We start from the raw sequence: 144,179 nt of genomic DNA, 5'->3' as shown, positions 1-144,179 counted from the left end.
CATGGTATTTACATATTTGCAGAAATCCATTCAGGTGGCTTTTGGCGAATGCGTTTCTAATGATCTGAAGTTGCGCTGTTGCTACTGCCTGTAAACACACAGTCCACTTCAAAGTGAATGATAGCAGGCCGTGTGGCAAATGGCTTATTTGCATATAGGTTTACTGTAGCTCTGATTGGCTATGGCTCACCGGTCTGCATAGACACTGGTCCTGGACAAGACATACAGTGGGGGGAAAAAGTATTTAGTCAGCCACCAATTGTGCAAGTTCTCCCACTTAAAAAGATGAGAGAGGCCTGTAATTTTCATCATAGGTACACGTCAACTATGACAGACAAATTGAGATTTTTTTTCTCCAGAAAATCACATTGTAGGATTTTTTATGAATTTATTTGCAAATTATGGTGGAAAATAAGTATTTGGTGACCTACAAACAAGCAAGATTTCTGGCTCTCACAGACCTGTAACTTCTTCTTTAAGAGGCTCCTCTGTCCTCCACTCGTTACCTGTATTAATGGCACCTGTTTGAACTTGTTATCAGTATAAAAGACACCTGTCCACAACCTCAAACAGTCACACTCCAAACTCCACTATGGCCAAGACCAAAGAGCTGTCAAAGGACACCAGAAACAAAATTGTAGACCTGCACCAGGCTGGGAAGACTGAATCTGCAATAGGTAAGCAGCTTGGTTTGAAGAAATCAACTGTGGGAGCAATTATTAGGAAATGGAAGACATACAAGACCACTGATAATCTCCCTCGATCTGGGGCTCCACGCAAGATCCCACCCCGTGGGGTCAAAATGATCACAAGAACGGTGAGCAAAAATCCCAGAACCACACGGGGGGACCTAGTGAATGACCTGCAGAGAGCTGGGACCAAAGTAACAAAGCCTACCATCAGTAACACACTATGCCGCCAGGGACTCAAATCCTGCAGTGCCAGACGTGTCCCCCTGCTTAAGCCAGTACATGTCCAGGCCCGTCTGAAGTTTGCTAGAGTGCATTTGGATGATCCAGAAGAGGATTGGGAGAATGTCGTATGGTCAGATGAAACCAAAATAGAACTTTTTGGTAAAAACTCAACTCGTCGTGTTTGGAGGACAAAGAATGCTGAGTTGCATTCAAAGAACACCATACCTACTGTGAAGCATGGGGGTGGAAACATCATGCTTTGGGGCTGTTTTTCTGCAAAGGGACCAGGACGACTGATCCGTGTAAAGGAAAGAATGAATGGGGCCATGTATCGTGAGATTTTGAGTGAAAACCTCCTTCCATCAGCAAGGGCATTGAAGATGAAACGTGGCTGGGTCTTTCAGCATGACAATGATCCCAAAACACACCGCCCGGGCAACGAAGGAGTGGCTTCGTAAGAAGCATTTCAAGGTCCTGGAGTGGCCTAGCCAGTCTCCAGATCTCAACCCCATAGAAAATCTTTGGAGGGAGTTGAAAGTCCGTGTTGCCCAGTGACAGCCCCAAAACATCACTGCTTTAGAGGAGATCTGCATGGAGGAATGGGCCAAAATAGCAGCAACAGTGTGTGAAAACCTTGTGAAGACTTACAGAAAACGTTTGACCTGTGTCATTGCCAACAAAGGGTATATAACAAAGTATTGAGAAACTGTTGTCATTGACCAAATACTTATTTTCCACCATAATTTGCAAATAAATTCATAAAAAATCCTACAATTTGATTTTCTGGAATTTTTTTCCTCATTTTGTCTGTCATAGTTGACGTGTACCTATGATGAAAATTACAGGCCTCTCTCATATTTTTAAGTGGGAGAACTTGCACAATTGGTGGCTGACTAAATACTTATTTCCCCCACTGTATTATTATTAGGTTTAATTTACTGCAGTGTCTATTAATTGTCCAAGCCCACGGCCGCTTTCCCACTCTATATTGCTATAGAATTTTAACAAATGCCTGAGTATACATCATCCCCAAAAGTTCTATGAATTTACTTGAAAATGAACATATCTAACTGCTCACTTGTCAGAAAATGTTTTTAAAAAGTGTCTTACTGTTCCTGGGGGTGTATATGAACAGATTTGATTAAGATTTCATGTTGCTAAAATGCTGTCAGTTCCACTTTAAGCTCTGAACACTTAATGTTATTTGCGCCGTTAAATTTACATGGATCCCTGTCTGCCTCCCGACCCCCTCAATCCTACGCTTCCTCATTAACACCCCTCGCTATGGCTAAACGGCTTCCGTCAGACGGAGAGCGACGGGAATTGGTAAACGACCGCGTTAGAGGAGAGAAGAACATAAATCCTGTAGTGTTACAGTAAAGGTGATACTGTAGAAATAGAAAGGAGAGAGTGAGAAGAGAGCAAGAGAGAGAGAGAAGAGAGAGAAAGAGACAGATGTGCACAATCAATGTGCTTTGACCTTGGAGTTGGATATAACACCTACTCTGACAATTAATGGTGTTACTTTTCTTATGTAAAAATGTCTTCAATATAATTGGTTCACAAGCAATTTCCTTTGAGTTGCCATGGTAAAATAAAGCTTTGGAGGAAGCGTCCTAAATTGCAGTAGGAAATGCTCTACAAGAAAACTGAAAACTCTTTATGTATTTATGGCCTACAGTGCATTCTTTTGTGAATTTCTTTTCGGCATGACATTTCATTTCAAGGACTTCAAACATGTGAGACACTGATTGTTAAATAGAAACATATGGCTCCGAGAGAGAGCAAGATACAGAGAGAGATAGAAAGAAAGACAGAAAGAGACAGAAAGAGAGACAGAAAGAGAGAGAAAGAGAGACAGAAAGAGAGAGATAGAGAGACAGAAAGAGAAAGAAAGAGAGACAGAAAAAGAGTTAGAGACAGAAAGAGAGAGATAGAGAGAGAAATAGAGAGACAGAAAGAGAGAGATAGAGAGACAGAAAGAGAGAGAAAGAGAGAGATAGAGAGACAGAAAGAGAGAGAAAGAGAGACAGAAAAGAGTTAGAGAGGCAGAAAGAGAGAGATAGAGAGACAGAAAGAGAGAGAGATAGAGAGACAAAAAGAGAGAGAGAGACCGATAGGGAGACAGAAAGAGAGAGAAAGAGAGACAAAAAGAGAGCAAGAGACAGAGAGAGATAGAAAGAAAGACAGAAAGAGAGAGAAAGAGAGACAGAAAGAGAGAGAAAGAGAGACAGAAAGAGAGAGATAGAGAGACAGAAAGAGAAAGAAAGAGAGACAGAAAAAGAGTTAGAGAGACAGAAAGAGAGAGATAGAGAGAGAGAAATAGAGAGACAGAAAGAGAGAGATAGAGAGACAGAAAGAGAGAGAAAGAGAGAGATAGAGAGACAGAAAGAGAGAGAAAGAGAGACAGAAAAGAGTTAGAGGCAGAAAGAGAGAGATAGAGATACAGAAAGAGAGAGAGATAGAGAGACAAAAAGAGAGAGAGAGACAGAGAGAGACAGAAAGAGAGAGAAAGAGAGACAAAAAGAGAGAAAGAGAGACAGAAAGAGAGAGGAAGAGAGACAGAAAGAGAGAGAAAGAGACAGAAAGAGAGAGAGAGACAGAAAGAGAGAGGAAGAGAGAAAGAAAAAGAGAGAAATAGAGACAGAAAGAGAGAGATAGAGAGACAGAAAGAGAGAGAAAGAGAATCAACAATGAAGACATGGGTTGGGTGCTGACGCATGTAAGAGCCCTCATTGAAAACAGCTACACAGGAATAGCGGTGTCCTTCCGTCAGAACATTACTCATTAACCATGACTCACTAAATGAAGGGCCCTCTGTCTGGATCATTAGCGCAATAAAGACGTTTGAAGCCGACATCATAATTTGACTCCCATGCGTAAGCTTGGTGGGCTCAGCTAGGTGTTACGTGCAATTAGGTGGTCTAGGAGTACACTTAGACTGGCTGAGGTGAAAGGGAGGACTGGTCTTCCTGGTTATGGAGGACATCTGATAGAATTACTTTACATTTTAGTCATTTAGCAGACGCTCTTATCCAGAGTGACTTACAGTTAGTGAGTGCATACATTTTATATATAATTCATTTTATGAATGAACCCAGCTGCTATGACTCTGAAAGCAACAGATGTTAACATGCAGTAACAATGGATATCAAGAGCTGGCTGGTGTGTGTAACAACGGATATCAAGACACAGCTGGTGTGTGTGTTCAGCTCATGAGGTCCATTTCCACGTCACACCTTAAATCTGACTAGTGTACACTTGTTCTGAGATTGCACACCTCTCTACTCCAGGTCGAACGTATGTAGCCCCAAGGCACAGATCTGTGATCCGTGTGATCTGTTCACTGTGCCAAAGTTTAACATTAAACATTACACTACAGCAAAACTGATCACGGATCAGTTTAAGCAGCATGTCTCTCTGAGGTCACATTAGCTCAGTAAGCTCCTAATGGGCCTGACCCTTGTAGAGAGGCCATGACAGTGAAGGGATGACCTATGTACACAGTTTGACGTCTCCCTTTGCAGTTCAAGGCATAACAAATGTCTACCAGCTACTGCATGTATCAATCCACAAACTGGGCCTTAAATACAGTTGGCATCTTATATTCACACAATTCACAATCAACACAACATAGGCTATTCTTGATGGTTTTGTTATTGCACTGAGGTTACCAAAGGAAGGTCAAACTAAACAAAAAGTATGTAAATTGTTTCAGATTATTTAAAAAAGAAATGAGGGAAATGCTATTTATTTGACCCTTTATGTCAGGGCTATTCAACTATATTCTTACAGGGGCCAGATGTAAAAAAGGTTAATTGCAGGGGGGCTGGACATTTCCCACATGCAATTATTATTTGGAAGAACTGTATAAAAAAGCAACACACACACCAATAAAGCACTTTTCTACAAATTAAATGTTGCTAAAAGTAATTAGGAAAGAAGTGGAGAGTGCTCAACCAACGAGAGTCGAGGTGCAACCAAAATATTTGATAATCATTGAAAAGGAAAAGGCACAATGCTCGCTCACGATTTTTAAAAGCTTCTTAATTAAAAGTAATTAGGTCATTTAAAAATAATCTGAAAGCAAATGATCTCAAATCAGGTAATGCCAAATTTCAGTCTGAAGGAAGTATGCTTTGAATTAATTTCCCTCAGTCATTTCTCTCACACTCCCTTTTAACAAGTCCTTCTGAGCATCAGAGAGGAAAACAGAAAGCATGTACATGTTCCTGAGAACATGCTTGTCATTATGGAACAGAACTTCAGATTTTGGCTATTTTTTTTTTTTGCAGATCTTTTATTAATGTTCAAAATTGATCAAAGGGCCCGTCTAAATTAAAAAAGGAGCCGAATCTGGCCAGCGGGCCGCCAGTTGAATAGCCTTGCTTTATGTCTACCATGTTCCATTTAGCTTTTGAGGATACAATATATATGAACAAAAATATAAATGCAACATCCCAGACATTTTCCATACGCAAAAAAAAGCTAATTTCGCTCATATTTTGTGCACAAATGTGTTTACATCCCTGTTAGTGAGCATTTCTCCTTTGCCAAGATAATCCATCCACCTGACTGACAGTTGTAGCATATCAAGAAGCTGTTTAAACCGCATGATCATTACACAGATGCACCTTGTGCTGGGAACAATAAAAGGCCACTTTAAAATGTGCAGTTTGTCACACAACACAATGCCATAGATGTCTCAAGTTTTGAGGGAGCGTGCAATTGGCATGCTGACTGCAGGAATGTCCACCAGAGATTTTGCCAGAGAATTGAATGTTCATTTCTCTACCATAAGCTGTCTCCAACGTCATTTTAGAGAATTTGGCAATACGTCCAACCGGCCTCACAACCGCAGACCACCTGTAACCACGCCAGCCCAGGACCTCCACATCCGGCTTCTTCACCTGCGGGATCGTTTTGTGCCATTGAGCCATTTTGTGGGAAAAAACTCATTCTGATTGGCTGGGCCTGGCTCCCCAATGGATGGGCCTGGCTGCCAAGTGGATGGGCCTATGTCCTCCAAGGCCCACCCATGGCTGCACCCCTGCCCAGTCATGTGAAATCCATAGATTAGGGCCTAATTAATTTATTTCAATTGACTGATTTCCTTATATGAACTGTAACTCAGTAAAATCTTTGAAACTGTTGCATGTTGCCTTTATATTTTTGTTCAGTATAAGTTATTGTCCATTTACATGGAAATTAATTTTGTAAAGTCAGCATACAAATAAATACACAAATGCAACACACTATAATACATGCAGTATGGAAAACTGGAAAGTTAGCACAAAAAGTTGAAAATTGAACCTTTAAGAGCACTGAACTAACACAGTTAACACAACATCGAGCAACGCATTTGTGTAGCACTATCTGTGCATTATAAGACAGTGTAATAGCCTATCATCATCTGCTATAGGCAGCCTAATTAATCGCAAAAAGATTATTGGCAGACTTAATCAATTTTTACATATTGAAGTATTTACTTTTACATACATTTTCTAAAGGCAAAAAGCTAAATTAGACATTAGAATGCTTTAATACACAGCAGTCATGATTTTAAGATGCCTAAAATGATTTTTTGTCAAGGAATTCTAATAATCTTCGCCCAATGCTATAAGTACAGTTAATTAAAAATAAAAGTGTCAAAAAGTAGGTTAATATGACGAAATGTAAGTCTAATTGATGTGATATCATCGATTTGACTCAGTCACTGCAACAACCTATTTCGACACTTAAAAGCCTAATTGCAAGCGCTCTCATCATCAGCACCTTGGACAGCGGTTTTACGCTACATGGAAATACTTGTTTGCTGTCCTTGCCTGACTTGCCCTAAATTTGACAGCAGCGTGTCCCTGTAAAACGTGGAGGCTGGCTACTCTACTAATATGTTTAATTATACACTGGGTTATATTAAATTGAGTTGATCATGTAGTAAATAAAACCCACAACAACTTGCGCTTAGCCTACAACTTCACCCAAATACAACACACTGACGCTTGCCAAGTTGTCCTCGAGGACAAAACAACATAACTCAAGTCAGAAACGACAAGTGTTTTTCCTCCGCAGGGTATGAACCTCGGGGTATAATTGGGATTAGCGAAGTACGTGTCATCCCTCTCAGACAACACACCGTGCGCCGAAGCATATTTTTAGACAGGATTTAGAGAAAGAGGAGCCGGTCAAGTGTTTTCTCCGAGGAAGCACCTTTGTGTCTTAGCAAGCAGAGAGCGCGCAGCTCCTTGTATGTCTCGGTAGCTGGAACCTTCGGACAACAAAATGTCAGTCAATAATTCTTTTCAAATGGCTAACATTCCATGGAGGAATAACAATTTTACCGTGTCAAATAAAGACCCACCTTTCTCGGATCAAGGGGAGACCATTATAGGAGTATACCTGTTGGTGCTAGGTGGGTATACATTTAGAGAACTTGCTTATAGAGTTTTTGGAATGTAATTTCGTTTTTAAAATGCATCTTTGCTTTTATGATGCAAAGACATGATTTAGTTTTGCTTTCATGGCAAAACATCTGGAAATATGTCATTAATGGCTTGTTTACCACTACATAATTTCTCTATTATTTCCGAAACGTTAAGGTAAGATGAATGACAGTACTTTTTTTATGAATTTACAAAATATGTGATTCAGAGTAGCCTACATTTATCTTGTTATTTTTTTACTCTACCATGTGTTGATATCGCAGTACACAACAATTGGGTGAAGAGTTCGATTGCACTGCAGAATACAAATTACCAATGCCAGAAACCTTTGTTATTGCAGTTGTTATACTACTGTCAGTGTAGTGTATGGGCAACAGTTAGTGGATTTGGTGCTATAAGTAGCTTAGGACAAATCTTCTCCAGGGAGAGAGGTGAATCCTGCAGCCATTCAGATCCTGTCTAAGACATGGAAATCGTCAATCAAGAAAGGATGGCAGTCAGCCAGACTTTCTTTAAGAGAGGGCAGAAAGACATGTAATTCCCTGTTATTTGGTGCAAATATATTTAAATTGATCCTGACTTTTGAAATCAATAGGGTTACTGTAATTTTAGTTAGAGGATAGGTAGGGTACTCAGTGCACCTACTATTAGCTCTAAAGGAAGTTTCATGAAGGAAGATTTATGCTCATTTCAGCATTTGAATATTTAGTGTTTGAAGAGAAGGTCAGTAGGTTAAAATCACAGATGAGGCACTTTGTCACCTCAATGCTTCATGCTGCTTTATGAGCTGCATTTTGTATGGTGTGACTACAATTCCATTACTTTTCACAAAACTGAAGAGGCCTTTGATCATAGGTAGTGTGGGACACACTGGTAATAGATGGGGTGAGTTTCCCTCTATGTAGTGCTTTTAGTGTCTGGAAAAGAGCTATATAAAGCCAATCAGTTAGTATGTCAATGGGTTTTTTCCTCGTCAGGTTGGCTGTCGTGGTTCGGCAACAGTATCGTGATCTTTGTCCTGTACAAGCAGCGTGCGTCACTGCAGCCCACGGACTATCTGACCTTTAACCTGGCCATCTCCGACGCCAGTATTTCCGTCTTTGGCTACTCCCGAGGGATCCTGGAGATCTTCAATGTGTTCCGGGACAACGGATACCTGGTTACCTCCATCTGGACATGCCAGGTAGGCAATGAGGGGATCTGGTTGGAGGGGGAAAAGTTGTTTTGTGAAATGCTTCAAATTTATATTGTATGTGAATGGTACTGTGTTGCATGTGTAGCATGTGCCATCCTACTGCAGGATCCGATACTATACTCACTTACAGCAATACTCACAAGACACAGACATTACCGCTATCCCATAAAACATGGCATTATTGGACAGGACTTTAGTAGTTCAGGTCTCCTGGAAGGTGACGTCACTGTGAGATGCTAACTTCGCCATCCTCTACACAAATGTCAAACACACAACCAGGACAACTTACCTTTATGATTGCAGATTTGCAAAAACATTGCTCTATGGCTTTGTTCCTATTGGAGTTCTTTATCATTTCCAGCTAATTGCCTAGTTAAGAATATCAATGGTCCACTCAGAATGGAAGACTAAGTAAATATAACACAATGGGCAAAGCATAGAAATGTGTTGCAACAGATCATTATATTCACTACACTACAATGCTTCTTTGGGGGGATGATCCTTTCTATTATTAGCTTGGTGACGAATAGAATATTAACAATGGGTGCTCCGGACAGTTGATCATTAATTCAATAAAAAGTAGCGTGTTGGCACATTCATCACATTGAGTGATGACGATGAGTCACCTGGAAGAAGCGAGATGGTGGTTTTACAAGGTGTCACAAAGGCATTAGATTACTAACTACAGCACAGGAGAAAAGGTCTATAGGCTTCACCTGAAGTAATATAATGTTAATAATATAATATAATATAATATAATATGCCATTTAGCAGACGCTTTTATCCAAAGCGACTTACAGTCATGCGTGCATACATTTTTTTTTTTGTGTATGTTAACACTATCTTAGGGGGGAATAAGAATGCTTTAGCCACATCAACAGCCAAACATAGATGGATGGTTAAGGTCTGGTACATGCTTATTGCATTTGATAAAGAGGAAGCGTGATTTGCACAAGGGTCAATATCATTAAGGTGTCCTGTAATGTCTGGTTCCTTGTGTACGCGTGATTAACGGGCAATATCCATTACCTTGTTTTATTGGGGTCTATTCTTGAAAATATAAATTTTAGTTCAAGCCTATCAATCAATTTACCAGATGGGTTTTTGTTTTGGTGCACAGTGTGAGAAAATGGCACCTTAAAAAAAAACTGAATGCAATGTCTGTGAAATTACAATGTTATCCCTGTTTTATTTGTATCAAACTTGTTAACACAACAACAGTATGTGTGTTTTAATGTTAATTACAGTTATTTCCCCAAGCAGGTGTTGCTGCTTGATTGGTAAAAATCGTAGTTAAATAATGTCCAACTAACGCTGAACAAAAATATTTTCATTAACTATTGGCCAATGCTAAAAACAACAGGAAAACAACTAAATTAAAAGTACTGTATGAAAACAAACTAAAAGTAGAGACAGAAATTATTTTTAAAAGACTGAGATAAAAAAAATACATTAAGTAACAGGGCAGATGAGGAAAACATAAATATGAGGAAGAGAGAAAGGAGAGTTTCTTCTGAGAAAGAAAAGTGGTTCACAGGTCAACATTATCCCTGAGGTTAGCAGACATTGAAAGCTGGATTCTAGAATGTCTGGGTCAGAGTGAGGTGAGAGAGTGGTCATTTACATTTACATCATTTAGCAGACGCTCTTATTCAGAGCGACTTACAAATTGGTGCCAGTGGGACAACCACTTTTTTTATTTTATTATTATTATTTTTTATGGGGGGAGGGGATGAGATTGCGGACCATAGGATAAACGTTTTTAGACATTTCTAACATATACTGCCCTAATTTTTGTAAGAAAAGTGAAGATAATATGAAAGATTAATCTCTCGTGAAATTGTATGACTTGACTTAAACCATATTTTTTTGTAAGACAAAAATATTTGATAAAATATGTGAAAAGTCCGGACTGGGTTTAATGGGTACTGAATGTACCCTTTAAGCCCATGGGTATTCCAAATAAGCCCACCTCTTAAATAATCCATTTGAATTATTTCCTAATGCTGAAAACGTACAAACTGACATATCTTATGTTAACTTAAATTATAATAATCTCCCCTAAAGTTATTAAAATCAACTGATCATTACTATTCATCATGGAAGTATCACTCATAAAAGGGGGTGTCCAATCGTATCTGCAGAGAACAATGTGGGCCCAGGCTTTTGTTCATGCCAACCAGTACACACCTGATTCGACTAATCAACTAATCATAGACTTCAACCAAGACTTGATAAATTGAATCAGTGTTACTGTTTGGTTAGAACAAAAACATGCACCCTCACCGGCCCTCTGTGGATAAGACGCCATGCACAAAGACCATAACACAAACAACTTTTAATGAATTATCTAAAAGCTGGTTCACATTTGCTGTACTCTTATTCTTGTTCATTAGTTCAACTTGTCTTCCTAAAGCCTGTCTGAAGACAGTTTAAAATCTCCCTCTCTACTGTTAAGGTACATGTGCTGAACGAAACAACAAAAACACCTGGATGAACGAGGGACAACAATATGACAATGCCCCTGGCTCTAACTGCATAAGTAGTCATCCAATAATCATCGTCTTGTCCCTCATTTGTTTCCATTTTTGTCCACTACTTTTAGGTCCTCCATCCCTGATATCCTTCAACCCTGATCTTATTCTACTCTCTCTGCATCAATGACTACCTGTTCACTCCAAACGTCTTGGAGAGAGTAGAGAGGCTTTTAATTGTTCTTAATAGTTTTAAATCTTGGTAAACGCATCATTGATAGATGCATAATATGCATAAATGTAGTTTGAGCATTTTAATTAAAATAAATCTAAAGAAAAATAATTTATGCTCAGGTTCATTGAATATTAGGGATATCAACACACAATCTCCATGTGTTTCAATGCAAACCGGGCTACTGGGCTTAATTGGAACAACAGTGATTTATGGTAAAAAAGACAGAATAGCAAAGTTCAGTCATAAACTATTTGGAAACCAATGGTTTTCGGGTATAAATTAACACTATAGACTACAATATTATGTGACGTTAGTTTTGATCATATTGAACAATATTATTTAATTTTCATTTACATTATGTATAGAGCGAGTGCTTTTTGTGCTACTGTACCCTTTAAACCCACCTGAGATAAATGTCAAATTTACAAAAAAGCCAACCATGTATAAAAATGCAAGGTTCATTTAACAGTAAAATAAGACAAAATTAATTTAAAAAATGTGAGCTGTGAGTGCTTAAGATCTGTTATATTGTTGTGGTTCACCAAGTTATGTTGCTACTGTATTGACTGACATTTGGTACGACTGCTAGCATGAAAAACCCATCTTTTCAAATGGCAAGAAATAGTAATTAATACCTACAGTGGGGAGAACAAGTATTTGATACACTGACGATTTTGCAGGTTTTCCTACTTACAAAGCATGTAGAGGTCTGTAATTTTTATCATAGGTACACTTCAACTGTGAGAGACGGAATCTAAAACAAAAATCAAGAAAATCACATTGTATGATTTTTATGTAATTAATTTGCATTTTATTGCATGACGTAAGTATTTGATCACCTACCAACCAGTAAGAATTCCGGCTCTCACAGACCTGTTAGTTTTTCTTTAAGAAGCCCTCATGTTCTCCACTCATTACCTGTATTAACTGCACCTGTTTGAACTCGTTACCTGTATAAAAGACACCTGTCCACACACTCAATCAAACAGACTCCAACCTCTCCACAATGGCCAAGACCAGAGAGCTGTGTAAGGACATCAGGGATAAAATTGTAGATCTGCACAAGGCTGGGATGGGCTACAGGACAATAGGCAAGCAGCTTGGTGAGAAGGCAACAACTGTTGGCGCAATTATTAGAAAATGGAAGACGTTCAAGATGACGGTCAGTCACCCTCGGTCTGGGGCTCCATGCAAGATCTCACCTCGTGGGGCATCAATGATCATGAGGAAGGTGAGGGATCAGCCCAGAACTACACGGCAGGACCTGGTCAATGACCTGAAGAGAGCTGGGACCACAGTCTCAAAGAAAACCATTAGTAACACACTACGCCGTCATGGATTAAAATCCTGCAGCGCACGCAAGGTCCCCCTGCTCAAGCCAGCACATGTCCAGGCCCGTCTGAAGTTTGCCAATGACCATCTGGATGATCCAGAGGAGGAATGGGAGAAGGTCATGTGGTCTGATGAGACAAAAATAGAGCTTTTTGGTCTAAACTACTCGCCGTGTTTGGAGGAAGAAGAAGCATGAGTACAACCCCAAGAACACCATCCCAACCGTGAAGCATGGAGGTGGAAACATCATTCTTTGGGGATGCTTTTCTGCAAAGGGGACAGGACGACTGCACCGTATTGAGGGGAGGATGGATGGGGCCATGTATCACGAGTTCTTGGCCAACAAACTCCTTCCCTCAGTAAGAGCATTGAAGATAGGTCGTGGCTGGGTCTTCCAGCATGACAACGACCCGAAACACACAGCCAGGGCAACTAAGGAGTGGCTCCGTAAGAAGCATCTCAAGGTCCTGGAGTGGCCTAGCCAGTCTCCAGACCTGAACCCAATGGAAACTATTTGGAGGGAGCTGAAAGTCCGTATTGCCCAGCGACAGCCCCGAAACCTGAAGGATCTGGAGAAGGTCTGTATGGAGGAGTGGGCCAAAATCCCTGCTGCAGTGTGTGCAAACCTGGTCAAGACCTACAGGAAACGTATGATCTCTGTAATTGCAAACAAAGGTTTCTGTACCAAATATTAAGTTCTGCTTTTCCGATGTATCAAATACTTGTCATGCAATAAAATGCAAATTAATTACTTAAAAATCATACAATGTGATTTTCTGGATTTTTGTTTTAGATTCCGTCTCTCACAATTGAAGTGTACCTATGATAAAAATTACAGACCTCTACATGCTTTGTAAGTAGGAAAACCTGCAAAATCGGCAGTGTATCAAATACTTGTTCTCCCCACTGTATGTAGTATGCTATCATGTGCATATATCAACACATTCATCTCTTAATTTTACATTAAGTGTGATCACTTATCTGAGAAGGTACAGAAAATATCTAAAAAATGTGTTTATCTGAGAGTCACCTCCACACCAAAGTTTTTTTGCAGCTTTGAAATGGACCGCTAGTAGGAACTTACACATAACTGTCAATAACTTAATAATACAACATCTGATTGTTATTTCCATAACCGTTTTTATTCTAAGACAATCAGATGAATTGGTTGAAACATTAAACAGCAGGAAATGTTTTTTTATATTTTTTTTTATCCAAAGATGGAAGTGGGCTTCATGGGAACGTGGGCTTAATAGGTACGCTTACCCTAACAAGCAGCAAGTAAAATGCATGATGGGACATGAACTCTGACATGTAACTACTTTCCAACCAGACCTGGGTTCAAATACATGTGTATTTGTGTATCTGGTATTTAAAATACTTTTTTCTTCTGTGTACTTGAGTTTAAAAAAAATACACAGCCCAAAACAAGTACTTTTATTAACCAAATTGTATTTGAGAGTATTTTCAAATACTTTCCAAGTGTATTTCCAAATACATAAAAATATTAAACTACTTAAACTACCTTTCAAATAAAATATATCTGAATACTTACTTCGAATATATGTAAAGGAATTGAGATATTTGAAAAAGCATTTGAACCCAGGTCTGTTTCCGATTACGGAGAAACCCCATTTGCAGAAAATGATATGTTGCTCGAAGCATCCCACCAGGTGTTTTTCAAATTATGGTCCAAGGTTTTTCCTCCAATAGACTTTTGCATTGTCCTTCAAATTGCAGTGGTGGAAAAAGTACTCAATTGTCATAGTTGAGTAAAAGTAAAGATACCTTAACAGAAAATGACTCAAGTAAAAGTGAAAGTTACCCAGTAAAATACTACTTGAGTAAAAGTACAAAGTAAATGCTATACATCAAATTCCTTATATTAAGCAAACCAGATGGCACAAATGTTGTATTATTTTAAATTACGGACAGACAGGGGCACACTCCAACACTCGACATAATTTACAAACACAGTACTTGTGTTTCGTGTGTCCGCCAGATCAGAGGCAGTAGGGATGACAAAGCGTTATATTGATAGGTGCCATTATTCTGTCGTGCTTGAGCATTCTAAATGTAACAAGTACTTTTAGGTGTCAGGGAAAATGTATGGAGTAAAAAGTACATTATTTTCTTTAGGAATGTAGTGGAGTAAAAGTAAAAGTTGTCAAAAATATTAATAGTAAAGTAAAGTACAGATACCCCAAAAAACGACCTAAGTAGTTACTTAAAAGTATGTTTACTTAAGTACTTTACACCACTGCCAAAGTGTATCTGACCGTGAGGCAAAAGTGAATGGGGCTTGGATGTAAATATATTAGATTAGATTAAGTAATCCAATCAGTCAAAGTACATTGGGTCCTGTCTCCACTAGGAAGAGAAGTTAATTCGGTAGAAGCTGTCAATCTTGATCAGACATACTCACCACTGCTGACCATAGCTGTAATGGACTGATCTTTAACTCCATTCAATGTACAGTTGAAGTCGGAAGTTTACATACACCTTAGCCAAATACATTTAAACTCAGTTTTTCACAATTCCTGACATTTTATCCTAGTAAAAATTCCCTGTCTTAGGACAGTTAGGATCAACGCTTTAATTTAAGAATGTGAAATGTCAGAATAATAGTAGAGAGAATTATTTATTTCAGCTTTTATTTCTTTCATCACATTCCCAGTGGGTCAGAAGTTTACATACACTCAATTAGTATTTGGTAGCATTGCCTTTAAATTGTTTAACTTGGGTCAAACGTTTCGGGTAGCCTTCCACAAGCTTCCCACAATAAATTGAGTGAATTTTGGCCCATTCCTCCTGACAGAGCTGGTGTAACTGAGTCAGGTTTGTAAGTCTCCTTGCTCGCACACGCTTTTTCAGTTCTGCCCACAAATGTTATATAGGATTGAGGTCAGGGCTTTGTGATGGCCACTCCAATACCTTGACTTTGTTGTCCTTAAGCCATTTTGCCACAACTTTGGAAGTATGCTTGGGGTCATTGTCCATTTCGAAGACCCATTTGCGACCAAGCTTTAACTTCCTGACTGATGTCTTGAGATGTTGCTTCAATATATCCACATAATTTTCCTTCCTCATGATGCCATCTATTTTGTGAAGTGCACCAGTCCCTCCTGCAGCAAAGCACCCCCACAACATGATGCTGCCACCCCCTTGCTTCACGGTTGGGATGGTGTTCTTCGGCTTGCAAGCAACCCCATTTTTCCTCCAAACATAACGATGGTCATTATGGCCAAACAGTTCTATTTTTGTTTCATCAGACCAGAGGACATTTCTCCAAAAAATACGATCTCTGTCCCCATGTGCAGTTGCAAACCATAGTCTGGCTTTTTTATGGCGGTTTTGGAGCAGTGGCTTCTTCCTTGCTGAGCGGCCTTTCAGGTTATGTCGCTATAGGACTTGTTTTACTGTGGATATAGATACTTTTGTACCTGTTTCCTCCAGCATCTTCACATGGTCCTTTGCTGTTGTTCTGGGATTGATTTGCGCTTTTCGCACCAAAGTACGTTCATCTCTAGGAGACAGAACGCGTCTCCTTCCTGAGCGGTATGACAGCTACGTGGTCCCATGGTGTTTATACTTGCGTACTATTGTTTGTACAGATGAATGTGGTACCTTCATGCGTTTGGACATTTCTCCCAAGGATGAACCAGACTTGTGGAGGTCTACAATTTTTTTTCTGAGGTCTTGGCTGATTTCTTTTGATTTTCCCATGATGTAAAGCAAAGAGGCACTGAGTTTGAAGGTATGCCTTGAAATACATCCACAGGTACACCTCCAATTGACTTAAATTATGTCAATTAGCCTATCAGAAGCTTCTAAAGCCATGACATTGTTTTCTGGAATTTTCCAATCTGTTTAAAGACACAGTCAACTTAGTGTATGTAAACTTCTGACCCACTGGAATTGTGATACAGTGAATTATAAGTGAAATAATCTGTCTGTAAACAATTGTTGGAAAAATTACTTGTGTCATGCACAAAGTAGATGTCCTAACCGACTTGCCAAAACTATAGTTTGTTAACAAGAAATTTGTGGAGTGGTTGAAAAACGAGTTTTAATGACTCCAACCTAAGTGTATGTAAACTTCCGACTTCAACTGTAGCTAGATCAGCTCTTCTGTGTTCTGGCTACATAAGTGTCCATCCTGGTGAACTGAAAACTGAATAACCAGTAGAAGGAGTTGGCAAAAGTAGAGAGGAGCCCTATTCACACAAAATCAGTAATTGGTTAATGACGGATTTGTTAAGTACATGAGAATCCAAACAAGTATTCAACAGCAGGATAATTGTTTTCAACTTGATCTTCTGAGTGATTGGGGTCCTTCAACTTCTGCAAGAACAGTGGATGTCTGTTTTTTCTACTGTATTTGTTTTGAGATTCTCTTCCCTGCACCTTCCCCCTATAAGCATCACTAACGGTATTGTTGGTCTTTCCCAGGTGGACGGCTTCTTCACCTTGGTCTTTGGCCTCAGCAGCATCAATACTTTGACTGTCATCAGTGTCACAAGATACATCAAGGGATGCCATCCGAGTAAAGGTAAGGCACTGTGACGCAACCTTTATCCTTTCATCTTCATCTCAATGATTCCAATAAAGTTGGAAGAAAAATGCCCCTGTAGGCTAGATGTTCTGGTCAGAGACACAATGTTCTTGTGCGAGCCTTTCTTTTAACTTTCAACTCTTTTCCTTTACCTAGCTCACTGCATAACCAACACAACCGTAGGAATGTGCCTAATATTCATCTGGTTGGGGGCTGTGTTCTGGTCGGGTGCGCCCCTTCTGGGCTGGGGGAGTTACACAGGTGAGATAAACATGGCTAGTAATCATGTGACATACTATTTTATACAGGGGCACTTACTTCTGTTAGGATCTTGTAACATTCTGGTTGGGCAACATTTTCAAGATTTGTAGGTGCACAATGACGACAAAAAAAATAATAGAGCTAAAGCAAGTTGTTATCTAAAACATTTGCAGAAGACAATCTTTAAACGAGAACTGACCATATTTTGACATATGTGGACCTTTTTTTCACACTTACCCTGACCTTTTTAAGGGCCAAAATAGAGGAAATTCTTCTTAAATTTTAAACAATCTTCACCTGAACAAATACAAAAACAAAATCAAACATACGCAAAAAAAATGTTTTATCTTCATGTGTTTGTATCTCAATCTCCGCCTCCTTTTAGATCGTGGATACGGAACGTGTGAAATCGACTGGGCCAAAGCCAACTACTCCACCGTCTACAAGTCCTACATCATCTCCATCCTCATCTTCTGCTTCTTCGTCCCCGTGCTGGTCATGCTGTTCACCTACGTGTCCATCATCAACACAGTGAAGCGAGGCAACGCCATGGCCGCTGAGGGAGACCTGACCGACAGGCAGAGGAAGATTGAAAGGGACGTCACCATTGTGAGTAGGATTCAAATCAAATCAACGTTTATTGGTCACGTACACAGATTTGCAGGGGTTACTAGCTCCAAGAGTGCAGTAGAATGTCTCGCAAATACAATACAAAAATCTAAACAAGAACTCAAGACATGACAGAGTGAGTTCAATAAACAATCCAGAGTAGATATATTAGAGTGAGCATGTGTCAGAATCCAGAAAATAACAGCTGTACAAACAATACTACATATAGACCAAGCGTTAAAAAATGGGTTATGATTTAACGGTCATCCTAACTTTCGTTTTCTCCCAGGTATCCATTGTCATCTGCACAGCCTTCATCCTGGCGTGGTCGCCGTACGCCGTGGTCTCCATGTGGTCGGCCTGTGGCTTCCACGTACCCAGCCTCACCAGCATCTTCACCCGCCTCTTTGCCAAGTCGGCCAGCTTCTACAACCCACTCATCTACTTCGGCCTCAGCTCCAAGTTCCGCAAGGACGTTGCCATCTTGCTGCCCTGCACCGGCGATGGCAAGGACACGGTCAAGCTGAAGCGTTTTAAACCGAAAGGTGAGGCACACCAGGGCTCCGGAAGAGGCAATGGACTCAAAGCACCTCCTCATAACCAGAAGATGAAGGAGATGAAGTATGCCCCTGGAAATCCTTATCCGCTCACGGCGCTTAAGGCGGCCCCAAGCCCAGATTCGGGAGTGGGGAGCCCCCCCTGTACTCCTCCTCCTCCCGCCAACAAGGAGGTGTTCTTTATCGACGTGCCCCATCTGTCTGATGGGCCAGAGTGGGAATGCGACAGACTCTAAGAACAATACATTTGTTTTTTGTGTTACTTTTTTATTTGAAAACACATGGGAATTTACTTGAAAGGGGGCTACTTGAATTTTAGGGGATCATGTTAAGGATACATATTTTTGTTTTTGATTCGTGTAAGTATGTATACCTGTTGATACAGTTTGAATTGTGTTTATACTTGTGAATAAAACTGTTTATATTTAAAGGGAACGAGTTGAAAGATGTTTACAATATCAATACTCATTCTGTCACTCTTTTAAAATATATATTTCTGTCCAACATAATAATTCAACCACCATGAGAAAATATAGGAGAAGACATTACAGAAATGTAAGTGTATCTCTTATGAAAATGCTCAATATATCCTACTGGCTCTGAGATGCTCAGCTCACGCATAGCCGACATACCAGTTCTAATGATAACTTTACTTGAGTGAGGCAGGCACGTCTTCATGGGCTGACTTGTTTTCGTCCAGTGAAAAAATAATCCATCTGTTCCCCCTTCTTCCAAGGAACTCCACACAAACCAACTTTACCTCAGGTAGGACATGTACCATAAGAAACAGTTGAAGTGAATTAAAGTGTGTTAAACTTTATGATAGGCTACAAGAATAAGCTACAATACCCAAGAGAGCTGTACTAATACAAAACAAAAAGCGGATACGCCTGCAATATGCTCGCGCGTGGGACACGTTTATTAAGTCGGACATTGGAAAGAGGGAGAAAGTAAAAAATAATTATCAGGTTCTTCGAAGCCCCACAGGACAACAGGTTAGCAGATGTTATTTTTGTTTTCTTTATCTTCATGCTTTCTTCAACTTATTTCATGGTGTCTATTCAATAGTTTGAGTGCACATTGTGCAAATAGCCTATAGCTTTTAACATTAAAGTAAGCAATTTAACATTTTGCAAAGTGTTGCAAGAATTCTCACTCACGGCAGGTAGCTTAATGGTTATGAGCGTTGTGCCGGTAACCAAAAGGTCGCTGGTTCTAATCCCCGAGCCGACTAGGTGAAAAATCTGTTGATGTGCCCTTGAGCAAGGCACTTAACCCTAATTGCTCCTGTAAGTCGCTCTGGATAAGAGCGTCTGCTAAATGACTCAAATGTACTTCTAATGTTTGTCTTGACATAGGCTATTGGTCTGCAGTGGACAAGTAAGACAATAGCCCAAGACACACTCTTAAAGGAAAACTCCACCCAAAAACTATATTTTGTTATTTGTTTCATTAGTCCATTGTTGACATAGTCCCAAAATGTTTGCTTGTCAGCAATCAAGTTTTCAAGACATGTAACTTTCAAAATACAGAAATCATCCCCATATGATGCTTTTTGCATCATATGAAGCAAATTGCATCATACAAGGCGATTTCTGTATTTTCCTTTAATGAGCCTACCGTTACTCCTTAAGGTCCAAGGACCTTGTATACTGAACAAAAATATAAACGCAACATGCAATAATTTCAAATATTTTACTGAGTTACAGTTCATATAAGGAAATCAGTCAATTGAAATAAATAAATTAGGCCTTAATCTATGGATTTCACATGACTGGGAATACAGATATGCATCTGTTGGTCACAGCTACCTTTAAAAAAAGGTAGGGGCATGGATCAGAAAACCAGTCAGTATCGGGTGTGACCACCATTTTCCTCATGCGACACATCTCCTTCGCATAGAGTTGATCAGGCTGTTGATTGTGACTTGTGGAATGTTGTCCCACCTCTCTTCAATGGCTGTGCGAAGTTGCTGGATATTGGCCGGAAGTGGAACACGCTGTCATACACGTCAATCCAGAGCTTCCCAAACATGCTCAATGGGTGACATATCTGGTGAGTATGCAGGCCATGGAGGAACTGGGGCATTTTCAGGTCTAAAAAAAAAGAAGTTGGAGGCGGCTTATGGTAGAGAAATGAACATTCACTTATCTGGCAACAGCTCTGGTGGACATTCCTGCAGTCAGCATGCCAATTGCACGCTCCCTCAAAACGTGAGACATCTGTGGCATTGTGTTGTGTGACAAAACTGCACATTTTAGTGGCCTTTTATTGCCCCAGCACAAGGTGCACCTGTGTAATGATCATGCTGTTTAATCAGCTTCTTTATATGCCACACCTGTCAGGTGGATGGCTTATCTTGACAAAGGAGAAATGCTCACTAACAGGGATGTAAACAAATTTGAGAGAAATAAGCTTTTTGTGCATATGGAACATTTCTGGGATCTTTTATTTCAGCTCATGGAACATGGGACCAACACTTCACATGTTGCATTTATATTTTTGTTCAGTGTATGATATCTTCAGAGGTAGACTCTGGCAGCCAAATACTCCATCTAAACGTGAATCGATTTTAAATTGCGATACGGTTCTAGAAACATAAAGCCCTTTACTTTCATATCACATCTAAATGCAAAATATACAGTTGCTGTATACTGTTTTAACCGGCTTTATCACAGTTGCAGCCGATAGTATTTTTCAGTGACAACACGTTTCTGGCGGTCTCCTTCCGTTACACATAGGTGTTCGGCGCATGCTAGATAGCTAATTAGCACAAGTGGTACCTCTGTCTTCCGTCTGTGTTCCGTAAACACGCAATGTAACATGGATATACAGTATCGGCGTCTGGGAACACTAACCCTAACAAGGTGTGTATCAATGTATCCTTTTGTTTTTTGAAAAAAAAATATTGAAGAAATGAAAGATAAGGTCCTTATTCTTCCAAAACCTTATCGCAAGCGATGCGTGTTAACAAAACTCCCCCATACAGAAGACGCCTTCGTCCAATGGAAATGAGAGTCATGATCAAGGGCTAGTAAAACAAGTGCGGACTTGAGCAGCCCTATGAAAGCATAGCCTACTATTAGACCAAAGTGCTTTTCCTGTTTCCCCTTTTTAAAGGCACACCCACATATTATAAGGTTGCCGTCAGGCCTGTTTTAACTCATTGGATAAAGTAAACATGCCAGTGTGCTTTGGAATCTGGTGAATTCAACATGCTGATTTCCAGCATTATCTGCTTTAATAGCTCTTCTTATAAAATGATATAGGCCTACATGACTTGATAGACAGAAAAACATTAACTCATACATCACTGTATCAAAACACGTGGCGTTGAGTCTTTACTTTGACAAAGGAATAATATGTTATACAATTTTTTTCATTTATTATTATTTATTTATTCGTAGGAGACCATGGTCTCATTCTCAACGGTGCCTTGATCACAACAATACAACAACCAATACAATGTAAAACAAAACAACAATCAAAACAAAACATTTATGAAAAACTATTACAGTCCTAGGTCCTTAATTAACACCCTAAACTGCCCGATCGGCACCAGAACATCTAATTGTAATGAGTTATGCAAATTGTTCCAGCAGTGAGGCGCATTAAAACTAAAAGTGGATTTACCTAATTCGGTGGAGACGCGAGGAACCTCAAGAGTTAACCAACCCTGTGAACGGGTTTGGTAACTGGTGTTTTTATAATTCAACAATGAAGTTATGTAAATCAGAAGCTTGTGAAGTAGAGCTATATACTGTAGGGTAATCTAGGATCCTATTGGTCTGTAGGACACTTGCAAAGACCGACTGGCTTTTTGACAGGTACCAGGGCAGCAGATACAGTACATGGCTGTGTGGCTGTGCCTGATGTCACATGGACTTTTCACCTTGCCTCTGCATGAATATACTGTCTCCCTGGCATTCTACAGCAGTAGAACCGTACATAAACATACATCTTTAGCATCATGTCTCCCTGCTTCCAAGTCACGTAAGTCACAGCAGTGACAAATAGTACCTGCCACCTAGAATAACAGTCAGTGTTATCAACAATCTGTCCTTATCCTCCATTGGACATGAATATACTTCCATAGGATGGATGCTAAAGTGGATAGTCTGGCTGGCTGTGCTTACATTTTAAATCTCCCAAACCAGGGTTTAAAAATACTGTTTTTTGAGTGCTTAAAAAACAGTGGGCTGGAGGTCCTTCACCAATATTACATTTTTCTAACAATCATGGGGTGCCCATATTCATATCAATGCTTATGGGTGTGGCCACACACCTGGCCACCCCTGTAATTTGAACCCTCAAAACTGTCCACCCTGTAGACCCACTAGACTGTTCATGCTTTCTGTGATTCCTCAAATGGGTAAAGAAGAGTGGTCATTACTACAATTCTTCAAAACTTTCCAATTGTGTACACACACAATGTACGTAAACCTGCATAAGCTTTACGCCATAATTCAATAGAATGAAAACAGACTTCAGTCCTCTTCAGGGATACTTTAGCCTGATATTGGAGCTTGCTGTTGTGTCTTACTAGTCTAGACCATGGTTAAATGAAGATTGTTTCTGTGGGGATATTACATCACTGGCATCGTGAGTCGTCGTGACATGTTCTTTCTCCAACTGTGCCCACCTGTAGGTTTAACTGAAGAGGTTCCAAACCGCCTTGGACCTGTTTCAACTCTGCAGTGGTGATGTACAGGAAGAGTACTCAGCTCTGTTTGTGTCTGTAGGTGTCCTTTCGGAAATCACATTACCCTTTTAATCTCCACCATCACCATTCATTACAGATTACAGGACCACACACAGAAAGCTTTGAACCGAATGCGGCTGGTTGTATTGAATTTAGCCTAATCTGTTGGGGGTTCAGTGGGAGTTGAGGCAAGGGATCAACCTGTTTAACTTCTATTAGAGAGAAGGAAAATAGGGCTTATATTGAAGGGTTGTACAGTAACCAGCTGTTACTTAGCATTTTAGGTGAAGCACCGCTGCCACCTTGGACATAAATCAACATTATTCACACACAGCATATGATTATAGTGGAATTCGCCTTAAAACTCAGTGACAACAGCAGTAATGCACACATTTGATTTATTTCCAACACATGTAAATACTCATTGTACATACTCATTATGGCCCTAAAACCTCCACGTGCTTAACACAAGTTTCCTCACAAATATTCCATTGACATTGGTGGATTAAACTGAAATTGCAACCAACTTTCTATGGCTTGTTTTAAAAATTGTAATATTTTGGAGATTATTTCATTTTCAAATAACCGAAAGTGTCAGGTTGTAATCTGAATAAAGGGAAAAAGGCCATTCTTAAACATAGGGTGAGACATTCTTACTAATCTGCTAGACAACCAGTTCGGATTTAAGTATAACTTTTGTATGACTGACGCCTTTAGTGAGAGGTATAATTCTTTAATATTTAATAATTTCGGCCCTCCGAATTCATATTCATTATATAAATCAAATCAATCAAATGTTATTTGTCACATGCGCCGAATACAACAGGTGTATACCTTACAGTGAAATGCTTACTTACAAGTCCTTAACCAACAATGCAGATTTAAGAAAGACTACCAAGAATAAAAATCACTAAAAAATACAATATAAAATAATACGAAATAAAAGTAACAAATAATTAAAGAGCAGCAGTAAAAATAACAATAGCGAGGCTACAGTGGGGAAAAAAAGTATTTAGTCAGCCACCAATTGTGCAAGTTATCCCACTTAAAAAGATGAGAGGCCTGTAATTTTCATCATAGGTACACATCAACTATGACAGACAAATTGAGAGAAAAGATTCCAGAAAATCACATTGTAGGATTTTTAATGAATTTATTTGCAAATTATGGTGGAAAATAAGTATTTGGTCACCTACAAACAAGCAAGATTTCTGGCTCTCACAGACCTGTAACTTCTTCTTTAAGAGCCTCCTCTGTCCTCCACTCGTTACCTGTATTAATGGCACCTGTTTGAACTTGCTATCAGTATAAAAGACACCTGTCCACAACCTCAAACAGTCACACTCCAAACTCCACTATGGCCAAGACCAAATAGCTGTCAAAGGACACCAGAACAAAATTGTAGACCTGCACCAGGCTGGGAAGACTGAATCTGCAATAGGTAAGCAGCTTGGTTTGAAGAAATCAACTGTGGGAGCAATTATTAGGAAATGGAAGACATACAAGACCACTGATAATCTCCCTCGATCTGGGGCTCCACGCAGGATCTCACCCCGTGGGGTCAAAATGATCACAAGAACGGTGAGCAAAAATCCCAGAACCACACGGGGGGACCTAGTGAATGACCTGCAGAGAGCAGGGACCAAAGTAACAAAGCCTACCATCAGTAACACACTACGCCGCCAGGGACTCAAATCCTGCAGTGCAAGACGTGTCCCCCTGCTTAAGCCAGTACATGTCCAGGCCCGTCTGAAGTTTGCTAGAGTGCATTTGGATGATCCAGAAGAGGATTGGGAGAATGTCATATGGTCAGATGAAACCATAATATAACTTTTTGGTAAAAACTCAACTCGTCGTGTTTGGAGGACAAAGAATGCTGAGTTGCATCCAAAGAACACCATACCTACTGTGAAGCATGGGGGTGGAAACATCATGCTTTGGGGCTGTTTTTCTGCAAAGGGACCAGGACGACTGATCCGTGTAAAGGAAAGAATGAATGGGGCCATGTATCGTGAGATTTTGAGTGAAAACCTCCTTCCATCAGCAAGGGCATTGAAGATGAAACGTGGCTGGGTCTTTCAGCATGACAATAATCCCAAACACACCGCCCGTGCAACGAAGGAGTGGCTTCATAAGAAGCATTTCAAGGTCCTGGAGGGGCAATGCAAATAGTCTGGGTAGCCATTTGATTAGATGTTCAGGAGTCTTATGGCTTGGGGTAGAAGCTGTTTAGAAGCCTCTTGGACCTAGACTTGGCGCTCTGGTACCGCTTGCCGTACGGTAGCAGAGAGAACAGTCTATGACTAGGGTGAAATTGGCTCATTTAATTTTGTCTGGCTTGCTGTTCCAAATAAAATGAAATATTTTTTGCTCATATAATTTAAAAAACAGGTCACTAGGTGTAAGCAAGACCATAAGCAAATAGGTAAACTGGGATATGACTAAAGAGTTAATCAGGGTGATTTTTCCACAAATAGACAGGTATTTTCCTTTCCATGGTAGCAATATCTGTCTATCTATTTTTACTAACTTTCTATTAGAATGTATTGTAGTGAGAATTTCTTTCTTTCGGGATATTGAAGTCGGAAGTTTACATACACTTAGGTTGGAGTCATTAAAACTCGTTTTTCAACCACTCCACAAATTTTTGTTAACAAACTATAGTTTTGGCAAGTCGGTTAGGACATCTACTTTGTGCATGACACAAGTAATTTTTCCAACAATTGTTTACAGACAGATAATTTCACTTATTTTTCACTGTATCACAATTCCAGTGGGTCAGAAGTTAACATACACTAAGTTGACTGTGCCTTTAAACAGCTTGAAAAATTCCAGAAAATGATGTCATGGCTTTAGAAGCTTCTGATAGGCTAATTGACATCATTTGGGTCAATTGGAAGTGTACCTGTGGGTGTATTTCAAGGCCTACCTTCAAACTCAGTGCTTCTTTGCTTGACATCATGGGAAAATCTAAAGAAATCAGCCAAGACCTCAGAAAATAAATGGTAGACCTCCACAAGTCTGGTTCATCCTTGAGAGCAATTTCCAAACGCCTGAAGGTACCACGTTCATCTGTACAATCAATAGTACGCAAGTATAAACACCATGGGACCACACAGCCGTCATACCGCTCAGGAAGGAGACGCGTTCTGTCTCCTAGAGATGAACGTACTTTGGGGCGAAAAGTGTAAATCAATCCCAGAACAACAGCAAAGGACCTTGTGAAGATGCTGGAGGAAACAGGTACAAAATTATCTATATCCACAGTAAAACGAGTCCTATATCAACATAACCTGAAAGGTCGCTCAGCAAGGAAGCCACTGCTCCAAAACCGCCATAAAAAAGCCAGACCACTGTTTGCAACTGCACATGGGGACAAAGATCATACTTTTTGGAGAAATGTCCTCTGGTCTGATGAAACAAAAATAGAACTGTTTGGCCATAATGACCATCGTTATGTTTGGAGGAAAAAGGGGGTTGCTTGCAAGCCGAAGAACACCATCCCAACCGTGAAGCACAGGGGTGGCAGCATCATGCTGTGGGGGTGCTTTGCTGCAGGAGGGACTGGTGCACTTCACAAAATAGATGGCATCATGAGGAAGGAAAATTATGTGGATATATTGAAGCAACATCTCAAGACATCAGTCAGGAAGTTAAAGCTTGGTCGCAAATTGTTCTTCCAAATGGACAATGACCCCAAGCATACTTCCAAAGTTTGGGCAAAATGGCTTAAGGACAACAAAGTCAAGGTATTGGAGTGGCCATCACAAAGCCCTGACATCAATCCTATAGAACATTTGTGGGCAGAACTGAAAAGCTTATGCGAGCAAGGAGGCCTACAAACCTGACTCAGTTACACCAGCTCTGTCAGGAGGAATGGGCCAAAATTCACCCAACTTTTTGTGGGAAGCTTGTGGAAGGCTATCTGAAATGTTTGACCCAAGTTAAACAATTTAAAGGCAATGCTACCAAATACTAATTGAGTGTATGTAAACTTCTGACCCACTGGGAATGTGATTAAAGAAATAAAAGCTTAAATAAATCATTCTCTCTACAATTATTCTGAGTTGAAATGTATTTGTCTTAGGTGTATGTAAACTTCCGACTTCAACTGTAGTAACCAAAAAAGTGTTAAACAAATCAAAATATATTTTATATTTGAGATTCTTCAACTAGCCACACTTTGCCTTGATGACAGCTTTGCACACTCTTGGCATTCTCTCAACCAGCTTCACCTGGAATGCTTTTCCAACAGTCTTGAAGGAGTTCCCACACATGCTGAGCACTTGTTTGCTGCTTTCCTTTCACTCTGCTGTCTGACTCATCCCAAACCATCTCAATTTGGTTGAGGTTGGGGGATTGTGGAGGCCAGGTCATCTGATGCAGCACTCCATCACTCTCCTTCTTGGTAAAATAGCCCTTACATCGCCTGGAGGTGTGTTGGGTCATTGTCCTGTTGAAAAACAAAAGATAGTCCCACTAAGCCCAAACCAGATGGGATGGCGTATCGCTGCAGAATGCTGTGGTAGCCATGCTGGTTAAGTATGCCTTGAATTCTAAATAAATCACAGACAGTGTTACCAGCAAAGCACCCCCCCCCCCCCCCCCCCACCATAACACCTCCTCCTCCATGCTTCACAGTGGGAACTACACATGCAGAGATCATCTGTTCACCCACACCGCGTCTCACAAAGACACGCCGGTTGGAACCAAAAATCTCCAATTTGGACTCCAGACCAAAGGACAAATTTCCACCGGTCTAATGTCCATTGCTCGTGTTTCTTGGCCCAAGCAGGTCTCTTCTTATTATTGGTGTCCTTTAGTAGTGGTTTCTTTGCAGCAATTTGACCATGAAAGCCTGACTCACACAGTCCCCTCTGAACAGTTGATGTTGAGATGTGTCTGTGACTTGAACTCTGAAGTATTTATTTGGGCTGCAATTTCTGAGGCTGGTAACTCTAATGAACTTTTCATCTGCAACAGAGGTAACTCTGGGTCTTCCATTCCTGTGGTGGTCCTCATGAGAGCCAGTTTCATCGTCGCGCTTGATGGTTTTTGCGACTGCACTTGAAGAAACTTTCAAAGTTCTTGAAATGTTCTGTATTGACTGACCTTCATGTCTTAAAGTAATGATGGACTGTCATTTCTCTTTGCTTATTTGAGCTGTTCTTGCCATAATATGGACTTGGTCTTTTACCAAATAGGGCTATCTTCTGTATACCCCCTCTACCTTGTCACAACAGAACTGATGTCTCAAACGCATTCAGAAGGAAATAATTTCCACAAATTAACTTTTAAGAAGGCACACCTGCTAATTGAAATGCATTCCAGGTAACTACAGTGGGGAAAAAAAGTATTTAGTCAGCCACCAATTGTGCAAGTTCTCCCACTTAAAAAGATGAGAGAGGCCTTTAATTTTTATCATAGGTACACGTCAACTATGACAGACAAAATGAGAAAAAAAAATCCAGAAAATCACATTGTAGGATTTTTTATGAATTTATTTGCAAATTATGGTGGAAAATAAGTATTTGGTCAATAACAAAAGTTTCTCAATACTTTGTTATATACCCTTTGTTGGCAATGACACAGGTCAAACGTTTTCTGTAAGTCTTCACAAGGTTTTCACACACTATTTTGGCCCATTCCTCCATGCAGATCTCCTCTAGAGCAGTGATGTTTTGGGGCTGTCGCTGGGCAACACGGACTTTCAACTCCCTCAAAGATTTTCTATGGGGTTGAGATCTGGAGACTGGCTAGGCCACTCCAGGACCTTGAAATGCTTCTTACGAAGCCACTCCTTCGTTGCCCGGGCAGTGTGTTTGGGATCATTGTCATGCTGAAAGACCCAGCCACGTTTCATCTTCAATGCCCTTGCTGATGGAAGGAGGTTTTCACTCAAAATCTCACGATACATGGCCCCATTCATTCTTTCCTTTACACAGATCAGTCGTCCTGGTCCCTTTGCAGAAAAACAGCCCCAAAGCATGATGTTTCCACCCCCATGCTTCACAGTAGGTATGGTGTTCTTTGGATGCAACTCAGCATTCTTTGTCCTCCAAACACGACGAGTTGAGTTTTTACCAAAAAGTTATATTTTGGTTTCATCTGACCATATGACATTCTCCCAATCCTCTTCTGGATCATCCAAATGCACTCTAGCAAACTTCAGACGGGCCTGGACATGTACTGGCTTAAGCAGGGGGACACATCTGGAACTGCAGGATTTGAGTCCCTGGCGGCGTAGTGTGTTACTGATGGTAGGCTTTGTTACTTTGGTCCCAGCTCTATGCAGGTCATTCACTAGGTCCCCCTGTGTGGTTCTGGGATTTTTGCTCACCGTTCTTGTGATAATTTTGACCCCACGGGGTGAGATCTTGCGTGGAGCCCCAGATCGAGGGAGATTATCAGTGGACTTGTATGTCTTCCATTTCCTAATAATTGCTCCCACAGTTGATTTCTTCAAACCAAGCTGCTCACCTATTGCAGATTCAGTCTTCCCAGCCTGGTGCAGGTCTACAATTTTGTTTCTGGTGTCCTTTGACAGCTCTTTGGTCTTGGCCATAGTGGAGTTTGGAGTGTGACTGTTTGAGGTTGTGGACAGGTGTCTTTTATACTGATAACAAGTTCAAACAGGTGCTATTAATACAGGTAACGAGTGGAGGACAGAGGAGCCTCTTAAAGAAGAAGTTACAGGTCTGTGAGAGCCAGAAATCTTGCTTGTTTGTAGGTGACCAAATACTTATTTTCCACCATAATTTGCAAATAAATTCATTAAAAATCCTAGTGTGATTTTCTGGATTTTTTTTTCTTAATTTGTCTGTCATAGTTGACGTGTACCTATGATGAAAATTACAGGCCTCTCTCATCTTTTTAAGTGGGAGAACTTGCACAATTGGTGGCTGACTAAATACTTTTTTCCCCCACTGTACCTCATGAAGCTGGTTGAGAGAATGGCAGGAGTGTGCAAAGCTGTCATCAAGGCAAAGGGTTTAACACTTTTTTGGTTACTACATGATTCCATGTGTGTTATTTCATAGTTTTGATGTCTTCACTATTATTGTAATGTAAAAAAAATAGTAAAAATAAAGAAAAACCCTTGAATGAGTAGATGTGTCCAAACTTTTGACTGGTAGTGTATGTCTTACTGATTTGTAAGATGCAAAAGGTGAAAGTGACAAGGTGGAAACTTATCCAGTAGTTTTATCTATCAGTTGCTATGAAGGAGAGGAGTTGAGCAGCTTAATCACTGCATTTGTTTGCTGTGGCGTTTAAACAAATCCCAATCTATACATACAATAAATACAAAGAAACAGGTGTTTGAAGAATGAGTGCTCGTTTTACCTTCAAAAGGCAACAACAAAAAATATCCTCTAGAGCGAAACCGAAGACCTCTCTTCTCTGAGTATCAGTACTGGCCTTTTTACCTCGGACGACTCGGTACAATCACACATGAATGTATAATTTCAGAATATGTATGGCTCTCATGGGTATACTAACTATATAAAGTGGTGTAAAGTACTTAAGTACAAATATTTTAAAGTACTACTTAAGTCGTTTTTTGGGGTATCTGTACTATTTATATTTTTTACAATTTTTACTTTTACTTCACTACATTCCTAAAGAAAATAAGGTACTTTTTGTTCCATACATTTTCCCTGACACCCAAAAGTACTCATTACATTTTGAATGATTAGCAGGACAGGAAAAGGGTTCAATTCACACAATTATCAAGAGAACATCCCTGGTCATCCTTACTGCCTCTGATCTGGCGGACTCACTAAACACAAATGCTTTGTTGGTAAATTATGTCTGAGTGTTGGACTGTGCCCCTGGCTATCCGTAAATTTAAAAAAACAAGAAAATGGCGCCATCTGATTTGCTTAATAAAAGGAATTTGAAATTATTTGTACTTTTACTTTTACTTTTGATACTTAAGTATATTGAAAATCAAATACTTTTAGTTAAAGTAGTATTTTACTGGATGACTTTCACTTTTACTTGAGTCATTTTCTATTAAGGTAACTTTACTTTTAATCAAGTATGACAATTGCGTACTTTTTCCATCACTGACTATATAGTAACAACTGTGTCTATTTAATTTTTGGCATTCCCTTTCTCATAGATTTTGATTAATGGTACTGACGCTGGTCAAGAAGAGAACAGTTTCGACCATACAATAGAATTGGTTATATTTCAACCGAAATGCATCTTTTTACTATCAATATAACCTACACACAAATGCGCGCGCGCGCACACACACACACACACACGCACGCACGCACGCACGCACGCACGCGCACACACACACACACACGCGCACACACACAGTATTGGGATTCGAACCCGTGAATCTCAAGGCTCTAGATTTGGGAAAGACTCATTGACAGTAGTTCCGGTTTCATTTCAGCCGCTGTGGCTGCCTCAAGGAAACAAGAAGTCTGGAGGTCCTTCCCTGAGTCCAACCATGAGACTGGTAAGTACTCCAAACACCTGATGATCACTGTAGGATGAACTTGCTGAACGGGATGTACTGTATGTATTACAACAGTAAATCTAAATTTGAATTCTCTCAGGTGTTCTCTTACAAGATCAAAGGTCCTGAGGCTATTCCTGAGGTTATTCCTGAGGTTATTCCTAAAGGAGACCCAAGTAGGTACACATGATCGTCATCTCTCAATGTTATCTCATGTCTTTCTATTAGGGGAAAAAGCGGGACGTTTTTACTGAAGTCAAGCTCATTAGTCACAAATGTTTTTAAATAGCATTTTTGTTGAAGAAATTGACGTAATAACATGTTTTTTGGGTATGTTTGCTCCAGTTTAGAGCTTATTAAACGTGACCCTGACTGATGTCATTGACGTAAGCAGACTATTGTTGTTAGATATTAAATTACATGAGCAGACTGTTGTCGAATGGTGTTAAACCTTAAAACCTTAAAAATAAATGTACTGTATATTAAATGTAATGTCGTAATTTCTTTATGGGTAAAATGACTTGACCTTGGGTTGTTTCCAGGCTGCATGGTGGACATTGCCTTTATGATTGACGGCAGCTGGAACATGGGCGGGCGGCGCTTTCAGATCCAGAAGGACTTCCTGGTCGAGGGGTTACTTGTTATAATGGGCGTCGTTCAGTACGGGTAACTGAAAAATACCCAGCTTCGCACAACTGAACTGGATTACAGGGCTGCAATCACTATAATTACTACAGTATTAGGCTGCAGGTATAAGTCACAGTGGCATCTATAGAGGAAACTAGAAAGAAATGTTAAGTATCTCTGTGCTGATTACGAACAGTATTTTGACCTCAAAATGGATATATCTAACTAGCCACTGTATAAACGTATTACCTTTATGAGGTATAAGAGAGAGAAGTGGAGCCTGATAGGCAGAAAGGAAATGAAAAAGAGGGAATAAAAAGGACTAGGACAAAATACTGGGATGGAGGGCAGGAGGGGGGATTGCTGTAGTGGTTAGAGAAAAGAGGAGAGGAAAAGAACAGAATAAGAGGAGGAAAAAGAGAGGATGAAAGAGGCAGTGCTAGTTGGCAGCTGACAGACAGGCACTACTATTGCATCCCAAATGGTGTCCTATTCCTTACATAACGTTAGTGCACTGCTTTTGACTAGAGCCCTATGTGCCCTGGTCAAAAGTAGTGCACTATGTAGTGAATAGGGTGCCTTTTGGGAAACACACTAGGCCACCCATCCATCTCCTAGGCTTTGATTGGGTGTCAACATGTCAAAGCTAACTGAAAATGGACTAAGGTAAGGTACTCCCATGTAGTCTACAAACCACTCGTCATCTCTTCAGCACTACTCCCCTTAGGGCTTTCAAACAGACCCCTATGTGCCCTGGTCAAAAGTAGAGCACTACAGAGAATAGGGTGCCATTTGAGACACACCCCGGACCTCCTCCTTTGCCATCATGCTTAATGAACATCCTGAGAGAGAGAGACATTTTTGACAGATGGAGTGATGGATAATGATGGAGAGAGAGGGGGGGAGAGAGCGATAATGTATTATGTTGTCACCACCAGACTTACTGCTCTGCCTCCCTTTTCCCCTCAACTAGAGAGAACAAGAGAAATGTAAGAACAAGATATTTGATATGGTCACTAGGACGTGCGTTCATCCAAACAAAGTAACTTACAGAACTGTAGTCCCGCGTAGCTCTATTGGTAGAGCATGGCGCTTGCAACGCCAGGGTTGTGGGTTCGATTCCCACGGGGGACCAATATGAAAAATGCACTCACTACTGTAAGTCGCTCTGGATAAGGGCGTCTGCTAAAATGTAACTGTCAACAGTGACCCATTTATTTAATAACACCCTGATGTTGCTAGCACCATGGTCTCAGCCATCTTGCAATGTAAGACATAATATTTGAATGTAGGCATTATTAACTCAGTTCAAATACAGTACAGGTTCATGAGTGTGTTTTCCCAGTGACAGAGTTTGGACTGAAGGCCCATTGCAACCCCAGGGATCTTAAAGGAGCTATAGAGCGTATCATCTAAAAAGGGGGTCACTCCAATGTGGGTGAGTTGCCACACACAGGATTTTTAATAATTTATTTGACAATTATAATAAGCTGCTCCAGCCAGAGACAACAATACATACATAAAAATGATTGAGGATAACCTTGATAAAGCCTAAAGGCTTATTTCCATTGTGGGCAACAGGATGGCAGGCAGGCAGACAGGCAGGCAAGGTTGACACTCAATGCAATTAAAAAATATATATATATAAATAGTATGGTTTGGGTGGGATGGGTTTCCAGGGATTAGACACAATATGTCTCTTGCAAGAATGCCTTTTAAGATGTGTAATCCTCCAAACTTTGTTTGCTTTGTTAAACAGAGATGGTTGATTTACCAGAGAAACCTGGATACCAATTTTGATTAAATAGCAGCCTTAATCTAAACAAAGAGGCCTCCTTCTCTTTCATCTGCACTTATCTGAAAAACACATGAGAATCCCCATCGAAATCACTTAAAAACAAGACATTGAAAAAGGAATGTACATAAAATTGTATTGTAGATCTACATAAAAGTAATATACGTGTATGCTAATGTCCATTTGTCTTTTATTGATCCTGACAAACCAACTCTGATACTTTAGTTTACTTTGTCTTGTCCCCAATTGTGCAAGTGGATATGTATTCTGTTTTCATTCAAAGCCGGTACAGTGAGGGAAAAAAGTATTTGATCCCCTGCTGATTTTGTACGTTTGATTTTGTACGTTTGCCCACTGACAAAGACATGATCAGTCTATAATTTTAATGGTAGGTTTATTTGAACAGTGAGAAACAGAAAAGCAAAACAAAAAAAACAGAAAAACGCATGTCAAAAATGTTATAAATTGATTAGCATTTTAATGAGGGAAATAAGTATTTGACCCCTCTGCAAAACATGACTTAGTACTTGGTGGCAAAACCCTTGTTGGCAATCACAGAAGTCAGACGTTTCTTGTAGTTGGCCACCAGGTTTGCACACATCTCAGGAGGGATTTTGTCCCACTCCTCTTTGCAGATCTTCTCCAAGTCATTAACGTTTCGAGCCTGACGTTTGGCAACTCGAACCTTCAGCTCCCTCCACAGATTTTCTATGGGATTAGGGTCTAGAGACTGGCTAGGCCACTCCAGGACCTTAATGTGCTTCTTCTTGAGCCACTCCTTTGTTGCCTTGGCCGTGTGTTTTGGGTCATTGTCATGCTGGAATACCCATCCACGACCCATTTTCAATGCCCTGGCTGAGGGAAGGAGGTTCTCACCCAAGATTTGACGGTACATGGCCCCGTCCATCGTCCCTTTGATGCAGTGAAGTTGTCCTGTCCCCTTAGCAGAAAAACACCCCCAAAGCATAATGTTTCCACCTCCATGTTTGATGGTGGGGATGGTGTTCTTGGGGTCATAGGCAGCATTCCTCCTCCTCCAAACACGGCGAGTTGAGTTGATATCCAAAGAGCTCAATTTTGGTCTCATCTGACCACAACACTTTCACCCAGTTCTCCTCTGAATCATTCAGATGTTCATTGGCAAACTTCAGATGGGCCTGTATATGTGCTTTCTTGAGCAGGGGGACCTTGCGGGCGCTGCAGGATTTCAGTCCTTCACGGCATAGTGTGTTACCAATTGTTTTCTTGGTGACTATGGTCCCAGCTGCCTTGAGATCATTGACAAGATCCTCTCGTGTAGTTCTGGGCTGATTCTTCACCGTTCTCATGATCATTGCAACTCCACGAGGTGAGATCTTGCATGGAGCCCCAGGCCGGGGGAGATTGACAGTGCTTTTGTGTTTCGTTCTTTTGCGAATAATCGCACCAACTGTTGTCACCTTCTCACCAAGCTGCTAGGCGATGGTCTTGTAGCCCATTCCAGCCTTGTGTAGGTCTACAATCTTGTCCCTGACATCCTTGGAGAGCTCTTTGGTCTTGGCCATGGTGGAGAGTTTGGAATCTGATTGATTGATTGCTTCTGTGGACAGGTGTCTTTTAAACAGCTAACAAACTGAGATTAGGAGCACTCCCTTTAAGCGTGTGCTCCTAATCTCAGCTCGTTACTTGTATAAAAGACACCTGGGAGCCAGAAATCATTCTGATTGAGAGGTGGTCAAATACTTATTTCCCTCATTAAAATGCAAATCAATTTATAACATTTATGACATGCGTTTTTCTGGATTTTTTTGTTGTTATTATGTCTCTCACTGTTCAAATAAACCTACCATTAAAATTATAGACTGATCATTTCTTTGTCAGTGGGCAAACGTACAAAATCAGCAGGGGATCAAATACTTTTTTCCCTCACTGTATATAGTATAAATGAAATAACACTGTGCTGCCTCCTTGTGGTCTTCCAGGGAAGTTACATAAAAGTGCCCACTAAAGTTCTACTAAATAATATTCTACAAAATAATGTGTTACATTCATGATAAAGCCTGATTACCTTCTAATTATTTGGAATACTCTCTCATTGACTGTTCCTGGATCGTGTTCAGTAGGCACCAAACGGAAGAAAACAGGGAGGGACTACCTGGACTTGTTCAATAAGAAACATACTTTTCCGTAGATAAAACAACAAAGGTTTTGCTTTGCGTACCCTAATGAACAAGTCCCTGTTCTCCCAGGCAAGCCCTTGGCCCACATCAACGAGCACTACTTTACTTACGGCAACGTTAACCGTGGACAGGCGCCTAACGATGCCGTGGTCCTGGTGGATGGTTGGCCCTCGGACCACGTGGAGGAGGCTTCAAGGCTTGCCCAGGAGTATTATACAATTTTCCATTCTTTTTGATGAGGAATCTTTCAGTTCATTAATTAAAACATCAGTTAAACACATTTTAACTGACAACCTCCTTCCTCTTCTCCCTTCCTCAGGTGGTGTGTCGGCCCGGCAGCTTCTTCTCCCTGCCCGTTGTTAGTTGGTTCTCCTTACTCTCCACCGCGCGGCCCCTAGTGAAACGCATGTGTTCCATGACCCGCCTGGTATGCAGCCGCACCTGCCTCAATGCCCACGACCTCATCTTCCTATTGGATGGCTCCAGCAGTGTGGGCACCGCCCACTTACTCATGTTTATCGCCAATGTTACGTCAATGTTCGACATCTCCAACATGGACACGCGTGGCGCTAGTGCAGTACTCATATGAGCAGAGGTTGGAGATAGGCCTTGGGGAATATGGTGGAAAGAAGGAGCTGTTGGACACCATTTTGGGGATAAGCTATTGGAGCGGGGGGACCAGCACAGGGGCGGCCATTGCGTTCACCATCCTGGAAGTTTTCGGCCAATCGAACGGGAGTAAGCAGAAGGTCATGGTAGTTATCACTGACGGGCGTTCCTATGATGACGTCAGGGATCCTGCTCTGGCCACTCAAGTTAGGTAAGTAAGGTAGGGAGGGTCAAGAGGTCATTGGCTAAGAGGGAACTATGGGGGAGTTGAAAAAAATAATTGTAGTAGGGCAGAGGCGCCCTATTTGAAGCCTTTGAAAATACACCTCTCCTTCATTTTTGAGGTCCCATTTGTGTGACTTGAGTGAATGAAAGCAAGGTTTCACTTTCCACATCATTGCTTTCATTTATTGAATCAGGTCAGGGACTACCTTGACGGAGAAAGGATTCATTTGCATGGAGCAAGAAACTGATATGTGGTGTGTGTATTGTGTGTGAACAGGTGTAATTGCCTACTCCATTGGTATTGCTTGGGCATCCCAGGAGCAGCTAGAAGACATAGCCAGCGAGCCAGTCAAGGAGCACTCGTTCTTGGTGGAGGACTTTGATGTCCTCCATAAGCTGGTGCCCACTATCGTACACAACATCTGTCAAGAGTTCAACTCACAGCCCCAAAACTGAACCCTTAAGTAGAACACATCAAAACGACAGTCAGCTGAGAGTGCCTCAGACCCGAATATCAGGTAGCATTTTCTGGTCATTTTCCAACGATTCTACATGTTAAATTGGCGAAGAAAACAGGCACTGCTCCCTATAACATACCCCATGGTGAAAGTCATTGATGGAACGGCCCCCTACTGCGCTCGGCTGACCATCGTTCTGGTGTGTGTGGGCTTTTACACACTGGGAGAAGTACTACATTGTCAACAAATGATACGTACATACCAATTTTATATGTATTTAAATAATATACATCTTAGATGTATTAATTAAATGTTTTTTAAAGTATTGGTATAAACGTTGCTATTGGATTACAATTAATATGTATTATGGGGTACTTTTTTTTATTTTCCTATAGGTAGGTATACACTTGAATGGAAAATGTGGATTAATGTTGAAGCAATGAAAGGCATTATTCTAAAGGTGGGAAACAAATACTACATTACCAGTATGATATACAACATATTCCTTTATTGTTGTTATTGATAAATCTGTCACTCTTCCATCTGAGAAAAAAATACAATACATCATGAAAAAAGAATAAACTATAATGACAATAATTATATGTACTGTATGTAGTCTAATTAGCATATTTATCAAATTCACATCATCTTAAAAGAATTCTCTATACACCTGGAGGTTAAAAGGGCAATGACTTTTGATTTACAACAGGCAAACTTGGCTTTGCCCAGGACTTTGTTTTTGTTTTCCCATTGGTTATTAATAGGTTCTTTGTTTTGTGTGATCTTTTCATACACTTTGTAGTGCTTGTAAGCAACACCCCCTGCTGCTCAGAATAGACAAGTGAATTTTAGACGCATATATGAGTCACTATTTAGACTATAGCATTCTGCTTTTACACTGCCTTTCACAGTATGATAATTATTTGTTCAAATTGTCCGACTCCTGGTTCTGGAGGACCACTGTATTTGCTTGGTTATTAATATTCCAATTGACGACCGTATGCATTCTTGATGGACATACAGCTAACTATGGTATTAGACCCAGTTTCAAAAACGACAGCTCAAACTGGTTTGGAGAAAACAAGTATTTAAAGTGGTTCTCTACGACCAAAAACACACAAAAAAAACACACTAGCCTATGGTCAGCCTCATTATTCTGTCATTCAAATGGACATACAGCCCATTAAAAGACATGAAATGAGAGCCAACCTGCTGAAATATGCTTCTTCCACATTGTGAGCAGCAGGGTTCCCTATAATAACTCCTATTTTGTTCAACTACTCAGTGTTGTGAGGAAACTACTGTACGTTTACCACGACAAGCGCACCATACATACTGACTCCATTTCACATCACTCAATATACTGTGTTAATAAATATCTTTTTTTTTTATACTTTAAAACTGTACACATTTTTGTTCTCGCCCTTACATTGTCTAAAATTACCTGACACCAAAGTAAATAAAAAAGAAAAAATATCTTTGTACAACGCAAGCACACCGAATTCCCCACAGATTTGTCATTCAACAGTCCTCATTTTAGAGACCAAAGCATTTGGTAGATAGCGAAATCCTAATCTCTCTCTGTTCAACTGCAGATGAAACAACTTGGAGAATAATGACAAAATCTGTCTTGTTTTGTAGTGCTCACAACCAAAGGCATACAACTTTTGATAAGACCGGCAAATCTCCAACCATTCCACTACAAAATAAAAAAAGTACACAAATCCCCCAAGGAATAACTCCTAAATGTTCAAGTAAAACAGAAAATATTCTTTTAAAAAATATCTACCTGTATTTAACAAGGATTTCTTTACCTTTTTCAACAACCATGTATAGTAAATAAAAAACGAGTAATTGCTCAAAGTAATGAGACAATTCTATTCTCTAACAGTTATTACATAAAGCATTTACCTTGCTTTCTGACCAGAGCTGGTCATATCGCCTAAACACAGGAGCGTAGCTTATGTGCAGTTGAGTACTGAGAGACCTCAGTTCTGCAGTCAAAAATGGGAGCCAAGGGGCTAACTCAGTACAGGGGCAAGCAGGATAGCTATGAAGAAACTACCTTAGCAGTCATAGCTAACTTAGCATTAACTTAGCATTAGCAAAAGAGCTAACTTAGCATTATAAGCTGAAAGACCAACTTAGCGGTCGCAGGAAACTCTCTGTGAAGCATCTTGTCGTTGTAAGACAATACTTGGTTGATCCTTTTGGCTTAAATGACACGGAGGCATAAATAAATACACAGCTCAAATAAAAAAACAATCAAATGAATAAATTGTTTCACTGCAAACCATTTTCAGTGCAGTTTGTCTGGTTGTTCAACTATAAATACACGATAAAGCAGCATGTACTCAAATTAGGTCAAACCACAACATTGATCAATCAATTGCGTTAAATTGTGAAACAAAGTTTGAGTAATTGATCTACTGCTAGCAAAGTGTCACAGGACAGATCTTGTTAAGAGTTAACGCTTCTACTTATGTTGGTACTGTATATTACAATGTAGTAGGAGTTGCGGTCCTATTTATGTAAAGAATGGAACATCCAAACACCAAAGAGGCACTCCTTGTACCTAGGAGAACTGAAGCTGAAGCATAAAAGCATTTACAATTTAATTGGAAACTAAATTAAGTTTAAGAATGGATGTGGCCTGGGTAAGTCAGTGTTTTGGCTGTGTACAGACAATTTGTATTTGAACACTGATTCAACAGTGAAGCAAAGCAAGCTGGAATACAAGGATGGCTTACTCACATAGGTGACAGATTCATATGGGCTAATATGTAGGAATTTTGTTAGCAAAGTTTCATTACACAATTACATTATTTTCATGGGTTTAGCTTTTCAAGAGGGTGCAAAACAAGTGTGTGGACAATAGGCACTACTTAAAAAGCTACAATTTTACTTGTTTTAGAGATGAACTAATGGAGTCATTTCGAATTTGTTGTGATTAAATACAAAACCACAGACATATAAAAAAAGGCTATAATAAATCACACATCAAGGAAATGCAGCCTCATGGCCTTTACTTCAACTTCAAACTGACTTTCAGGTTACTTTACCATTTTTCTTATTCAGGGGGACTCCAGTTCTGCACGCTACTGTATATTTCAGTGGATTTGAGGGCATTGTGGCTCCCAACTCCCACGTTCAATAACTGAAACAGTACTGTGACTATTGACCACTGGCCATACATATGCTGTGTACATAGAATGAAAATATAATTATTTTTAAACTTAGTTTTATGGATCAAATGGAATAGACAATGTCCAGTACTATGTTGGACAATAAATGATTACTTGTTGTTGAACGCCCTGCCCACTCCTACGTTGCACACAAACTGTAAAATAACGTTGTTTGCAAGACGATTGACGAAAAAGGCACATTTCCATGAAATCTTTGAAAAACGACGACATTGAAGACACAGGCAGTCTTAGGGGTGGCCAGGGGTTGGGGTGCAGAATACGAGTCTTGTGTTTCTGTTAGGACACAAATTCAATGTTTCTAAATGAGAGTACAGGTCTTGAGAATTTCCTGGATATGCGCCTGGTCTTTGTGATGTTTAACCACTGGTCTCCTGGTTTGGATGTAGCACCCAGGCCTGCCCGGGTTAGCTGGGGAGTGTGTCTGTAGGACAGGAAGTATACAGTGGAAAGACAGTAGCCCTCTTTCTCGCCAACTCTCACGTTCACCCCTTTCAGCCTTCAAACCATCAGGTGTCTAACCATCCCTCTCGACTGCCACTGGTCGAGACCCAGACACCAGTGGCTAGTAACCCATCCACCTCACTACATTTCCTGCCTTTGAGTTGGGCTCTAACTCCCATCCCTCCCTTCAGTTACACCACACCTCGTCCCCTTTTTCATGGTCCTTCGAGCCGGACGCAGCTGTTAGCTATTGGAATTTGCGGTCATACGAAGACCTTGGCAAGCGCGTCGGCCCCGGCGCTGCCGATGTAGCACTTGGTGGGATGGAACGCCACGTCGTGGATGGCCTCGTCCGACTTCTTGCGGTGCGCTGTGAACTCCTGGATGCACGTCTTGCTCTCCATGTTCCACAGGCGGATGGAGCAGTCGTGGCCTAATAGGGCAAAGGAGGGTAAGAACAAAAATATAAAGAAATAGGGAGGTAGAGTGAGAGAGGGAGACCGAGAGAAAGAGAGAAATAGAGGGAGATGTTACAATTCTAAAACTGCCTGTTTAGTGAAAGTTACCACAAGAAAGATCCAAGGGGGCTTCCGTTTCTGTGCTCAGATATCATATTTGCCACACTGCCAGTTTGTATCTCCAGTTTTGCAAGGAACAATATTTCTGTAACTACATGAAACGCTAACCACCATAAACACTAGTACTTCTCTGTTACCAGATAAATACTTACTGCCAGACATCAGGTACAAGCCGTTGGGATCCACAGCTAAACAGGTGACTGCGTCCAGGTGGGCCACCATGGAGTGAATACATTTCCCTGTAATAGGAACGCAGGATGAGTACAAAATCACTGTTCTCAATGTTATAGCCAACTGTTATAAGTACACTTTTTACTGTGACAAAATGTGTTTGTCTTACTATGTATACATTTTATTTTAATTCCAGCTGGAATGTCAGTTCAAACTGGACGCTGTCTATCTCACCCGTGTTGTTGTCGAAGAACTGGATGTGTCGGTCCTCCTGGGCCGTGATGGTTATGGGCAGAGTGGGGTGACTCAGCACCTTGTTGATCTTACACGGGGCTTCTGTGTGTGCGGGGTGGACGTGAAAAGACATGAAACTCAATTGAACATTGCTACTAGCCTTTCTCATTTACATTTAGTCATTTGTCAGAACAACAGGATACATGTGAGTTATAACTCGAGCCAAAATTATTCAAAAGTAGGGAGTTGGAAGGGAGAGCCACAGAGCTATAATATAATTGGTGGGTACTAGGGTTATACCCTGTTGCTAATATAACTAAGAAATATGCCAGGGAAACTTTCTGAAGCGAGTACACCAACAAAATAAGAGTATGACTTTTAATGCACAAACATAAACATTTGTGTTGTGACAAGAGGAGTAAAGGGAGTTGACAGGGAGAGAGCAAGAAAATAGGCAGTGAGCGCACAGTGCACTCAATTTCTCTCTTTTGAGTTACAAATCTATACAGTCACTGTGTAGAAATGGCAGCGGAGCTTACCGGGCTCTCCGGTCTGGTCCAGCTTGAGAATCAGCTGCCGCGTCTCCATGTTGAAGAGTCCGATCTCCCCCGTGCTGAACGACGTCACCATGTGGGCCGGCTCACTGCACACCAGGTCCACTGACGTGGGGATGCCCAGCTCTGAAACCGACAAGAGTTGGAAAGGTTATGAACAAATCCTAGAGCAGTGGTTCTGTTGAAGGGGGCAGGATTTGCGTGTGGTGACGATAGAATTAGAATGCCATTCTATAGATCTATTTCTATGGTGGTGACCTGGTCCTAGGTCAAACCTTTTTTGTGGGGCTGATAGTGTCCTGAATTGAGTAACACTTTATGGAGCTAATTCTAGATCAGTTTTAGCTCTGAATCAGACAGAGGTAGAGGTGGAGAGGTTAGGGTTTGGCTGTGGGGACCTGGCTGGTCCTAGGTCAGACCTCTTTTTGGGGCAGGTAGTGTTCTGAATTGAGTAACTCAGGGGGTTCCCAAACTTTTTTGGTACGCAACCCCATTTTGATATCAAAAATGTTTTGCAACCCCACCATGTAAAAAAAGTTATGTAATCAACAGCAAATGTTTACTTTAAAAAAATTGGGACTATGACAGTCTATTACAAATCAGTCTGATAGTATTTATGACAGTATTTCAATCTGAAGACCGTATGGTTGAAGTGACTGAAATGCATCAGAAAGGTATTGGGAAGTTCAGAAGACCATCAGGCAATAATGTTGTATGATCTTCTGTGTAGAAAATAAAATTTACATTTACATTTTAGTCATTTAGCAGACGCTCTTAACATCATCATTGATGTTCTTTTCCCCCCAGTCTGATTTAGTACGTACGTGTTCCTGAAAGTCTTATCTTTCAGTGATGGGGTCATAATATTTTGTAGCATAAACCATTCAAAAGATAGACACATTTGTAGGAAGAAAACAGAAACCCCTCTGTTTCTTACAACCGCATCTAGCTGCTACCGGTGGTTACTAACGTAACCCCGGTTCTATGAACCAAGCGTACATTTTCTCTCGAGACCCCATTTTTAAATCAGGTGACCCTACATGGGGTCGCGACCCCTAGTTTGGGAAACCCAGGAGTAACTCTTTATGGAGCGGATTCTAGGTCATTGTATAGCGTAAATTACAAATATATTTTATGAGCTGATCCTAGAGCAGTGGTTATGTGGGACAGTCAGTGTAAGCGGGTCAATTAGGTGTTGTGGAACATTAAGTGAAAATGTGCGAGGCATCTGTTTTATGAACTGATGCTAGTGCAGTGTTTGTGTGGAACAGCCAATGTAAGTCTATTGGGGGATCATTTCATTGATCTGATCTGCGTTCAGCATCTCACCTCCTTTCTCGTTGAAGATGGCGAGTGCGGGGGAGGTGTTGGCAGCGTTCCACAGGCGCACAGTGCCGTCCCCGGAGCAAGAGAGCAGGCGCTGGTGGGCCGAGCTGTAGACCACACCCCACACTGAGTCAGTGTGACCCAGCATCGCCCCCCGCAGCACCGAGGGCTCTACGGCAGGAAAGAGAGAGGGAGAGTTAGAAGGGAGAGGGAAGGAGAGTTATGAGGAAGGAGAGGTGGAGAATTAAGAGGTGGGGAGAGTTAAAAGGAGGGAGGGGAAAAGGAGAGAGGGAATGATAAAGAATGAAAGATCATGTGGAGACAGGGAAAAAAAGAGTTGGATAAAGAGAGGAGAATAGAGTGAAAGAGGAGGATGAAAGGAGTGTCAGATGGAAAGTTGGAAGAGAGATGTAGTGAAAGGGAAAATAGAGGTAGAGGGGGAAAGAAAGAGTAAAGAGATGAAGAGGATATGAAAAAAGAGAAAGAAGAGCGATGTACTAATAATCAGTGGTGTAGCTAAGGCATCTGGGGGCGTACCATATGAGTCATAGGGGTCGATATTAGGGTTGGGGGTGTTCCAGCTCTGAATGGTTCCATCCACCCCCCCACTGAAGCACTGCTCCCCTGTAGAGCTCATGGTCACACACAACACCGCACCCCTACAGAAGACAGAAACATGCAATCTCATTAACTTCAACTTGTTTTGGGAAGACAAAACACAAGAACACGTTATTAAATTTTTTCCATTGCACTTTAGCAGTGTTTTACTTATGCAAAGATACAAAGTATGTGAATATGTACATTTAATGGTTTGTATGAAATACATTCGATAGAACAAATTATTCATGTATACAAGAGTATCAGTCCAGTTGTCCATTTATAAAAAGGTTGGGTTATAGTGGATAAGGAAGGTTACTCACCGATGGGCCCTGAATGTATAGATGGGTTCCACATCTAGGGCAGCACATCTAGGAAGACAGACAGGGAACGTAACTACCTTCGATGTACATATTCAACAAGCATACACCAACTACAACAAAATGGCCCATTACAGCCATCAGAAACGTATAAGAAAGAGGCACGCTTTAACTATCGATTGTCTTTTCACAATAGCGCTCTTAACAATTCCACATGACTCTTACCCCATTGAATGGGGCGGCAGGTAGCTTAGTGGTTAAGAGCGTTGTGCCAGTAACCGAAAGGTCGCTGGTTCTAATCCCCAAGCCGACTAGGTGAAAAATCTGTCGATGTGCCCTTGAGCAAGGCACTTAACCCTAATTGCTCATGTAAGTCGCTCTGGATAAGAGCGTCTGCTAAATGACTAAATGTAAATGTAAATCTGACCAAGTTAGCCACTTTCACTACTTAGGTACCTTCTTAAAAGTATCATTGTCTTTGATTGACAGCAGGGTCGTATTCATTAGTGCAAACCGAGAGTTTCTTTAATACTATGTATCGCTCTTAACTTTGTCAGGTTGTTATTGTAAAAGAGAATGTGATCTCAATTACTTCCCTGGTTAAATTAAGGCAAACATTTACATTGTTTGGGGTCTAGTAAATACGACCCAGGTGTTTGACTGACAGCAGGGTAGGCCTATGCGAGCTCTTACTTCTTGGCGGGGGCGGTCTTCTGGAGGTTCCACAGTTTGAGGGTGTGGTCCTCGGAGGCAGTGACCAGGACGGGCTCCACGGGGTGGAAGGCCAGGCCCCGGATGGAGTCAAAGTGGCTACGCAGTGTGAACTTGGGGTTCCACGTCTTCCGCAGCGCATCCTGGCTGTTGGTCACCTAAGTAAAATGGCAAAGAGTATTGATGTCAATTGGAGATTTATTTATTTTAAAAAAATAAGCCATTTAGCAGACGCTTTTATCCAAAGCGACTTACAGTCATGCGTCCATACATTGCAACAAAATGCAAGTTATGCACACAGATGTCCCCCTTTTGACCACCTCCTCCCTCTGCTCAAGCCATGTGGTTTCCTCTTGATTGTCGCTTCATCTGTTGGAGGCTTGAAACACTCAAAACCTTCAACTCTAGCTGAAAATCGCAGTCCAGACCTACTCTGTCATATAACTGTTTATTTGATTGTTTTTGTTTTGCTTATAGAAGTTGAGAAAAATATTATTATTATTAGGATTCAAGCCTAAGTGCTGTACAATAATGTATCAGAAGGTATAGCAAGCTAGGAGTCACTAGTTTTACCTTATTTATTTCAATTTACAAAAAGTAACTTACGTAGTCACACTGACTTAAAAAAGTTTTGTTCCTGTTTGCAATTGCTGTTCAGTGGTGCTATGCTCTTCATTGAGTCTGCTAAACATGTCTGCAATGTGCCCCTTGTGCTTGACCCCAGTAGATAGTCACTGCTTAGGTCTTCATATCCTTTTAATTTCCTGCTTGTTAGAGCTGCAATATCTTAGTATGAAAGTTCCCATAGAAACTTTGTTATCTAATGCACACAAATCCATGCCTATTTTGAGATGAGTGTGTCCATCATAGAACACTACGGTGTCCTCCCACACTGGGTCGAACTGAGCAATATGACACTCAGTCTCTTCAATCACAACCTCATTCTGCATGCTAGTGTGTGTATGTGCACGCATGTGCCTGTGTCTCTGTGTGCGTGTGTGCACGCTTGTGTTAGTGTGTATGCGTCTAGGCGTGTGTTTGTGTGTGTGTGTGTGTGTGTGTCAACAAAAGCGAAAGTCAAAGTCCATGCTAAATCAAACCAGCCTGTTTAAATATTGACATTTTGAAAGCTGGAGACCAGCCTCTTACATAAGCTTGGCTCAGTTCTGTGGATTACTATTGATTTCAAGGCTTCTGTTTACAGTTCCACTCACTAACTCAAAGCCTATGCATATAAGCTCAGAGGTAATAATGTAGGAGAATTTACTCTGCTAATAAACCTACACTACCAGTCAGCTTGATCCCAAGTCTTAGGCATATTGCCGTGCTCTGGGGTGCCGGATCAGTTTCTAGGATCAGTTTCTCCTCCCCCAATCCTAACCTTAATCAATACCAGGGAAAATGCTAAACTGAACCAAGCTCAGCAAAAACTTCCCTCTACTCCTACTGGCTCACCTGGGGTACATACAATAAAGTAACTCCATTACGTACAAGTCTTATCTGTAAATGATAACTGGCTAAGGTTTTGAAAAATAGGTAGGACCTTTAGATAAATATATGCCTTTCTACTTAGTGTTCCAGTTTGGAAGCTCTAAATCTAGCTAATCAATTAAATGAATTGATCTTCTGCTACACGGCAATGTAAAGCAGTAGATATTTGCTGCCCCGAGGGACCTAAGTGCTAAAAGAGTTGTCCATGGGGCTCCACAGGTTTAAGGTCATGTAGATACAAAGCTAATTTACCTGGGTGCAAACACACCATGCAGTGCATTCCGAAAGTATTCAGATTTTTCACATTTTGTTACGTTACAGCCTTATTCTAAAATGGATTAAATTGTTTCCCCCCCCTCAATCTACACACAATACCCCATAATGACAAAGCAACAACTGTTTTACAAATTTGAGCAAATTCATTACAAATTAAAAATGGAAATATCACATTTACATAAGTATTCAGATACTTTACTCAGTACTTTGTTGGACCTTCGCAACAATTACAGCCTCGAGTCTCCCAGTCCCTGCTGCTGAAAAACATCCCCAAAGCATGATGCTGCCACCACCATGGTTCACCGTAGGGATGGTGCCAGGTTGCCAGACGCTTGGCATTCAGGCCAAAGAGTTCCATTTTGATTTCATCAGACCAGAGAATCTTGTTTCTCATGGTCTTAGAGTCCTTTAAGTGCTGCAGAGATGGGTTTCCTTCTGGAAGGTTCTCCCATCTCCACAGAGGAACTCTGGAGCTCTGTCAAAGTGACCATCGGGTTCTTAGTCACCTCCCTGACCAAGGCCTTCTCCCCCAATTGCTCAGTTTGGCCGGGCGGCCAGCTCTAGGAAGAGTCTTGGTGGTTCCAAACTTATTCCGTTTAAGAATGATGGAGGCTACTGTGTTCTTGGAGACCTTCAATGCTGCAGACATTTTTTGGTACCCTTCCCCAGAACTGTGCCTTGGTCACAATCCTGTCTCGGATCTCTACGGAAAATTCCTCAGACCTCATGGCTTGGTTTTGGTCAACTGTGGGACCTTATATAGACAGGTGTGTGCCTTTCCAAATCATGACCAATCAATTTCATTTACCACAGGTGGACTCCAATCAAGTTGTTGAAACATCTCAAGGATGATCAATGGAAACAGGATGCACCTGAGCTCAATTTCGAGTCTCATAGCAAAGGGTCTGAATACTTATGTAAATAAGGTATCTGTTTTACATTTGTAATACATTTGCAAAAATGTCTAAAAAACTGTTTTCGCTTTGTCAATATAGGGTATTGTGTGTAGATTGAGGAGAAAAAAATATATTTAATCCATTCTAGAATAAGGCTGTAACGTAACAAAATGTGGAAAAAGGGAATGGGTCTGAATACTTTCCGAATGCAATGTATATACAGCAGAAAATAAAATATGTGAATGCTGCTGCCCGGTGTTTGGTGGTGGTGCACTTTGCTCTGATTAGCTGAATGTTGTACAGTCTGTCATTAATTGCTATGTCCGTGTCTACTGTTTTACAAAAAAAATTATCAGATTGCAGTGGTCATGATATGCAAATAAAATTCCCTTCGGGGCAATAAAGTGTGTCCTTTTTGTCATAATAAATGTTTTCATTAATATATTCATTCATTCATTGCTAGCTGCCTTGCCCCTGCTTCTACATCTTGCAGTGGTTGGTGCCCCTTGTAAGGAAGGACTGATGCCACTCCCGTTGTAGGCCAGGCTGTCAGCTTTGTTGGCCATGGTTATGTTACCAGCTCGCCCCCCTTACTCCCCTCACCCTCCCTTCCTTCCTTATCCTCCCTTCCCCTCAGAGGTAGGTACTCACGTCGTAGGCCAGGCTGTCTGCCTCGTTGGCCACAGTGAGGCCCGCCAGCTCGCCCAGGCCCAGCTCGCTCTCTGCCGCCTCGTCCGGCCCCATGATGAACGACTTCCCTGACGTAGGCGGAAACGTCATGGCCTCCACTGGGATGGATGGATGAGATAGACGGACAGATGGACAGACCAGACAGACAGACACATTAGACAGGCAGACAGACAAGTAGGAAAAAATTAACAGAAGGACAAACGGAGACGTCGCTAAACGACTGCTACTGAAACATAATCATCATTGGTATTTGGGCCCATTAGATATTGTTGTGTAAAATTGTTAATTTGTAAATTCAATTATTTACAGTCAATTATGTATATTTGGAAATTGTGCATTCTGTAAATTCAAACCCTTTGAGGACAATTGAGCTCTCGTCTTACCTTCTTCGGGGCGGCCCACTTCGTGCTCGTTGAGCCTGGGGACGCTGGGCCGGGAGGGCGGTGTCACGGGGGGCTGCATGGACGGGAGGTCCTCTGCGTCTCGCAGGTTGGCCAGCATATCCTGCAGTTTGGACCGGTTAGGCCCTGGGAGGACGAGGAGGAAGATGAGAAGAGGATCATGGAGGAGAAGGAGTAGAGACAAATAAGGAAAGGAGAGGGAGGAAGAAGAGGAGGAAGAGGAGAATAAATAGTATACAGAGAGGATCAGGAAGGAGAAGAGTCAAAGAAAGAAAGGAGAGGGATAAGGAAGAGGAAGAGGAGGAGAGGAGAATGGAAGGTCATCATCTTAGAGTAGAAGGGCACCCAATCCTCATCTTAAATACTGTAGGGCAGGGTTCACCAGCTCTTTGGAGTTACTGGGCGTGCAGGGTTTTGTACCAGCCCAGCACTACTAACCTATCAGTTTCAAATAATCACAGGTTTCAGTCTGAACCATTATTAGTTGAATCAGGTGCATTAGTGCTGGTTTGGAACAAAAGCCTGCATTCCTAGTAGCTGGGAGTTGGAGACCCCTGCTGGAGGGTTGATTGAACACAATCAAAAATCAACAGGAGAAAAGTGATGCAGAGAATGGACAAGATAATTGGGCCCGTATTCATTAAGCATCACAAATTAGCAGTGCTGATCGAGGATCAGTTCAGCCTTTTAGATAATAATGGATATGATTTTATGGACAGGGGGAACCCGATCCTAGCTCAGCACTCCTACTCTGAGACACTTTATGAACATGGTCCCTGAAATAAGCAGATTGAAGAGCAGGTCCATGGCTGATGCTTGGCAAAGGAGAACTTCGTAGCTAGAACATAGAAATAACTCATAGAAAATGAAGGCAACTGAAGTTGGGAGGAAAGGAGAGTGTTAAGTCACTGACATGATACTTTCAGAGAAAATAAGAAGTTGGAATGGTTGGAAAATACAGAGAACCAGCACACATACAAAGACACAGTTGCAGCTGATAACCTACGGCAGAATAAAGACAGGTACAAACATGACGAAGGGGGGATGGAATGTCTCGGGTAGGATGGTGCAACCATACACATAGAATTACTAGAAGGGGCGCGCCCATTCAACACAATGAGGCCATAATGGGTGGGCCATGTCAGCCATACAGAGTGTACCCGCTAGGGTACAGTCAAATTGCTGTGGTCTGATGGGCTATGCCCTTTTTAGTAATTATATTTCTATGGGTGCAACTTAAAAACAGCAATGAGTATTGTCAACACAGTGAGAGGGTTAGGAATGCAGTACAGTGCACTTTGCTTGTAGTGAATGTGGTTATAGTGATCGACCACTTACAATAGTGATCAAATTGTCCTGCACGGGTCTGAGCACTGTGAGGAGAGGCAGTGTATTGCAATCCCATTGAAATGTTAATAAACACACAACAATTTATGCACAGAGCCACACACAGAAGCACAGACACAAACATGGAGAAGGGGTGCTAGATGGCCGAAAAGGAGCGCCAGAACGAAGCGATAGAAGAGGAAGTGTCTCTAACGTGCTTAACGTGTCTGTTGAATAATATTTTTGCAATATAGTTAACCTCAACCAGAGAGTGAGAGAGAAGCTCATCGCCAGGACAAGGAGAAAGAAAGAGATAGAAAGCAATGGAGAGAAAGAAAGCGAAGGGGAGGCCTGATAGACTTACTCTTCACCCCCTTTTTGCCCTTGCGCTCCTTCCTGTACTGCTCCTTGAGTTGGGCTATGAGGCCTTGGTCCACGTCCCAGGCCTCGGGCATGGGGCACTGCTCTTCCTTCTCTACATCCGAAGGAAGGGATTGGGGGGAGGGGGGGGACAGAAACCGAGAAGCCGGTCAGTGTCCAGAACTTTCTTCTGAACCAGACCAAACGAAACTCAAATCCAAAGGGTTATGAAATTTAAAGGTGGTTCAAGTGAAGATGGCCTCTTTAATCCTAATATATATAGACTCTAAAACGTCCAAATGTATTGTAGAGACCGTTGCTTATTGGAGCAGTGGTTAGCGAGTTTGTCTACAGGCTGGGAGACCTGGGTTCAAGACCCGCAATGTACAGTATGTTGCATTATCGCCATTTGCTGCAGTATGTAAAAAAGTGTGTGATGGAAATTCTATCTGGAATACTTTTCCCCCACAGAGAGACCCAAGTTTATGTTTTCTACAGGCCTTCGGGCCTCTCTCGAAGCAACTATAGGGGGGTGGTGATGTCAACACATTGGGGTCAGTCATGAAGAGAATTGGTCAAATTCTCTTCTCATACGACAACAGACAGGGATGGAAGGGGAGAATAGAGTTATGCCTGAGGGTTACCGTCTCTGCACCACTCGACATGGAAACATAAAAACACAAAACAGCCATTAAACAAAGGGTTTGGGAGGGGAAAAAGTTGTTAAAAGCCAGATTGGCTTCCGACAACAACAAAAAAATACAGCTGACATCAAATGTTGAATTTGATGGCTGGCAGCAATCCTGAATTTTTTTTGTGTTAATGTATTCAAAAATATTCATGTCAAAGAAAGCTGTGTTCTGCCAAATTAGGTGACAACAAAGCATATGGTGGAACAGCCATCATGCCATGCCTCACTCAGTCTCCGCAAGGCTCTGTCCTTTGTGCCGCAACACCAGTAGCAGCAAACAACATAACCAAAACATGCTAATGTTAAGATAATGCAAATAACATTCAATACCCCCCCAAAATGCAATGCCATTCAATAACTCTGTCATGTTTTGAAAAGTTATATATATATATATCAAAAGCAGCAACCATGTAGGTTTTATAGTGTAAGCTGGCTAAAGAACTAAAAATACAAAAAATCATGGATTTAAACAAAAAAAGTCAAATAATGTGGTGGAGTTATCTGTATCTATACCTATAAGCATATTCATATTTATAATTTCAGATACACGCATGATCATATAATATGGGGTAAACAGAATGGCTATTCTAATTTCCCATTGCAGCCCTCAGCTACAGATGTTTCTGGTTGTGTCCCAAATGGCACCCTATTCCCTATATAGTGCACTACTTTTGACCAGGGGTCCATTGGGCTCAGGTCAAAAATAGTGCACTATATAGGGAATAGGGTGCCATTTGGGGCACAACCTTGGTCTATAGCGGCAGTGTGTGGGATCAAGCGGAGGAGATGAACACTTGAGAGCACAGCGCTGCTGATGACAACGGTTTCATAACTGATCAGCTGAGCGCCTCGCTGCCGCTGGACCTTTAATACCATCCATCTATCCGTCCTTTGCTGTGTGTTCAGCTCATGGCTTCTTCAATTATGGTTAACATAGAGAAATGCGAACAACTCGGTTTCGCATGCAAGTTGACCTAATTATCCCAATAATACAGGAATAGTATTTTTTAAATAGTTACCATTATTTATATGAACTACTATTGAATAATAGTATTTTTTAAAATAACTGGATTGTCAACATCTAGTCAGTGGGTCAATGCATCATAGACAATTGGTCATTTGTTGTGGCTGTGTTCTAATGTCTACACTAGCATACTACTTAGTATTTACTATGAATATAGTATGGATATTGGAAGATAGCCTAAGTCTTCAACTGGATCCCTCTGGCTTCCTCTGTTACACAACCAGCGACGCCAAATCATCCCTTCTTCTTTGACTCACTCATTGCGTGGGAATGCCCTTTGTTGTTGAATCGAGATAAACACAAGGCGTTGCTAGGTGACGGGAGTGAAGGGGGTTCTCTGTTAGCTGAAGGGGCTAAGGGAGCTACAGTAGCCAGGTGGCCAGCTGTGTCTTTGTGTGAAGACTAGGTTAGACAATACAGGGTTCTGTGTGAGTGGGCGACTGAGTGAGTCCCCTCAGTGGGGACTGTTCTGTGGTGCTAGAGCTGGAAACAGAGTTACACTCAATGTTCTCTTGACTCAACTGTCCCAGCTATGGCCCACTGGTCCTCCCTTTGGTCTACTGTCCTCTTTTAATGCCCTCCTGTCCTGAGAATACATGACTGTCCCCACTTACTTGTCCACTATAGTCCTACAATGGCCACTATAGTCCACTGTCCCAATTATGATCCGCAGTCAACATTTCCCCTTCACTGTTACTAGGCCTACTAGTCACATGTAAACTTGAATTTGTGTTACACTTTTACTATTCTAGTTTGAGTGTTCATCAACCAACCAACCAATCAGTCAAACAACCAACCCCACCCCCTCACCCCAGTCTCCGCTGTCTTCGGCGCTCCGGGTATCGGGTGAGCCGTCCATCTCATCTGGGCTGGCCAGGAAGTCAAAGCCCTTCAGGGCCTCCTCTGTGTCCAGGTCGTCACTCATGTCCGAGGATGAGGAGGGGGACGAAGATGTCTTCTTCCTCACCATCTGTGGAAGACAGAGAGGGTTGAAGAGGGGGTCTGAGTGACTGAATGTGTTGAGTGTTAAAGTGTAGGTCTGAATGAGTAGGGTGTCCAATCAAAAAGGTGGTCAAAAATAGGGAAAATTGCATTGCGTAAACTAGGCTGGATTCTGTGCAAGAATTAAGGCTACTGGCTACCTGACAGGCTCACTTTCCCGTTGAACTAGTCATCTTTCTTCTTGAATCCGCAGGACATAAAACAATATATAGGTAAGATGGATATCGATTTTGAGACATGACATGTAGTATTTTCATATTGTAGTATACGCTTTTCATATTAATTCGAAATTACTGTTCTTTTTCAAAGATTTCTCACAAAAACAAGCTTATCTCTGAAATGTCAACGGAGCACTGAGCGTATACCAAGCTTTTTATTTAAAAAGCCTTTTACATTTAATTCAGCTTGTGTCATGCTAATTTAGCTTTTTGTGACCCACGGAAACAACTTTGGAGACGACGACCACAAAACGTAAAATCCTCAAAAGTTAAGAGAAACCTGCACCACTATGTCAACACCGATTGGTGCTTATTATCGGATGTATTCGGCTACAAAATCCGACTTTTTTGATATAATGTTAATGATACGTTAGAGAAAGACCCCACTGAATGATTCAGAACATGAATAATCATATTTGTCTTGGTAAAATGTATTTTGTAACATAAGTAAGTGAAATAGTATCACTTAATTTTATCACCACCCTAGAATGAAGTATGAGGAATGAGCTAACATGGCTTGCGACTGCTACTGGTTCTCCTTGACTGTTATTGCTGCCTGTCGCTAATGCAATCGTTACTGCTGTTACTCTATTGTTGTAGCCATTGCTAATGATATTGCTAATGGCTAAATAGAATTGCCCCATGAAGAAGCCCAAGTCAGATTGTATATGTGTGTGTGTGTGTGTGTTCTTGCTTACAGTGGCCAAGTTCATAATGGTCTTGTCCCTCCCTTCGCTGTCTTCGTCGTCCTCCTCGTCGCTAAACTCGGCGGCGGCGCTTTCTATGAACTTGAAGGCCTCAAGGACAGTGGCCGAGTCAGACATGTCAGGTTTACTGACGGAGAGAACAGGGAGAAAACGAGACAGATGTTTGTGAGAATACAAAAACAATGCAGGGCTCCTACACTTGCAACCCTACACTGTTTCTCACTGGACTTCCTTGACGAATGCTAGTTAGCCATTAGTGATAGCATTAGCAATGGCTACGACAATAGCATTAGCGATGGCAATAACAATAGCATTAGCAATAGCTCGAGAAATAGTATTAGCTACAACAATAGCATTAGCAATAGCTACAACAACAGCATTAGCAATAGCAATAACAATAGCATTAGTGATAGCAATAGCAATAACAATAGGATTTAGTCTTAACCATAGCAATAGCTTTAGCACCAACTACAACAACAGCATTTAACAATAACCATTACAGCAGCAATAGTCATTAGCAGTTAGCGGTAGCTCACCTGATCATGCCGCTGTCCTTCAGCAAAGATGGCTCGGTGCCGTTGACCATGGGTTCCGGTTTCCTGTCCGACGGCCTCTCTCCAGAATCTCTAGCCAGGCCCAGCAGCGCCCTGACCCTCTGGGACTTCACATCCAAGATGGTGTCCGTGTAGCCCACCTCCTGAAGGTACCTGGATGAGTGGAGAAAGTAAGGCCCGATTGAATATTACGGGAGAGATCAGCTAATCATTTTGAGATTTTGTGCGTAAAGTGAGAAGCGTCTTTAAGTACTGATCTAGAATCAGCTCTAAATCCTAACCTAATCCCCCAACCCTCACCATTGGGGGGGGATGCTAAATTGACCTTAGATCAGATTCTAGGTGCAACTTACATCTACTCCAGTTTTCACATCATAACATTACAGAAGCGACATGACTATATTAGTCATATTTTTTACAACTGCTTATGATATTTGGTGTGTCACGCTAATCACTGTGTAAATTAGGTTTCAAAAGAGACGATTGGAGTCACAAGGTTAAAGGGATAAAATTACACTTGAAAAAGTGTTTCTATAGCCATTTCCATTTATATTTAAGTTCTTTGGAGTTAACTGTATTTAAGTGGAGTTCCTGTTTTGTTACAAAGGCAAACAAGCTATAAATATTCAATATGGGCTACTTTATAGGATACAGTTTCTGAAGAAAACAAACACGTTCCTTTATATACCATAGGGTCCAAAGAAAGCAATTGTGTTCAAAAACGATTTCTCTCCGAGCGGAAAACATCCGTTTTCAGTCACTGCACAACAAGGGAATGAAACACAAGAAACTGTATGTATACAGTTTTGCATAATTGAACCAATTAAAACCGCACATGAATACAAACTACTTAATAAGATCAAATGCAAAATTGCAGTAAAGCTCTCCAAAACCACAACATACCTCGCAAGGAAAGGTAAAACCAAAATCAAGATGACACCCTTCTATCCTTATTCCTTCAAGACACGCTTAAGTTCTGATGCTGATGCTCCATGGTCGGAGGTTTTGATAAAACAGCATCTTGTGCAAGCTTTAACAGAACAACAGACGGAGGAGAAAAAAAAAAGAGGAGAAAAAAAGTTCCCCTCCGTCTCTTGCTGTACCAGCCTCTCCAGTCGCAGGAGCCCTGAATGCCCCGACACAATACTCCATTCATGGGCTAACGCCATCTCTGTCTCGGACACTGCGCTTCGTTACACAGACACACCAGAGACAATACACACATACACACCAGAGACGAACACACACACACACACACACACACACACACAGATGGACACACACAAGCACGCACACACAACATCGATGAACACACACGTTTCCTCTCAATGAGACGCTGCATTCACATTCCTTCATCCAAGGACGTCATCCAAGGATAATACAATTTAGTGCCCAGATTTATTGCTTGATGTATTTTGGCAATAAGCACATATTCCACATAACATAAGGCCTTGTACGCTGTGGGTATTGGAGCTACGGGCAACAATAAAATGTTCAGTTGAGTTCTCAACTTCTCAAATGGCAAAAACTGCTCATAACATGCAGAGGAACGCAAATTAGCCCAAACCTAGTATTTGTATATAAAACAAGTTTAAGTTCAAATTGTTGAGAAAAGGTCAAGTATTTTAGAACTAGAAGTCAAGAATAGGTGTAACAATGAATGTTGGACTCTGATCAAGTGTCTGTTTAACTTTTCATTTTATTTTTCAAACTGTCTTTAGACTAGCTGCATTCCATGATTCTCTTCTCTGCCCTCTTCCTATCTCTTCTCTATTTCCCCCCTTTTCTTTCTCTTTTCTCTCGCTCTGTCAGGTCTGGTTCAGTGAGTTCATGGGTGGGATGGGGGGAGGGACCCTGTCCCTTGAGTGGTTCAGTGCCTGCCTGTAGCTGCCGCTCCCATCACTGTTTGCAACACACACAAGCAGACAAGATACGACATACACACAAAGAATACACAAAGATAGATATATATACACACACAAACCCTCGCTCTTATCCCATTTGAGGGCTTGGGTGTCATTTTGAAACACAACATACACACACACTCACACGTATTTTATTTTATACACGCTGACACACACACACACACACACACAAACAAACACACGGGGGAGCTGACAAGCACTGAGATATATACGTTCTGCAGCCTGTGTCAGTGAAAACGGTGTAATATCGACATGAAGAACCGTTCCGTAGTGTGGGCTGGCGAGATGAGATTAGGGTTGGGGCTGTGTGGACTATCTGCTGTGCTGTCTGTGGGTCTGTGTGTGTAACTTGTGCTCTGACGTGAAATCAATGACCACTCTCTGGAACAGTAGCCATGCTATGTGTGCTGCTGCGGTCTGGGTGCTCTAGGAGTTGTGTGGATCAGGAGAATGTATAGCAGAGAGAGCGAGAGAGAGATTGTGTCTGTGTATTCACTCTGTGTTGGGAGTTGCAGTGCTAACCATAGTCTGTACTTCCATAGATCGTACGGTGTGTTGGTGGCTGGGATAATAATACAAGTGGATGACTCAGCAATGGATGAGCAAAGACACACACACTTCTCTCATTGCTCCATCACAGTATTCTCTCGGTCTATTCCTTTTTCTCTATATGTCTCACTCCTACCCACGCATGCACAGACACACAAGCAGGCACACACACTCTCTGTATCCCCCTTCCGCTCATTCTATGTCCTGACTACTTTTGACACCCAGAGGGCACCCAAGTACAAGCCTTTTAACAGCTTTCACACCCCTTTGCACTCACATGCTAGGAGTAACACACAGTGGTGTCTCAACATGTGTATATCGCTCTCTCTCTCTCTCTGTGTGTGTGTGTGTGTGTCTCAGTCTGTCTTAGTGTATTGTATGTGTCTCAGACTGTGTGTGTGTATGTGTGTGAGCATGTGCCTAAGTGTGTGTGTCTCAGTGTGTGTGTGTGTGTGTGTGTGTGTGTGTGTGTGTGTCTGACGCTCCACACGTCCCACCAGTCTCTGGGGGATTACTCCATTACTCTATTCATACCAAGGCTCTTAATTTCTATTAAGAAGATTTTCCTCCCTTTGAAGGCTTTTTGTCTTAAAACAGACACTTGCAGCTGATGGTGGTGCCCTGTGGCTTCAGCCACACACACACACAGATGGTCAAAAGAAACAAGAGCACACACAAACGCGAACACACACACAGACAGTCTAGTGGCGTACAGTCACCCACTCCCAGAGGCCTTCCCTATTGAGTCAGTGGTCGTTGTGACGGCCCAGATGCAGGATAATATCAATTGTCCATGTTGCCACACAGCTCCCAGCCAGAAATGAGAAATTCACACAGCTGCACAGGGATAAAAACACACTGCTAAAAACAATAGATTATAATGGATTGCATTTAAAGGCACAATGCAGCCGTTTTTATAGCAATATCAAATCGTTTCTGGGTAACAATTATACTGAACAGAAATATAAACAACATGCAACAATTTAAAAGGTTTTACTGAGTTACAGTTCATATAAGGAAATCAGTCAATTTAAATAAATAAATTAGGCCCTAATGTAGGGATTTCACCTGACTGGGAATACATATGGGAAAAAAAGTAGGGTCGTGAATCAGAAAACCAGTCAGTATCTGGTGACCACCATTTGCCTCATGCAGTGCGACATCTCCTTCGCATAGAATTGAGCAGGCTGTTGATTGTGGCCTGTGGAATGTTGTCCCACTCCTCTCCAATGGCTGTGCGAAGTTGCTGGATATTGGCGGGAACTGGAACACGCTGTCGTACACGTGGATCGAGTGTATCCCAAAGATGCTCAATGGGTGACATGTCTGGTGAGTATGCAGGCCATGGAAGAACTGGGACATTTTCAGCTTCCAGGAATTGTGTACAGATCCTTGTGACATGGGGCAATGCATTATCATGCTGAAACATGAGGTGATGGCGGCGGATGAACGGCACGACAATGGGCCTCAGGATCTTGTCACGGTGTCTCTGTGAATTCAAATTGCCATTGATAAAATGCAATTGTGTTCATTGTCCGTAGTTTATGCCTGCCCATACCATATCCCCACCGCCACCAAGGGGCACTCTGATTTCAACGTTGACATCAACAAACCACACGCCCACACAACGCCATACATGTGGTATGCGGTTGTGAGGCCGGTTGGACGTACTGACAAATTCTCTAAAACAACATTGGAGGCGGCTTATGGTAGAGAAATTAACATTCAATTCTCTGGCAACAGCGCTGGTGGACATTCCTGCAGTCAGCATGCCAATTGCACGCTCCCTCAAAACTTGAGGCATCTGTGGCATTGTGTTGTGTGACAAAACCACACATTTTAGAGTGGCCTTTTATTGTCTCCAGCACAAGGTGCACCTGTGTAATGATCATGCTGTTTAATCAGCTTCTTGATATGCCACACCTGTCAGGTGGATGGATTATCTTGGCAAAGGAGAAATGCTCACTAACAGGGATGTAAACAAATTTGTGCCCAACATTTTAGAGAAATAAGCTTTTTCTGTGTATGGAACATTTCTGGTATCTTTTATTTCAGCTCATGAAACATGGAACAGAACTTTACATGTTGCCTTTATATTTTTGTTCAGTGTAAAGTACCTTACTGTCATACATTTCCATTAAAATTGGCAAAAATTGCTTTTTAGCAAAAAAACTATTTATCCAGCAAGAATTTTGACTGTCTGGGAGTGGTCTGAGTTGGGAGGGGAACACTGAAAACTAGCTGTTATTGGCAGAGAGTTTTGTAACTCTCTTTGTTATTGGTCTATTAACCAATATTCCACATGGTGATGTCACTGTGGAAAGCCGAAAAGCCCGCCCATGCAAACCTGCTGATCAGAAGGTCACCAGGTCTCAAAGCACTTAAGTGTACAGCCATAGGGCACCATTAAGACAACAAATGCAAAGACAAGACAAAAAGGTGTGTGAGTTGCACTCACTGTCTGAGTAGCTGCCGTCCCTGTTTCCAACCCAGCTGACTACTGTTGGGGGGGCTCGGGACCTCGTTTTCATTCCCTTCATCTGAGGGGAGACAAGAATGAGACACAGACAGACAGACAGACAGAGAGAGAGACAGAGAGAGAGACAGAGAGAGCGAGAGAGAGAGAGCGAGAGAGAGAGAGAGAGAGAGAGAGAGAGAGAGAGAGAGAGAGAGAGAGAGAGAGAGAGAGAGAGAGAGAGAGAGAGAGAGAGAGAGAGAGAGAGAGAGAGAAAGAGAGAGAGAGAGAAAGAGAGAGAGAGAGAGAGAGAGAAAGAGAGAGAGAGAGAGAGAGAGAGATGCACTGTGTTATTAAGGCTCCACCCAGAGTGTTGAAGCATGGACTGACATACTTACAGTACATGTGCTGCATTCAATTTCACTCCAAAATTCCAATTGAAACACAAATCAGGACACATGGTGCAATCCAGGTTAGAATGTCAGAATGCATATAGTACATCTGAACGAAACATGTCAGTATTGTGACATTTGACATGCACAAATGTGACTAGTTTCAGGACACGTCACTACTTCACAGAGAGGCATTTGAACGAAAACATTTATTTTTTAATCAGAATGGGTTTTTGGGCAGAAATGCCTTTTGGAACATGTGAACTTTCATGTGCTTTAATAACAAACTTGTATTCCATCCGTAAATACGAATACAATTGTTAAATTGCGAGCCTAGTTGTTTTAGCCACGGAAAATGATAGGAACTTTCCCGCTAGCCATGATTGGCTGAGATAATGGATGGGATGGACATGCCAGGAGATGAGTTTGGATTGTCTGCCATGTAGCATGCTTCTGTCTATAAAGTGAACTGCTCAGTATGTGTTGATAGTCATTTCTATTGCGCCGTTTTTGAAAGATAACGTTAGCCATCGAGAACTACAAAAGTTTTGCTACTTTTCTAAACAACATTGATGCCCTGAATTTGGCAGGCTCTATCGACAGATCAGTTGGAAAAAGTGATGGGCTTCTTTCTGCACACGCCACGGTCAGTGTGAACCAGAGTGACTTGACAAAACGCTGGCCAAACAAGATATAGCTACAAACAAAACTGAGTTAAATGGTTCCAGTCTTCCGTGAAGCGTTCATCCATGTATACGGGTAAGAGTCTAACTACATTTTCTGATATTATACGTTTCTAATTTTGTCAGAAAGTTGTTTTCATTGTAAGTTAAAGCGTATTGTTAGCTAGCTAGCAAACTTTAGCTTGCTGGCTCGCTAGCTAACGTTACGCGTATGATCTGTGTTGTAATATTATTCGAATCAGAAACCCATTTGCATTGCTAGTTATAGCCTAATGTTAGCTAGCTAACATTGAACCTAGTTGGTTAGATCTTTAGCTACATGCAGATTCATACTACAGCTATGACAATGTTTGTATTGGTGGTAGTATAAATTGGGATTATGCTACCTACATGTCTAAACAAAAGACTCCACTTCGCCAGATGATTACATGACCCATCAAGTTAGCCAGGTGTGTCTGGGGGTGTTTACGGCCATCTATTGTATTTCATGAAGATGTGTACACGTCTAGACAACAGTGACCCATCCACTTAGCTAGATGTGGCTGGGGGGTGGTTATAGCATTTCCTTCACACAATCCATAAATTTAGACAAGTGTGTCGGGTAAACGTAATCTAATAATTATAAAATATTTATATCTGGACACTTTTTGATATTGCTACTATGCAAGTAACCATTTTACTGTACCGTTTAAATCTTCTGCATCCTGTGCATGTGACAAATAAATTTACGGTAATGTGAAGAACAACATGACCTGCACCAAAGTCAGATTAGGATATAGGCCAAGGACTAGATAAAGTGTATTTTTACCTGTAGTTTTTCCTTATTGTAGGCTACTACTTTTAGTCTTGAAATCTTTGGTTGTTTACTAAACTACTCACTCTGTTTAGAACATGGCCTCACATGTGAATCCTTAAAGAGATGGGTGGGGCTAAGGCTTAAGAGGGTGTGAACGATGCTGAATGGTTGTAGACGACAGAAGAGCTCTCCAGTAGGTGTACCAAAACGTTCAAGGGCCATTTTCTCAAAAGTGGGGTTACAAGTTGATCAACTTTCAAAGCAGAATTACTTTCCCATTGTTCCTCAACTGCAGTGTATCATATACCATATTCTAGCTCAGAGTCTCTACTTTTATCCAATGTAAAAAACACAATTTCAAAATTTGCTACATAAGACCGAATCGAGACGGTTGGTCGCAAATGTCATCCATCATGAGTGATGACTGCTGATGAGATCTGCAAAGTCATGCTTTCATTTACAACCACTAACCTAGGTGCTATTTGGTTGCGCTTTTTTTTGGGCATTTTTGTTTTTAATTTATTCCATCTATGTCTACAGTGTGTGTGAACGCATTGTGTTATCTTGAATATGTAAAGCACTTGGGGTCTGAGAAAGGAGCCATACAAATATGTTATTAGTCATTTTAATTGTGGCATTAAAAGATAGCTTTACGATGTAGGACTCAAAGTGGTGTCAACGCCACCGGTTGGTCCTAAGATAAGAGGTGGAACTTACCGGAATCATCGTAGCTGGGAGGTTTCATGTCTCCTTGGTTCAACTCTGTTCCATATTTGAGCTTGTGGTATTTTGACCTGAGGGTGAAAGGAAAAGAAAGAAAGAAAGAAGAGAGAGAAAAAGAGAGAAAGAAAGAATGATAGAGAACGAGAGAGAGAGAAGAAAGAGGGATAAATAAAAAGCTTTAAATGATAAGGCAGCCACAGTGAGTTAACAGCTCATTAATGATCTAACAGAAGATACGCATCTCACTGTTGATTGTATCTGTAAATTAACTGGCTTCATACATACATTTGAAGAAGTGTCTTGTAAATGACATATACACTGCTCAAAAAAATAAAGGGAACACTTAAACAACACAATGTAACTCCAAGTCAATCACACTTCTGTGAAATCAAACTGTCCACTTAGGAAGCAACACTGATTGACAATAAATGTCACATGCTGTTGTGCAAATGGAATAGACAACCGGTTGGAAATTATAGGCAATTAGCAAGACACCCCCAATAAAGAAGTGGTTCTGCAGGTGGTGACCACAGACCACCTCTCAGTTCCTATGCTTCCTGGCTGATGTTTTGGTCACTTTTGAATGCTGACGGTGCTTTCACTCTAGTGGTAGCATGAGACGGAGTCTACAACCCACACAAGTGGCTCTGGTAGTGCAGCTCATCCAGGATAATAATAATAATAATATGCCATTTAGCAGACGCTTTTATCCAAAGCGACTTACAGTCATGCGTGCATACATTTTTGTGTATGGGTGGTCCCGGGGATCGAACCCACTACCTTGGCGTTACAAGCGCCGTGCTCTACCAGCTGAGCTACAGAGGACCACATCAATGCGAGCTGTGGCAAGAAGGTTTGCTGTGTCTGTCAGCGTAGTGTCCAGAGCATGGAGGCGCTACCAAGAGACAGGCCAGTACATCAGGAGACGTGGAGGAGGCCGTAGGAGGGTAACAACCCAGCTGCAGGACCGCTACCTCCGCCTTTGTGCAAGGAGGAGCACTGCCAGAGCCCTGCAAAATGACCTCCAGCAGGCCACAAATGTGCATGTGTCTGCTCAAACGGTCAGAAACAGACTCCATGAGGGTGGTATGAGGGCCCGACGTCCACAGGTGGGGGTTGTGCTTACAGCCCAACACCGTGCAGGATGTTTGGCATTTGCCATACAACACCAAGATTGGCAAATTCGCCACTGGCGCCCTGTGCTCTTCACTGATGAAAGCAGGTTCACACTGAGCACGTGACAGACGTGACAGAGTCTGGAGACGCGGTGGAGAACGTTCTGCTGCCTGCAACATCCTCCAGCATGACCGGTTTGGCGGTGGGTCAGTCATGGTGTGGGGTGGCATTTCTTTGGGGGGGCCGCACAGCCCTCCATGTGCTCGCCAGAGGTAGCCTGACTGCCATTAGGTACCGAGATGAGATCCTCAGACCCCTTGTGAGACCATATGCTGGTGCGGTTGGCCCTGGGTTCCTCCTAATGCAAGACAATACTAGACCTCATGTGGCTGGTGTGTGTCAGCAGTTCCTGCAAGCGGAAGGCATTGATGCTATGGACTGGCCCGCCCGTTCCCCAGACCTGAATCCAATTGAGCACATCTGGGACATCATGTCTCGCTCCATCCACCAACGCCACGTTGCACCACAGACTGTCCAGGAGTTGGCGGATGCTTTAGTCCAGGTCTGGGAGGAGATCCCTCAGGAGACCATCCGCCACCTCATCAGGAGCATGCCCAGGCATTGTAGGGAGGTCATACATGCACGTGGAGGCCACACACACACTACTGAGCCTCATTTTGACTTGTTTTAAGGACATTACATCAAAGTTGGATCAGCCTGTAGTGTGGTTTTCCACTTTAATTTTGAGGGTGACTCCAAATCCAGACCTCCATGGGTTGATACATTTGATTTCCATTGATAATTTTTGTGTGATTTTGTTGTCAGCACATTCAGCTATGTAAAGAAAAAAGTATTTAATAAGATTATTTCATTCATTCAGATCTAGGATGTGTTGTTTAAGTGTTCCCTTAATTTTTTTGAGCAGTGTATTATTATATTAAGAACATGTGGGTGGGATGCTACGCAGGGGCTGGGGTAGGAAATGCATTTGTTCATTCACTGGGTTGATATTCATCTAAACTTAATAGTGGATATTAAGCCATGAGGTTTTTTTGCCCAAGATTGATTCACCCCGGAGAGCTCCAGAGGTCATCCAAAACAAGAGTACTCCCCAAAAAGTAGTCAAAGACGGTACAGTATGAAGATTTTACATTTTTACATTTTAGTCATTTAGCAGACGCTCTTATCCAGAGCGACTTACAGTTAATGAGTGCATACATTTTCATACTGGTCCCCCGTGGGAATCGAACCCACAACCCTGGCGTTGCAAGCGCCATGCTCTACCAACTGAGGTACACGGGACTGGGAAGATAGGCTAAATAGCACACAAACTACATTCTACATATTTTATAGGTCGGCCAGAGGAGTGTGTAATATCTTGGCCTGTACTCATAAAGCGTCTCAGAGTACGAGTGCTGATCTAGGATCAGGCCCCACACCCCCCCCCCTCCCTCCATTCCTTATAATCTAAAATACAAAACTGCTCCCAGATCAGGCTTTTTTAATACAGGCCCTGGATGGGTGCCCTCTTGTGAAGGAAGATGCACTTTAATGAGAACTTCAACTTGCTTAGCTAGACTGCGACTAGACTGAGACTTGACTTGGTGTCACTCAAACATCGAATCACTACAAACAAAGGCCATGAGGAGAGAGGATTAGGCGAGTGGAGTGCTGGTAATTCTATAAGAGAATAAGACACTGAGGGGATGATGGATCACTTTAAAAGGTATCATCATCATCGTAATTTAACTTATTTGTTTTTAAAATTGTTTACATAGGGATTTATAATTAAAACATTGACACATTGAATGTAAAACAGTCAACTGCATTGCACCATCACACCATAGCTTATGCTAATTTCCAGTGATTCTTATAATCATCATTATCCTCATTACCATCATCAATATCATCGTCATCATCACTTATCGTCAGCCCCAAAAACTAAAAGGTTTCTTTTTGTCAGTAACAGTATTACCAGGAGAGGTCAATCTAAACAAGATGCTGATCTTGGGTCACTTTTGCATTTCCCCCACTAATGGTTAAGGTAAGGATTGGGGGAAGGGAAGCTTATCCTAGATCTTTACCTAGGAGAAACTTCATCCCGGAGAGCACCAGAGGTCATCCAAAACAAGAGTACTCCCCAAAAAGTAGTCAAAGACAGTACAGTATAAAGATAGGCTAAAACTGTTTCTCCAATAGAAATCCCCGATCATACTTGTAGGTGATGTCATGGCGATGTTGGCTTGCTAAGCTCAAGTGCAGAAACACGTCATCGGGTCTAACGGTCATCTCGCGACAAACTGCGCATGTGCAGGCCGTCAAATCAAATGCACTCCTTCGATATGAAGTCGTTTTTGACAACAACAAAAAAACTTGTCAGTTTGTCACTTTCACGAAGTTGGAGTAATAACATGTTCAAATACTTAAGACATTGGCTCGAATCTAGGTTGTGCCTTTAGATTTCGATAAAATTAACAACTAAAGGAATAATCTTTCACTTCTCTCATTGACTTCTAAAACCCCAAACCCCAGCCTGGTCTACCTAGTCTGCTTCGCAAGCATTCCCTGAGGTCTCGCGATGTTGCGTCTCTGTTTTTTTCAGTTATCGTGTGTGACCACAGATTATCCATTATATTGACCAGATACTTAAGTGGCCACTCTAACAATGAAAATAAATATATTTAAAAAAAAAATGGAAGGCAGTTAGCCTGTTGTTTGCAAATAAATTCATTAAAAATCCTACACAATGTGATTTTCTGGATTTTTTTCCTCAATTTGTCTGTCATAGTTGACGTGTACCTATGATGAAAATTACAGGCCTTTCTCATCTTTTTAAGTGGGAGAACTTGCACAATTGGTGGCTGACTAAATACTTTTTTCCCCCACTGTATAGGGTGCCATTTGGAACGCAGCCCTTGACTTTGCCACAGTCCATGAGCTATAGCCCGGTCCCAGATCCGTTTGTGCTGTCTTGCCAACTTCCATGATTTGACAGTGACCATAGGAGTTTGCAAGACAGCACAAACAGATCTTGGACCAGGCTACAGGGGTGGATCATAGTAGTCTAATGTAGTTTCCTCGATTCATCTCCTCTCCTTCATCTGCATTGGTTTGTACACAGGGGACAGGTGAACGTAATATTGTGGATGCTTCTCTCAAACTATTTATACTTTTTTTACTCTCTAGTTCTTTCATTTTAAGTGCAGAATGCAGATGAAGGGAATTACACATAACTGAAGTACTTCGGCATTAATCAATACAATGCCAACACTACGCACAGTAGGTGCAAACTGATACAGATGCACAATGCAATGTTAGCTTTCCAATATGAACGGACAGACTGTTTGATTTTAAATAAACTGTAGGTTGGATGCTCAAGGTTTTTCCTACATGGAAAGGCAATGAGAGAAACGTATAATACCAGTCGGAACTCAGAATGATGCAGAATGACTCATGCTCAATTGAGTGGGAGCGAGGGAGAGAAAGAGAGTGTGGGAGCGAGGGAGAGAAAAGGAAAGTGTGCAAAAGGGAAGAGATGGAGAACAGAAAGGCGAGGAGAAGAGGGCAGAGAAAGTGAAACAGAGATGGGAGACGTGCAGGGTCAAAGAGGGGGAAGGATGGACAAGGAGAGAGAGTGTGATAAGGACAGAAAGAGTGATGACAGAGAGAAAGAGAAACAGAATGAGAAGAGGGCAAAGGAGAGCAAGAGAGAATAATACTGAGATCGAGAGAGCAAGAAAAGGGTGGCTGAGTGACGTGGAGTAGCTTCTCAAAAAGACCATGTCGTTCAGGTTCTCTTCATTCCTTCATCCAACCTACCAGACTCCGTAGGTTTAAGACTCAGAGTGAGGCTCTAGCTAGCCTGTAATCCAAACTGATAATGGGAGACTGGACATGTGGTTGGGATGGCTAAAGCCTAGCCTGGACTCCAAACTGGCATTCTCTGTTTCACCAGTGATTCCTAGCCTGGAATTAAAAATGAAACGAAGCATTCGAGAGTCTGGATTCCAGGCCAAGTTTTAGCCATCCAAACCACATGACCAGTCCGAGTCTCCCATGTAGTCAGTCTAGTCTAATCCGCAGGTCGCCTGGTAGTGTGTGGCAGACAAAGATCCTATTAAATGACTCTATATGTCTTATATGTAATTATGGTGGCAGACAGGTGGAAGAGGGGTGTGATGCCGTGCTGCGTTACCCATGATAAGGTGTATGAGCAGCACATGACCGTGGGAATGTGGTTATAGGGGACACGGCGCCGCCTCGGTGCTGCGTTTTCCCACGATGTGTGTGTGTATGTGTTTAACGTGACATAATCCTGTGTAAGGGACAAGAGATTACAATATGGCACAACAGGGCGCAAGTGTGTGTGTGTGTGTGTGCATGAGCAGCAGGTTATTCACATTTACATTTTAGTCATTTAGCAGACGCTCTTATCCAGAGCGACTTACAGTTAGTGAATACATATTTTTTTATATATTTTTTTTATACTGGCCCCCCGTGGGAATCAAACCCACAACCCTGGTTATCCTGTATGGTACAATGCTTTCAGAAAGTGTTCATACCCCTTGATTTATTCAAACATTTTCTTGTGTTACAGCCTGAATTCAAAATGGATTAAATCGATTCCCCCTCCCCCCCTCACCTATCTACACACAATACCTAATTTAGATAAGTATTCACACCTTTGAGTAAATACATTGCAGAAGCACCTTTGGCGGCAATTACAGCTTTGAATCGTCTTGGGTATGTCTGTATCAGTTTTGCACATCTGGATTTGGGGATTTTCTCCCAATCTTCCTTGCAGATTTTCTCAAGCTCTGTTAAATTAGATGGGGAGTGGCGGTGAACAGCAAGTCTTTCCACAGTTTTTCCAAATGGGATTAAAGTCTGGGCTTTGGCTGGGCCACTCAAGGACTTTCACATTCTTGTTCTGAAGCCATTCCACCGTTGCTTTGGCTGTATGCTTGGGGTCATTGTCCTGTTGGAAAGTAAATCTTCACCCCAGTCTAAGGTCATTTACACTTTGAAGCAGGTTTGCATCAAGGATTTGCCTGTATCTGACTCCATTCATTGTTCCCTCTATCCTTACCAGTCTCCCAGTCCCTGCTGCTGAAAAGCATGCCCATAGCATGATGCTGCCACCACCATGCTTCACGATAGGGATGGTGTTAGACTGGTGATGAGCTGTGCCTGGTTTTCTCCAGAAATAGCACTTTGCATTCAGGCCAGAGTTAAGTTTTTGTCTCATCAGACCACAGAATCTTTTGCCTTATGATCTCAGAGTCTTTCACGTGCCTTTTTGCAAACTCCAGGCGTGCTGTCATGTGCCTTTTTCTCAGGAGTGGCTTCTGTCTGGCCACTCTTCCATAAAGCCCAGATTGGTGAAGTGCTGTAGAGACTGTTATCCTTCTGGCAGGTTCTCCTATCTCAGCCAAAGAACTCTGTAGTTCTGTTAGAGAGGTCATTGGGTTCTTGGTCACCTCCCTGACCAAGGTCCTTCTTGACCGGTTGCCCAGTTTGGTCTGAAGGCCAGCTCTAGGCAGAGTCTGCATAGTTCAATACTTTTTCAATTTCCAAATGGTGAAGACCACTGTGCTCTTGGAAACTTTCAACACTCTAGAAAATGTTTCTCATTTCTGGCCCTTCCCCATATATATATATATATATATAAATATAATCACAATTATATCTCTGAGATCTACGGACAGTTCCTTGGACTTCATGGTATACTTTCTGCTCTGACATTCACAGTAAACTGTGGGATCTTATATAGACAGGTGTGTTTCTTTCTAAATCATGTCCAAACAATTGAATTGGCAACAGGTGGACTCCAATGAAGTTGTAGTGACATCTCTTGGATGTGAATACTTATTTAAAATATATATTTCTCTATTTAACTTTCAATACATTTGCTAACATTTCTAAAAACATGCTTTCACTTTGTCAATATGGGGTATTGTGCGTAGATGTGTGCGAAAAAATGTAAATGTAATCTATTTTCAATTCAGGCTGTAACAACAAAATGTGGAATAATAAGTCAAGGGGTATGAATACTTTCTGAAGGCACTGTATGTGATGGGATAAAATAGTGATGCCTCAATGCTAATATTTCCACTGTGTGTGTGTGTGTGTGTGTGTGTGTGTGTGTGTGTGTGTGTGTGTGTGTGTGTGTCATGTGATACTACTAGGGCAGTGTTTCTCAATTCTGGTCCTGAGAAAACACTGTTGGATTTCCCTCCAGTAAGACATCAATTTACAGTATAGCTGCCTGTTGTTGTGTGGAAACATATTGAGTGAGAGATGAGTCCATCTTGGGCTTTTGGGGCTATGAAAATGTATTGGATCATAGCTAGCATTCCGCTGCTACATGCTTCAAAAATTACAAGGCGCCTACAGTTATGTTTGCATGCAGTATGTGATGTATAGCTATATTGACATATTCCAGACAGTATTTAGCAGAGACGGGTGACTCCAGTCATGGAGGCCTAAGTATCTGCTGTTTTTTGTCTGATTTAGACCTGGAAAACTGGCACTCCTTTCACACTACAGAGCTGAATCGAGCCAAGTTGACCTGTACTGCGCTGGCCTGGTTACGCATCCCCCGTAGTTCTGGAACAGTACTGCACAGGACAATGTGAAAGGAAAATACTCAAGCCAGCACAGTACGGTTCGTCATGATAGTGTAAAAAGGGTAGTAGTGTGGGCAAAAGAGAAAAATCTACCTGCAGACACTCACTCAGCTTAGAACCAAAGCCCCCGGAGTTGCCCGTCCCTAGCGTAAAGACTGAAGGTGAGGTGTAGTTGAGTGTAATGTGGTCCTCACCTCTCCTGTTTGAGGGCATACTCCAGCATCTTGATCCTCCTGACCAGGTCCTTCTTCAGGTTCTCCTGGCCCTTCCTCTCGCCCTGCAGGAAGGCTATCTGGGCCTGGAGGAGAGAAGAGCGCAGAGGTCAATTTCCTGAAGAAAAATGTGTGTTTGCTTCAGCTGAGCTATATTTTTATGGCAGTGTAAGTTGTAGTGGTAGTAGTGATTGCAATGGTGGTAGTAGTAGTTGTAGTAGTAGTAGTAGTAGTAGTAGTAGTAGTACTAGTACTAGTACTAGTAGTAGTAGTGACTGTATGTGTTTAATTCAAGGTGAACATTAGACCAGGAGAGACAAAATAAGGTATGTAAGCCATCAGTACATAGTGGACGCACAGCTAAAAACTTCCACAGGAGCAGGGTGAAACAAAGGCCAGCAAAATAAGAGAAATACCTGCACATTATTTAGCTAGGTGCTCATTGTACACATTGTCAGCTTTAAAGCCACAATCTCAGTCTGACACAAATGGCACCCTATTCCCTATAGTGTACTACTTTTGACCAAGCCCCATAGGGCTCGTAGTGCACTATATAGGGAATAGGGTGCCATTTGGGACGCACACACGCTTTTAACAATAGACCAGTACCGGAACTTGTTTTCTTTCAAGTGTTTGGCTACTCAATTGCTATACATTTCCTGTTGTTTGTTTTGATCTGGATTATTTTAACTCCTTCCAGGAATTTTAGCTGGTTAGCCGATTTGTGACATAATGCTATGGTTGACTGATGGACTCACTGAGTGGGTGTTTGTGAAAGTTGCCTTTAAAAAGGACAGATCCGGGCCAGTCTTGTTTATCACCTCGTAATAATTAAGGTTAGGATTGGGATAGGCAGAACTGATCCCGGATCTGTCGCTGGGGTGAACGGGCTAATTGTGCCAGGCTACACAGCACTCTAATCGCAACTAATCCGATTAAGGATAAACACAAAAAGGAATCATTTTCCTCCCCAATAACACACGCACACACACACACACACACAGTGAGTCACATACAGACACACAAACACAGTTTTCTAGGACTAGCGTCGGGATAATGAGCTATTTTGCTAAAGCAGCAACATAGATAATAACCTCCACCCACATTCACCGGCCTCTTTTTTTCTCTGTACATGGTAGAATCGCGCAACAAAATTAATACTGCTTTAAATACTTAATCAATGTTATTAATTAGTAATAACTTTGAATTAGCAGAAAATGTAGTCTACTTAGAATAATAGACCTATTTAACACTTCAGGTTGTGAGACTGTATATAATAGGCTACAAAAACATACACACAGTATACTACACGCACACCGCACAAACACACTGATCAAACCCTGTCTCGTAAAACCCTCACTCCAAACCAAAATCAGAATGACCTTTCCACTCCAACATCTACAGTGAATTCCAGTTACCCAGTTGCTGATGGCAAGGGTTGACCATGGTATCTGTGCTATTCATCTCCAAAATGGCCATCTATTTGGCTCTCCACACATTCCTGTTGGTTTGTAGAGAGCCGCAGGGCTTTCAACCCCCACGTAGCCCATGGACACCGGAATGCACTGACATACCAAGCACCTCAGCCAAAACAAGCCCCATTTGGTCTGAAAACTCAACCCAGTTTAAAACTATGGGTCCTTCTATTCTAAGCCATTTAGACTTTGCAGAGCTCATAATTTATGTACTTTGAGTAACAGCAAAAACATTTCAACTAAACTTACAATTAGGCCTTTGTGGGGCTGAATAGTCTTGAGTTTCGCAACTTCGTTCTCAGGCTGGACTACTAGAGTCAATTCTCTGAACATTAGCTAAAAACGTTAACTAGCCAAGACTAAATGTAAGCTTGTGTACCTAGTAAACAGACACTCACATCGATGACCTGATCTGATTTAAACTTACTTAAGGCTCCCGAGTGGCGCAGCAGTCTAAGGCACTGCATCTCAGTGCTATAGACCCCCTGGTTCGATTCCAGACTGTATCACAACCGGCCGTTTATGTGAGTCCCATAGGGCGGCGCACAATTGGCCCAGCGTCGTCCGGGTTTGGCCGGTGTAGGCAGTCATTGTAAATAAGAATTTGTTCTTAACTGACTTGCCTAGTTAAATAAAGGTAAAATAAAAAATAAAATAAACGTACTTAATATGAGTTAACATGATACAAATCAGTACCATGAATCAGTTAAGAGCGCAAATATAGCGAACTTGTGTACTAAAACATACGCTCAGATCAATTACCTAACCTGATGACCTAACCTGCTTAACTAATATGAGTTTGCCTAACTCAAATGTTACGCTGTACATTCAAATCAACGTTTACTGGTCAAAAACACAGATTTGCAGATGTTATCGCAGGTGCATCAAAATGCTTGTACAGTACTTCTTGCGTCAACAGTGCAATAATACAGAGAATAAAAATTAATAAATAAAAAATACGCACATCCAGAAAAATACAAAATAAAAATGAAGAAATATATCAGAACGAGCAATGTCAGAGACCGGAATATTAAAAAATATATATATTTCGATATTTCTTAAATATTTATGATTGTGCATATATATATTTTTATGTAAACTACCAGTCAAAAGTTTGGACACCTACTCATTCAAGGGTTTTTCTTTATTTTTACATTGTAGAATAATAGTGAAGACATCAACACTATGAAATAACACATATGGAATCATGTAGTAACCAAAAAAGTGTTAAACAAATCAAAACATATTTTATATTTGAGATTCTACAAATAGTCACCCTTTGCCTTGATGACAGCTTTGCACACTATTGGCATTCTGGCAACCAGCTTCATGAGGTAGTCACCTGGAATGCATTTCAATTAACAGGTGTGCCTTGCTAAAAGTTTAATTTGTGGAATTTCTTTCCTTCTTAATGGGTTTGAGCCAATCAGTTGTGTTGTGACAAGGTAGGGGGGTACACAGAAGATAGCCCTAGTTGGTAAAAGACCAAGTCCATATTATGGCAAGAACAGCTCAAATACGCAAAGAGAAACGACAGTCCATCATTACTTTAAGACATGAAGGTCAGTCAATATGGAAATATTCAAGAACTTGGAAAAGCATTCCAGGTGAAGCTGGTTGAGAGAAAGCCAATAGTGTGCAAAGCTGTCATCAAGGCAAAGGGTGGCTATTTGAAGAATCTCAAATACTATATTTTGATTTGTTTAACACTTTTTTGGTTACTACATGATTTCATGTGTTATTTCATAGTTGAGTTCTTCACTATTATTCTACAATGTAGAAAATAGTAAAAAAATAAAGAAAAACCCTTGAATGAGTAGGTGTCCAAACTTTTGACAGGTACTGTATATAAATATATATATACTGTACATATAATGGTGTGTAAAGACATTCATAGAAAAGGTGTGTACAGCAGCAGTTATTTATATAGGATGAGCCATGACTAGAATACAGTACAGTGGGGAAAAAAAGTATTTAGCAAACGTCAGACGGGCCTGGACATGTACTGGCTTAAGCAGGGGGACACGTCTTGCACTGCAGGATTTGAGTCCCTGGCGGCGTAGTGTGTTACTGATGGTAGGCTTTGTTACTTTGGTCCCAGCACTCTGCAGGTCATTCACTAGGTCCCACCGTGTGGTTCTGGGATTTTTGCTCACCGTTCTTGTGATCATTTTGACCCCACGGGGTGAGATCTTGCGTGGAGCCCCAGATCGAGGGAGATTATCAGTGGTCTTGTATGTCTTCCATTTCCTAATAATTGCTCCCACAGTTGATTTCTTCAAACCAAGCTGCTTACCTATTGCAGATTCAGTCTTCCCAGCCTGGTGCAGGTCTACAATTTTGTTTCTGGTGTCCTTTGACAGCTCTTTGGTCTTGGCCATAGTGGAGTTTGGAGTGTGACTGTTTGAGGTTGTGGACAGGTGTCTTTTATACTGATAACAAGTTCAAACAGGTGCCATTAATACAGGTAACGAGTGGAGGACAGAGGAGCCTCTTAAAGAAGAAGTTACAGGTCTGTGAGAGCCAGAAATCTTGCTTGTTTGTAGGTGACCAAATACTTATTTTCCACCATAATTTGCAAATAAATTCATTAAAAATCCTACAATGTGATTTTCTGGATTTTTTTTTCTCAATTTGTCTGTCATAGTTGACGTGTACCTATGATGAAAATTACAGGCCTCTCTCATCTTTTTAAGTGGAAGAACTTGCACAATTGGGGGCTGACTAAATACTTTTTTCCCCCACTGTACCTCCTCCAGTGCTTGGCCCGACGCCAGGAGTGGAAACATACCACTGTTTTTATGGCCATCTGCCAATGTTATCCACTATTACTTTTTACTCACACCTCTAGCGCTCACACCCACATAGTATGCCGTTCAGACATACACAGAGGGTGCAGTTAAAGGTCACCATCTGATCCAACAAAGAAAGAAAAGTATGTTGGGAGGAAGACAAAATAAATCTTGAGAAACTTTTGTTATTGACCAAATACTTTTTCTCCACCATAATTTGCTAATAAATTCATTAAAAATCATACAATGTGATTTTCTGGATTTTTTTTCCTCAATTTGTCTGTCATAGTTGACGTGTACCTATGATGAAAATTACAGGCCTCTCTCATCTTTTTAAGTGGGAGAACTTGCACAATTGGTGGCTGACTAAATACTTTTTTCCCCCCACTGTATATACATATAAAGTGGGTAAAACTATATGTTAACATTATTAAAGTGTTCAATGACTATGTACATAGGGCAGCAGTCTCTAAGGTGCAGGGTAGAGTAACCGGGCAGTAGCCGGCTAGAACAGTGACTAAGGTTCAGGGCAGGGTACTGGGCGGAGGCTGGCTAGTGGTGACTGTTTAACAGTCTGATGGCCTGGAGATATAAGCTGTTTCTCAGTCTCTCGGTCCCAGCTTTGATGCACCTGTACTGTCTCCACCTTCTAGATGGCCGTGGCTCGGGTGGCTGGGTACACCTTCAGTTAACAGGGCAAATATAGCCTGTGTGTGGGTGTGTACACAAAAAAAAACTATGTTTAGTAATCAAGACCTAATCTAACTTGATTTTACCTTGAACTCAATGTTATGCTGTAACATGCTGTGAATCATATCCTGAGCAAAGCCCTGTTCACACTAGCCTGATCCCAGATATTTGTTTGTGCTGTCTTGCCAACTTGGCAAGATGGCACAAACTGAGTTTGGACCAGGCTATATTTGCGCCAGGCTCTTAGGGTCATGCCTCTGAAGCATTGAGGCTAGTGTATATTTAGTCTGGGCTGCTGAGCCACCGCCCATACCCCTGGCTTTGCTGGCATGGTGGTGAGAATGCAGACAAGACTCTTGTTAATTAGGTGATAAATGTCTGCCCTGGTCAGTGTCAAGCCAGACTGGGCCTCCCTCTTTCTTTCTCTCTACCCCTCTGTCCCTTTCCCTCCGTCACTCTCTGTCCCCATCTCTTGCTCTCTGACTTCCCAGTGTGTCTCTGGATCCTACTCCCTTTCCCTCCGTCTCTCACTCTTTCAGTTTCTATCTTTCTCTAACTGCCTCTCTCACTCATTCTCTCCCTCTCTCCGCATCTCTCTCCCTCTCGGTTTGTCTCTTTCCCCAACTCTCTCCCTCGATCTCTCTTTCCCTTGATCTTTCGCAGTCTCTAAGCCTCGCCATCTCTCACTCGCTTTAAGCCTTCTGGCCTGATTCTAGGCAGATCGCACAAGCCACCTGGGAAAAGGAGGGGGGGGGGATTCCACGCATCTAAAACCCGGGCTGGCTCCCCTCGTCGAGGACGTGCGCTGACCGCGTACTCGTGACTCATTAATGAGAGACGTCTTAAACTACTCCGTCTGTTGATCCGATTTAACGTCAAAAGTGACATCTCAAAATGGGGTTCACTGACGGTGATATGTGACATGCGGTACTAGCTTAGCTGTGGGAAGAAAAAAACAAACATGAATGATCTTAATATAGCAGCTAAAAGGGAATTCTTAAGCGCCGACACTCAAGTGATGCAATTCTGCGCCAATGAACACATTCTAGTAATATATGCCATTTAGCAGACGCTTTCATCCAAAGCGACTAACAGTCATGTGTGCATACATTTGACGTATTGGTGGCCCCAGGAATTAAACCCATAATCCTGGCATTGCAAGCGCCATGCTCTACCAACTGAGCCACACAGGACCAGATAGTAAGGAGAGGCTGGATTGGTTGGTGCATATTGGCTAATAACACATTACAAGTGACAATGCTGTGTCAACATGACATACTGAGGTGTCTGGGTGGGTAAAGGTACTGTACCTGCGGTAGGCAGTGTGATTCAGCTTTTGTGGAAACAACATTTTCCCCAATATCTGCTCCTACGCTTCTCTTCTCCAGTCTCCTCTCTATTAAGAGTACACTCATCTTCCATTTCCTTAAGCTTCTCTCTCTTGCTGCCAGTTTTTGTTTGCGAGACACCCACAGTTTCCAAATGGAGCGTTATGATGAGGCCAGCTCACTCGCATCCAAACACAATCGCAGCGGGGAACGCCACCCCGAACCACCACCCACCCTCCGTAGCCCCGGGGACACGGCCCAGAATGCAACAATGGCCTGCTTTTCCTCTCTCCAAGCAGTCACTGTCGATTTCCCCTCTTAAACTCCTCCTCAAGACACAGAGCTAGCCCCTCCACGCTAACCGCTAACTTAGCTGCATTACCAGCTCTCATTTCAAGTCACTGTTTCAACTAAACTCCTTTATTTTCTGTGTGGTGGATGATGGGAGTTTCCCCCCTTACTATGTAAAGTGCTCTCAACTCTGGAGAAACACTATATAAATCCAATCAATTATAATGAATTATTATGTAGTTAGCAACCCAGTTGAAGTCAGTAGGAGTTACTTTCATCCCCTCTTACGATAGTGCATCTCCTTGTTTTCATCATTCTACCCAAACCATCATTGCTCAAGACAGGAGCTTTCTCGTTTCGTTTACCCCAGCATGGTTTGAAGCTATACAGCGAGGGCCAACAGCTCAGTGAAAGCCTGCATGGGCCACAGCGGTTAGCATAGTTAGGTAGGAGGCTGACCCCAGCCGAGGCCTCTGGAGTGACGTCACAGTAGGCCTTGTCTTGAAGCTAATTTCTCATAATATTTCCCCTTTTCCTTATACTTGGCTTCTTGTATTTGTTTGTCTACGGGAAAATGACTAGGCCAGCTGACATGTTTTGAGTATGTGAGTGAGAAAGCGAGCCTGTGTGTGCGTGTGTGTGTGTGCATGCATACATGTTTGTGTGTGCTAGTGCAAATGTGAAAGTTTGCTCAGACTTTTCTTAATTCTAAGCCTGTGCCCTGATTATCCAGCAGTGATTTAACTAGAGGGAATCTGCTGTGCCTTTGAACACAGTGATCCGTTGTCAATGTGCATTTCCAGGCGATTACGTGCTTCGACTGAAAAATGCAAAGTGCATGATTTTTTTGGGGGGCAAACTGTATAACTAGTCACTCAAACACTATCTAGACAGAGAATTCCAAATGATGTCAAAAAGACAGTAATGATTGGCACATTCCTTTGAGGCAAATTGAGCTGTTTCAACATTGTATTAACCAACTATTGTGAGAAATAAAACAATATCCTAGAGTCATTATGCAGTTTGTGAGTCTTGTGATGTTACCGCTTCTTGCCAGTTACCATGGCTGCTCGGAAATACAGCACAGCTAATGTTTCTGATCATGCCCCAGTATATAGAAATGTTCATATACAATGTTTATTTACACAGTGTACAAAACATTAGGAACACCTTCCTAATATTGAGTTGCACCCCCTTTTGCCCTCAGAACAGCCTCAATGCGTCAGGGCATGGACTCTACAAGGTGTCAAAAGTGTTCCACAGGGATGCTGGCCCATGTTGATTCCAATGCTTTCCACAGTTGTGTCAAGTCAGCTGGATGTCCTTTGGGTGGTAGACCATTCTTGATACACACGGGGAAACTTGAGAGTGAAAAACCCAGCAGCATTTCAGTTCTTGACACACTCAAACCGGTGCGACTGGCACATACTACCATACCATGTTCAAAGGCACTTACATATTTTATCTTGCCCATTTACCCTCTGAATGACACACATACACAATCCATGCCTCAAGGCTTAAAAATCCTTTAACCTGTCTCCTCCCCTTCATCTACACTGATTGAAGTGGATTTAACAAGTGACATCAATAAGGGATCATAGCTTTCACCTGGATTCACCTGGTCAGTCTGTCATGGAAAGAGCAGGTGTTCCTAATGTTCTCAGTGTATGATGCTTCATCCACTAATAGAAAAGTGTCCCAACTTTCAACTTCACCCACATGATGATGCTAAGCCTACCTCTCTGGCAGTCTAAAGTGCAAGGTTACCAAGGCAACTGACAAGGTTTTTTAGTAAGGCAGAAGGCAGACGGGCAGAGAGCAGGTCTTCCAATGATTAGCCACCGTCTCTCTATCACCCTTGCTCTAGGAACAACTCGATACAGCAACAGATTCAAAAATATCTCATTATGTCATAGTTGAGTCACTGATCTAATTAGACGACTTTATTAGAAAACAATAACCCAGAAAATAAAATCCTTGGGCACATGCTCCTACTTTGTATGGATTCAGGAAGGCCATTTGTTGAGTCCTTAGTATTCTAGTTATTTTGAAGTGACTAGAGAAAAAGCCATCCTAAGGTCCTCTTCTTCATTATTAATTAGGCCTACATAACACTTAAGTTAAGAACCATAGTTTACTGCTCCTAAATGTGTTATATGAAACTTTTGCCTCTGGGGGTGCTCTACCAAAAGAGGGTCCCCTAAATGGACAGAGATATTGTCCAGAAATTACCTCATTGGACAGAAAGGGGCACACCTCCCCACACCCATGAGTAAAAGCATATAGCTATGCTCTTAAAGTAGGAAAATTGATTCCTGAAAAATCTCTTGGCCCTAGAGGACTTGTACAGGCTCTGTCTGGTCAGTAGGGCCTTCAGGTGGAGGTACCTTCGTCTACATGCAGGAAAACCCACTTGTAAAAAATTCCCTTTGTCTTGTCTTTACGAGTTGCTGCTCTACATGAAGGGACAGAAGTAGAAAAAAATTAGACAGTCTCTGATTCATATCCTTCCAACAGAGTCTTTGTGCCTTCTGACAACATTTCATTTAAATGAAAAGACTGATAGACTGTCCCTACTCTGCAGAGCAGTGTTCCAGTTTTTACATCACAAGTTTCTTTATGCGTTATTCATCGTAATGAGATTTGTGAACATGTGTATGGTGTCTAAAAGCTGACCTACATGCATTGTAAAATAGCCCAAAGCATAGGAAGCATTGTAGATCTTGGATTGGGGCTGGATGCATAGTTGATGACGGAGGACACATATTGAGTAAATTGGCACAGACTGGTGACCCTCTTATGATCGTCACCAGACATGCAGAGTGAATCCCAGAAGAATCATGACATTTCTGCTGCCATATGGGTTACGAAATATCCCTGGGGTCATTTCCAGCTGAGCACCTGTTGTAACCTGTCATAACCAGCATGTCAGCCCCACCTCCTGTGTGTGGAGTGCAAGACAAGCCCCTTCAGGTTGAATCAGGTGCAGAGGCGGTACAAGGCAGCACTATAATGCAGTTTTTCTTAACGCCACATAAGTCATCCAAACCTCAATAATTCTGTAACCAAACTTCAAACTGGTGGCAATGAGTAACCCCCTCTACCACGGTCACATTTCTATCCCAGAAAGTCAGGGATTTCCGGGATATAAAGTGAGCGGCAACAGATTCCTTGGGGGGGAATGTCCCCTCGTCAGAATCTGGAGCAGCGCAGGGATGATTCATCGAGAGAAGGAGGGAAGAAAAGAGAGAACTAGAGGGGAACGAAAGGATGTGCTGAGCGAGAGAGGGAACCGTGCATGACAAACAGTAGCTTACTCAGAGCACCAGGTCTAGCTTTAACCAGTTTTAAGTATTGCAGCAGGTACAAAAAGCTTATCCCAAGAGGACCATGGCTGAATTCGTACAGTCCGTACACAAAGTCATATCTATAGGCCAAAATGTGATCAGTCCAAACTAGAATTTAAGTTAAGTTAAACCATTTGGTAGTGAGCTGAGGACCAGTAACCTTAGGGCAATTCCACAGTAAGGGAAATACGCTTTGACTCAGTATTTTCACTTTAAAATGTATGCCAAACAAAAACCATTGATTTCAAAGGTTAACAAATCAAAACTCTATGCAAAATGAGTACTTTTAACAATTTAAACTGAAGAATTTACAAAAAACGAATTTAGTGGAAGAACTGTGCAGATGCAAACGTTGGTAATGGAATTACGGTAAAATCTCCCTCAGTTTTGTATGCGACCACGTTTTCCAAAAACTCTTCCAATATCTGCAGAAAGAATGACATGGCACCTTGAGTTTGAAAAAATTCTATTTTGGTTACTGAACTACATATAAGTGAAGTGGATTTACACCCGGTAACTGAATTACGGTAACAGAATTATATCATGGGTCCCTGAACTGTACTACACAGAAATGCATTATGTATATGTATTTGCTACTTGGATGTACCTGCACCAAAACGTTTATAGCTTGTTCTCCATCTTTTTAAATAGGGAGCCAATTTGTTTTCAGCACTTTTATTTCCATGACTAATTAAAACTCGTTTTCTCATGGCTCCCTCGTCCCTCTGAAGCAGACAAAGGTGAGCAATATGTTTGGAACACAAATCACAGTATCAAATCGCAATACATATAGAATCGTGATAATCACAATACATATTGCACCGAAGTATCGTGATAGTATCGTATCATGAGGTCCCTGTCAAGTCCCAGCCCTACAGTACAATATACTGTACTGCATTGAACTGTACTCTACTCACTGTTCTGTACTGTTCTCAGTAGGGCTGGGACTTGCCAGGGACCTCACAATACAATACTTCGATGCCAATATGTATTGAGATTATCACGATTCTATATGTATTGCGATTTGATGCTGTGATTTTATTGCGTTCCAAACATATTGCTCACCATAAACCTGCTGCAGAGGGAAAAGAGAGAGCAATGAGAAAACAAATAGTCTATACTGGAGTTTTGGTGCAGGTACAGCAAACTAGCACAAAAATAATATTGCGATAGTCAAAACAATATATCGTCACAAATAATATCCCGATCTGTAAATGTATTGATTCCCCCCCTCCATCACTAGTACTCAGCACTCTACTCTACTCACTGTACTATCCAAACTTGTGAAACACACGTCTATGATAGGTTCAGATTTGGTCCAGTCCAGTCCGTCTGCGGACGTTAACATCAAGGCCAGGGAGGACTGACCAAATCTCAACTACTTTTCAACGTCCATGGATGTCCGGTGTCGGTCGGTGCTCAGTGGGTGAGGATGCTTGTTACAGTTAAATGGAAAGAGAGTGGGCTCTTAGGTAGGTGTCAGTAAGAGCCGGGAGTGGTAAAATGAACTGGAGAGTGAGAAAGATAATCAGAGAGAGAAAGTGGGGGATTGTCCAGACTCAGACTGTTTTAACACTCTTGGTTTCACCACTAGACAACAGAAAGACAAAGAAAACAGTTATGAGCCGAACATAACGGTAAAAAAAGATTAGATTTCCCATTGTAGACAACTCAGTTGCAGTAATTCCGTTTCAGATCTTTTGATAATTCTGTCACCAATTTGGTAATGGAACTACAAGGTTTAATCACCTAATAATTAATGAACAAAATTGATATCAGTAAAATCACCATAACTAATTGGTAGGTCTACCATTACCATGAGGGAGAGACATTTTAATATATCTTAAAGCTATGTGGGTTTTTGGTAACGGAATTACAAGGCACAAGACAATATTTCTTAAAACTTACAGAAGGTAAACAATTTATCCAAAACTAAATATAAGTGTTGTTATTAGTTTGCAGGGGTCTTTACGCCAACATTGTGTTTTGATGTATTTCTGATACTTTAAGACTTTTTCTGGTAGACTTTTTCTGTTTATCCAGAAATCAAATCCTTTACTTATGCCTGATTTTTAAGATAAATGTATCTATGCCTTCATTTCCCAAAAATATAGACTCTTAGCTTTCATTTGACACCCAATTTGATATACTCTTATGAACTTCACGTTTGTGCTTATGTGTCCTTTGATAGATGCAAAACCTAGGTAACCGTGGAAACCTGAACACACAGACACCAAACGTCATCAGCTCTGGTAACGCAAATGTATAAAGAACACTGCGATTATTTAATTATTTCATACTAGGGAGGGCATGCATGTCTGCAGTATTTCCTCTACAGGTTTGTTTTGTAATCACAGATCTGCCTGACTAGATCCATTGTCCTACATCCTGATCTCTGCTCTATTCAGTGTGGTCTGCATTCCCGTAAACCAGCCGTGGTTACACCAGAGTGATGCAAAGAATCTCTATGCTAATGTTTGAGCGTCAGAGGACACCGAGAGAAACCTTCCGGGGGAAAAAAACATCTCCTGGCTCTTGGCAAATAATGAGTTAACTATTCAACAATATTTCACTCTCTTCCTCATACATACACACTGCAGTGCCCGAGGCGACTACCTTCAGTTGGATACCCACAGCACTGGCATTGTGATGAACCCAAATTCCACAGCTCCACAGTAACCGCTACTAATAGATAGGAGGAGGGAGGGAGGAGTGGAGCGTAAACTCGACGAGGCCTTTTGCGTTTAGCTCGGAGAGAGAGTAATAGCGAGGCTTCTGAAATGGCAGGAACAACGGAGTGACGCAGCAGCCCTGGCCCACCCCACGGGGGGGGAGCGCTGACATGCGTACACTTCTAAGGGCAACAGCTCTTTATTTAGAACAGCGAAACCCTCGGAGACAGGGGCAGGGAGAAGAGGAGGGGGGAAAGAGGAGGAGGAGAAGGAAGAGCCCTTGCAGATTGTGTGTGTTTGAGCTCGAGAAGAGTATATAGAGGAAAGACTAGTCCTACATGTAAATATGCACAACTTACAAGCCGCTCACTGAACAAACTAAGTAAATCCAGGTAGCTTTTCGTTTGCTGACATTCTTTGGCTGTAGAGTTTTATTGAGTGGACCATCTGAGCTGGAGGCAAGTCGTTAAATGAAAGAGGGAAGGAACTGACTACACTGAACTATGATGCCAGACAGTCTGCGCCCACTGATGGCCTGACCTTTAAAGCTCACACATCGCTTGTTCCCTCTGCCTTACACACAAGAGATGCTTGAGAAAAACCCTGCAAGTTAGTACTGTGATCTGCAGTACTGTATTGCACAGAAAAGAAGGACCATCTGACGAGTGGGAACCAATCATCATGACACTGTAGAAGGTGTGTAACCCCATTACATGTAAGTCGTTTGCGTCCCAATCCTCTACGCTTCTGCCCAAGTGTGCACTTGCTTACTTCCCTTCATGGATTTAAAAGGAGGAACAAATACGGTGGAAACTCCCTCTAGCCCATGCTTATGCCAATCCAATGCTTTTAAATGCATGGGGAGGAGTGCACGAGCATACCGTTACTAGAGAATATGGACAGCAGGGAAGGACTGTAATTGTAAACACTCACTCACCACTAAGCAGTGGATGGAGCATGGAGGCAATTTTAGAGGGGGTCGTGGTGGGCTGGGGTAGAGTGGGTGTGGTGGGGTTCGTGTGTAGCCCCAATTACAGTTGAAGTCGGAAGCTTACATACACCTTAGCCAAATACATTTAAATTCAGTTTTTCACAATTCCTGACATTTAATCCTAGTAAAAATTCCCTGTTTTAGGTCAGTTAGGATCACCACTTTATTTTAAGAATGTGAAATGTCAGATAAATAGTAGAGAGAATGATTTATTTCAGTTTTTATTTATTTCATCACATTCCCAGTGGATCAGAAGTTTACATACACTCAATTAGTATTTAGTAGCATTGCCTTTAAATAGTTTAACTTGGGTCAAATGTGTCGGGTAGCCTTCCACAAGCATCCCAAAATAAGTTGGGTGAATTTTGGCCCATTCCTCCTGACAGAGCTGGTTTAACTGAGTCAGGTTTGTAGGCCTCCTTGCTTGCAGACACCTTTTCAGATCTGCCCACAAATGTTCTATAGGATTGAGGTCAGGGCTTTGTGATGGCCACTCCAATACCTTGACTTTGTTGTCCTTAAGCCATTTTGCCACAACTTTGGAAGTATGCTTGGGGTCATTGTCCATTTGGAAGACCCATTTGCGACCAAGCTTTAACTTCCTGACTGATGTCTTGAGATGTTGCTTCAATATTTCCACATAATTGTCCTTCCTCATGATGGTCATTATGGCCAAACAGTTCTATTTTTGTTTCATCAGACCAGAGGACATTTCTCCAAAAAGTACGTTCTTTGTCCCTTTGACTTTTTTTATGGCAGTTTTGGAGCAGTGGCTTCTTCCTTGCTGAGCGGCCTTTCAGGTTATGTTGATATAGGACTTGTTTTACTGTGGATATAGATACTTTTGTACCGGTTTCCTCCAGAATCTTCACAAGGTCCTTTGCTGTTGTTCTGGGATTGATTTGCACTTTTCGCACCAAAGTACGTTCATCTCTAGGAGACAGAACGCGTCTCCTTCCTGAGCGGTATGACGGCTGCGTGGTCCCATGGTGTTTATACTTGCGTACTATTGTTTGTACAGATGAACATGGTACCTTAAGGCGTTTGGAAATTGCTCCCAAGGATGAACCAGACTTGTTTTTCTGAGGTCTTGGCTGATTTCTTTTGATTTTCCCATGATGTCAAGCAAAGAGGCACTGAGTTTGAAGGTAGGCCTTGAAATACATTCACAGGTACACCTCCAATTGACTCAAATGATGTCAATTAGCCTATCAGAAGCTTCTAAAGCCATGACATCATTTTCTGGAATTTTCCAAGTTGTTTAAAGGCGCAGTCAACTTAGTGTATGTAAACGTCTGATCCACTGGAATTGTGATACAGTGAGTTATAAGTGAAATAATCTGTCTGTAAACAACTGTGTACTTGTGTCATGCACAAAGTAGATGTCCTAACCGACTTGCCAAAACTATAGTTTGTTAACAAGACATTTGTGGAGTGGTTGAAAAACGAGTTTTAATGACTCCAACCTAAGTGTATGTAAACTTCCGACTTCAACTGTACATACAAGTCAGGGTCTTTCATTGCCAATTCTCGCTCTTCCACTAAGCTGCGGGGGGGATGTCAGATCAGAAAGGGTTAAGGTGGGGAGGAATGAGGGGGGGGGGTATATATAATTGCTTGAAACTTGGAGACATGACGTAAATCCCCCGCTCCCTGGCCAGTTCGCCCAGCTTAGCAGGCACCGCCATATTAGCATTAAATTGGGCACGGCCGCATATGTAAATACGTGTACTCAAATACCCCTTTTCGATGGGCGAAAACAATAAGGTCCTTGGGAAAAGGAGCTGCTATGCTGACGTAATACTGAAGCTATACTGAATGCTTGTTAAAACAGTACGTTCTGTTTTTCTCCTTCATGCTCGAGAAGATCAGTGGAGTGTATGCCTGAAATGCACGAAAATGAATATAACACACACACACACACACACACACACACACACACACACACACTACTATTATAGGTACAGTGAGGGAAAAAAGTATTTGATCCCCTGCTGATTTTGTATGTTTGCCCACTGACAAAGACATGATCAGTCTATAATTTTAATGGTAGGTTTATTTGAACAGTGAGAGACAGAATTACAACAAAATAATCCAGAAAAACGCATGTCAAAAATGTTATAAATTGATTTGCATTTTAATGAGGGAAATAAGTATTTGACCCCTCTGCAAAACATGTCAACAGAGGTCAGACGTTTCTTGTAGTTGGCCACCAGGTTTGCACACATTTCAGGAGGGATTTTGTCCCACTCCTCTTTGCAGATCTTCTCCAAGTCATTAAGGTTTCGAGCCTGACGTTTGGCAACTCAAACCTTCAGCTGCCTCCACAGATTTTCTATGGCATTAAGGTCTGGAGACTGGCTAGGCCACTCCAGGACCTTAATGTGCTTCTTCTTGAGCCACTCCTTTGTTGCCTTGGCCGTGTGTTTTGGGTCATTGTCATGCTGGAATACCCATCCACGACCCATTTTCAATGCCCTGGCTGAGGAAAGGAGGTTCTCACCCAAGATTTGACGGTAAATGACGCCGTTCATCGTCCCTTTGATGCAGTGAAGTTGTCCTGTCCCCTTAGCAGAAAAACACCCCCAAAGCATAACGTTTCCACCTCCATGTTGGACGGTGGGGATGGTGTTCTTGGGGTCATAGGCAGCATTCCTCCTCCTCGGCGAGTTGAGTTGATGCCAAAGAGCTCGATTTTGGTCTCATCTGACCACAACACTTTCACCCAGTTCTCCTCTGAATCATTCAGATGTTCATTGGCAAACTTCAGACGGGCCTGTATATGTGCTTTCTTGAGCAGGTGGACCTTGCGGGCGCTGCAGGATTTCAGTCCTTCACGGCGTAGTGTGTTACCAATTGTTTTCTTGGTGACTATGGTCCCAGCTGCCTTGAGATCATTGACAAGATCCTCCCGTGTAGTTCTGGGCTGATTCCTCACCGTTCTCATGATCATTGCAACTCCATGAGGTGAGATCTTGCATGGAGCCCCAGGCCGAGGGAGATTGACAGTTATTTTGTGTTTCTTCCATTTGCGAATAATCGCACCAACTGTTGTCACCTTCTCACCAAGCTGCTTGGCGATGGTCTTGTAACCCATTCCAGCCTTGTGTAGGTCTACAATCTTGTCCCTGACATCCTTGGAGAGCTCTTTGGTCTTGGCCATGGTGGAGAGTTTGGAATCTGATTGATTGATTGCTTCTGTGGACAGGTGTCTTTTATACAGGTAACAAGCTGGAATTAGGAGCACTCCTTTTAAGAGTGTGCTCCTAATCTCAGCTCGTTACCTGTATAAAAGACACCTGGGAGCCAGAAATCTTTCTGATTGAGAGGGGGTCAAATACTTATTTCCCTCATTAAAATGCAAATCAATTTATAACATTTTTGACATGGGTTTTTCTGGATTTTTTGTTGTTATTCTGTCTCTCACTGTTCAAATAAACCTACCATTCAAATTATAGACTGATAATTTCTTTGTCAGTGGGCAAACGTACAAAAATCAGCAGGGGATCAAATACTTTTTTCCCCTCACTGTAGCTGATATAGCGTATCCTGAAGGGCTTTTAAGAGCTATGCCTTCGAATTGGTGTCTTTGGCATTTTCAAAATAAGTCAATGTTAAGTACGGGACCACCCATACGTAAAGATGTATGCACACATGACTAAGTCACTTTGGATAAAAGCGTCTGCTAAATGGCATATTATAATATTATTATTAACTACAATACTTAAGAGCGGACAGAGTTTATGAGGAAAGAGGGAGAAGACTATGAATCAGACTCCTACAAAGAGCGTAAGGTGTTACAACATATTGTGCAATAGAAGGAAGGAGGAAATGAACACACTGTCAGACAATTATTCATCCGTTACCTTAACACAGAACGACAACACCCAAAATGAAGTGTTGAAGGACTGCCTTGTATTGAGTGAGACTTCATTTCCCCTTCTTTTTCCTCTATGTTCAGTAACCTCTGCACCTCATGGCAGAAGAATCAACACAATTAGTAAATTCTGGTTCTAACAGACTCCATAATACATTCATACACTAGGCTATACCTGGCCGAAATTGAGATTACACACGGCTGACCTTGATGGAGTGAGGCACCAAAAACTCACTGTGGTCTTTCTGCCTGAGAGCAGCCAGGACTCACAGATTGAACGCAACATTGCTATGCTAGCACACGAAGTGGCTGTGGATGGTATGCGTGCGAGCTTAACCAGCATTTCATAGCGGGTCACATAGGCACAAAGCACCCGCTGTACCTTAGATTTGCGGCGGCTGACAAGAGTCAACTCCCAAGGATTACGGGGCAACAGTGTGGGCATTGAGCTACCCGGCGACCGTTACGAGGTGGTTAAGTGAGTAAGAACGAGAAGATGAAAGTTGTGGTTAGAGTGGTTAGCTGATCATAGACAGCCAGCCGGGGTTAGCTCTACAGTGAAGTCTTGCACAGGGTGTGTTGAAATAAAATAAAGTGGTGGTGTTTGTGGAAGCAGTCTGATTATGCCGCCAAAAACATCAGCCAATCAATGGTGAGGTATTGCAAAGTCCAAAAAGCGTATTTACTGTCAGTTAAATCAGCAGAGGCCAAGGAAACTGTTGCGTTTAACTTGTTGTGCCACATTATTTATGTACACAGTCCATACACCGTTCACGATTCCAGTACACAAGCCACAAAATGTATTTCATCCTTAAAAAGATTGAGCTGCTTAGTTCAAGCAATGACTCCACCATTATGTTGACTGATATACCATTAATATAACGTAACACTTGGTTTCACGGCTTAAGAGGCTAAAATCATCAGGAAGAAATATAATACTACATAATGACTATGGAGTTGTCAAGCTATAGCTCAATTCAAAACAATGCTCCATTTCAACGGTATTTCAACGACGAAAGGTCTTTGACTGACAGGACGTGGGCCTATGTGACCTTAAGAATATACATAGAGGGCACGGCCAACGTCGCCATGGCTACACTGTGCCAAATCAGTATTGCCCTCCATGTCACAATACAGTAGTGGGGAGCAATGGGGTTAGGGATCAGAAGACAGAGTGTGGTACACACACACACAGAGCTACAGCTTTGACAGATAAGAGGTGCTGTAAGGCACACACAAAGCGGTCACACAGAGTGGTTGCATTTAGATGAATAACAAACATAACCCGACAGCTTTAAGAAACCAGGGGCCGTATGTATCAAGCACCTCAGAATGCTTTGCGCCGTGGCTGGTCCATGAGCGTCCGCGTCACTAAGCTGTGATGAAGGACCAGAGAGGAGCATTCAGGATTGCATTTTGCCAGGGAGGTGAAATACAGTAACAGTAAAACCATGTTCACGCGGACGCTCATGGACCAGCCACGGCGCAAAGTGTTTCAATTGATTTTGTTTAATAACCTGGATAAGAGCATCCCGCGGGCCATTTCTGTGCCACGGGGCAGCAATTGGAGCCGACAAGGCCAACTGGGAGAGGAGTAACGGCCAAGGATCATTACGGAGGGTAGTTAAAGTGTATTTGGTAACTGCAGACTGACTGATCTACAAATCACCTGGCATCCTAAATGACTACTCCGTATGATCTGTAGATCGGTCGGTCTGCAGTAGCCGACTGCAATGTAGTCGTGTGTCATTTCAAACATGCACAAAGACTCAACATCAAACTCCTACTGTATGTAGCTCAAGGTCTTGCCGTTACCGACAAAACAACTCCAAAGTGATTACTGGTACATTTGATTTGAATATTCAGTCTTCGAATGACAATGCAGTCGTTTTATTTACAAAGGAGTGCCAAGATGAAGAGCTCATCAACAATGCAGCTTTGCTAGTTTATCCCCCGTCTCTTGATGCCTGCTATACCCTTTTCACACTATTGTGACGATCCGAAGCAAACTGTGCTGGCTCTGATATTTTATTTTCACATTGTCCTTTTAAGCACGGTTACAGCAACTACGCTGGACACGTAACCAGGTCAGCTCAGTGCAGTTTGGCTCAGTAGTGTGAAAATCCTTTATAGGTAGCCTGCTAGAAAGGTCTTGAGAGAGCACTGAGACTTTCCCAACACAAAACAAGAAACAACATGACAGCTAACAGCAGGCCAACAGGTTTTGCCAAAGCGCTATCCTGGATACTGGCGTTTAACACTTTAGTAAAAACATACTGCAGAGATTAACGTCGGCACGGTCTCTCTCCAGTACCGAAACGGCTAGAGCAGCCCCCTGGCACGCTCTGTCTGAACTGATGGCAGCGCGCGCACACACACACACACACACACACACAGAGTGTAAACACCAACACTGTGTGTGGAGACTGCGGACCACAAGAGTAGGTGGTCTCCCTGAGGCAGACACACACACGTTGTCTGCTCAGATGCCTTTTAATCTGGCAACCGACATGGAAGGGCATCTGGAGGATAGAGCATGCATACGCCTGTGTGATTACTTCAAAAGGAAACATTTGTGTTTAATGGTATGGTTAATTCAATACACCCACATCCATTCTATATTTCATGACCATCTCTAGAAATTATGAAATTATAAACTTTTTTCCCCCTGTGAAATATTTACAACTCCAATGATTTTCTTTATAAAACCAGTAGACACTATAAAAGACAAGAAACACAATTGATCAAAACAATTCCAAAAGGAGAAGGACCAACCAGGGGCTTTGACAAACTGAGGAGATTTTCTGGGAGACTACGAAAGCCGCGGGTGTATTGCTTACATCAAAATGTGAATTACAGGATTCATAAACCCCTTTTGGTTTTCGGTTTCCCCTGAGGGGCACGAAGGGAGTAGGAAGGAAGTACTTTCTCTCTGGAGAACGCCACAGGGCCCTCGCTCTCTTCCATCTCACTCTGTGGTGCGAGCCTGACGACTTCTCACCCTCCACCCAAGTACTCTCTCTCTATGCCTCGCTCTCAGCCTGTTGTCATCTGGTCCCCATGGATAATATCACAAGGGCCAGAAAGAAGTTAACAGTGCTGACTAGTAAGAACTGACGACCCCATGTGAAGTGCAGTCTCTTTTAGTCTCTTTCTCTTGCATCCATATCCTTTTCTTCTACCATGTCAGTTGACCTTGCTATGGACTGCAGGGGTGGTGGGGTTTTCCTCTAAGAGTTGTTATTTTGTAGATCTCCCCCACTCTTCCCAAGGCCCTTTCTTAAAGCAACAGCAAGCCCCCCCATCAACACGGCTACTGAGCTGGAGCACTTGGCTAAGTGGAGCAACCAGTTAGTTCTGGGAGGGATATCTAACTGAAACTTGAAATCAGGTCACCAGTCCAATCGCATCCATCACTAATGTGTCATCGTTGCGGTCATCATCACATGATCCAGGTTATAAGAATCAACTGATAGTGGTCAAAAACTGTGGGACAGAAACGTTCCTTTACTTACATGGTAAATCAGTATAGTGTTTACAGAAAGGTAAAATACCACATCTGTATACATTCATTAGGCCTACATCAGGTTTACATTGCACAGGGATGCCAGGAATCACATCTGCAGGTGCACAAACCCAAAGTCACTCTTACACACTCACGGTTCCCTGAGTTTTCATTTCACAGCACAAAAAGGTGAACATTTTGGAGGCACAATCAATTTTGCACTGGCCCGGAACACATTGTAAGATGGACGCCTCAGTGCCACTCTTCAGAGTGTCATGTCTGCCAGGCACCTCCTGTTGTTGACAACAATAGTCGAGTGCTTAGGCGTGACCTGGGGTGTGGTGCATTTGGCTCTGCTGTTTGCATTACATGGCAAAACAAGTAGGTGTGCATACCATTCCTTACAAGGGAGCCTCTGAACGAGGTCGAAGGGAAGAGGTATAAACCTGGGCTTTGCTTTGGCCTGTGTTGCCGTCGCAGAAGTGTGGGAGTGCTCGCATGACGCATCATTGCCGAAGAATGCGGACCACCTGCAGTTCAGGTTGGTAACCACTGGTCTAGAGAGCATGCACCAAAACCAGATTGGGCAAGTTTGCTATTTATCAAATCAGTTTTTGTAACAAAATCATCGGCAGAGTAAAAAATATATACATATTTTGGTACATGAAAACTTAAGCGAAAAAAAGTTTATGCACTACATAACTCACAGCCTTTTATCCGCAACAAGTCCGTTTGATTGAACAACTCTGATGGGAAAATGCGCATATTTATTTATTTGATGTGGATCTTAGAATATTCGCATGAAATTCTGTCGCCAATTGGATGGAAACTAATTTCAATTATTTCTATTATGTCATGCTTTGAGGTGAGGTACCTTCGTACTGTCACCTTTTTACTATACAAATTGCAGGAGAATATATTTCCAAATTCTAAATTGGTTAATGAGATATTTACACCTGATACCATACAAATGTTGTGGCAGGGCCAAAAGTGTTTCTGGAGCTGCTAGATGAGTTCCACTGGAGTAGGCTGTCAGCCTCTGGGGCGCTCCGTCTCAATTCTCCCCCTCCGCCATCGATCCAGAGGTCGGAGAGACTGCTTATAGATGCACTATCCCCAGTCTGATGGACTCCACGCATTCTCCCCAGAGTGGGCAAATTGCTGCCCGGGTGTCCCTTGATCTCCTGAATATATGGAGAGTACACCGATTTGTGTCATGCCATAATAACATGGTGGTAAATGTGCAAAGTGTGAGCAAATAAACATCTCTCAGACAGCAGAACAATAATAGTCTTGTCTTATGAGAAACTACCTCATTACATGGGATAACGGATGGAAAGCCATAAAAACTGCGATCTGGAATTTGAAGTATGCGCTGCTATGACAGCAAGGTCCAGACTTTGCCTTGACATGCAGTCAGGTATGCATAATCCTACGCATACTATGTCTACACACAGAAAAAGGTCAGAGACGTGGCCGTGTGGTGCCAGGATAACAACCTCTCCCTCAACGTGATCAAGACAAAGGAGATGATTGTCGACTACAGGAAAAGGAGGACCGAGCACGCCCCCATTCTCATCGATGGGGCTGTAGTGGAGCAGGTTGAGAGCTTCAAGTTCCTTGGTGTCCAACAAACTATCATGGTCCAAACACACCAAGACAGTCGTGAAGAGGGCATGACGAAGCCTATTCCCCCTCAGGAGACTGAAAAGATTTGGCATGGGTCCTCAGATCATCAAAATGTTCTACAGCTTGACCATCCTGACTGGTTGCATCACCGCCTTTTATGGCAACTGCTCGGCCTCCGACCGCAAGGCACTACAGAGGGTAGTGTGTAAGGCCCAGTACATCACTGGGGCCAAGCTTCCTGCCATCCAGGACCTCTATACCAGGCAGTGTCAGAGGAATTGCCAAAAGACTACAGCCACCTTAGTCATAGACTGTTCTCTCTGCTACCGCACGGCAAGCGGTACCGGAGCGCCAAGTCTTGGTCCAAAAGGCTTCTTAAGAGCTTCTACCTCCAAGCCATAAGACTCCTGAACAGCTAATCATGGCTATTGCATTGTCCCCTCCACCCCCTCTTTTTACGCTGCTGCTACTCTGTTTATTATCTATGCATAGTCACTTTACCTCTACCTACATGTACATATTACCTCAATTACCTCGACTCACCTGTGCCCCCGCACATTGACTCTGTACCGGTACCCCCTGTATTTAGCGTCGTTACTATTATTTTACTGATGCTCTTTAATAAATAAACAAAATTATTATTTTTACTTATCCATTTTTTACTGAACCATTATTTTTCTTTAAAATTGCATTGTTGGTTAAGGGCTTGTAAGTAAGCATTTCACTAAGTTCTACACCTGTTGTATTTGAGGCATGTGATCTTTTTTTGATTTGATTGGATTTGCACACTGGTCTCTTGACGATATCATTTAATTAGTGAGAGGAAAATAGTCTGAAAAAAAATACTTAAAAAGATAAGGGCATTGGAATTACATGCCAAAGCCGTGATACTTGAATAGTGGCCTGCAGGCCTTATTCACCCCCCCCCCATAGCAATCACCATAACTTTGCATATTTAAGTGTCATGATATGATGGCAAACACACTGAAAGCATGGTGGTATGTAAATCATAAAGTATAAGGTGTTATTTCGTTTTAAAAACATACATTATGCAGAGTTACAATTGAGATTGCAGAGTTGATTGATGTCCCCTTTTCTAACTATTGACCCGTGACCTCTTATCATTTTGAATAAATGGCTATCTTATTGAGTATCCACGCACTGAGGGAGGTCCAGCATTTGCTTTGGCACTGTATTATATGTACAGTATATAGAACTAAATGTCCAAAGACAAAAATGAAGTGATTCGGAAGTAAAAGTTATGTTGTGAAACAACTCATGAAGTGCAATCTCTAAATCATCTAAAGGCCAATGCATTGTGGAATAAAATACAAAAAACACAGCAAAACAAGTATGAATACTGCAGTGTTGTCCACAGTGCCGCACAGAACCTTCCGGTATAAACACCTGTAAAACACACTGATGGTGTTCATAGGGCTAGCAGGTTGGCCTCTCGTTAGAATACCAGACATGGTTACTCATAGACTGGAGGTGCCGGGCTACTGTAAACCCAACTGCCTGAGAGAAAAACTATCTGGCTACGTCCCAAATGGCACCCTATTCCCTTTAAAAAGGCCCATAGGTATCTGGTCAAAAGTAGTGCACTAAGGAATGGAGTGCCATTGGAGACGCACACTCTCTCCTTCAGAGAGGACTTTCCACTTCCACATTCTCAATGGACATACCAGGGTGGTCGAAGGGAGTCATTGGAATAAACACTTGTGGGGAAATTACAAAATGTGATGACCAGAAAAGGCCAGGAACTAATAGTATCTTGAGTATGCGTAACATGTCGACTAGTATACTAGTCAGTGTGGCGGAGTATGTACACAAAAAAATGCTGGGGTAGGAAGCATTTCAAGAACTTGTGTGTTTGAAATGCCTGACTGCATGGCACCCTCCCACACCTCACCAGCACTGGGTAGTAGCTGCCTGAGATTCAGCCTGGGAAGTCGGGAGCTTGCTCCTGTGAAGAACACACAGAAGCCGACAAGCCGTGAGAGCCGAAAGATCCCAACGTCGCGGGCCGCCTCTGAACGAGGAAAAGGACTATTATTCAAACGTCTGAGGGAGTTGAATAGCAAACGCAGCTCAGATGAGGGGGGAAATGGCTGCCTTGTGCAAGCAAAAGCAAAGAAACATTAAGTGTGGGTTATGTAGAAGAAGAAAAAAAAGAGGGGAAAAAACAGTGATATCTCCCAACAGGAGCTGGTGAGCATTGGTCGGTTCTTTCTCCCATTGGATGTTTCTTTCTGCACCCACTCCCATCTTCGCCTTCTTTGCAATATATTTATAGTGCGGGGAAGGAGGGAAGGAAAAGTGGTGGTGATGCCAGACATCCTCTGGGGCAAAGGAGGAGCTGAGGCAGAGAGGCTCATAGTGATTCTTTAACTGACACACACACACACACACACACACACTCAGGGTGATGTCATGGATGCCTAGTGTTGTGCAACAGCAGTACTTCGGGGTCAAAACGCTAGCAGTGCCTGTCGGTGATAGTCGGATGTTATTGTCCAACTCCGACAGCAATGGTCACAAAAGCAGCCATTTCGAATAGGACCCATCCCAGAGACAGACTACAGTGAGGGAAAAAAGTATTTGATCCTCTGCTGATTTTGTACGTTTGCCCACTGACAAAGAAATGATCAGTCTATAATTTTAATGGTAGGTTTATTTGAACAGTGAGAGACAGAATAACAACAACAAAATCCAGAAAAACGCATGTCAAAAATTTTATAAATTGATTTGCATTTTAATGAGGGAAATAAGTATTTGACCCCCTCTCAATCAGAAAGATTTCTGGCTCCCAGGTGTCTTTTATACAGGTAACGAGCTGAGATTAGGAGCACACTCTTAAAGGGAGTGCTCCTAATCTCAGTTTGTTACCTGCATAAAAGACATCTGTCCACAGAAGCAATCAATCAATCAATCAGATTCCAAACTCTCCACCATGGCCAAGACCAAAGAGCTCTCCAAGGATGTCAGGGACAAGATTGTAGACCTACCTAGGCTGGAATGGGCTACAAGACCATCGCCAAGCAGCTTGGTGAGAAGGTGACAACAGTTGGTGCGATTATTCGCAAATGGAAGAAACACAAAAGACCTGTCAATCTTGCCAATGAACATCTGAATGATTCAGAGGAGAACTGGGTGAAAGTGTTGTGGTCAGATGAGACCAAAATCGAGCTCTTTAGCATCAACTCAACTCGTCGTGTTTGGAGGAGGAGGAATGCTGCCTATGACCCTAAGAACACCATCCCCACCGTCAAACATGGAGGTGGAAACATTATGCTTTGGGGGTGTTTTTCTGCTAAGGGGACAGGACAACTTCACCGCATCAAAGGGACGATGGACGGGGCCATGTCCCGTCAAATCTTGGGTGAGAACCTCCTTCCCTCAGCAAGGGCATTGAAAATTGGTCATGGATGGGTATTCCAGCATGACAATGACCCAAAACACACGACCAAGGGTTGAAAATTGGTCATGGATGGGTATTCCAGCATGACAATGACCCAAAACACACGACCAAGGCAACAAAGGAGTGGCTCAAGAAGAGGCACATTAAGGTCCTCGAGTGGCCTAGCCAGTCTCCAGACCTTAATCTCATAGAAAATCTGTGGAGGGAGCTGAAGGTTCGAGTTGCCAAACGTCAGCCTCGAAATCTTAATGACTTGGAGAAGATCTGCAAAGAGGAGTGGGACAAAATCCCTCCTGAGATGTGTGCAAACCTGGTGGCCAACTACAAGAAACGTCTAACCTCTGTGATTGCCAACAAGGGTTTTGTCACCAAGTACTAAGTCATGTTTTGCAGAGGGGTCAAATACTTATTTCCCTCATTAAAATGCAAATAAATTTACAACATATTTGACATGCATTTTTCTGGATTTTTGTTGTTGTTATTCTGTCTCTCACTGTTCAAATAAACCTACCATTAAAATTATAGACTGATAATTTCTTTGTCAGTGGGCAAATGTACAAAATCAGCAGGGATCAAATACTTTTTTCCCCTCACTGTGTATATATATATATATATATATATATATATATATATATATATATATATATATATATATATATATATATATATATATATACACACACACACACACACACAAAAGTATGTGGACACCCCTTCAAATTAGTGGCTTTGGCTATTTCAGCCACACCCGTTGCTGACAGGTGTATAAAATCGAGCACACAGCGATGCAATCTCCATAGACAAACATTGGCAGTAGAATGGCCTTACTGATGAGCTCAGTGACTTTTAACGTGGCACCGTCATAGGATGCAACCATTCCAACATGTCAGTTCGTAACATTTCTGCCCTGCTAGAGGCTGTTATAGCAGCGAAGAGGGGACCAACTCCATATTAATGCCCATAATTTTGGAATTCGATTTTCTTTGCCGAGTGAAACCCTACAGTCACACCTCTTGACTTTTTCCACATTTAGTTCTGTTGCAAATACTCTAATGTCAATGTGAAATAAAAATTATATCATTTTTTAAAGATTAATGAAAAATAAAACACTAATATATCTTGATTAGATAAGTATTCAACCCCGAATCAATACATGTTAGAATCACTTTTGGCAGCGATTACAGCTGTGAGTATTTTTGGATCTAAGAGTTTTGCACACCTGGATTTTACAATATTTGCCCATTATATACTTTTTTAAACTCTTGCTCTGTTAAGTTGGTTGCCGATCATTGGTTGTTGATCAAGTCTTGCCATAGATTTTCAAGCCGATTTAAGTCAAAACTGTAACTAGGCCACTCAGGAACATTCAATGTCGTCTTGGTTAACAACTCCAGTGTATATTTGGCCTTGTGTTTTAGGTTATTGTCCTGCTGTGTCTCCCAGTGTCTGTTGGAAAGCAGACAACCAGGTTTTCCTCTAGGAGTTTGTGCATAGCTCTATTCCGTTTCTTTTTATCCTAAAAAAAAAAACACCCTTCAGATGATGAGCATATCCATAACATGATGCAGCCAACACCATGCTTGAAAATATGAAGAGTGGTATTCAGTGATGTGTTGCGTTTGCCCCAAACATAATTGTTCGTATTCAGGACAAAAAGTTCATTTCTTTGCCACATTTTTTTGCAGTATTATTTTAGTGCTTTATTGCAAACAGGACGCATGTTTTGGAATATTTTTTATTGATACACCATCCAAAGTGTAATTAATATCTTTACCATGTTCAAAGGGATATTCAGTGTCTGCACCAATAGGTGCCCTTCATTGCGAGACATTGGAAAACCTCCCTGGTCTTTATGGTGAAATCTGTGCTTGAAATTCACTACTCAACTGAAGGACATTACAGATAATTGTATGTGTGGGGTAAAACCAGAGATGGGGTAATCATTCAAAAAATTGTTAAGAACTACACTGAACAAAAACATGTAAAGTGCTGGTCCCATGTTTCATGAGCTGAAATAAAAGATCCCAGAAATGTTCCATACGAACAAAAAGGTTATTTCTCTCAAATGTTATGCACAAATTTGTTTACATCCCTGTTAGTGAGCATTTGGTATTTCTGTCTGTAATAAAGCCCTTTTGTGGGGAAAAACTCATTCTGATTGGCTAGGCCTGGCTCCCAAGTGGGATGGCCTATGCCCTCCCAGGCCCAGTCCATGGCTGCGCCCCTGCCCAGTCATGTGAAATCCATAGATTAGGGCCTAATTAATGTATTTCCTTATATAAACTAACTCAGCAAAATATTTTAAATTGTTGCATGTCGTGTTTACATTTTTGTTCAGTATATTATTGCACTCAGAGTGAGGCCATGCAACCTATTATGGTACTTGTTACGATTTATTTATTTTACTCCTGAACGTATTTAGGCTTGCCATAACAAAGGGGTTGAATAGTTATTGACTCAAGATATTTCAGATATTCATTTTTTATTAATTAACATTTTGTAGAAATGTCTGAAAACAAAATTCCACTGACATTGTGGGGTAATGTGTGAATATCAGTGACACAATCTCAATTTAATCAATTTTAAATTCAGGCTGTAACACAACAAATGTGGGAAATTCAAGGGGTGTGAATACTTTCTGAAGGCACTGTATATCCGGTCTATAAGATTTTCACATTAGCTAAGACTTTAATGGAATGCAGGGTCGCTACTATACTATATAATAGCACAGTAGCAGAACAAATGCATTAAGATATGAAATTGGTTTCTGCTCATTGCCAGTGGAGCGGTTCTGACACTCATTTGTCGCTTGCCAATGAGCTCCCTCTACTACTGATAAGCACTAGAAGTAAATGGGGAGGAACATTTTAAAAACAAAACCTACTCCGGAATCAGGAGGGTATCTGCAATACAACTTAGACATCTAGGCCTATTCGCTCTCCTTTGTCCAGGCATAATCAGAAAGAAATGAAAGCCGGCTTCGATTGAGGCAGGACATTTTCAAAGTAAATGATGCACAAATGCCACGTACGTTAGTTACACATAATTCATTTAGAATCTGACAAAGCATTGCCCTTTAAAATTGAAAAAATGCCTATTGAAATTAATGAATGCACCGTCATAAAAGCTGTAAATGATGTAATACATAAGAGCAGCAGATAAAGCTCAAGTCATTTCTGGAGAGCGCACTTCGCTAGCCTAGGCAGCCGATAGGGCTTTAGATCTGCACAATCGCCTAGCTTTAATGGCGAGAAGGCAGAAGAAAATAGGAAAATAAGTGTACTTCCTTTCTGAAACAACTTTCCACCACCATTTTCAGACAATTTTGGGTGTTACACACCCTTGGCTGAACACTGTACAACATCCTAAATTGTCTGAAAAGGTTGGTGGAAAATTGTGTTTCATAAAGAAAGTACGCATATTTTCCCTGTTTTTTTCCCCACCTTCTCGCCATTAAAAGCTAGTTAACTAGGAAAATTATGCCTTTGCGGCCTGAATAGAGGATGCTTTATGTACGAGCCGGTCTACTGGGGACACGAGTGTATTACCGGGAATGCACATCAAGTCTAGACGATTGTGCAGATCTAGCACCCATGCACTATCGGCTGCCTAGGCTAGCACTTAGCTTGGCACTGGCCTTGGTTAGCAATGTTCGGAGGCACTAATGTACACTGAACAAAAATATAAACGCAACAAGTAAAGTGTTGGTCCCATGTTTCATGACCTGAAATAAAATATCCCAGAAATGTTCCAAACGCACTAAAAGCTTATTTCTCTAAAATCTTGTGCACCATTTTTTTTTACATCCATGTTAGTGAGCATTTCTCCTTTGCCAAGATAATCCATCCACCTGACAGGTGTGGCATATCAAGAAGCTGATTAAACAGCATGATCATTAAACAGGTGCACCTTGTGCTGGGGACAATAAAAGGCCACTCTAAAATGTGTGGTTTTGTCACAACACAATGCCACAGATGTCTCAAGTTGAGGGAGCATGCAATTGGCATGCTGACTGCAGGAATGTCCACCAGAGCTGTTGCCAGAGAATTGAATGTTAATTTCTCTACCATAAGCCGCCTCCAATGTTGTTTAAGACAATTTGGCAGTATGTCCGACAGGCCTCACAACTGCAGACCACAACAGAGTGCCCCATGGTGGCGGTGGGGATATGGTATGGGCAGGCATAAGCTACAGAAAACGAACACAATTGCATTTTATCTTTGGCAATTTGAATGCACAGAGATTCCCTGACAAGATCCTGAGGCCCATTATTGTGCCATTCATCCCCCACCATCACCTCCTGTTTAAGCATGATAATGCATGGCCCCTTGTCGCAATTGATCTATCCACAATTCCTCGAAGCTGAAAATGTCCCAGTTCTTCCATGGCCTGCTTACTCACCAGACATGTCACCCATTTTAAGCATGTTTGGGATGCTCTGGATCAACGTGTACGACAGTGTGTTCCAATTCCCGCCAATATCCCGCAACTTCGCACAGCCATTGAAGAGGAGTGGGACAACATTCCACAATCAACAGCCTGATCAACTCTATGCGAAGAAGATGTGTCGCACTGCATGAGGCAAATGGTGGACAAACCACAGTGACTGGTTTTCTGATCCATGCCCCTACTTTTTTTTTTTTGGTATCTGTGACCAACAGATGCATATCTGTATTCCCAGTCATGTGAAATCCATAGATTAGGGCCTAATGAATTTATTTCAATTGACTGATTTCCTTATATGAACTGTAATTCAGTAAATTCTTTGAAATTGTTGCTTTTATATTTTTGTTCAGTATATATTGAGAGCTACAACTCACTCAAGGCCTACACATCACAATACGCTAATAGCCTTACCGCTGATAGATTTAAGACATGGCATTTAAGAGGAGTCATAAGGCACACTAAAGACTCATGTCACTGACTATTGAGTGCATCAACTGCACTGTTCATAAGAATAATTGTCAATTATTCAACAGACTTCAATTGGACATGCCATTACTAATGTACTTCACAGGTGAACTCAGCTTTCAATAACATGAACTGTATGTAGGCCTACTGAGTTACTTGTTCAATACACTTGTGTTTGATATTTCGATACAACCATTATGTTTGAGAATGGGATGTAGATCTTTGGAATGCATCATGCAATGTTTCTCTGCATTCCAAGATGTAGGTATTCAGGACAGACAGGTCATTGGGTCTACCTGACCACTTTGGATAACTTTCTATCATTTAAAAACAATGGTGGTGAATAATTTGCACATGATAGGCTACACTTGGAAATTAAAAGTTGTGTACAGTACAATACTGGTAGTGCTCTGCTATAACAAGGTCCCCCCGTTTTGGTTTTTGCCCTAACACTACACAGCTGATTCAAATAATCAAAGCTTGATGACTTGGTTATTTGAATCAGCGGTGTAGTGTTCTGGCAAAAACCAAAACGTGCACCCAGGTGGGCCCAGGACCGAGTTTGGGAAATCCTGTGCTATAGTGACTAACGTCATCCGACCAATCCTACCCTAGTAGCTACGTAGCTCGAGCAGTTGACGCCACAAAGACCGTAGCGCGCGAGTAGGCTTCCTGGCACAAATGTCAATCTTCCTAGAGAGGACTCAACACACTAAACCCCCACCAAAAATAAGCGGGGTATTTTGACGTGGTTTACCTGCAATTCGGCTCGCTCCACCTCCCATTGCGCTCTATCCACCTCGAAGCGGGCCCATTCGTGTTGCAGAAAGTGCAATATGCCCGGAATGTTGTAATGAGCCCTGGCCGCCTCTCCGCCACCGACGTCGCCTGGCTGCTGCGGTCCTTTGCCAGCGCCAGGCAAACCCGAGTTGTTGTTGTTGTTAAAGAACACGCCGGGCCCTGCCTGTTCGTCCATGCCCAGGCCAGGTGTGTGGGTTCGGTTCGCGCAAGCTGGCACGACTGTGCTCAGACAGATGGGTTTTCCTTTAGCCGCCCCTGTGATATGAAATGGAAAGGAAATCGCTACCTACAGCTCTCTCTACTGGGCAGGCACACGCATGTCTGAGCAGCCAGCTGTCTATTGGTGACGTTCACACTGAGCTCCCACCCACATCCAGAGTTTTCCTTACCCATTGGTCGATTTCCACGATTCACACTGGAATAAGCCAATCGGATATAAATGCGCGTTGTGTTGACAATTGTTGCATCCTACGCATGATGGAATTTGAAGTTCAAAGAAGATAGAGCTGCATTTTTCACCCTAAAATGCGCCCTTTTTCTTTACTGTCTTTTTCTTTAATTGTCCTACGAAGTAGATTTTTTTGTATCTGAAATTGGAAATGTCATAATGTATGCTACATAAGTGTATCTGTGGTAGCCATATTTAATATATTATAGCACATTCCATTCATTTATCTATGCATTCCATAGATGCATTCATCCAGTTGTTTACTTAGCACACACACACAAGCCTATCACCCATGACCCCCTGACTGAATTTCAGGCCCTTTGAAATCCAAGAAAAAACATGAAATAAAATGTTGCCAACACATGATGTAGGGGCTACTTTAGTGTGAGAATATTATAAGGCCTATATGTATGATTTGTAAGATATTTTAATGACTAAATTACCTCTATTTAATGTTTAGTAATTCTAAATGTTTTCTTGTTTTCAAACATATATTACATGAAACATTACATTCAGGTCATTTATTAGATCTTAACAATTTGAATTGGTTTTAGACACAGCTGAGTCATTATGCACGGTCAATTAATTAGCCATTTGAAGCGTGCTGACACAACCCCATGGTAATCAGGTGATACGTCACTGCAACCACACTATTTAATTTCTGTTGGCTGATCGGCATGGTCAAATCTTATAGCCTAGATCAGAGAACAGGAATTGAGAGGAGTCACTTGCCCACATGATGCCGCCATTTGAGAAACCACAACACCCCAAGTCCTTCAAGCAGAGAAAAAGCTTTGGTGATTAATTTTCTTTAATGATTTGCATGTAGTAAGCTATGACATGTGTTGCTTTATAATCTCACCCACGTTTTCCATCCCACTCAGCCACGAGAAAACAGGAGGTCGCGGGGATCCGAACAAAGTTTCCAACTAAAATTCCGGTAAGTTCGCTTATTTCTAAAACCTTATTCAACCCTGAAGTTCCATTTAATTTGCACCTTCTAAAAGTAACCCCCTCCCCCCCAGGTTATAATTGAAAGGTATCAACGGGAGAAGTACTTGCCGCCTCTTGATAAAACGAAGTTCCTGGTCCCCCAAGAACTTTCCATGACTCAGTTTGTCACCATTATAAGGTGAGTCTCTTTAGAGAAACGTTTGGCTGTGAATGTGTTTATTTAACTTGGTAAACTTAGATTAACATGACTGAAATTGACCTAAATCATGTTTTTGGTTGCGAGAACTGGTGAGTAATTTCAAACTTGGTAATCACGTGATATGAATCAGCCACGAGTGCCGGGCGCGACTGTCACTTGTCATAAATTACTCATAATGACTTAAGTTTGCAGGACAATTTCAACATTTGATTACGTCTTGTCAATACTTGCTGCACTTTCTCGTTTCAGAAATCGTATGTCTCTGATGCAGAGTCAAGCGTTCTACCTGCTCATCAATAATAGTGGCCTGGCCAGCATGTCTCTTACCATGGCACAAGTCTACAAGGACCACAAAGATGACGATGGCTTTCTCTACATGACATATGCTTCTCAAGAAATGTTTGGTAATTGTGTTGAGATCCGCGAGAAGTCATTGCCAATTGCTGGAAATGTCTGAGAAGACCTAAATTGCAGGATTGGTTAATGTGAGGCCTCAGCTTTTGGCAGGCCCAATAACTGAACTTCGTGTATAGCTATAAAGTGCGATTTATATATAAGGATATTTATTATTACTTTGGAAATATTTTTGTATTGTTTTTAAGGTAATAAATGTTTCAAACTTTTGAGGATCATGCTCTGAATTACTTGACTTTGGCCATATTGCTTAAAGCGGCGATAAAACTTTTTGGGCGACCAATCAAATTCGCATGGAAATCGGAGTTGTAGGTTTGTCATTCTCGTTCAAAGTAAGTCTAAGAAGCGGTAGATCTGTTCTGTACTCTATTTCTATTAGTAGTTTTTGTATTATTTTTTTGGTTTGTATGCCAGCTTCAAACAGCTGAAAATAAAATGTTTCTTTATAGAAAAGTGATTTCACAGTGGTGTAGATGGTACAATGATTCTCTTTTTGGTCACAATCTGAAATTGCGCGAATTTAGCACTTTAGCAACCACGACATGGCGGAGCGACGTCTGCATATTGCACCTTAAACAAAAAATTAATATTGTCACTCAAACGTGCTTTTTCCATACATTTAATTTCCCAGAAATGTGTAGACTTGTACATTGCCTTTTAATAGGACATCTGAGGCATCAATTATAAATGAAGGACCTGTTGACACCTTGCCCAATTCCCTACCTAGCAAAAGAGCAGTAACTGCTCAGAGTAAAACAGAATGACTTGTTTTATTGTCCAGCCAACTCAATTGTAGGCAGGTCATTGGAGGTGTGGTTCTGTCTTACTATGAGGTTATTTTTATTCATATTGACTGACATGACCTTTGGCCCTAGCTGACAGTTACTGCCTTCTTGCTTGGTACACTCACTGGAATACGTTTCCATGATTGGAAGAAATAGTTTTACACAAACTTGTGTTAATATATTTGTATGTGGCTGTCAGTGTCATAGTTTGATACTTGTATCAGCAAATAACAAATAATTCCAAGGTCAACTGTAGACACTGTAATGTGTGTGTGATGGCAGTTACTGCCTTCTTGGTTTCACAAACTTGCATTTACTGCAAACATGATAAAGCATGTATTTAATGTATAAACATTTTCAACTCATTTTTGACCAAATGCACAGTTACTGCTCTTTTGCTTGGTAGGGCAGTATACTACATCTAGGTACTTGTATGTATCTGATTGGTCAAAAGACCAGATTATGAAAGATCAGAACTATTCCTATTCAATCCACTATAGGTCCCTTTTTTGCCATAATGGGGATCAGACCTCTGTTTAAATACCTTTCAAATCTGTACTTGATTAAACTAAACCAATAGAATAGCCCCAAAACCACAACCCTCTCCTATCTGGCACTCCAGGCAGGCTAGATAACACAAAGTATTTGAATCAAGATGATGGAGATTGAAGCTTCAGAGAACTGCATTCAAAGGGGGACTTCCCGAATAGGAACAATACTCCTGAAGGGGGCATTGTTGTTCCACATCTTAAGTCTGTTCTACATGACTGCACAGTATGGTTTGTATTTTTAGATTTTGGATCTTGTAAGGCTGAAGTTCTTGAAGGATTTTGAGTGTAGAGGCTGCAAAATGTATACTAGTAAGAGAACCATTCCAACTTCTAGAAAACAATTTTGGTAGTGTAGCCTAACCTAGCATATTTGACTGGACTGATGTATTTCAAACAGGAAGACTTGGTGTTGAAATTTCGTTGTGGCATGGACCCTGTAGCACTGTCACTGACTCACTGAGGTCCTACTGATCTTAAGGGACCACTTTTTGTCAGGAACATGAAATGCCTTGACTTCACTTCCTGAATGTAGTCGAGCCAAAGAGCAAGTAGACCATGCATCATCGTAATTGCGTTTCTCGTGGTTGTTTTAGTATTAGGGCTACAAAGAGGGGAAAGGGGCCCAATGTAGACTGACTCCATGACTACAGGGCCATATGGCAATGAAGAAGTATGAGCAATACTACTAAAACACCACAAAGAAGTTCCAAAATCAATGTGAGGTACATTTTTATGAGTCACAGGTCCTATTGAGATGTGAAGAATGCATAGAATATTTAGAATTGTCAATCCACTTTCTATCATGTGGAATAAAATGAGGAACTCCAGATTATGCACAACATGTCTGTATGGAGTGCTTAAGGCTGCATTTACACAGGCATCCCAATTCTGATATTTTGTCCTATTGGCAAAAGAGCTGAAATGATTGGTCAAAAGACCAATTTGTGGCAAAATATCAGAATTGGGCTGCCTGTGTGAACAGCCTAAATGTTGCAACTTGTGGCCCATAGATACAGTGAGGGAAAAAACTATTTGATCCCCTGCTGATTATGTACGTTTGCCCACTGACAAAGACATGATCAGTCTATAATTTTAATGGAAGGTTTATTTGAACAGTGAGAGACAGAATAACAACAACAAAATAAAGAAAAACGCATGTCAAAAATGTTATAAATTGATTTGCATTTTAATGAGGGAAATAAGTATTTGACCCCTCTGCAAAACATTACTTAGTACTTGGTGGCAAAACCCTTGTTGGCAATAACAGAGGTCAGACGTTTCTTGTAGTTGGCCACCAGGTTTGCACACATCTCAGGAGGGATTTTGTTCCACTCCTCTTTGCAGATCTTCTCCAAGTCATTAAGGTTTCGAGGCTTACGTTTGGCAACTCGAAACTTCAGCTCCCTCCACAGATTTTCTATGGGATTAAGGTCTGGAGACTGGCTAGGCCACTCCATGACCTTAATGTGCTTCTTCTTGAGCCACTCCTTTGTTGCCTTGGCCATGTGTTTTGGGTCAGTGTCATGATGGAATACCCATCCACGACCCATTTTCAATGCCCTGGCTGAGGGAAGGAGGTTCTCACCCAAGATTTGACGGTACATGGCCCTGTCCATCGTCCCTTTGATCTGGTGAAGTTGTCCTGTCCCCTTAGCAGAAACCCCCCCCCCCCCCCCCCCCCCCCCCCCCAAAGCATAATGTTTCCACCTCCATATTTGACGGTGGGGATGGTGTTCTTGGGGTCATAGGCAGCATTCCTCCTCCTCCAAACACAGCGAGTTGAGTTGATGCCAAAGAGCTTGATTTTAGTCTCATCTGACCACAACACTTTCACCCAGTTCTCCTCTGAATCATTCAGATGTTCATTGGCAAACTTCAGACGGGCCTGTATATGTGCTTTCTTGAGCAGGGGGACCTTGCGGTCGCTGCAGGATTTCAGTTCTTCACGGCGTAGTGTGTTACCAATTGTTTTCTTGGTGACTATGGTCCCAGCTGCCTTGAGATCATTGACAAGATCCTCCCGTGTAGTTCTGGGCTGATTCCTCACCGTTCTCATGATCATTGCAACTACATGAGGTGAGATCTTGCATGGAGCCCCAGGCCGAGGGAGATTGACAGTGCTTTTGTGTTTCTTCCATTTGCGAATAATCACACCAACTGTTGTCATCTTCTCACCAAGCTGCTTGGCGATGGTCTTGTAGCCCATTCCAGCCTTGTCTACAATCTTGTCCCTGACATCCTTGGAGAGCTCTTTGGTCTTGGCCATGGTGGAGAGTTTGGAATCTGATTGATTGATTGCTTCTGTGGACAGGTGTCTTTTATACAGGTAACAAACTGAGATTAGGAGCACTCCCTTTAACAGTGTGCTCCTAATCTCAGCTTGTTACCTGTATAAAAGACACCTAGGAGCCAGAAATCTTTCTGATTGAGAGGGGGTCAAATACTTATTTCCCTCATTAAAATGCAAATCAATGTATAACATTTTTTACATGTGTTTTTCTAGATTTTGTTGTTGTTATTCTGTCTCTCACTGTTCAAATAAACCTACCATTAAAATTATAGACTGATCTTTTCTTTGTCAGTGGGCAAACGTACAAAATCAGATCAAATACTTTTTTCCCTCACTGTATGGGGTGGTCACAGGTCTGCAAGGGACTGGACACTTTCCTTGACAGGGCAGGGAGATTGGTGAACCCAGAACAATGTGAATCACTTTCTGAATTCCAAATAAACCCCTAGCCCCTATTCCTAAATCCCTCCTGTAGCTCTAAGAGGATTTAATTATATTTTATTTTGGGTAAAATAATACATCCATTTGATCCCAGAGTATAGGCCTATCACTTGAAACACTTATTTCCAAAATGGTCCTCAAAGGATCATAGTGACATGAACAAGTACATTTTCTTTGTAGAAGAAAGCTATGTTTTAAAGATGCTTATTTTAGGTACATTTGTATTACTTTCTGGATATTAGTGAAAATTGATTTCAAGCTTGTGAGTTGTAATTAAAATGTGTTCTGTAGATACTGTAGTGAAATGTTTATCTGACTCCATAAAGGTTATTTAGCAATATGCAAGAACACCATAGTTGAGTTACTGTAATAGGTGATTAAGAAATGTCTGAGAATTGTCTATATCAAAGGCAGATATTTAATTAACATTGTACAATGACTGGATTCACATACAAGGCATATGGCTTAAGTTACAAAGCATTAACAAGCATTACAAGGCATTATCCTAAGCATGGTCAGAGAGAGAGAGAGAGACAGAGAGAGAGAGAGAGAGAGAGAGAGAGAGAGAGAGAGAGAGAGAGAGAGAGAGAGAGAGAAATCATAGCCTGAAAGGCCATGTCCCAAAAGTCCATGGGGTGTAGAGAGAAAGAAAGAAAGAGAGAGAGTATCTCACCACAGCAGTTCAGGAACAAAAAAAGAGAAGGAACAATGAATCTAATACCCTTTTATAAGCATCTGAGTTGTTTGGATTCAAAATCTGAGTTGTTGACCAATAGTATTACTGTAGAGTTAACCTCCAATCAGATATCAGACCTACAGTACATGATGTAACCTCTGGAAAATGGGGGTTGGAGACATAGGAATGCTGAATTCCTAAGACAACACAGAGGAAATTATTGCATAAAGTTGATATGAAGAGTCACTTCGGGAGATGCCCTACAAGATAGAAACGGATATGCTTCTGCACGGAAACTTTTATTAAGTGACTATATCACTGACCGCAAGGGGGAGCCCAAGATCCATAGAATATGTTGAGCTGTTGTGATGGTTAAATAAGTTCAATATCAGTCAGCACTGCAGGCACCTGATATTCAGTCCCAAAATGTGTAAAGAACAATTTTCCTTATTTTTCCAAATGTACAGCCCTGTTGGCTTTCACACTTGAATCAGACTACATTACATTATTGCTTTCACCTTTGAAGACTTTGTAGAGAACACTCTCCTCCCAGTGCTGCATTGTCGAAGTCCAGTACATTGGATCGGCAGCATAAAGTTTTATGGGCCATTAACCGTAATGGGATTAACCAAATGTATTACGTCCCAACAATATCGACCATCTCGTTCTGGCTGGGAAACAGCAGGTTGTTTTCATTTTGCTTAGTCATGCCCATGACTGTATTGAATGTCTTTTCTTTGCAACATTAAAAACATCTCGTTGTGACGTTTCCCCACGGATGCTACCAAGTGTTGAGAGGACGGTGATTAAAAAATAGAGACAATGCTCTGTGGAATATAATCTGAAAGAACTCAAAGAGGAGCATTCAACAAATACAGTAGTTGGAGAGACAGACAGTACAATTGTCTTTCTCAATTGTCTTTCCTCGTGTCTTCTCTCCTGGCCTCCCTCTCAAAACGCATTGGAGGAGAGGATCCAAGGTTCCTTCCCTCTGACCTTTTCCTCCAACATGTGTTGAGAGAGAGGCCAGGAGAGAGGAAAGGAGGAATCAGGGTAAGACATTTGAGAGAAAACCCTGGTGGATGGATGTAGAGAGGGAGAGAGGGAGGGGGACCAGAGAGAGAAAGCGAAAGAGGACCACTTGATTCTCTGCAATCAGGACCATCCAATCAAAAGTGCACTATATTATCATTCTCATTGTGGATTCCAGTGGTGCTTTTGTTTACATTACCAAATTACATTGGTTCATTGGGGGACAATGAACACACACACACATACATACATACACACACACACACACGCACGCATACACACACACTGTTCGTCACAAACCCCCTTTTCCAATGCCTGCCTTTTTATCGGTGACTGGGGAAGTGGGTATATCCTTTTCCACTTTGAAGGAGGGGGCAAGGGAGACATTCAGACCTATTTGTTTAATGGCATAAAGATCCCGGCTTAATGTGCCATCGCAATCAGCAAGCAAGTAGCCACAGACCTTTTGGAGCGCCAATACTGAAAGTTAATGGAGCTTATTGTTCAACTGAAGAGCTTTAATGTTCCAAACTAACTTTACAAAGTCTAATTCGTCGGAGTTGCCAGGCCCTTTGTTTTGGCAAATGTTTTAACGTAAGTGTTCCGGTTATATTAGTCATCATATAAAAAGCAGTGTGCCTCACTAAGAGCAAATTCAAAGGATCATTACATACATAGACAGGCAGACAGACTGGGTGTATGTACGTGCATATGGGCACACCTGCCTGTGTATGTGGCAGTCTGTCTGTCCTCATCATTGAGCTGTTAGAGGGCTATATGTCAGCACAAAATACTAGTCTTACCATCTAGAAACATGGTAGGATTTCAGGATATTGGGATCAGTTATCCCATGTCCTTCAGACCCTTTATACAGCTGTTTGGTTATGACCTAGCACAGCAGACAGGTCATAGAGAGAACTGTGACAGGTGACAGGCATCCTGCTGGTGTGTGTGTGTTTAATTGTCTTAAGTAGCCCAGGTGCTCCTGGCACACACACACACACACACACACACACACACACACACACACACACACACACACACACACACACACACACACACACACACACACACACACACACACACACACACACACACACACACACACACACACACACATACACACTAAGCTGTAATTAACAAGCTGCCATAGCAGTAATAGTGAAGGAAGCCTGCTGTGTGGGGAGAAAGTAGGCAAATCAGCATCTGGAGGAGAGAAAAGGGTTGCCTCTCAAGGTCGGAAAAGTCATGCAAACATTGTGCAAACTTTGTGATCAGGGCTTTGCCTCTATCTCTTTAGGCTCTTGTTGTGCAAACTCTATCTGTGATGTGTCATATTACTTACAGATGTAGGATCTTAATTGGATCACTATTTTGTTGCTTATAATTTTCAACACAGCAGGAAATGCAAACTTGTAGTGTATTCAAGGTTTAAAAAGGCTTCTTAAGTTTGTAATTTCCACTTACAAATGTCAGACTTGATTTGCGTAACCAAAAAATGTATCAACCCCTACAATTTTTTTTAGCTCAAATTAAGATCCTACATATGTAGATTATAGGGCGTAGCACAACAGTCAATATTTTCCTTGTCTCCTTTTCTGTCTGACCGCTGACCTAAATAGCCTTGATACAGTAGGTGTAAGAAATATGGTTATACCCAGATCCAAATACTGTATACTATCCAGTTCTTTCAGTTATTTGTGGTCATTGGGGAGAGGACTCCAGGAACATTTCTTTGTATTTGCCCAATGTCATTCTATAATTTAAAGAAAAATTGCATCACTCATGTACAGTGCACCCAGCACTTTTTAATGAACCACAAACACAATATAATCGAAGCTAATTAATATACTAGTTTAATTAGCCGTATTGACCTGTATGAAAAAGTGTTTCACAAGGTCTCAAAGTGCTTCAATAATTACTACACTGTCACAATCATAATCTGGCCTCAGGAAAACCTGACGTGTCATCAAGCTACGATCTTAAGGGACCACTTTTTGTCAGGAACATGAAATGCCTTGACTTCACTTCCTGAATGTAATCAAGAGCAAGTAGACCATTCATCATCGTAATTGCGTTTCTCGTGGTTGTTTTAGTCTTAGGGCTACAAAGAGGGGAAAGGGGCCCAATGTAGACTGACTCCATGACTAAAGGGCCATATGGCAATGATGAAGTATGAGCAATACTACTAAAACACCACAAAGATGTTCCAAAATCAATGTGAGGTTAGTATTTCTAACCAATTGTTTACTTCTAAAAGTGTAAATTACCTGTCCAAACCCCAGAATAAGATGTATTAGTTAATATATTTGTTTGTTGAGATTAATTACAATTATATTACTTCACTCAATGACACAAAATTAACTTATTAGGACTATTAATGTTCTGCCTTTTCAAACGGTGAACGTTTGAACCGAACACATTGGAATCGTTTCTTTTTGTTTGAGAATGTTTTCTGGAAAAAGCATATTTTTTAAAATGATATGTGTCAGAAGATTTGCTCTACTTGAATGTCAACAAGTGCAGGTTGGCATTCTCAGCGGTACACAGTGGAATTCCAAACCTGTAGTTGTTGACATTTATACATTGTGTGTACATGCGAGTGTGAGGGTCTATGCATAAATGTGCGTGCGTGTGTGTCCTAAAGTGAGTGCATTCATCCTAAGTGTCTCTCTTTAATGTTATGTTGTAGCTTCTGCCAAAGGCAAGCTATCTAGATAGATCCATTTTAGTCCAGACATTCCCACAGACTGTCTACTGAGTAGACTGCAAGTCAGCATCCCAAATGGTACCCTATTCCCTATATAGTGCACTACTTTTGGCCAGAGTCGTAGCCAAAAGTAGTGCACTATATTGGGGAAAGGGTGCCATTTGAGATGCAGTCCTAGACTCTGCTGCATAGCTTTAAGCCATACATTATTACTTCATGTGATGTCTGTCTAGAATCTAGACTTCTTGCTGGCTCTGATTTTCAGTCCTAAGCATGATCGATCAGAAGGATGACAACATAATCAAGCAAATCTGCCCTCTGGCCAGGAAACGATGAATTACTACTGCACCATGACATCATACAGGTCAGGTCAGTTTGGCTATGGCTGTGTCCCAAATGGCACCCTATCTCCTATATAGTGCATTACTGTTGACCATCTCTGGTCAATAATAGTGCACTATAATGCTATATGCATTGTCTGTCCTATATAGCTACATACTGTAGAGTTGAAAATCCAAAATATTGAATTTTTGCTTCCATACTTGTAACATGTCTTATTATCTGAGATAAACAAACACAACATACTGTACCACAGTAATGTGTCAGTTTGTCTTGTGTATTCTTCTCCAAACTCATTGGAGATATTCAGCTACTCAAAACAATACCTCTCTCTTGTATCCAAAACATCAGACACTGCATACAAATGCATCAGTTTGGCTATTCTTTACTAAACTCTCTTCAGAAAACTCCACCTATCCATATGTGACTTTCATATCAACCACAGACACTGTCTTGTGATCTCACCCTGACCCCCTGACCCTTGACCACTAATGAGCCCCAGTGTGTGGGCGGCCATCTTTTAAAAAACGGATGAGGACCCTGAAGGCCCTGAAGCTTCCGTGGAGGTGAGCTCCGGGGTGATACATTTTTCAACCTCTCTCTCTCCCTCGCTCTCTCTCTTCTAAAGACAGATAGCTGTGACATCACTTCTCCTAGAATGCTATTGGCCCCCATCAGAGGAAGTGGTGGCTGTGGCTTCAGGAAGAAGGGAGAGAATGAGAGAGAGGAAAGAGATAGAGAAAGGGAGATGGGAGGAGAGAGCAAGGGAGAAAGGAAAGTAGATAGAGTGAATGAGTGAGAGAAAAAGGAGCGAGAGCAATGAAGCAAGGGAAAGAGACAAGGGCAGTGAGAGAGGGAGCTCTACATTCTTTTTTTCTTTTTTTTATGTGAATCTTTCTCAGAGCATGATAAATATTTCAGAACTGTGTCTGCGCCACAAATAGCACTATTCCCTATGTAGTGCACTACTACTTTTGTGTGGGTGCCATTTTGGGACACAGCCCATATAATCCCAGAGGTCTGTAAAAGGAACACGTGAAAATGTAATGAGAGCTCAGGTTAAACTAGACATTTTATGTCCATAAATGGTTCATAGACGGATGGCTAAATGTTTGGTGAATAACAATAAGGTAGAGCAAGGCATCATATGCACAAACACACACACACACACACATACATACACACACACAGTGATGGGCAAAAATGACAAAATACCAGATCAATGTATCAAAATAAACATACCAAAATGAACTGCAATGCACACTGGGTATTATTATTGGCCTTGTTTCGGGGCAGAGCAGAGTGTACAAAACATTATGAACACCTGCTCTTTCCATGATATAGACTGACCAGGGGAATCCATGTGAAAGTTATGATCCCTTACTGATGTCACTTGTTAAATCCACTTAAATCAGTGTAGATGAAGGGGAGGAGACGGGTTAAAGAAGGGTTTTTAAGCCGTGAGACAATTGAGACATGGATTGTGTATGTGTGCCATTCAGAGGGTGAATTGGCAAGACAAAAGATGTAAGTGCCTTTGAACGGGGTATGGTAGTTGATGCCAGGCGCACCAGTGTGGGTCAAGAACTGCAACGCTGCTGGGTTTTTTACGCTCAACAGTTTCCCATGTGTATCAATAATGGTCCACCACCCAAAGGACATCCAGCCAACTTGACACAACTGTGGGAAGCATTGTAGTCAACATGGGCCAGCATCCCTGTGGAACGCTTTCGACACCTTACAGAGTCCATGCTCCGACAAATTGATGCTGTTCTGAGGGCAAAGCTGTTTTGTAGAGTCAGAATTCATATTTAGTTCATTTAGCAGACACTCTTATCACACCACATTGCCATCAGACTTCTGATTCCAATGCAGGGTGAAATAAATAATTAAAATACATATTTCAAATACACATAACAGAAATACTGCCCATCTCTACACACACGCACACACATTACACTGCCATTCACTGTAAGCAGATTATCCCTTGAGGTTTTGTGCAGTTGTTTCCTGTATTTGTGGGTCCCCAAAAGATCTATATAGGAAAGATAAGTAAAGAAGAGATTTGTACCAAACAAGTGGCATGTGTGTGTGTGTGTGTGTGTGCCTGCACATTTACACACAGTATATCAATGTTTGTGTCGAAGGAGAGGAGAGGGAAATACAGTGCCTTCAGTAAGTATTTCACACCCCTTGAATTTTTCCACATTTTGATGTGCTACAGCCTGAATTTAAATTGATTAAATTGAGAAGAAAAAAATGTCACTGGCCTACATAAAATACCCCATAATGTCAAAATGGATTTATGTTTTTATAAATTCTTACTGATTAATAAAAAAATTTAAGCTGAAATGTCTTGAGTCGATAAGTATTCAACCCCTTTTTTTATGGCAAGCCTAAATACATAATAAGTTGCATTGACTCACTCTGTGTGCAATAATAGTGTTTAACATGATTTTTGAATCATCTCTGTAGCACACACATATAACTATCTGTAAGGTCCCTCATTCGAGCAGTGAATTTCAAACACAGATTCAACCAGAAAGACCAGGCTTTCCAATGCCTCGCAAAGAAGGGCACCTATTGGTAGGTAAATAAAAAAAGCAGACATTGAATATCCTTTGAGCATGGTGAAGTTATTAATTACACTTTGGATGGTGTATCAATACACCCAGTCACTACAAAGACACAGGCATCCTTCCTAACTCAGTAGCCGGAGAGGAAGGAAACTGCTCAGGGATTTCGCCATCAGGCCAATGCTGACTTTAAAACACTTACAGAGTTTAAAAGCTGTGATAGGAGAAAACTGAGGATGGATCAACATTGTATTTACTCCATAATACTAACCTAATTGACAGAGTGAAAGAAGGAAGCCTGTACAGAATAGAACATATTCCAAAACATGCATCCTGTTTGCAACAAAGCACTAAAGTAATACTGCAAAAAATGTGGCAAAGCAATTACCTTTTTGTCCTGAGTACAATGTGTTATGTTTGGGGCAAATCCAATACAACACATTACTGAGTACCACTCTCCATATTTTCAAGCATTATGGTGGCTGCGTCATGTTATGGGTATGCTTGTAATCGTTAAAGACAGGGGAGTTTTTCAGGATAAAAAAGAAACGTAATGGTGCTAAGCACAGGCAAGATCCTAGAGGAAAAGTTGGTTCAGTCTGTGGCCGAATTACAGTTTTGACTTAAATCTGCTTGAAAACCTATGGCAAGACTTGAAAATGGTTGTCTAGCAATGATCAACAGCTAATTTGACAGAGCTTGAAGAATTTTGAAAAGAATAATGGGCAAATGTTGCACAATCCAGGTGTGCAAAGCTCTTAGGGGTGTGAACACTTATGTAAATGAGATATTTCTGTATTTCATTCTCAATCAATTTGCAAAAACGTCTAAAAACATGTTTTCACTTTGTCATTATAGGGTATTGTGTGTAGATGGGTGAGAAAACAAACTATTTAATCAATTTTGAATTCAGGCTGTAGAACAATAATCTCAGTAAGAAATATGCTAACATGATTGCCATTGCTAGCTAAACGGTTGCCTAGCAACAAACATCTTAAGAAGATTTGTAAGAAGATATTTGAGAAGTTCGTAAGAAAGTCATTAAATCTTAAGATATTGTTGAGGAATTGCACTTACGAACTATCTTATGAACTTCTTATTTTTTTTCTTATAAAGCTTCTTAAGTTTTTGCGTAATAAGTGTTTTGTGAATCTGGGCCCTGGCCCTGGTCCTCATGTGGTCCTCATGTTCCTTTAAGGAGGTCTTCGACTGATAATGTCATGCCTCAAATGCAAATAGTGCAATTAGCCGGATCTTATGCAAGGTACTCCTGGAATCATGGTAACCGTAGCCCATCTGTAATTAGCCCACCCAACTACCTCATCCCCATATTGTATTTATATTGTTATTTATTTTGCTCATTTGCACCCCATTATCTCTATTTGCACATCATCTTCTGCACATTTATCACTCCAGTGTTAATAATAAATTGTAATTATTTTGCACTATGGCCTATTTTATTGCCTTAACTCCATAACTTACTACATTTGCACACACTGTATATAGATTTTCTATTGTGTTATTGACTGTACGTTTTGTTTATTCCATATGTAACTCTGTGTTGTTGTTGTTTTTATCGCACTGCTTTGCATTATCTTGGCCAGGTCGCAGTTGTAAATGAGAACTTGTTCTCAACTGGCTTGCCTGGTTAAATAAAGGTTAAAAAAAAAAAAAAACGTGACGACCTGTACTTCGACAGTGTGTGTGTCGGTGGCAGTGAAGGGTTAGTCCAAGGCTGGTCAATATATTACATAATTAGCGTCTTACATGGTAAAATATTTATACTTTAACCTCTAGAAACCAAGAAAATTAAGCAGATATTTCTTACCTCCTAATCAAAAGTTATGAAATGTTACGTATATGTCACATTGGACTTTAGAGGGTTAATCTATGCATTTTCATTCCTTAAACAGGCCAGTCAACCGAGAACCTGTGCTAATTTACAGCTAAAAGGCAAAAACACAGTAACACAATTAAAACAAAACATGGACAATACAAGAGTTAAATGCAGGAGTACAAGGAATTATGGGTTAATAATTACATAAAATCCCATTAACCAACATCGTTCACTCATATTTTCTTTGCATGAATACAGTGTCCATATCAGTCTCAGCAGGACTTGTGTCAGTCTGAGGCTGTCTTAATATGAACACCATACATTCATAATATGGGCGGAGAATGCCTATGGGTGCTAAACTGCACAGCTGTGCCCTTCATAGGATTTCAATCTTGTCATTTGAGGAGAATATTTGATAGCAAACCTGGGCCAGACGGAAGAAAACTGACTGAAACAGGGAGGGAGTTTCTGGATTTGTCCAGTAAGAAATGCTAATTTTCATTTTCCGTGTGTCCTAATGAATATGATCTTGTAAGGGATAGTCTTCTGAGAGGTGTGACAGATTGGAAGAACAAAGGGAAGAGGGAAGAAGAAGAGAGGAAGCACCCCTCCATCCCAGTCCTCAATCTGCTCTCTGCTGAGACACAGGCTGGCACACACATATGGACACACACACACACACACAAATCCACCTATTGCGCATTCATGCTCACACACAGATACACATGCAAACATTTATATAAACATGTCATTGTTCAGAAAGTATACACATCTTTAGGTGCAACATCGTTTCATTGATTATTCTGCTTATAAACCTCATTTGAGGCCCTTGTAGGTCAGACGGTAGTACCGTACATCAGCCCCAGGGGGCACTGTTGCTCCAGGCTGAAAAGTGCACTCTGGAAATCAGACCTTTCCTCCAGCATTTCACTTCCTCCTTAACAACAGTTAACCCCCCAATTTCCGATTTCACTAGACTCTAACAACTGAAGCTGAGGTGGAAAAACAAGTTGCCCCTAAATGATGGTCGGGGATCAGTTTTTTAAAATTGTTTCTACAAATGTTGATGTTATTTAAGCAACCCTTGTAGTTTCTACAGCGCCACCAAGTGCATTGGTCAGCCTTGCTGGTGTCGACGTCCATATATAACCTAGCCTGGTCGGAAATCTGTTTGTGCTGTCTTGCCATGTAACCCATCTGGCTTTTCATCCTCCATTAGAGTTTGCATGTGTATCTGCTAACTAGCGCTACAGACAGCCTTGGGGGGGGGGCAAAGCTAAGGGCTTATTGCTATGTTAACTGCACTTTACTTCCTCATGTAACCAAATTTAAATCAAAACGCATTCATTAGTATCTCATATCTCATATTTCATAGCCTTGAGGTGTTGCAGAAAAAACACAGGACTTGGGTGGTGTGCGGTGGGTGAAACTCCTTTCCGATACATTATGTATGCAGTATTTGGCAATAAAATGCAGAAGTATCGTGTAAAAAAAAAAAAGAGAACGCGTAAAGTCGTGTTCAGAGGCTTTGAAGTATTTGTTGCATGTTACGGAGGACAGGGATATTTCGTAAGGGGGCCCCAAGGCGGTGTTTTCTGGGCATGTTCGGGAACGGGAGGTATTGGAAACATTCTGAACCGCACCTACTTCGTCTCTTCCTCCCTTCCCTCTATCCCTCCCTCCCATGTTCTGAGATTATGAAAGGCACTCGACTTTTTTTCTCTCTCTCTTCTCTCCCTCCATCCCTCTCACATTTATCATCAGCCCTTTTCTTGTTTCCTGTTTACATGGCTGGGGGCCGGCACCTCCGAATGAAAGAGACGAGCCCTCTTATGATCCAATCTGCACTCCCTGCCCTCTTCTCCCCCCCCCCCCCCCCCCTCCTTCCCTAGTCTGATCTCGACAGCACCAATAGAGAGAGAGCAAGAGAAGGGGGAAAAAAATAATGTTTTTCTTCTTCCTCTTTTTTTGTCCTTCTGTCTTTGTTGTGTGACTCGGCTGACTCTGAGGTCTCGGCACCACCCACTCTCTCTCTGACTTGAATGAGCTCAAACATCTGCGGGAGTTTATCTCTATGGAGTTCGTCTCTACTGCACCCCCTTCAAACACACACATGCACGCGCACACACAAAAACCTCTCTCCCAAAATGGATGTAAGATTGCGCAAGAAGGTCCACTTGTGTGTTACAACAATACTTGATGGGGATTTTAATTGCGTGGTGTAGTGGTGGATTTGGTGTCAATGTTATAGGTTGCATTTCTGTTCAAATACAATGAATTGAATACAATGTAACAGGACAAAGAAGTAAGGTAGTGAGAAGAGGTCAAAGGTCAACATTCTTTGAACATTTGGTCAACATTCTTACAACATTCATTCTTCTTGCCTTCTTTCAACCAGTTAGGCTATTTGACTTTGACCAATTTATCTAGATTCAGAGCAATGATTTTGAAAAATACAACTCAAATTGATTGTTGCTAGGCAGTTTCTTGCTCTAAAAGACCAAGGGTGAGTCAGTACAACTGTTGCATTTTAACTTTCTTCTCCTGAGTGAACATTTGTGGCAACATTATTTTCCATTTTCAAAACAACTTAGCTATATCCCTGTTGCTGCATTTCCACACACTTCTTTGAGAACGCTGACTCCACAATTTGAGCCATGGTATTCAGCCTTACTTGCTTTAGTCAAAAGTCAAACGTTCATATTCAGCTAAATGTGACATTCTTTCATTGTTTTCTGTGCTTAGAGTCCCAGTCAGTCTTGGCTATTCTCCCGGAATGGGGTATACGCAGCTGCGTAGCGAACCACAATTAGTGTTAGCTTGAGACTAACCCATATCCTGATCTCCATGGTGAGATTAGGCTAATTTGAGGCCTGGTCCGTTGTGTCACAAACACAGATGGTGTAATCAACCTAGAGGTAGACCACCAAAAAAAGCCCCATGTAAAAATAGTCAAATAGTCCGCCCTCTTCAGGGTTTCTGTTGCCAAGGAGGGCGAATGTACTGGAAGAGGGACAGGGGGGACCGGGGGGACAACTCCCTCACCCCTGAAGAGGAAAGGGCAAATTAGTTGATATCCCTTTCCACATGGGCAGGGTTACACGTACCGGAGCATGCCCTGCCAAACGCTCGCCACGTTGTCATTGGAGAGGGCATGTTACAGGAGAGCAGTGACAGATGGTATGGCCTGAGTCAGACTAAATATTACACGCAGCAAGCCTACACAACTATAGACTATTATGTGTGACTAACATTTGTGACTACTTTGACTATTCTATACGATAAGCCTATATGACTATTCTATATGATTATCCTATATTACTATTCTGTGTGACTATCCTGACTATCATATGTTGTGAGCCTGCATGACTATGTGACTATACATCACTATTCTGGCTTACTATTCTATGCAACTACCCTATATTACAATTCAGTGTGACTATTCCGACTATTCTATGTGAGTAGTCTGTGCTACATTGTGTTGTATCATTGAGCATTAGCATTCTATGGAGTTTTTTTGCACACAAATGAATAGCGTAAACTAGGTTACCCTGGACTTAAAGCAGTTATGCTATGCTAGCACAGATGGTTCCTAAAATAGGGCCTTATAGATGGTTATGGATGTCTTTTAGTTTACAGGCTACAGAATCTGCATTTACATTTGCACACACACACACACACACACACACATACACACCCCTAACTCCCATTACAAATGAGCCGAACTAGAGAAGGCCACTTCAGCAAACAAGTGTTGTTCCCCCCCCCCCCCACCCCCCATAATCCTATCAGCCCATTGTGAAAGCTTGACTAATCCACCCCCGTCCGTCAACCTACCCCCCCTTACCCCATCCCCAAATAAGGAAACAAAAAGCCCCTCACATCCTCTCTTCTTCAGCTGGTGTAGAGAGAGTGTGTGTGCCAATGAATAATTGTGACACTGTGGAAACATGTTTATTTTTGCACACAAGCGCCGCCTCCGCCTGCCGCCGAAAACCAATTTACATCTGAAAAGAAAATAACTCTCTTTTGATGTCTTTATCTGAAGCGCGAGGGCTTTGAAGCTTCCGACTGTAACCGTGTTTGTTTTGCCAATGTGATGGTTGGGGGAGAGGCGGGGGAGATTGGAAGGAGGGTGAGGGACGAGGAAAGTGAGGATCAGAAGCGAATCGCGAGTGGGCCGAATATTAAAAGCAAGACATGCTCTTTCCCTCTTTTCCTTCGTGCATATCATCCCAATCCGTCTGCGCTAATTCGCAGCCCTCCTGAATGAAATTGACACAAAGCTGATTAACAAATCAATTAATGCGTTGTTGTTTTTTCGATCCCGGGCGTGGCGTCGATGTTTGATCCCCCCCGTAGCGGCTGATGTAACACCCCAGAGAGATGACTAGTGGCAAGAAGTCGTCGGAACGACATCAATAATTTAACAGCACTTTGGTGTCGGTAATGACTTATTTGAGCTACCCTCTCTGCCCTCTTTCTCTCTCTCTCTCTCTTGTTTGTCTGTCGCATGGTGAGGTCGTCCCAAGCTGATGTTGCCATGGGTGGCCACAGCCTTGTTATATAGCTTACCCCATTGATTTATGAGCTGCATAACCAGACAGATAGTTGTGTTTGTGTGGGCTGTTATACAACTGCTGTCCAATACATGCAGTACAAATATGGAGTGATTATTGTATGAGGCTCATTTTCATTAGGGCAGCAAAACGTTTCAAAATGTTGTGTAACAGAAAACAAAAACATTATTGGACAACTTCAGATAGTACCTCCCCCTTTTGGCCAGTTTTCTTTGGTTTCGTGCCAAGTTTATATAACCTAGCTGTCATATATCAGTTGTCAGTGATTATCTCCCTGTTCGGTACGGAATTTTGTAAACACTCTGAAAAAAACCCAGGGTTAGGGTTTTTTCCCCATGGCGTTATCCCTCAGAGTTATAAGGTCAATCCCCAGTTAAACTCTGTGACTCCATTTGGCTGTGGAGAATTGGTAGGCTCTCACACACTGGTTGCCACTTGGGCATTAAAGACCGACTCACCTTTGGTTAATGTCAATTTCGTAGAACATCACAACCAATTCCTGAATTAATCGTGACTAATGATGAGTGAGGAAGTTACAGACGCACAAATATGATACCCCCAAGATATGCTCTCACTATTACAATAACAGTGGTTAGCATTTTTAGGGGTATGATATTTGTGCGTCTGTAACTTTCTCACTCATCATTATTCACGATTCATTCAGGATTATCCGTAATCATGGTAGCATCCACATTCATGTAGAAGTGTTAGAAACATACTCTATTCTTATTTACAATAAAAGTGACTCCAAAAATGACATAGTACATTACTTACCATTCATTACTATTGGGCATAAAATAATCTGAAACACAACAAAAACATAGAGCAAATGCATCCAACAAATGTGTAGAGTCACAAGCTTGATGTAGTCATTGTGTGCTATGAATATGGGACCAAATACTTAACTTTTAACTACTTTAATACACGTATAAGTGAATTTGTCCCAATACTACATACAAAAAGGGCTGTAACTTCTAAACGGTTCACCCGATATGGATGAAAATACCCTCATATGAAGGCTGATAGTCTGCACTCTACCCCCATAGTCATTGTTTGATTTCAAATCCAAACTTTTGGAGTATAGAGCCAAAATAAGAAAAAATGAGGGCACCGTAGTTACCGGGTGTGTTTATAATCAACCCTTTTCGACCGTTCGGTCTTCATCGTGGCTGTTTCATAGCATACTTTGTTTACCTGTTCATCCATCACACTGTCGTTGGAAGTTAGCGAAGGGATAAACATTGATAATTTGACCGTGAGAGTGCTAGGTTACCCTCTGATACGGCAGCACTGTTCATTCTCATGCAGCCCAACTCACTATTTTGAAACCACAAAGATTCGGGTCCACAACAGCTGAGTTTGTGGGTTTTCCTCACCCTCACCCTTCTAGAGTTAGTCCTGTTTAGTTTTCTGTTCGTGGTGTTTTTGTGGTCAATCCTTCAAGTGGACCTACATTCTGAAGAAGACAGGGTAATTTATGTAGGAAAGAGTTCTAAGACGTGCCCTGGAAGTAATGCCAATACAGAGTAAATGGAGGGAGGTTGCCAGGACAACCGTTAGAGAGCCGCCAACCCTTTGAGGACCTTTGAGCGAGAGGCTCTGTGCGCATATTTTAGTGTAGTGAAATTCTTCCCAGCAGGGATTGAGAAACAAGTGCCTTTCATATAGGTAGAAGTGAAAGGGGAACTAGATGAGACAATACAAAAGTTAATGTCTACAGGGAAGCCGGGGTGATTTTTATTCCTCAAAATGTGTAATTTAAGTAAGACAACAAGAATCCAAAATGTCCTAACATACACAAAAAAGACAATGAATGTCAGAAATGTACCTAGACAAATTGTTAGTTGTCAACACTGATTGTTTTCCGCTGAGACCTAGGAAATATGAGCCACCTGGGGGATTTTCTGATGTGGCGGCGTCACCAACATCCCCATGCGACCCTCATCAGCCTCTAAAGAACGTCTAGAGATCAAAAACGCAGTTGGAGGTTGGAGGTTTGTTTCCCGCCCCTTGACATTGACTGCGAGCACAAAACACCCCACTTCCACGTGTATTGCGTTCTGTTGACATGGCAACGAGGTGTTCCATGCTGGAGCTGGGTTGCCAGGTAACGGCTGGGTTATGTGCGTGGGTGCATGAAGGTCGTTGGGTGGGGAGTAGGGCGTAGGAGGATTCACAGGCTAGTACACCAAAAGGACAGGCAAAGGAGGGTGGGTTGGAGTGAGTGAAATCGCCCCCAGAGTTACCAGACAATAGGCACTGATCAGGCCTGGATTGAAAACAAACCCCTTTTATGTCAATGTCTTCTTTCCTGTGTAGCCTAGCCTACATTTACTGGTGTGAACAGACACTTGTGTCTCCATGCTTAGTGAGTGGACGAGAACACGCTAAGGAAATGTGCTTCCCATGTACTAATGAGCTACATCTAGGTGACCTAGCTTGAGCTAGCTGAGTTTGAGAAAGCTAAGCTAACGCAGGAGCTTGCTTGGTGACCAACCGTAGCAAAAGTGGCTAACAACCTTTTTGTGTTTTTCCAAAAGGCTACTATTTTGAGTAGATGCCTTGCTTTGATAAAATGAGGAATGAACTGCTTGTGAAACTATACCCAAAAGCTTAAAACGGCTAACATGCTCTAACATGCCCTGAAGCCAATGAGCAAAATGTTAGCGCTGTCAAATATTACATTTGGCTATGTTACCGTATTAACCAACACAGACACTCCTGTAGGTCAAATAATTTCAGGTAGGCAAATCTATTTGAACATTGAGTTTTTCTTTCTGAGACAACATTTTGTAATAGGCCATATTTGAATACCAGCGGCGGTCGGTGACGTTTAAGATGAGGAAGGACAATAATTGTTTTTATGAGCATGGCCTTATTTCTATTACAGCATATTGGATGACTGTCATTCATATTCCATTCACCCAGCTCAATGTAACATCGATAGGTTTATGCTAATACATGAAACTCTAATTTTCCCTATACTCATCATGAGGTTGCTAAAACTAGCCTATGAATGAAAGTTTACAACGTAGGTGCACAGGTCGAGAGAGAAATTAAAGTAATCAAGGTAACAGACAGTGACACATTCAATACCGTCTTGCACACTCTTGCCTGCATCTAGCTTATCTAGGATGTAATCATTAGTCCAACAGTTGCAAACAAGGGTTTCTATTGGACAAATTCAGGTATGTTTATCCCCGCTTCGTTCTGTTTGCTTCCAATTAAGAAAAGTTTTTCAACAGAATCAGTTGAATGAATACACCCCTGATCACGTGCAAACACAGTTCATTTTCATAGCAGCCACACACAAACAGCATGAACATTATGCTCATTGTATAATTCCTTCCTTTACTCACTCTCCTCCTCACACCTTTTCCCTTCGCTTGTGGACTTCAGTGCACAACACATCAGTTGTCTGTGACCAGGCAAAAAAACTTTCCAAGCTAAACCTTCATATCATAACCTTCGTATCATAATACCTCTCTCTCTCTCTCTCTTGCTCTCTCTCTCTCTCTCTTTCTCTCTCTCTCTCTTGCTTCTCCTTCATTCTCATTCATGTTGAACTATTGTATTTCTCTATCTTTGAGTCAACTACTCACCACATTTCTATGCACTGCAGTGCTAGCTAGCTGTAGTTTATGCATTCAGTACTAGATTCATTCTCTGATACTTTGATTGGGTGGACAACATGTCAGTTAATGCTGCAAGAGCTCTGATAGGTTGGAGGACGTCATCCAGAAATTGTCATAATTACTGTGTAAGTCTATGGAAGGGGGTGAGAACCATAAGCCTCGTAGGTTTTGTATTGAAGTCAATGTACCCAGAGGAGGATGGAAACTAGTTGTCCTCCGGATACACCATGGTGCTGTTGAGGCTACTGTAGATCTTCATCGCAAAACAGTGTGTTTTAATCAATTATTTGGTGACGTGAATATATTTAGTAAAGTTTTACTTAAAAAGGATAACTTTTTTTAATGTTTCACTGAAATTCATTGAGGAGGATGGTCCTCCGCTTCCTTCTCTGAGGAGCTTCCACTCGTGAATACATGGTTTTCTGTAACTGTACACGGAATGTTACATGTCTGTCTAGAAAAATTATGACATTGACTTTTGACGGAGTAGCCTGCGACTTTTACAATTCTACCATGTGTTTGTATTGATATAGGACCACAGTCTCTGTGCCAAGTAGACAATTGTGTGTACAATGCCTTGCAAAAGTATTCATCCCCATTGGCGTTTTTCCTATTTTGTTGCTTTTCAACCTGTAATTTAAATGGATGTTTATTTGGATTTCAAATCAAATCAAATTGTATTTGCCACATGCGCCGAATACAACAGCTGTAGACATTACAGTGAAATGTTTACTTACAAGCCCTTAATCAACAATGCAGTTTTTAAGAAAAAAAATAAGTGTTAAGTAAAAAAAAAAGAAAAAGAAAATAATTAAAGAGCAGCAGTAAAATAAAATAACAGTAAGGAGGCTATATACAGGGAGTACCGGTACAGAGTCAAAGTGGGGGGGCACAGGTTAGTCGAGGTAATTGAGGTAATATGAACAAGTGGGTAGAGTTAAAGTGACTATGCATAAATCATTAACAGAGTAGCAGCAGCGTAAAAGAGGGGGGTGGGGTGGGTGTGGGGGGGGGGGCAATGCAAATAGTCATGGTAGCCATGATTAGCTGTTCAGGAGTCTTATGGCTTGGGGGTAGAAGCTGTTAAGAAGCCTTTTGGACCTAGACTTGGCGCTCTGGTACCGCTTGCTGTGCGGTAGCAAAGAGAACAGTCTATGACTAGGGTGGCCGGAGTCTTGATCATTTTTAGTGTCTTCCTCTGACACCACCTGGTATAGAGGTCCTGGATGGCAGGAAGCTTGGCCTGGCCCCAGTGATGTACTGGGCCGTACGCACTACCCTCTGTAGTGCCTAAGCGGTCGGAGGCGGAGCAGTTGCCATACCAGGTGGTGATGCAACCAGTCAGGAAGCTCTTGATGGTGCAGCAGTAGAACATTTTGAGGATCTGAGGACCCATACCAAATCTTTTCAGTCTCCTGAGGGGGAATAGACTTTGTCGTGCCCTCTTCACGACTGTCTTGGTGTGTTTGGACCATGATAGTTTATTGGTGATGTGGACACCAAGGAACTTGAAGCTCTCAACCTGTTCCACTACAACCCCGTCGATGAGAATGGGGGCATGCTCAGTCCTCTTTTCTTTCCTGTAGTCCACAATCATCTCCTTTGTCTTGATGACGTTGAGGGAGAGGTGGTTATCCTGGTACCACACGGCGAGGTCTCTGACCTCCTCCCTATAAGCTGTCTCATCGTTGTTGGTGATCAAGCCTACCACTGTTGTGTCATCGGCAAACTTAATGATAGTGTTGGAGTCGTGCCTGGCGATGCAGTCATGGGTGAACAGGGAGTACAGGAGGGGACTAAGCACGCACCCCTGAGGGGCCCCCGTGTTGAGGATCAGCGTGGCAGATGTGTTGTTACCTACCCTTACCACCTGGGGGTGGCCCGTCAGGAAGTCCAGGATCCAGTTGCAGAGGGAGGTGTTTAGTCCCAGGGTCCTTAGCTTAGTGATGAGCTTTGAGGGCACTATGGTTTTGAACGCTGAGCTGTAGTCAATGAATAGCATTCTCACGTAGGTGTTCCTCTTGTCCAGGTGGGAAAGGGCAGTGTGGAGTGCAATAGAGATTGCATCATCTGTGGATCTGTAGGGGTGGTATGCAAATTGGAGTGGGTCTAGGGTTTCTGGGATAATGGTGTTGATGTGAGCCATGACCAGCCTTTCAAAGCACTTCATGGCTACAGACGTGAGTGCTATGGGTCGGTAGTAATTTAGGCAGGTTATCTTAGTGTTCTTGGGCACAGGGATTATGGTGGTCTGCTTGAAACATGTTGGTATTACAGACTCAGTCAGGGACATGTTTAAAATGTCAGTGAAGACACTTGCCAGTTGGTCAGCGCATGCTCGGAGTACACGTCCTGGTAATCCATCTGGCCCTTCGGCCTTAAAAGTCTTACTCACATCGGCTACGGAGAGTGTGATCACATAGTAATCCGGAAGAGCTGATGCTCTCATGCATGCTTCAGTGTTGCTTGCCTCGAAGCAAGTGTAGAAGTGATTTAGCTCGCCTGGTAGGCTTGTGTCACTGGGCAGCTCGCGGCTGTGCTTCCCTTTGTAGTCTGTAATAGTTTTCAAGCCCTGCCACGTCCGACGAGCGTCAGAGCCGGTGTAGTACGATTCAATCTTAGTCCTGTATTGACTCTTTGCCTGTTTGATGGTTCGTCGGATGGCATAGCGGGATTTCTTATAAGCATCCGGGTTAGAGTCCCACTCCTTGAAAGCGGCAGCTCTACCCTTTAGCTCAGTGCGGATGTTGCCTGTAATCCATGGCTTCTGGTTGGGGTATGTACGTACGGTGACTACGGGGACGACATCATCGATGCACTTATTGATGTAGCCAGTGACTGATGTGGTGTACTCCTTGTCGGGTGTCTGTAGGATATCCTTCGCGTCCGACTCGTTGAAGAAAAAATCTTTGTCCAATAATTGGTGAGTAATCGCTGTCCTGATATCCAGAAGCTCTTTTTGGTCATAAGAGACGGTGGCAGAAACATTATGTACAGAATAAATTACAAATAATGCGAGAAAACACACATAATAGTACAATTGGTTAGAGGGCTGTAAAACGGCAGCCATCTTCGCCGGCGCCATTATCCATTTCATTCATGTAATGGACATACACAAAATAGTCCAAATTGGTGAAGTGAAATGAAAAAAATAACTTCTTTCAAAAAATAAAAAAAATAAAAAATAACGTGAAAGTGGTGCGTGCATATGTATTCACCCCCCCCTTTGCTATGAAGCCCCTAAATAAGATATGGTGTAACCAATTACCTTCAGAAGTCACATAATTAGTTAAATAAAGTCCCCCTGTGTGCAATCTAAGGGTCACATGATCTGTCACATGATCTCAGTATATATACTCCTGTTCTGAAAGGCTCCAGAGTCTGCAACACCACTAAGCAAGTGGCACCACCAAGCAAGCGGCACCATGAAGACCAAGGAGCTCTCCAAACCGGTCAGGGACAAAGTTGTGGAGAAGTACAGATCAGGGTGAAACTTTGAACATCCCACGGAGCACCATTAAATCCATTATTAAAAAATGGAAAGAATATGGCACCACAACAAACCTGCCAAGAGAGGGCCACCCACCAAAACTCACGGACCAGGCAAGGAGGGCATTAATCAGAGAGGCAACAACGAGACCAAAGATAACCCTGAAAGAGCTGCAAAGCTCCACAGCGGAAATTTGAGTATCTGTCCATAGGACCACTTTAAGCCATACACTCCACAGAGCTGGGCTTTACGAAGAGTGGCCAGAAAAAAAGCCATTGCTTAAAGAAAAAAATAAGCAAACACATTTGGTGTTTGCGAAAAGGCATGTGGGAGACTCCCCAAACATATGGAAGAATGTACTCTGGTCAGATGAGACAAAAATTGAGCTTTTTGGCCATCAAGGAAAACGCTATGTCTGTCGCAAACCCAACACCTCTCATCACCCCGAGAACACCATCCCCACAGTGAAGCATGGTAGTGGCAGCATCATGCTGTGGGGATATTTTTCATCGGCAGGGACTGGGAAACTGGTCAGAATTGAAGGAATGATGGATGGCGCTAAATACAGGAAAATTCTTGAGGGAAACCTGTTTCAGTCTTCCAGAGATTTGAGACTGGGACGGAGGTTCACCTTCCAGCAGAACAATGACCCTAAGCATACTGCTAAAGCAACACTCAAGTGTTTTTAGGGGAAACATTTAAATGTCTTGGAATGGCCTAGTCAAAGCCCAGACCTCAATCCAATTGAGAATCTGTGGTATGACTTAAAGATTGCTGTACACCAGTGGAACACATCCAACTTGAAGGAGCTGGAGCAGTTTTGCCTTGAAGAATGGGCAGAAATCCCAGTGGCTACATGTGCCAAGCTTATAGAGACATACCCCAAGAGACTTGCAGCTGTAATTGCTGAAAAAAGGTGGCTCTACAAAGTATTGACTTTGGGGGGGGGGGGGGGTGAATAGTTTTCTGTTTTATTGTCTTATTTCTTGTTTGTTTCACACACAAAAAAAGTGGTAGGCATGTTGTGTAAATCAAATGATACAAACCCCCCAAAAATCCATTTTAATTCCAGGTTGTAAGGCAACAAAATAGGAAAAATGCCAAGGGTGGGGAATACTTTCGCAAGCCACTGTACATGGACGTAATTCAAGCGAAACTGCTAGAGACCTGAGGCACTGTTTCAACTGCATTTCGCTGTTAGGAAACAAAAGAAGAAGTTACTCAACCTGATGTTGCAATTCCAGAAGGTTCCTGAGAATGCTTTGTCATCATCCCCTCTACACCGTAGTTTAGGAGCAAAGCATGCTTACTGACTTTGCCAAAAATGTAACCCTTTCCTACATACATGTGGGGTTTCCAGGAACTTTCCCTGGCCTTTGAGCCCAGTGAGGCAAACAGCCGGGCTAGGAGGGGATATGCCCCACATCCAATCAATCAAAACGATGCAGCAAGGATGACTGACACAGCTGTGCATGGTGTTATCAGCTGACCAACTGTCTCAACACACACACACACACACACACAACTAGTCTCAGCTCCATGACCTTCTGTCTGTGTTCGCATTGAGTCGACCTTAACTCTTAACCGACTCCACCCCCTTTTCTCAGAAATTGTCCTCAGACCAATGAGGTTCTCACATGTTTAATTATCCAAGCTCAGGCCACCGATTATGCTGTCAGCGTTTTTTCTTTCCCCCCTCTTTCTGGTTTTCGTCTGACCCAGTTTTTTCACTCTTTTGACCATTGCGAGGTTGTGTTGATAAAGTTATGAAACACTGATTGCGATTTTTTTTGTCTTCCTCCCAACATACTTTTCTTTCTTTGTTGGATCAGATGGTGACCTTTAACTGCACCCTCTGTGTGTGTGTGTGTCTGAACGACATACTATGTGGGTGTGAGCGCTAGAGGTGTGAGTAAAAAGTAATAGTGGATAACATTGGCAGATGGCCATAAAAACAGTGGTATGTTTCCACTCCTGGCGTCGGGCCAAGCACTGGAGGAGGTAGAAATGGGTTATGCGCTCACACACGCACACGCATTCAGTTTGTATATCTGAACTCTGGAAACTGACACCTGTCAAATCCGACAAACACATCAATACCTTTTCTACACCTGTAACCTCACACATTTACACTCCATAACAACTGAACTCTACTAGCCCGCAGGTGTGAAAACACAAACATAAATGTAATCGTGGTGTTGCTTATTATGCCTTAACAACCAATGCCTTGCCAATGAAATTCAAGGCACATATCACCTCCAGCCCCACAGACGATGAATGGGGGGCCTTGTTGGAGGAGGATGGCTGGAGAGGGAGGGCCCTTGATGATGGCCTTTGAAATGAGTGACGTTCCGGGCCGTGTGACCTTGCACTCACCCACAGCGTGGGCTGCCAATATGCCAACGACGTGGAGATTAAAATCGGATGGCTGGATAGGACAGCTACTTGGCTTGCAAGGCCTCGTTCTGATTGGAATGCGAGCGCATATCTCACGCTACGCCTCCTGAATATAGATAGAAATGCCCAATCCCCTCCCACCCCCTCGGCTCCCGGGCCCCTGGGAGCTAGCTGTGTCAAAAATATCTCTCCGCTACAAGTTGTTCTCATGCTCTCTGATAATATGTGAGGCTTTAAAAAACGTTTGTTTGAATATGATGATGTAACGTTTCTGTTTATATACTCGAGGCTTGTCGACAGCTAGTCGGATCGTCGTCGGTTTTGTTTATCCTTACATAATTCTGTCTTCTTTCCCTTTTTTCGGGGAAGATCTGTTGAGGAATTTGCAATAACAATGCAAACATTGACGCGCACGCACCCAGATAAGGGTTTAAGTTGTTAGGGAGGGCTCAGCAAATACAATTGAACTTGACAAATCGCAGCTGTCAAATAAAACGCTTTGTTCAAACAGGAAAACTGTCCCTCGCTGCGAGACATTCTTTGCCCATGATTAGGTGTGCAGAGTGTCCTCCGCTTCTATTCACTCTCTCACTTTTTTTGTAGTCATCACACAAGAATGCAGTAACACTTCCAGACCTGGGTTTAAATACTATTTGAAATCTTTCAAGTACTTTGAGCGTTTGCTCTAGCCTGCCTGGAGTGCCAGATGAGAGAGGGTTGCAGTTTTGTGGCTATTCTATTGGTCCATTATATGCCAGGCAAGCTCAATCAAGCACCAATAAAGTATTTGAAAGTATTTCAAATAGTGTTTGAACCCAGGTCTAAACAGTTAATCTGAGCTCTTTTCCTTCCTCCCTTGTCAATTCTGGCACACTAGGAACACCGGTCTGTGTCTTTCACTGTGAAAGCGGATGACACGCTAATTCATTGAGTTGTTGAACCCCTCCCAATGTCTCTTTCCTCTCTTTGCTCCTGGGAGTTCTCTGACCTGGCTTACATTCTCTCTTCTTCTCTGTTCTCCTCCTCCTCTCGTCTCTTCTCTCATTCCACCCCTCTTATGATGCAAGCGTTGTGAGTTGGGGCCTTGATGTCAAAGGGCCTAGGGACTAGTTGGAGGAAAAGTACTCTCTCTCTCTTTCTCTCCCCCGCTTTCTTTCTCTCTTTCTCTCTCTCTTTGGATATCAAGGGGCTTGGGGACTTTTTGGAAGGAAAATACTCTCTCTATCTCTATCTCAGTCCTCCCCCTCTCTCTTTCTCAGTCCTGTCAGTCTTTAGCTGTTTTCTTTTCTTTGGCAGCCATAGTTACGTGCCGTTGTTTCTCGGGAAGACCTCCTCCCTCATCCTCCTGCTCGTCAACAGTACTGTCTCTCTTTCCCTCTCTCTTTCTCCCTCTCCCTCTCTCCCTTTATCTCTCACTCTCATCCACTTCCCACTCATCAACAGTGGCATGTTTGCCGGGAGCAGGACCCCCAGGAGACCCCCTTGTTTTTCTTTCCCTCTCCTCTCCCTCTCTCGCTTTTCCTCCTCTGTCTATTTCTGTTTCTGCCTTTTTTGCGTTCACGGTTTCTGCCACTGTTTTCCCTCTGTTTGTGTTGTTTGATGAACTACTATCAATATTCTTGAATTGCGCTAAGTTTTTATATTTTTATGCTCTTTCATGCATTTTTTAAGGATGATACTGGGTGATGATAATAGATAATGCTTGTTACCAAGTAAACAAGCAGTAAACAAACAGTACACTAAATCAAAGTTGAGGTTTTGAGTGGTAGAAAGAAATCGATGCACGTGCACAGTTCTCCAACACACGCCTCAGGTTCCCTTAAAGAAACCTCCTTCTCCCTCTCCGGCGTTGCTATTTGGTTTTTCGACAGAGTCAACAGTTCACCAGCGCGGCGGCGGGGCGGCGGGCAGTGAACATATGGACTTCTCATCATTAGCATTCCTCTATTCCTGGCTGCACTCCACCCTCCTCCTCCCTCCATCCATCCCCCCTTCAAAATGCAGACATGATACAGGCCCCCTCTTGTGTCCTTTTTTCCCTTCAGTCGCTCCGCTCGTCAACAATAACGCCCCAGATTGTCCCAAGGCCTGGTTAAGTGGTGGTTTCCATTACTGCTGGGGGAAGAAGGGAGGAAAAGGGGGAGAGAGGTTGGAAAGAGGGTAGATTTGCTATGAGCTATTTTGAAACGGGTGCTATGCTGCAGGAGTCTCCTTTTCTCTCTCTCTCTCTCTCTCTCTCTCTCTCTCTCTCTCTCTCTCTCTCTCTCTCTCTCTCTCTCTCTCTCTCTCTCTCTCTGCCATGCCACCACCCTCCTCCTCCTCCCTCCTCCTTGCCCCCATTCCACCCCACATCCACCCTTGGCCCTCGGGGCTTGGGATGGAGTATGGGAGGTAAGGGGAGTGGACAGGGATGTGGAGTTGGGGGGGGGGGTACAATGAATTCCAGTCACCCAGGAATACTCTCACCAGTCCAGCCAAACACTTGAGAGGCCTTGGAGTGGTATATCCATTAAGGTATCGTTTTCCAGGCGAGAGAGAAAGAGGGGGGGGGGGGGGGAGAGGAGGGGGGAGAGAAAGGGGATGATGTTGAGATGATAGGTCACAGCTGTTCCCACAGGATAGTGTGTGCGTATTTCTCTATTTTTCTGCAAGAGTTCAAAGGGTTGGTGGTGGTGGGGTGAGGGAGGCAGTGGTGTATGAAGGACAGGGGGAGAGTATCAATAACATCAGAGAGACCACTGAGGGGTGTAGCCTCACGGAGGAGAGGCCCCCCGGGCCCCTCTGACGTTTATCACAAGGCTGGGGCCTCACACATACACACACAGACACTCCCACACGTGCGCGCACACACACACACATACTCGTCACAACTAGAACCCAAACACAGAGGAGGAAGTGATTAAACACCGTGGCTCGTTTCTGGTGGGACCGATATAGCGGACGCACTAAAGGGGGTAGCTAGTGTACATTGCTAATCAGCGTCTCGATACCATTCTTGACCTTTTTTTGACTAAGTGTGAAAACTGTACGTGTATGAATGCTAGTGACAATCTCAGGTTTAATTTCACTGACTATGGGTGCTCAATATGTGCTGTATGTCAAAAACAACAACTTTGGTTTAGTTTCATTTAGTAATCACACATTTATCCCCAAAGAAACTCCATAGACAGTTCAGTACATACAGTACAACAGTAGTTATGAAAACAAAAACATCTACATGTTGCTACCATTAGGCCCATCTCGAAATGCTGCAGTCATATAAATCAGAGGGTTGAGACGGGACAAAACTCCCGGACAGCTTGGCCTGGTTGAGCATCTGTGGAGTCGAGTGGAGGAACTTCAACTCATAGGGGGGTACAGAACACTACAGAACATTATGCAACACTACAGAACATGGCGCTCTGGGGGATGACTCTGCCAAGTGGATGTGTGTGTCTGGACTGGACCCCACCATTTGATGGGGAGAGGGAGGGAGGGAGGGAGGGAGGGAGGGAGGGAGGGAGGGAGGATAGAAAACTCCTGATCCTGAAAGACGGAGGGGAGAAAGAGGGGAAGAGAGAGAGTGAGAAGAGGCATTTCATCACAGGGCTGAAATATCCAAACATTGGGCTGACAGGAGAAAGGGGGAGAAGGGGGAGAGATAGAACATGAACCGGACGAGAGAGAGAGCGGGGAAAGGGGAAAACATCAACATAAATAGGACAAGAGAGATAGGAATGGGGAAAGGGAGTCAGACAAGGAAGAGACAAGGTCCATATGGAATTATACAACCTCAAAATGCATTTTGGGAGAAAGAAAATACGGTAAAGATAGAGTTTAGGAGGTGTTATTGGAGAGAGTGCGAGAAAGAGAAAGGACATTGACAAGATATTGTTTCCCTAAAACTCAGTGAAAGATAGAGAGAGAGAGAGAGAGTAGGGGATAATATTGTTAGATGTCACAGAGCGAATGAAAGAGAGCGCGAGAGAGAGAAAGAGAGGGGGGTTATAAAGAGGATATTACTGTCTCCCAGCCCAAACATCTATCAGGCTACCACCTGTCTGTTTTGAATGACTGGGATGACCTGCTCTGTTATTCATGCTGGAGAAAGGGATTGCCCTTATAACAACAGATCTAGGATCAGATAATCTTTGGCTGATCCTGAATCAGTGGTTAGGGCCAACTTACCTACTCCGTCATTCAATATGTGTATCCTGGAGAAATGGGCCAGCACACACACACACATGCACGCACACCAGGCACGCACGCACGCATGTCTGCACACACACACACACACACACACACACACACCCCTGCTGAGTCCAATCTTTGTAATCCTGTCACCTGGTGTCAGCTGTAGGGAGCCGGGGCAGTGCAGTAAAGGTGGGTTGAGGATTGTGATGGAGGGATTTGGGGGGTGGTGAGGGTTGTTGCTAAGGGTCCTATTGACAACCCAGATGGCCCATCCAAGCTGTAGGGTTGCTGTGTGGACAGGTTTCTATAGCCTCAAGGCCAAATCAAACGAAACGCGAACGAGTGAACAAGCGTGTACACACTGGAATTAGAATGGTAGTGAATGACAGAAAACAGTCAACGCCGTCAAAAGCGCCATGCACCTCAAATTAGAAAGCAAGTATATTTTTCTTGCGTCTACGCGAAGCAATGCTCATTCACGTTTCGTTTGGTTTGGCCTTCACAAACACACGCAAGACAGTCACACACACACAAACACAGACATGCATGCACACAGGCAGACCAGCACACAGACAGGCAGGTACACACCCTCACCCCCACACACACACACACCACACACACACACTGTACAGAATGTCTGAGTCAGTCTTTGGACCAGTCGACAAGAGCTGGTGCAGAAAAAAAGATGCATGCAAATATGTACCATGTTCTCTATAGAGAAACTATACACGGACACTTAATCATATATCTGCACAAAAGAGAAATGTAGATTTTATTTAACACACAAACACAAACCATGCACTCAGTGCACTCAAATTCAAAACTTGTGAATAGGCGAAACTCGAAGGCGATGCAGTATACTCTTACTGTAAAAAATTATATATAGTTGGCCACTAACTTTTCACATAAACATGCTGGCTCTTGAACATATGACCTACAGTATTTACGTCCCCTTGGTATACTGGGCCATAACCAGGCTATTACAGGAGGGTGGAGCCTCTGGGTGTGTCGACCAATAGACCACAGGCTGTGACATGATGGAAACCAATAGGGTGTGACAGTGGTTGATTCCCAAATATAGACTTGGCCGTATTTTAAAATCTGATAAATATCAGAGTAGAAAACCAGAGCCCCAATGGTTGTGTCCCAAATAGCACCCTATTCCCTATATAGTGCACTACTTTCAACCAGGGCCCATAGGGTTAACCAGGAAAGAGGTTATCTTGGTAACTAGGGTCTGATGCTGATGCTTTGATTAAAGGGTTTCCATGTTTCAGCTAGGGGGCTGTTTGTGTGTGTGTGTGTGTGTGTGTGGGAGGCCACCAAAGATCTCATTAAATAGGTGTATGTCTGGCCATGGTGTGTCATTGACGGACACATGGGCCCGATCAGCAATACTGCTCTTCTGTTTTCCCCATTGAATATTTATGAGGTACATGTAAGTGAATGGGGGTGGTGTTGAGAGCAAGTAGTCTTGCATACTGAAGCTCTCGCCACCACCTCACTGTGTGGATGGAATGGAGAGACTAGAGGAGAGAGAGAGAGAGAGAGAGAGAGAGAGAGAGGATGATTTTGCCGCCCATGGACCATAGGAGGGAGTGAGAGGGAGGAGGGTGGGAGGAGAAGGAGAGGTGGTAAGAGAAAAGAGGGGGGGGGGGGGGGGGGGTTATTTTGTAGCCCAGTTTGTAACAGGGTGAAGAGGAGGTTAGGAGGACACAGGGGAAAAAGCACGAGACACATCAACAGCAGCTGTCTGGGGGCTGTGTGTGTGTATATATGTGTGCTTGTATGCGAGTGTATGACTATTTGTCTGTCACGTGTAAATGTGTACTGTATGCATGTGCATTCTCGTGTGAATCTGTGCACTGTATATGTGAGAGACGAATGTGCACGCGTTCAAGTGTGAGTGTGTATTGTATATGTGTGTGTGAGTAATGAGTGTGCATTCAAGTGTGAGTGTGTATTGTATATGTGAGTGTGCATTCATGTGTGGGTGTGTGTACTGTGTAATACTATGTGAGTATGTGTGTGTACTGTATGTGGGTGCGTTCATTTGTGTACTTTACTGTATATGTGTGCGAGGGTGTGTGTGTGTGTGTGTATTACATAGGCACTGGGTTGATAAATGGACATCACTAGCTGTTAGTGTGGCATGGTGGTGTGTTAGAGTCAGCTGAGTCAGCTTCATGAATAATGATTAATTTCATGCCTTGCCCTCCTGGCTGTTTGTTTGTTTGTGTGTGTGTGTGTGTGTGTGTGTGCATCTGAGAGCCACGGAAATGTGTTCATGCATCACAGGAGCATAGCATTTCCATAAGGCACTTTACAGTACATGTGCACCAGACACGAAGCCGGAAGTATGGGAGTGGGCTCCATAGACCTCTCCTCTGTGTCATACAGTCGGGACAGAGCGTCTGCCTTAGCATTCTGGGAACCTGGTCTGTAAGAAAGGGTGAACACAAAACGGGTGAAAAACATGGCCCACCTTGCCTGGCTCCAGATTGCGGTGGTCAGTCAAAATTAGGAAAGGGTGTTTAGCCCCCTCAAGCCAATGCCTCCATGCTTTCAGAGCCTTAACCACAGCTAACAGCTCCCGGTCCCCCACATCATAGTTGCGCTCCGCCGGGCTGAGCTTCTTTGAAAGAAAAGCACAGGGGCGGAGCTTTGGTGGCGTACCCGAGTGCTGAGACAGTACAGCTCCTATCCCAGCCTCAGACGCGTCCAGCTCCACTATGAATGCCAAGGAGGGATCCGGATGAGCCAGCACTGGAGCTGAGGTAAACAGGTCCTTCAGGTGAGCAAAAGCCCTGTCCGCCTCAGCTGACCACTGCAGTCGCACCGGTCCCCCCTTCAGCAAGGAGGTAATGGGAGCCGCTACCTGACCAAAGCCACGGATAAACCTCTGGTAGTAGTTGGCAAACCCTAAGAATCGCTGCACCTCCTTAACCGTGGTTGGAGTCGGCCAATTACGCACGGCCGAAATGCGGTCAATCGCCATCTCCACCCCTGACGCGGACAGGTGGTGCCCTAGGAAGGAGACAGACTTTTGAAAGAACAGACATTTCTCAGCCTTGACATACAGGTCATGTTCCAACAGTCGACCAAGCACCTTGCGCACCAGGGACACATGCTCGGCTTGTGTAGCGGAGTATATGAGAATGTCATCTATATACACCACTACACCCTGTCCGTGCAGGTCCCTGAAAATCTCATCAACAAAGGATTGGAAGGCTGATGGAGCATTCATCAACCCGTACGGCATGACGAGGTACTCATAGTGCCCAGATGTGGTACTAAATGCTGTCTTCCACTCATCTCCCTCCCGGATACGCACCAGGTTGTACGCGCTCCTGAGATCCAATTTAGTGAAGAAGCACGCCCCGTGCAATGACCGTCATACTAGCAATGAGAGGTAGTGGATAACTGTACTTAACAGTGATCTGATTGAGACCACGGTAGTCAATGTACGGGCGTAAACCTCCATCCTTCTTCTTCATAAAAAATTAACTTGAGGAGACAGGTGAAGTGGAAGGCCGAATGTATCCCTGTCCCAGAGATTCGGAGACATATTTTTCCATAGCAGCCGTCTCTTCCTGTGACAGAGGATACACGTGACTCCGGGGAAGTGCAGCTCCTGCCTGGAGATTTATCGCACAATCCCCCTGTCGATGGGGTGGTAATTGAGTCGCCTTATTTTTACAGAAGGCGAGAGCCAAATTGGCATATTCAGGGGGAATGTGCATAGTGGAGACCTGGTTTGGACTTTCCACTGTAGTTGCACCTATGGAAACACCTACACACCTCCCCGAGCACTGACGTGACCATCCCTTGAGAGCCCTCTGTTGCCATGAAATTGTGGGGTCATGAGAGGTTAACCAGGGAAGCCCCAACACCACTGGAAACGCAGGAGAATCAATCAGAAAGAGACTAATTCTCTCCTCATGACCCTCCTGTGTTTTCATCCAGAGTGGAGCTGTGACCTCCCTAATCAGGCCTGACCCTAAATGGCAACTATCTAAGGCATGTACAGGGAAGGGCACATCAACAGGAACAATAGGAATCCCTAAACTATGGGAAAACTTACGATCAATAAAGTTCCCAGCTGCGCCTGAATCTACGAGCGCCTTATGCTGGGAATGCGGGGAAAACTCAGGAAATTCGATGTCAATACACATGTGCGCAACAGGGAGCTCTGGGTGAGTCGGGTGCCTACTCACCTGGGACGGTCTACCAGTGCTCTGCCTGCTGCCTCGACTCCCTGAGGACCCTCCCCAGCACCGACCAGCAGTGTGTCCTCTGCGGCCACAGTTGGTGCAGGAGACGGCCCCCCTTCCGGTCTCCCTGAGAGCAGCACCTCCGAGCTCCATCGGAGTAGGGTCGGAGGTGCTGGGGGATGGAATGGACGGACCCTGATACGGACAGCCGCGGGTCGCCAACAGGTTATCCAGCCTTATCGACATATCCACCAGCTGGTCCAGGTTAATGGTGGTGTACCTGCAGGCCAGCTCCCGACGAACGTCCTCCCGTAGGCTGCATTGGTAGTGGTAAATCAGGGCCCTCTCATTCCATCCCACGCTGGCAGCCAGGGTCCTGAAGTCCAGTGCGAAGTCCTGTGCGCTCCTCTTACCCTGTCTGAGGTGGAACAGACGTTCCCCCGCCGCTCTCCCCTCTGGTGGATGATCGAATACCGCCCGGTGAAATCTTCATAGCGCACAGACGCCGCGTCTATTCCTCCCCACTCTGTGTTGGCCCACTCGAGCGCTCTCCCCGACAGACAGGAGATGAGGGCGGACACACTCTCGTATCCTGAGGGAGCCGGGTGGATGGTAACCAGTTAGAGCTCTACCTGGAGCAGAAAACCCTGGCACCCGGCAGCTGTACCGTGATATGCCCTCGGGAGCGAGAGCCGAATCCCACTGGACCCAGGTGACGAAGGGGTGGACAGCGGTGTGGGTTGCTGTGTAGTTGGAGGAGGTGTAGGAAAACCCCCTCTCTCCCATCGCTCCATGGTGTTCAACACGCGCTCCATGGCTGTGCCGAGAGTCTGTATCATGGTTGCCTGCTATTGGACGCGTTCCTCCACTGATCCGGAAGGAATGAATGTACCTGCTGACTCCATTTGAGGTGCGTGTTTCTGTCAGGCGTCAGTGTGTAGCGGTAGGACGGAGTCAGGCGCAGGACACAGAGCTAGTAGACAACGTACTTTACTCGTAAATAACAAATGAAAATAAACTCCACGCAGGGAGGTCAATCCCGCTCACCAGTCGAAAACACCAAACATAGAACAAACACGCACACAACACGGTGGGAGCCAGAGGGTTAAATAGGGAACAAATCATAGACATAATGGGAACCAGGTGTGTACAATGAAGACAAAACAAGTAGAACACAGAAACATAGGTAGCAGCTAGTAGTCCGGTGACGACGAACGCCGAAGCATGCCCGAGCAAGGAGGAGGAGCAGCCTCGGCTGAATCCATGACACTATCCCTTCAGACTACTTCAATTTAGCTGGTACATCATTGACATTTTAATTGAATTGGAATTTTAACTTCTAATTACTACCACAAATATGGCCGCCGGTCCACCCACCATTGAATGTCAACTTAAATGGTCATGTCTATTCTATTATCTAGATTTCTATGATTTCAATAGGTTTTCTACGGAGGATTGACAGTATAATTTAAATCAACAGATATTCCCATTCAAGTCAACATTCTCTGATGTGTGGACTTCCAATCATCTTTGTGGTACCATTTGAAAGTTGACATTTAAATGTTATTCCCATTTTAGTACATTTATCAGTCAAAACATAACACCCATCTTGTATTCAAGAGCAAGTTGTGTCTCAACCGATGACAGGCACAACATAAAAACCTCAGATGATGTAACATAGAGTCTAAGATACAGCACATGCGAATATGAAAAAAATCTGAGTTGACGCGTTATTCGATCATTGACGTTTAAGATTTAAAAATATTCATAATTTGTATTTATTTTTCAGAATTTAGAAAATAGTTAGAAAATCCTGTTTATAAGCTTTTACATTATATCAATCTCAATCATTCCTTTTTTTTTCCAGTGATGAAGACATGAATGTCTCATGGTATGGTGGGGTATGCAAAATTGGTTAACTTTGAGCACCTTTATGTCTTAAATGTTTTGTCATTTCAAAAAGTTACTTTCTGAGCACTTCTACAATGGGCAAATATGTATGGAAGGTTTCTTTCTAATCAAAAGGGGTGCTGTCAAAAAGTGATTGAATTAAAATGCAATAACCCTGGAGCGACCTGCCAGGTAGGATGCGATCCAGGAGTGTGCAGAGCCTGAGACGCCCAGCCCAGAGAGGGTGGAGAGAAGGATCTGATGGTTCAAAGGCAGCGGATAGATCTAGGAGGATAAGAACAGAGGAGAGAGAGTCAGCTTTTGCAGAGCGGAGAGCCTCTGAGACACAGAGGAGAGCAGTCTCAGTTCAATTACCTGTCTTGAAGCCGGATTGGTTAGGGTCAAGAAAATAGTTCTAAGAGAGATAACGAGTGAGTTGGTCAGAGACAGCACCCTCATGTGTTTTGGAAAGAAAAGAAAGAAGGCATAGCGGTCTGTGATCTTTTACATCAGAGGGGTCGAGTGTTGGTTTCTTGAGGAGGGGAGTGACTCTGGCCATCTTGAAGTCAAAGGGGACACAGCCTGTGATCAGGGATGAGTTGATGAGGGAAGTGAGGAATGGGAGAAGGTCTCCAGAGATAGTCTGGAGAAGGGAAGAGGGGGTGGGGTCGAGTGGGTAGGTTTGTCGGGTGGCTGGACATCACTAGTCGCAAGATTTCATCTGAAGAGAGATGGGAGAAAGAGGTCAAGGCGTAGGTTAGTTCCGTGTGCATGGGACCAGTGGACTCAGTAGGCTGAATGAATGAGAAGCGGATGTCGTCAACCTTTTTTTCAAAGTGGTTGGCAAAGTTGTCTGCAGAGAGGGAGGAGGGAGGGGGAGGAGGTGGAGGTGGAGGATTAAGGAGGGAGGAGAAGGTGGAAAAGAGTTTCCCAGGGTTGGAGGCAGAGGCTTGGAATTTAGAGTGATAGAAAGACGCTTTAGCAGCAGATACAGAAGAAGAAAAGGTAGAGAGGAGGGAGTGGAAGGATGATAGGGCCTCCAGAAGTTCAGTTTTGCTCAATTTTCGCTCAGCTGCCCACAGCCCTGTTCTGTGAGCATGCAGTGAGTCACTCAGCCACGGAGCAGGAGGGGAGGGTCAAGCTGACTGGGAGGAAAGGGGACAGTGGGAGTCAAAGGAGGCGAAAAGGTAGGAGAGTAGGTTCGAAGAGGCAGTCAGGAGACAGGAGAGAGAAGGATTTAGTGGAAGGAAGAGATGGTAGGATAGAACAGGAGAGAGTAGTGGAAGAGAGAGCGAAGATTGTGGCGGGGCATGACCATCTGGGTAGGGGCTGAGTGGGTAGGGTTGGAGGAGAGAGGGAGAGAATAAGAAACAAAGTAGTGATCAAAGACCTAGAAGGTGGTTGCAGTGAGATCAGTAGGCGAACAGCATCTAGTAAAGATGAGGTCAAGCGTATTACCTGCCTTGTGAGTGGGAGGGGACTGGGAAAGGGTGAGGTCAAAAGAGGCAAGGAGGGGAAAGAAAGAGATGGAAAGAAATGAGTTGAAGTCAGGTGTCGGAAGGTTGAAGTCGTTCAGTATGATGAGTGGTGAGCCATCATCGGGATACATTTAAACATGCCTATGTACAGTATAGGCCAAACACACACACACTCACATACACATGATTCTAGCTGGTCATATGAAAGAAAGAGTTGGAAAGAAATGAGTCGAAGTCAGGTGTCGGGAGGTTGAAGTCGCTCAGTATGATGAGTGGTGAGCCATCATCGGGATACATTTAAACATGCCTATGTACAGTATAGGCCAAACACACACACACTCACATACACATGATTCTAGCTGGTCATATGGCAAAACAGAGGCCTTTCTGGCAACCCCATCATGTCAGGCTGCCTCGCTGAGCATGCTCTGTGGGATAGAATGACACACGCACACACACA

The 144,179-nt window shown here is 42.4% G+C and overlaps 3 protein-coding genes across 3 annotated transcripts; 2 read left to right on the top strand and 1 right to left on the bottom strand.

Moving 5' to 3' along the window:
• Window positions 1-7,196: 7,196 nt before the first annotated feature.
• LOC311130184 (opsin-5-like) lies at window positions 7,197-18,811 on the top strand (the record flags this gene model as incomplete). Its single annotated transcript, XM_084162879.1, has 6 exons — window positions 7,197-7,326; window positions 8,335-8,540; window positions 17,046-17,145; window positions 17,305-17,409; window positions 17,795-18,018; window positions 18,308-18,811. The coding sequence occupies 6 exons, from the start codon at window positions 7,197-7,199 to the stop codon at window positions 18,809-18,811; spliced, it is 1,269 nt and encodes a 422-aa protein (XP_084019005.1).
• A 21,820-nt stretch (window positions 18,812-40,631) lies between these two features.
• LOC311131121 (striatin-like) lies at window positions 40,632-102,887 on the bottom strand. Its single transcript, XM_084163936.1, has 18 exons — window positions 102,567-102,887; window positions 70,863-70,966; window positions 62,918-62,994; window positions 60,333-60,414; window positions 55,383-55,553; window positions 54,838-54,973; window positions 53,730-53,889; window positions 51,209-51,319; window positions 49,501-49,644; window positions 49,079-49,215; window positions 45,747-45,922; window positions 45,057-45,104; window positions 44,674-44,795; window positions 44,140-44,307; window positions 42,796-42,936; window positions 42,257-42,358; window positions 42,004-42,090; window positions 40,632-41,706 (listed from the first exon to the last, which is right to left on the bottom strand). Exons 1-18 carry the CDS (start codon window positions 102,783-102,785, stop codon window positions 41,537-41,539), a joined length of 2,355 nt encoding a protein of 784 aa, XP_084020062.1. The 5' UTR covers window positions 102,786-102,887; the 3' UTR covers window positions 40,632-41,536.
• Window positions 102,888-103,767: 880 nt separating this feature from the next.
• Window positions 103,768-104,668, top strand: LOC311130444 (microtubule-associated protein 1 light chain 3 gamma-like; the record flags this gene model as incomplete). The annotated part of the gene is made up of 4 exons (XM_084163170.1): window positions 103,768-103,855; window positions 103,943-103,998; window positions 104,084-104,190; window positions 104,461-104,668. The coding sequence occupies exons 1-4, from the start codon at window positions 103,795-103,797 to the stop codon at window positions 104,666-104,668; spliced, it is 432 nt and encodes a 143-aa protein (XP_084019296.1). The 5' UTR covers window positions 103,768-103,794.
• Window positions 104,669-144,179: the final 39,511 nt, after the last annotated feature.

The sequence above is a fragment of the Coregonus lavaretus genome (genome assembly GCF_964263955.1).
Source record: "Coregonus lavaretus genome assembly, chromosome: 6".
NCBI classification, from domain to species: domain Eukaryota; kingdom Metazoa; phylum Chordata; class Actinopteri; order Salmoniformes; family Salmonidae; genus Coregonus; species Coregonus lavaretus.
Note: the sequence above shows the minus strand (reverse complement) of the source record. Positions and strands in the feature narration are given on the sequence as shown.

Excerpts from the sequence above, each read along its gene's own strand:
- LOC311131121 (XM_084163936.1), bottom strand. The coding sequence starts at position 102,785 with ATGGACGAACAGGCAGGGCCCGGCGTGTTCTTTAACAACAACAACAAC. Across the intron at positions 49,216-49,500 it reads AGTGGGCCGCCCCGAAGAAG|TGGAGGCCATGACGTTTCCG; the intron begins GTAAGACGAGAG and ends CATCCATCCCAG. Across the intron at positions 42,937-44,139 it reads CATCTTCAACGAGAAAGGAG|AGCTGGGCATCCCCACGTCA; the intron begins GTGAGATGCTGA and ends TGTCGGTTTCAG.